General features: G+C 46.3%; 3 protein-coding genes, 3 long non-coding RNA genes, 11 other non-coding genes and 3 pseudogenes across 18 annotated transcripts; 6 read left to right on the top strand and 14 right to left on the bottom strand.

Moving 5' to 3' along the window:
• Nucleotides 1–6,559: 6,559 nt before the first annotated feature.
• Nucleotides 6,560–7,448, bottom strand: LOC115546603 (uncharacterized). Its single transcript, XR_003977247.1, has 3 exons — nt 7,317–7,448; nt 7,112–7,223; nt 6,560–7,037 (listed from the first exon to the last, which is right to left on the bottom strand). It is a non-coding gene; the product is annotated as an uncharacterized LOC115546603 (long non-coding RNA).
• A 4,662-nt stretch (nt 7,449–12,110) lies between these two features.
• LOC115546582 (uncharacterized) lies at nt 12,111–14,081 on the bottom strand. Its single transcript, XM_030360186.1, has 6 exons — nt 13,942–14,081; nt 13,730–13,831; nt 13,438–13,583; nt 13,212–13,295; nt 12,936–13,125; nt 12,111–12,323 (listed from the first exon to the last, which is right to left on the bottom strand). The coding sequence occupies exons 1-6, from the start codon at nt 14,020–14,022 to the stop codon at nt 12,111–12,113; spliced, it is 816 nt and encodes a 271-aa protein (XP_030216046.1). The 5' UTR covers nt 14,023–14,081.
• Nucleotides 14,082–33,317: 19,236 nt separating this feature from the next.
• On the bottom strand, nt 33,318–33,436 carry LOC115548068 (5S ribosomal RNA). Its single transcript, XR_003977505.1, has one exon. It is a non-coding gene; the product is annotated as a 5S ribosomal RNA (ribosomal RNA).
• A 421-nt stretch (nt 33,437–33,857) lies between these two features.
• On the bottom strand, nt 33,858–33,976 carry LOC115548074 (uncharacterized; annotated as a pseudogene).
• A 421-nt stretch (nt 33,977–34,397) lies between these two features.
• On the bottom strand, nt 34,398–34,516 carry LOC115548020 (5S ribosomal RNA). Its single transcript, XR_003977467.1, has one exon. It is a non-coding gene; the product is annotated as a 5S ribosomal RNA (ribosomal RNA).
• Nucleotides 34,517–34,937: 421 nt separating this feature from the next.
• Nucleotides 34,938–35,056, bottom strand: LOC115548081 (5S ribosomal RNA). The gene has a single exon (XR_003977509.1). It is a non-coding gene; the product is annotated as a 5S ribosomal RNA (ribosomal RNA).
• Nucleotides 35,057–35,477: 421 nt separating this feature from the next.
• LOC115548014 (5S ribosomal RNA) lies at nt 35,478–35,596 on the bottom strand. The gene has a single exon (XR_003977461.1). It is a non-coding gene; the product is annotated as a 5S ribosomal RNA (ribosomal RNA).
• Nucleotides 35,597–36,017: 421 nt separating this feature from the next.
• LOC115548069 (5S ribosomal RNA) lies at nt 36,018–36,136 on the bottom strand. The gene has a single exon (XR_003977506.1). It is a non-coding gene; the product is annotated as a 5S ribosomal RNA (ribosomal RNA).
• A 420-nt stretch (nt 36,137–36,556) lies between these two features.
• On the bottom strand, nt 36,557–36,675 carry LOC115548067 (5S ribosomal RNA). The gene has a single exon (XR_003977504.1). It is a non-coding gene; the product is annotated as a 5S ribosomal RNA (ribosomal RNA).
• A 435-nt stretch (nt 36,676–37,110) lies between these two features.
• Nucleotides 37,111–37,229, bottom strand: LOC115548075 (uncharacterized; annotated as a pseudogene).
• Nucleotides 37,230–37,650: 421 nt separating this feature from the next.
• LOC115548079 (uncharacterized) lies at nt 37,651–37,772 on the bottom strand (annotated as a pseudogene).
• Nucleotides 37,773–50,439: 12,667 nt separating this feature from the next.
• LOC115546607 (uncharacterized) lies at nt 50,440–51,658 on the top strand. The gene is made up of 3 exons (XR_003977251.1): nt 50,440–50,681; nt 50,862–51,085; nt 51,514–51,658. It is a non-coding gene; the product is annotated as an uncharacterized LOC115546607 (long non-coding RNA).
• A 4,215-nt stretch (nt 51,659–55,873) lies between these two features.
• Nucleotides 55,874–55,947, top strand: trnat-ugu (transfer RNA threonine (anticodon UGU)). The gene has a single exon. It is a non-coding gene; the product is annotated as a tRNA-Thr (tRNA).
• Nucleotides 55,948–56,428: 481 nt separating this feature from the next.
• On the top strand, nt 56,429–56,510 carry trnas-aga (transfer RNA serine (anticodon AGA)). Its single transcript has one exon. It is a non-coding gene; the product is annotated as a tRNA-Ser (tRNA).
• Nucleotides 56,511–58,421: 1,911 nt separating this feature from the next.
• On the top strand, nt 58,422–58,495 carry trnat-ugu (transfer RNA threonine (anticodon UGU)). The gene has a single exon. It is a non-coding gene; the product is annotated as a tRNA-Thr (tRNA).
• Nucleotides 58,496–58,976: 481 nt separating this feature from the next.
• trnas-aga (transfer RNA serine (anticodon AGA)) lies at nt 58,977–59,058 on the top strand. Its single transcript has one exon. It is a non-coding gene; the product is annotated as a tRNA-Ser (tRNA).
• A 317-nt stretch (nt 59,059–59,375) lies between these two features.
• On the top strand, nt 59,376–59,447 carry trnaa-ugc (transfer RNA alanine (anticodon UGC)). Its single transcript has one exon. It is a non-coding gene; the product is annotated as a tRNA-Ala (tRNA).
• A 33,902-nt stretch (nt 59,448–93,349) lies between these two features.
• LOC115546600 (stonustoxin subunit beta-like) lies at nt 93,350–94,145 on the bottom strand. Its single transcript, XM_030360209.1, has one exon. It carries the CDS (start codon nt 94,025–94,027, stop codon nt 93,431–93,433), a length of 597 nt encoding a protein of 198 aa, XP_030216069.1. The 5' UTR covers nt 94,028–94,145; the 3' UTR covers nt 93,350–93,430.
• A 1,691-nt stretch (nt 94,146–95,836) lies between these two features.
• Nucleotides 95,837–99,223, bottom strand: LOC115546604 (uncharacterized). 2 transcript variants are annotated; one of them, XR_003977248.1, is made up of 2 exons: nt 99,174–99,223; nt 95,837–97,397 (listed from the first exon to the last, which is right to left on the bottom strand). It is a non-coding gene; the product is annotated as an uncharacterized LOC115546604 (long non-coding RNA). The 2 variants fall into 2 exon arrangements; XR_003977249.1 differs by lacking the exon at nt 99,174–99,223 and adding an exon at nt 98,770–98,832.
• Nucleotides 99,224–99,295: 72 nt separating this feature from the next.
• LOC115546599 (NLR family CARD domain-containing protein 3-like) lies at nt 99,296–115,024 on the bottom strand (the record flags this gene model as incomplete). Its single annotated transcript, XM_030360208.1, has 7 exons — nt 114,762–115,024; nt 112,462–112,558; nt 112,204–112,274; nt 109,302–109,577; nt 104,952–106,755; nt 103,073–103,246; nt 99,296–99,347 (listed from the first exon to the last, which is right to left on the bottom strand). Coding segments are annotated over exons 2-7 (2,460 nt in total), but the record flags the coding sequence as incomplete, so codon positions are not given.
• Between the last annotated feature and the right edge of the window lie 6,872 nt (nt 115,025–121,896).

Raw genomic sequence — 121,896 nt, 5'->3', positions numbered from 1 at the left:
TAGAGAATCAATGATGATGATTTACAGAGCAATGATGAGATCAGCAATTGATTATGGATGCATGGTTTATGGATCAGCAGCTCTTTCAGTGTTAAACAAATTAGACATAGTCCAAGCGAAAGCCTTAAGAGTGTGCTGTGGAGCATTCTGTATAACTGCAATAGCAGCATGACTAATAGAAATGGGTGAGATGCCGCTAGAATTAAGAAGATATAAACTTGGCTTGAAATACCTAATGAAGCTCAAAGGACAAAGGGAAGTGTTACCAACAAAAGACCTACTGACAAGTCAAGGGCCTCCAGACCGGGCCCAGGGATCCGGAAGCCGGGGGTAGGTGGCGGTGGTCCAGCAGGCTGGGAGAAGCGCGGCAGCACGGCTCCAGGAACGGGAGGAGGAACCGGGGTGTCCAGTTCCTCCCGGAGGCGAGAGCGCAGCGCGTACACCGTCTCCAGGCGCAGGCGTTCCCCGAAGTGGCGTTGAGCCCAGGCCAGCGCCACGGCGAAGTTCGGACGCCAGATGGGGTCTAGAAGCAGGAGGAGAGCACCCACCTTCTCGTCCACGGCAGCCCTGTAGTGGTCCCGGAGCAGCAGCATCGTGGTGTGTTCCCAGTTGCGTGCGTTGCCGTCGATCAGCTGCGCGGTGGTAGCGTTGCGGACAGCATGGCGTATGGAGACCCTCAGGGACTCCGCGAGTCTGGCGACTACGGGAAGGGGCTCAGGGCCTTCGGAGTTGGCAAGGTGGTGAGAGGCCTTCAGGGCCGCCAGAATCAGTCTGTTCTTCAGACTGAAGTCCGGGTCGTCAGAGAGCTGAGGAGCCGGGGCGCGCGGCGCCTCTCTGGGTGGAAGCGGACGCGCAGACCCAGTGCCCGCCGCGGTGGCCAGCGGAGGTTCCGGGCGTCGTGGAGGTCGGGGCCGGTCTCGGGGTCGCGGGTCAGGACGCGGAGGTGGAGGCCCCACCTGTGGCCGTGTCCCCCGGGGTCTGGCGGGGGGCCCGGAGCCCAAGCAGGGCGGCGAGGAGCCCGACGCGTCTCAGGTGCGCGGCGATAGGGAGGCCTCTGCGTCTCCCGGCGAGGAGGCGAGTAGACCGGTCGGCGAGGAGGCGAGTAGGCCGGTCGGCGAGGAGGCGAGTAGGCCGGTCTGTAGGCCTCAGACCAGCCCTCATGGTGATGGTAACGGGCAGGCCCGTAGGGAGACCAGTCCCTACCGGGTCTCGCGTGTTGCTCCCATCGCCTGGGTGACGGATGGCGTGGAGCCCAGAGGCGTTCATGTCTGTTGTCAAGGTGATGGAAACGGGCCTCCGGGGCAGGTGCAACCCACGCGTAGGAGTCCATCAGCGGTGGGGGGTAGTGGGGGTCCCGAGGAGCCCGTCTTCGGCGTCCCCGTTGGACCAGAGTCCACTCACCGTTAGCTAGGAGGTCGTTGGGATGCATGGTTCTCTCTGAGTGGTGCAGGAACTCGAACGATAGCGGAAAGATGCTAAGCTACACTGTAAGGTATCTAGCGGAGAATGAGACAAGTGCGATCCAGCCAATATCCTTATTTATTTGGAAATTAGGCTGCTGTGAGCAGAGTACGACGTCTCGTCAGAATACTGACTTCATCAGGTTCAATTGATTAGCAATAGAAACAGACCGTATAGTAGAGAATCCAAGCTAGCCGCGGTTACAAAGCACAAACGAGAACACACGAAAACAAATACTTATATACAAACACGTAGGAGGGAGGGGAAAGTTGACGTCTGGGGCAGAGGCATCCAATGGGGGGCTTCATTATTAGCATCCTTATTTACATTATAAATACAACTAAAGTAACATATACAGTGGGGCAAAAAAGTATTTAGTCAGCCACCAATTGTGCAAGTTCTCCCACTTAAAAAGATGAGAGGCCTGTATTTTTTTTTTTTCATAGGTATACCTCAGCTATGAGAGACAAAATGAAAAAAAAAATCCAGAAAATCACTGATTTTTTTAAGAATTTATTTGCAAATTATGGTGGAAAATAAGTATTTGGTCACCTACAAACCAGCAAATTTCTGGCTGTCACAGACCTGTAACTTCTACTTTAAGAGGCTCCTCTGTCCTCCACTCGTTACCTGTATTAATGGCACCTGTTTGAACGCCTTATCAGTATAAAAGACACCTGTCCACAACCTCAAACAGTCACACTCCAAACTCCACTATGGCCAAGACCAAAGAGCTGTCAAAGGACACCAGAAACACAATTGTAGACCTGCACCAGACCTGCTGGGAAGTCTGAATCTGCAATAGGTAAGCAGCTTGGTGTGAAGAAATCAACTGTGGGAGTAATTATTAGGAAATGGAAGACATACAAGACCACTGATAATCTCCCTCGATCTGGGGCTCCACGCAAGATCTCACTCTGTGGGGTCAAAATGATCACAAGAACGGTGAACAAAAATCCAAGAACCACATGGGGGGACCTAGTGAATGACCTCCAGAGAGCTGGGACCAAAGTAACAAAGGCTACCATCACTAACACACTACGCCGCCAGGGACTCAAATCCTGCAGTGCCAGACGTGTCCCACTGCTAAAGCCAGTGCATGTCCGGGCCCGTTTGAAGTTTGCTAGAGAGCTTTTGGATGATCCAGAACAGGATTAGGAGAATGTCATATGGTCAGATGAAACCAAAATAGAACTTTTTGGTAAAAACTCAACTCGTCGTGTTTGGAGGAGAAAGAATGCTGAGTTGCATCCAAAGAACACCATACCTACAGTGAAGCATGGGGGTGGAAACATCATGCTTTGGGGCTGTTTTTCTGCCAAGGGACCGGGACGTCTGATCCGTGTGACGGAAAGAATGAATGGGGCCATGTATCGTGAGATTTTGAGTGAAAACCTCCTTCCATCAGCAAAGGCACTGAAGATGAAACGTGGCTGGGTCTTTCAGCATGACAATGACCCCAAACACACCGCCCGGGCAACGAAGGAGAGGCTTCGTAAGAAGCATTTCAAGGTCCTGGAGTGGCCTAGCCAGTCTCCAGAGGCCTGTTTCAGGTAGCTGGTTTAACATACTCTGAGTTTAATCCTGCGATCTGAGTTGGTTGATTCAGAGTTCAGGGTTGAAAAGCAACTCTGGGTTTTCGGTTTCAGAACAGGTGATCAGCGTTGGGTTAATCAACTCTGAGCGTGTTCACGCTGGGTTGGGGGCGTGCCTGTTGACTATAAAGAGCCATCATCAATGGATCTCTGATAACATGATCAATATGGACCAAAAACGTAGATCCAGTTACTTTTCACACACGGAATTGGAAATATTAATGCACGCATATGCCGAGCAGGAACACATTTTCACCCAAAAAAGCAATACCGCCGCGGCAGCGAGAGCACGAGAGAGAGCTTGGCAGGAAATAGCCGAACAAGTCAATGCGTGAGTAAAATAAAATAGTAAAATAAAATAAGAGGAAAGTTTAATATCTTCCACTTATTCAATATGTAAATTGTGTGTGTGTGTCTGTGTGTCAATTTACACAGGAACAACCCGAGTTGCCCCAAGAGGACTTGGCAGCAAATGAAAATGAAGTATAAAAATATAGTTCAAACAGGTAAACTAATGTTTAATTGAAATCAAATCAATTGTGCTGTTTTGCCTGCTCTACCTAATTTAACAGCTATATTCAACATGTGATGGGTCTATATTTAAGCAGTAGGCAAAATGTAAGTAGTAGGCCTACATTTCTCAGCCACCCCAACACTGCCAATATTTAATAGGATTTAGATATATTAGAAGGCTACTCCTAGGCAAAATGCATTATATGTATGCATGTATGTATGTATGTATGTGTATGTGTATATACATATACAGGTGCTGGTCAAATTATTAGAATATCATGAAAAAGTTGATTTATTTCAGTAATTATATTCAGAACGTGAAACTTACATATTATATCAATTCATTACACACAGAGTGATATATTTGAAATGTTTATTTCTTTTAATTTGGATGATTAGTACTGACAATTACTGAAAATCCCAAATTCAGTATCTCAGAAAATTAGAATATTAGTTACGACTAGTACAAAAAATGATTTTTTAGAAATGTGGGCCAACTGAAAAGTATGAACATGGAAAGTTTCAGCATGTATGGCAATCAATACTTAGTTGCAGCTCCTTTTGCCTGAATTGCTGCAGCAATACGGCGTGGCATGGAGTCGACCAGTCTGTTGCACTCCTCAGGTGTTATGAGAGCCCAGGTTGCTTTAATAGTGGCCTTCAGCTCTTCAGCATTGTTGGGTCTGGCATCTCGCATCTTCCGCTTCACAATACCCCATAGGTTTTCTATGGGGTTAAGGTCAGGTGAGTTTGCAGGCCAATCAAGAAGAGGGATACCATGGTCCTTAAACCAGGTACTGGTAGATTTGGCACTGTGTGCAGGTGCCAAGTCATGTTGGAAAATGAAATCGTCACCTCCATAAAGTTGGTCCGCGGCAGGCAGCATAAAGTGTTCTAAAACTTCCTGGTAGACTGCTGCATTGACCCTGGACCTCAGGAAACACAGTGGACCAACAGCAGTAGATGACATGGCACCCCAGACCATTACTGACTGTGGAAATTCTACACTGGACTTCAGGCAACGTGGATTCTGTGCCTCTCCTGTCTTCCTCCAGACTCTGGGACCTTGATTTCCAAAGGAGATACAAAATTTACTTTCATCTGAAAACATAACTTTGGACCACTCAGCAGCAGTCCAGTCCTTTTTGTCTTGAGCCCAGGCGAGACGCTTTTGACGTTGTCTCTTATTCAAGAGTGGCTTTACACGAGGAATGCGACAGCTGAAGCCCATATCTTGCATACGTCGGTGTGTGGTGCTTCTTGAAGCACTGACTCCAGCTACAGTCCACTCTTTGTGGATCTCCCCCACATTTTTGAATCGGTTTTGTTTGACAATCCTCTCCAGGGCGCGTTTATCCCTCTTGCTTGTACACTCTTTTCTACCACATCTTTTTCTTCCCTTCGCCTCTCTATTAATGTGCTTGGACACAGAGCTCTGGGAACATCCAACCTCTTTGGCAATGACCTTTTGTGTCTTGCCCTCCTTCTTTAAAGTATCAATGGTCATCTTTTGGACAGTTGTCAAGTCAGCAGTCTTCCCCATGATTGTGTGTCATACAGAATCAAAACGAGAGACCATTTAAAGGCTTTTCCAGGTGTTTTGAGTTAGTTAGCTAATTAGAGTGTGGCACCAGGCGTCTTCAATATCTGACCTTTTCACCATATTCTAATTTTCTGAGATGTTGAATTTAGGGTTTTCATTGGTTGTCAGCTATAATCATCTTCTTTTTGGCAAAAAACACTTATAATGTATCAGTCTGTTTGGAATGAATGTATACATTCTACAGGTTTGACTTTCTAAATGGAATTAATGAAATAAATCAACTTTTTCATGATATTCTAATAATATGACCAGCACCTGTATATGTGTCTTCAAAATAGCGCTTACTGAATATTAGGGTAACATTTCCCTCCACGTTAGCAAATCGAAAAAAAGCAGAGGCCCGGAAGACTGGAGGGGGTCCACCACCTGCAGCCCTCACAGTGGCTGAGGAGATGGCCCTCAGCCAACACAGTATGCGTCCTGTGGCTGAGGGCATCCCTGGGGGGAGCTCCTCTGATCCCCCCCCCAGGATAGAAGTGCCTTTATCAGAGGTTGGTTATTCAAAATAATTAAATGTGTACACGCAACCCAGCGCGTTGCAAATTAGATGGGGCAATATTCTGGCTCAAGTAATAATTTCACTGTCATCATCTTCTTCCAGTTACTGATGGTGTCATCAACCTACTGGAACCAGATGCCCTCACCAACCTCCATGCAATTGTAACAATTCTTCACCTTCCACAGATTATTAATAATGTCTTGATAATTGCTGAACCCAACTGTTATGTCATTACAGGAAGATGATGGAGAAACATGGTCTGCGGCATTTGAAAGGGAAGAGGAAAGGCCTATTGAGGTTAACACCTTTTAAAAATAACATCTAAAAGTTGATGACAGCGTTGTACAATTTTAAAACTGACATCTTCTTTCTCTTAAACAGGATGAAATCGAATTCAATGAGAGGCCATCCACTTCTAGCTCTACTTCACAGCTTACCTCTGTAAGATTCTCCCTGGAATTATAATGAAACGCTGTACTTGGCACTGTGAAATCCAATGTCATCTTTTGCATTCCTATAGCTTCCAGTCAAAGAGCTCTATAAAATCTATCTGGGAAAACAAATAAACAAAGCAGACTTAGAAATGGACCACATAAGGCAAAAGATGCAAAAGGATGCTTTGGAGATCCAAATTTTGGAACACAAGTTAAAGGTGGGTGATGTACAAACTGGGATGCTGTTTCCTGCTCCAAAAACATACCCAATATGAATGACTTTTTTTTGTGCTTTCAGGAAATAAAGAAATCCTCATAAAAAGTAGAATGTCTTTATTAGAACATGGGCTGTGGTGGGACAAGTTATTTTGTTGAACAGTGTCACCCCCTACCAGAGGCTGGGACTGTCACACGAGTTTACTATCATACAAACTTGACCTTGGGTGTCTTGAAAGGCGCCTCTAAATTAAATTTATTATTATACAGGAAGGCGAAAGAATGCCAAAGAAAACATTTCGGAAATAATAAAATACATTTAACTAGGCCTACATAGAAAACTCAAACAAAATGATTTTGGCAGAGTCTATCTCTAACCACCCTTCCGTCCTGTGGATCCATGGCATGGTTTGGGTTTATGGGCTGCTCATCTGCAACTGCAGGTGGGCAATTTTCCCCTCTCCAAATCGCGATGTTGTGAAGAACCACACATGCAATTATTATATCACATGCCCTTTCTGGTGTGACTCGCAGCATTTTGAGGCACTGGAATCTTGCCTTCAGGATCCCGAAAGTGTTTTCGACCCTGGCTCTCGTCCTCATATGCGCCAGGTTGTAGCGCTGCTGTGGTCCTGGCACGGGATCGGCATACGGGGTCAGAAGGCAAGGCTGGCAGGGGTACCCTCTGTCACCTAAAACATGACCGTCGAACTCTCCTACGATACAGGTGAAATATTAATCATCTGAACAAATATGGATTATAAATCCTTCAAATATAGGCTTAACTCACCAATGGCAAAGCGAGTGCTCAAATTAGACTCCCGAAATATGCGTGCGTCATGCACAGACCCCGGCCACTTTGCCTCCACTTGGGTGATGATGTTTCTGGCATCACATACAACCTTCAAATTGCAGAGGAGTATAATTAGATACAGAGGCTGTTTTGTTAAGTATCTTTAATTTAAAATGCTGAAGGTCTAGGCCTTCACCTGTACCTGCACATTGATGCTGTGGAAGGACTTCCTATTAACATAGTCTCCTTCATGCACTGAAGGAGCTTTAATAGGAATATGAGTTCCATCGATGCACCCGATGACACCCGGAAAATGTAGAACATTACAAATTAATTAATTTAATTAAATTGTGCATATTATTTATTAAATTAAAACGTTCCAAGAAACAAATAGGCTACATTGTTGCTACTGTTACCTGCAATTCTGTAGAACTCTTCCTTGATTGTTCTTATAGGTCGGTGACTTGGAAACATAACAAACGTGTAAAGAAAACGTTTAAGTGCCAAAGTCACATTTCTGACAGACCGACACACGGTTGCCTTTGAAATGTGCTCGGCGTCACCGACGTTGTAAAGAAAGCTGCCGTTTGCAAAAAAACGGAGTGCGACACAAATAATTTGAATTGAACTTAAAGCATGCCCCCGGTGCGTTTGACACTTAACATGGGGGCTGAGAAGTTGGTCTAAATAAATGATAGATTGCGCTGAAAAACGATAGCGCTCGTGAAGAAAATGATCAGGAAAAGAAAGTATATCCAAACGGGGTCTTAATAATCGTTCCTCACGGAGATTCCTTCTGAGGATCGCAGCCTCTACGTCCACGGGCTCTCTTAGAAAAGGACATGCCATTTCTAACACTTCCTTCTGTCGGAGAGCTGCCTTCAGCCTTATAGACAACAAACTCAGAGTAGGTCTAACTACCTCCCGAGCAGGTTAGGTCCACGGCGTATGTTGCCGCAGCAACTAACTCTCGGTTGCGCTGAACCTGCTACCTGAAACGGAAAACCCAGAGTTTCCATTAACTCAGAGCGAACAAACTCGGGGTTGCCTCAAAACCAGCTACCTGAAACAGGCCTCGGATCTCAACCCCATAGAAAATCTTTGGAGGGAGTTGAAAGTCTGTGTTGCCCAGCGAAGATCCAAAAACATCACTGCTCTAGAGGAGATCTGCATGGAGGAATGGGCCAAAATACCAGCAGCAGTGTGTGAAAACCTTGTAAAAACTTACAGAAAACGTTTGACCTCCCTTATTGCCAACAAAGGGCATGTAACAAAGTATTGAGATTACCTTTTGCTCCCCAACTATTGACTCGGGGAGCTCTGCTGCGCTCGTGCTTTTAGACTTGACTGCTGCCTTTGACACAGTCGACCACCAGATTCTTTTATCCCGCCTGGAACTTTGTGTTGGTATTACTGGAAATGTCCTAAAATGGTTCAAGTCATATCAGTCAAAGAGAACCTTCTCTGTTCATCTAGGTCAGTACTCCTCAGCTGCAGCCCCACTAGTCTGTGGGGTCCCCCAAGGCTCGATTTTATCTCCAATTCTTTTTGCGCTATATCTGCTGCCCCTAGGTTCCATTTTTAAAAAACACAACATTTCGTCATTTCATCTACAAATATACCTGCCGTTAAATTCAAACAAAGAATCAACAAATGCATTGTCAAACTGTCTGAAAGATGTGAAAACCTGGTTGGAACTTAACTTCCTATCACTAAACAATAATATAACCAAAATAATTGTTTTTGGCAAATCCGAACTGCTGGATGACATCGACAGTGTTCTTGGTCCCCTTGCCTCCTACAGCCGCCCTTCTGTCAGAAACCTCAAGAGTTATTTTCGACAATGGTTTTAAATTTAACAAGCAAATAAGCTCAGTCGTGAAGACAAGCTTCTTCCAGCTGCGACTCCTAGCGAAAGTAAAGCCGTATCTCCCACCAAAGGACTTTGAAAGAGTCATTCACCTATTCATAATGTCCCGTCTAGACTACTGTAATTCTTTATACTTTGGTGTGGACCAATGTCTGCTCCGTCGCCTGCAACTGGTCCAAAATGATGCTGCACGTCTCCTCACTGGAAAAAGGCGATATGACCACATTACCCCTGTCCTGGCCTCTCTCCACTGGCTTCCTGTGGTTTTTAGAATTAAATTCCAAATTCTATTGTTTACTTTTAAATCTCTACATGGGCTGGCACCTAAATATATGTCAGAGCTGGTCTGCATCCATGCTCCATCTAGAGAAATTCGATCAGCTCAGCAGATGCTGCTGGATGTACCCAGGTGCAGACAAAAGATCTGCCCAGTCTATAGACCAGTTCAAAACGCAACTAAAGACTCACTTTTTTAGATTGGCTTTTAATACAGATTAAGATTTTATTTTATTTTATTCATTGTTGTTGCTAATATGCTATATTAAGCCTTCTTGTTCTTTGTTTTGTTTTTTATATTGTATTTGTGTACAGCACTTTGGTCAACTACTGTTGTTTTAAAACGTGCTATATAAATAAACTTTGACTTGACTTGACTTGACCTTTTGTTATTGACCAAATACTTATTTTCCACCATAATTTGCAAATAAATTCTTTAAAAATCAGACAATGTGATTTCCTAGATTATTTTTTTCATTTCGTCTCTCATAGCTGAGGTATACCTATGATAAAAATTACAGGCCTCTCATCTTTTTAAGTGGGAGAACTTGCAGAATTGGTGGCTGACTAAATACTTTTTTGCCCCACTGTATACAATGGGGAAGAGGAAGCAGCAGGTAAGTAGGGGATGGGGGATGAAGGAGAAGGTGGCAGGGGAATGGGGGACACGGGATGGTGATAAAAGATAAAAAGCTAATGAAATTAAATGATAATAGGGGCCTGGATAAGAGGAGGAGCCGAGGGAAGGGTCAATGGGGAGCCGGGAGAGTGAATAATAAAGTGGTAAAGGAAGGGGGGCCGATCGTAAGGTCGAATTAAACCATAATAAAAAGATAGAAATATTGTTATTTTTGTACGTTGCAATACCAACAAACATCCAGGAGATGAAGCATGGAGAGCCGTGGTGCTGGCCACAATCTGGGTCACCAACAGGTGGTGCTAAGTGACGCCAAACCATAATAGTATTTGCGATCTAAAATGGCGGCCTCCGTAGGCAGTGCCGTGACAAATCATTAAATAGCAGCGGTTTTAGAGGTCACCAAGATACCAATGTGTGACGATAATTAGTATAAATACAACACGAAGCAGACCAGCGGAGCACAAAACCCAAACAGCTGCAAATTAGGCAGAGAATTAAGAAAGAACTCGGACCAAAATGGCCGCAGAGCGTCCACGCTAGTATAAATACAACACGAAGCAGACCAGCGGAGCACAAAACCCAAACAGCTGCAAATTAGGCCGAGAATTAAGAAAGAACTCGGACCAAAATGGCGGGGGGGCAGAATGAAAAACAACACACACATGGTAAGGAAAATAAAAAAGAGGTGATCCTTTGTGGGGGGGCGGGGGCTGGGATAGGGATCATGTAGGGTGGTCTTTTTGGGGGGGGTAGGGAGGGGTTGGGGTTAGGGTCAGGGGTGGGAGGGGTTAGGGTCAGGGGTGGGAGGGGTTAGGTTAAGGACCAGGGGGGGCGGGGTTAGGGTAAGGGCTAGATGAGGGAGGGGGTTGGGGTTAGGGCCAGGGGTGGGAGGGGTTAGGATTAGGGCCAAGGGGAGGTCAAGGTTAGGGTTAGGGTTACCCGGGGATTCCACCGGACGCGTTACGGCAGCGTTACGGCTGCGGCACGTCTTGGCCGCGGCACGTCTTGGCCGCGACTTTGCCCTGCTTGCATTTCCACCGGGCGCGTTACGGCAGCGCAGCGGCAGCCGTATTCACGCGAGATCACGAGATCACGCGATAATCCTAAACCTATTGTACTCACCTTCCACTCCCAAAACTACTGCAATTAAATGCCACGCTTTGTCCTTCCGGCCATTGCCCTTATAAAAAGGATGATTTGGTACATAATTGACGTTGTGATAGGCTACATGAGCTGAGTATTGTGTTTTATTTTGCTCTAAGGCTTTTACTTTTTCACTTCCTGGCCTGCTCGATCTGCTCTGTTGAAATTGACGCGGTTCAGCAACTTCTTGCGGCAAAAATAGGAATGCTACGGAATGATAGCGCTGAGGCACGGCGAGCCGCTTCTGGGACGCTGCTGAGACGTTCCGCAGCCGCACCCGGTGGAAATGGTCTCATTGATTACGGTGGAACCTATCTGCTGCGGTGACCGCGGCCAAGACGTGCCGCAGCTGTAACGTTGCCGTAACGCGTCCGGTGGAATCTGGCCGTTAGGATAGGGGGTTTTAACCGAAGTGCACCCCGGTGAAGGCCGTTTTCGGTGAATATGTTTTGACAGGAAGGTGCTAGAGAAACGGGAGGCAGACGCACCCCCCCCCCCCAAAGGGAGGAGCGGCTTTCCAACGGCGCCAAGCCCGAGTCCGTGTGACCTCCCCCCCCCGAGATGTGGAGTCGGGCATCACATATGCTGCTGGCCGTAGCGGCTTTGCACAGCAAAATCCTAAGTGTGCTCGGTGCAGCGTTAGGGCAGGGGGCGGGGTTATGGTTAGGGCAGGGGGGGGCGGGGTTATGGTTAGGGCAGGGGGAGGAGGGGTTGTAGTCTATGAATCTGAATGAACAGTAGGTAAAAGTGGCCATCCCAAGAATGCATCAGAATACACCAAATCAAATCTATTAAATTAAAAAAAACAATATGGGGGGTGACGACGACGACGACCTCAGACCCCCTGTGTATTACTGTGCCCCGCCAACATTTCTCTGATCACCAGCCGCCACTGTTATCTATACTCATCTATTGATATTACCGCGGCACCACATATGATGCTGTCCGTATCCGCTTTGCACAGCCAAACACAAACATTTATTCAAAACATGACACTAAACAACAACAAGAACAGCAACAACCGGCAACAACAAATGAGGGAACACAATGAACCAACGCAAATCATTTCAGTCATCCAGCCATGCCAGGTCCATGCCCTCATCTCTGAAGGACATCCGTCTCACACCATAGTCCCAACGCAGCTCTTCGTTGCCGGCTATGTTTCTCTGGGCCAAGAACAGGACAGTGTCTTGGGGTCCGTCTGCGAAGTTCAACTGGAACACCACAGGCTTCACATTGGACGCCTTGCCCGAGTCGTTCATGCGCCTTCCAAAGGTGTCCTATCCAGGGCGGCACTCGCAGGGGAAGTTCTGGGAATCGATGCACAGCTTGTTGCCTAGCCTGCCCCTGACGAAGAAGAGGTAGCACATCACTCCCTCCTGCATTTCATCCATCTTCTTCCCCACCGATTCAGAGATGAGCTTTCCGTGACAGTCGCAGATCACTTCACCTTTGGAGAACGGCATGGTAATATAAAATCGATCCCCTTCCACCTTTGCTCCACCACTGACTTGAGGACACCTTTGTCGTCCTCAATGGCTGCCTTTAAAGGGGAGACCCACGCCTGGAGCACATCCGGGAGGGAGGGGACATTCGTTTTCCACTCCTCCTTGGCCACAATGGCTGCCACTTTGGCCTCGGTCGGTCGCTGCCTGCCAGCGGAAGCTGGTAAGAACAGAGGGAGCGAGTTAGTGAGGCGTGAGGCAGTGACTGAGGCAGTGAATGAGTGAGACTGGGATTGAGCGACAGAGTGAGCGAGTGAGGCATTGTGTATGTGAGTCGGTAAGACACACAGGCGATGGGAAAAGGAGATGCAGTCATAGTGAGACACTAAGCAGCTCTTCACAGACGGCATACAGTATCTGTTTGACAAAGACCAAGCCGGTGCCTACCGGAGACATGTAGCACACGCTTTTCCAGCTGGATTCGCCTCCAATTGAAATAGGGCGTCTGTTCATCACCAAACCCGGCACCGACAAGTTCCTCTTATCTTTGGAGGGCGCGAGGGCACCTATTGTTACGGGGAATTCACTGACGAAAGCGTCCCATTGGTCGTCACGTGACCCTTTCCCCGACACAGAACTGCAGGAAGAGAAAAGCACGCATGGCAACCGGGCGGCTGTGATGTCGGACGTGTTTGTGTCAGCGCCGCAACGCACAATGTTTACCTTTTGTCCCGGGAAGACGTCCCCGTGGCCTCGGCCGTAACGGGCGGCGGATTCGGGCCCGCTCCCTCGCAGATCTTCCGACAGCTGTGTCATGGAGGAGAGGTGTGAAGAACAAAAACCAACTAATCACTACCAGCTCCAAGTTATCCAAGCAACCTGCTAGTTCTGGTCGCTTAGTGAGGGCGATTGCCACACCCCTGTTTAAGTAATAAAAGAGTACACTCACTGCCTCCAGAGACGGCACAAGTCGGACCTGGGATTGGCCACGTGAAGTCCTGTGGTCCCCAGGAAGAAGCAGCCCTGGTCATCCGCTGCTTCCCCTTTCCGCGTCAGGTAGAGCGGCCTGATGGCCGTGAAGTAGGCACCTAACCACTGTCGGTGGGAAACGAAAGGCCAAGCTGTGAAATCCCGTCCGCGGAAACGCTTTCTTCACTTGCTTTTTTTCACATTCAATTCTTCACTTGAATGTGAAAAACAAAACAAAAACATGAAAACAAAAGAAGACACGCTCTGCTCACCCTCTCCTCGTCTACGCTGAAAACAGCTCTGTCCGCACCGTCTCGGAAGTAGATCGTCGCCCCGACACCGGCGCTCACCTGCCTGTCATTCCACTCAGTGACCTGTTACGGGGGACTCTTATTGTAGGCGAGGATACAAACAACTCGAACCGAGCAGAGTCAAAGTTGGAGGGAAACAGAAACCGGCTGGAGGGAACATTGGAATGAGTTACTTTGAAGTCCACCACCGTCTCTTCCGGTACACGGTGCGTGATCGTCAGGGTGGCCATGCAAAAGTACCGGTACAGCGTCATCTCATGTTGCGGCAACCGCTCGCCCGTTAGGAGCCCATGGCAAGCTTCCTCTGTCCGACCCTCTGCCAACTCCAGCAGACGCTTGTGCTCAGGCCTGTGCCCCGTCTCCTGAGAGCTGACATGCATCACAGATTCATAAAAGCAATGTACACTTGAGACATGAAAAAAGAAGAGTCCCCTCAAATGCTAATCAAATCGTGAGCGCAACCAACCTGGGCTCTGCACCATGCGCGTCCTCCAACGGTTCACCGACAACAAAGAATCCTCTGTTTTCGAGGTGGTCGACCAGTGAGCGGCGAGACGCTTCATCCGGAACCATGGCGGAGAGTTCCTGGTATTCCCAGCGTCTACCAACCCTGGGTTAGGGTTAGGGTTAGGATTAGGGCGCTCCCTCATGTGCCATGCAGCAGTACATGGGACTATCATGTAGTCTCCCATGCACTACTACCATGTAACAGGAGGAGAGGAGGGCACGGGCACAAGCAATTTAAATACGTTAAATACTTTTGCTTCCATAAAATAAACGAAATGAAATAAAATCAATAAAAGAAATAAAATATGGGAGAAGGGTTATGTTTAGGAGGGGGGGGAGGGAAGAGGTTATGGTAAGGAACTGATTGAGTGGCTATGTTTTAGGAGAAAGGATGCTGGGGAAGTTATGATGAGGACCGGGACGGATGGAGGGGCGAGACCGATCATCATTTAGGCCAAACGGGGCTATGGAGGAAAGCTTAAAGATCCACCTTCTTACAGCAGCTCTCCTCTGGACCAGGGACCAACCGACATTGGTCTCTAGACCGGACAATGAAAAGTTGTTGATATGATGTGAAATGAAGTGAGTATACAGCCGTTTATCGTTTGTTCCTTTCTGAATATGGTAAATGTGTTGTTATAACCTTGGTTTGATAGTAGCTCCCGTTTCGCCCACATAGATGCTCCTGCATAGTTTGCACTGGATGGCGTAGACGACATTGCAGGAGAGTAGTGTGAAGGTCTGCGAGATGGGGACACCGGCTCGACAGTTGAAGATGTACTTCAGGTTGGTAAAATAGGGGTCGAAGGTTGTGCGTATTGCTTTGTTGTGTGCCGTATGGACTAGCATGTCCTGCAGATTTTTATTACGGCGGTATGACATTACATTTTTAAAATAAGCGAGTGGGGCGGTTTGAGGTTTGGCGGAATTAAAATGTTGTTTTATAGCTTGCTTGAGGGGGCCTAGTTGTCGCTAGAATGTTGTAATGAATGGAATTAACCTATGTTCCGTGTTCTTTTTTCCAGGGAGAACGGGCCGGCCTGGCTGGAAGAGGGCGGTCACTTCCCCTTTAATAGTCCGAAGAAAACGTTTGGAATAGCCGCAAGGTCTAAGGGCCTTGAAAAGGGTCCTGCTGGCCTCCTCTACGTGGTGGGGTAGAGAGCAGATGCGGTGGAAACGGATTAGTTGTGACTTGATGATGGAGCTGAAAGTATGCCGGGGATGGTAGCTGGTGTTAAATAATAAGGAAAGCCTGTCCGTGTCTTTAAAATAAACCTTGGTGGCTAATGTTTTGTGTCCATCCTTCGTCTCTGTGAAAAAAACTATCGTGTCAAGGAAGGGGACCTGCTGAAGATGGAGAGTGTGTTTGAGTTTGATACGGGGGTGGTGTGAGTTGAGGTTATGCATAAAGTGGTTGAATTCCGTTTCGGATTTGTCCCAGAGTCCAAAGATATCATCTAGATAGCGGAAATAAATTAAGGGGCGTGACAGGCATTTAAGAAATGCAGATTCCTCCCAGTCGGCCAGATAAATGTCCGCGTAGGCCGGTGAATATTTCCTCCCCATGGCGCAGCCGCATATTTGTAAAAAAAACGATTTCTCGAATAAAAAGTTGTTACGGATAAGAGTGATTTCTAAAAACTTTAAAATAAATGTATCAGGACGAGATGGATCAGGTGACGAAGCCAATGCTTTCTTCACCGCCTCAAGGCCCAGGACAGTGTCGATGTTCGTGTACAAGGAATCTACATAGATTGAAAAGATAAACGTGTTATCGGGGACGGTGAGATTTTTTAACTTGTCAACAAATGTATATGTGTCCTTGAGGTAGCTCGGGTGAGTATGGGATAGGGGGTTTATATAAAAATCTATAAACTCCGCCAAATGGTACGATTCAGAGCCACAGTCACTTACTATGGGGCGTCCCGGAGGGACCACGAATGGAACAGTCCAATTCTCTGGGGGTTTGTGTATTTTGGGGAGAAGGTAGAATAATTAAGACCCTAACCATCGTCTGAGTCTCCAGGTACATGGGCTGCGTGAGAGGGCGATAGTAGAGGGGGTCATTAAGTTGAAGTGTCGCCTCCAGAATGTAATTAGTTCGATCCTGAATTACAATTTGCCCTCCCTTATCCGCCGGTTTAATAATTATCTCATGGCGAGATTTTAATTTTTTGAGGGCCTGTTGTTGATGGGCAGTAATATTGTCCTCCCCTACAGGACGTCGAGGTCGGAGGTCACGGAAGGAACGGAGGTCCTGATCGATGAGCTGGCGTATAGGCTTCGAGACGGACTTCATGGCTGGTTCCCAGATAGACGGTGTAGTCTCAACGGGTCACGGTCTGGGAGTGACGGTGTGGGGATGAAGGTGAGGCCTCGTTCGAGGATCTCCTGTTCTGACGGGGACAGATGAAGAGCAGAAAGGTTAGTGACGTTAGATACTGAGGACGGAGGGGACGGCGCTGCGCCTGGTGGTCTGGCTATAAACCCAGCTGAGTCAGCCAGTCATCCAGCATAGACTTCGCTGTCTCCGGAGTCCAGTGAATGTTGTCATGGGTGGTCTGGAATTTAAGTGTCGACAGTGTGTTAAGGTAGCCAGCACGTGAGTCAACGTCCTCGATATTATCTCTAATAAAGTCGTTAAAAGCCTTGACACAACGGAGTTGGGTGGCGGATAGTTAAATAGATACCGTTAAGAGGGGAATAGCAATGCCAGCCTGGGGGAATTTTTCTCTGGCTGTCCTAATTAAACGTCGGGTGTCCTTGATTATTGTGATGGCTGTTTGTTCTCTAAGACAGTTGTTTTTGCCGATGGATAACAAAATGAGTTTAGTGTCCGGTCTGGGAGATGTGTGTCTCAGATAGCGGCTGTTAGGTTTCTTAATGTAGCTCCTGGAAAGCTGTCTATTTGGATGTCGTCCATTTTTCTTTTTGGAATCCGGGCCAAGTTTGAATCGCCCGTGATAATTATGGGTTTTCTGATAGGGAGGGACCACATAGTGGCTTTGCGGTTCGTAGGGGGGTGTATGCAGGGCTGGCGGTAAGAAGTACTGAGCATAGAGGAAGAGAAAAGGGAAGGAGAAGTCGGGGCTTGGCGACTCGGATCTTCCCCCACTGGGGCAAGGGCAACATCAGCAGGAGTGGTCAGAGGAGGCGTGAGAGGGCAAGGGTGAATCTCAACGCAAACTGTGAGTGGGTCAGATTTCTTAATTGAACCATTATTAATGATGTTTATCTTTTTCATTGTCAGGGAAGGTTCCTCCGCCTGGCCAGGTAGTGGAGAGGTCAGCGCCAGCGAGGAGGACGGCGGGCAGAGCCGTTTCCGGGTCGCGTCACCTGTAGGGGAGAGACGGCTGGGTCTAGGGGTTGAGGAAGCGAGAATGGTGACTGGGGGCTCGGGGTCCGGCGTGGGAGATCCAAGGCTCGTCTCCAAGACGCAAGGAGGGTCAATGACTGCCGAGGTGGTCCGCACCGGTGGGACGACCGGAGGCGGACGCGGCCTGGTCACTGGTAAACGCTGTGGCAGCGGGGGGCTACCTTCCTAGCCATCCCTAATGGTGGGATACCTGTTCTAATGGATTCTTCTAAAATTTCTGTGTGATGGAATTGATTGTAGTATTTGAAAATAATGTTTAATTAATTTCGGGTCTAGATCAGTTGAAAGACTCGTCCCGACCGGAGTCAATTTCAAAAGAGTGTTTCTGTGGGTCTGTGGGGTGAGTAGGCCTACCCAATAGGCTAAACCTATTTCTAAAATCATTAGCCATTTCGTTGGGAGAAAATGGAATGAAAATAAAAAAGGCCCAGGCCTATTTACAAAAACAGGAGGGGGTTTGGGAGTTGGAGTTTAAAAAGAACCAACGTAGGGGCAGACTTTAATGCGGTTTGGGACCACTCTGTGGACAGGACGGCTGTAGTAGAGGGCAGTGATCAGAGATCAGCGTCGGTTGCATTGAGGAAATGGGCTCAGGAATTTTCAGTAATAGATATATGGCGCGTTACCAATCACAATAAACAAGACTTCTCGTTTTTTTCCGCAAGACATCATTCATTTTCCAGAATAGACTTCATTTTTGTATCGAAGGATCTCCTCGAAAAGGTAAGCACGGACATGATCCCCCTGGCCTTCTCAGATCACAAGGCTGTCATCTGTAGGGCTAACCTTTCCGTATCTCGTGACCGCGCCCCACGCTGGCGCTTCAATACCTCTTTGCTGCGCAATGAGAGCTTTTTGGTGCAACTTGAATCTGGCCTAGCAGAATTCATATCTTTTAACTTGCATTCAGTAGAGGACACTCGTATCCTATGGGATTCTGTAAAAGGCTATATTAGAAGTAACTGCATATCGTTTTCCTCTAATTTAAACAAAACGCGTCAACGCAGGATTCTTGAGCTGGAGGGTGATCTCGGGCAACTAGAAGGTACTATGCACAACAACGTAACTCCTGACTCAATCACCCAACGTAATAAAATAAAAGATGAGCTGAATTCCCTATCCCGACAGCACGCTGAATTTCTTATCCATCATACGCGCCAGCACCATTACTTTGAGGGGGCCCGCCCCAGCCGGTCACTTGCCTTAAGCCTTCGTGCCAGTGAAAACTTTGCGCACATACCCGCCATTAAAACACCAGCTGGCGCTCTAGTAACGGACCCCAAATTAATTAATGAGACATTCCGCTCCTTTTATTCCAACTTGTATAGTTCTGAAGTTCCTCATGACTCTTCTAAATTTGATTTATTTTTCAAGAATTTAAATCTTACTAAATTGCTGCCCCATGAGGCTACGTCTCTGGACAAACCATTTACCCTACTCGAATTGGAGAGAGCTTTACGCAGTCTTAATAAAGGCAAATCGGCGGGTTTTGACGGAATTCCTCCAGAACTATATTTACAGTGTTGGTCTCAACTTGGCCCTCTATTGCTGATCATGATCAATCATGCCATTTCAAGTGGTTCCTTTTCAAGAGATGTTAACACCGCTACAATCACCTTACTCCATAAAAAAGGGAAAGACCCAAATGAATGTGCAAATTATCGTCCTATATCGCTCATGAATGCTGACGTTAAACTTTTTGCTAAAGTGCTTGCACTAAGGCTTGAACCCCTTATGAATAAGCTCATTCACCCTGACCAAACTGGCTTCGTAAAATCTCGCTTATCCTCTGATAATGTTCGCAGACTTCTGCACATTGTCGAAGCTTCAGCTGAGGTCCAAACGCCCTGTGCTGTATTATCTCTGGACGCAGAAAAAGCTTTTGATCGCCTTGAATGGCACTATTTATGGGCTGTCCTTCAGCATATGGGATTTGGTATCCATTTCATCAACATGATTAAAACGCTCTACGCCTCCCCTTCAGCCATGGTAATGACTGGCAATATCTGTTCTTCGTTGTTTCCAGTGGGCCGCAGCTCTAGACAAGGCTGCGTTCTTTCTCCACCTTTATTCATTTTATCTTTGGAACCTCTGGCCCAGACGGTGCGTCAGTCAACCCATACTCCTGTTATTGTCCATGGAACAGATCATTTCATCTCTCTTTATTGTGATGATATTTTGCTTTATCTTGGTGATGCAATTAAATCTACACCACATATTTTGTCTATATTTGATCAATTCGGGAGTATCTCTGGCTACAAAATAAACTGGTCTAAGTCAGCTCCCCTTCCTCTAAACGACACTATGAGGCATGCTTCCTTACCAAACATTATTCCAGTAGTTGACAATTTTAAATACCTAGGTCTATCGATTTTTCCTTCATTACAAACGACAGTCTCGGTTAATTATAACTCGACTCTCAGGCAGGTGGAATCCGATTTGGAGCGTTGGTCGTCCATTCCTAATTCATTTCGAGCAAGAGCTTCTATCGTAAAGATGAACATCCTACCGCGAGTCAACTTCTGTAGTTCAATGCTTCCCTTAGCTCCCCCAGTTGGTCACTGGGATAAACTACATACATTTGTTTCCAGGTATGTCTGGAAAGGGAAACGCCCACGGATTAGAATGTCTATTTTGCAGAGGCACAAACTCTCAGGTGGCCTTGGACTTCCAAATTTCCAGTTTTATTTTTGGTCCTCAACCCTTCGTTCTCTTCATACCTGGTTAGATCCAGAGGCTCAGGTAGCCTGGCGTTCATTAGAGGAACATCTAGTAATACCACATAGGCTTTAGGATGTTATTTACTCAAACATCCCTCTCAAAATGTGTAAATCCAAATTTGGCTCTTTAATCTCACATCTTGTTGCCATATGGAGAACTGTGGAATCACACTCTAGCAATCACTTTAAATTCCATCCTCACCTTCCTTTATTTAATAATTTCGCCCTTTGCTTGGGTGGTCACCCGATGTCCTTCCCTCAGTGGAGGGATAAAGGGATTAATACCCTTTCCGACATTATGTCAGATAATGCGCTCAGATCTTTTCAGGACTTGAAATCGCATTACAATTTACCCGGCACCTCCTTTTTCTTCTACCTACAACTCCGCAGCGCCTTACGGGCATACGGAGTCCCCTGGGGTGAAAACATGGTGCCTCATCCAATTCATAAAATATGTGGCAGTTCATCTACCAAAGGCTTGGTCTCTGCTCTATACACATTTATGTCCAAACATGCAGAAAAACCTTTGCAAGTGGATAGTCGCTGGAGCCATGATCCCTCAATTGCACCTTCTTCAATCAATTGGTCCATAGTCTGGTCAAAGCTTGACCTATCTTCGCGTAATCCCAACCATCAGATGATTCACTACAATTTCATACACAGACTCTACTGCACTCCTCATAAATTATTCTTGATGAAATTAAATCCATCTCCTAACTGCCAGCTATGCTCTCTAGGTACTATAGGTACCTTTGTTCACATGGTCTGGGAGTGCCCTGGGGTGAGCGACTTTTGGAGTATGGTATCCAATAGGATGTCTATAGTACTTGGGCGTACCATCCACTGCTCCCCAACTATCTTATTGCTGAGTGATTTTACGGGTCTAGATCTTTCTCTGATGCACCAACGCTGGTTTTTGGTAGGCCTTACTGCTGCTAAAAAGCTTGTAGCACAGAGATGGAAAGCTCCTCATGACCTGTCCTACCAACATTGGGTGAACACAGTCATAGATCTGGCTAAATTAGAGAGATCTGTGGCCAGCATGCATGGCGCCCAAGCTAGAAATATTAACTTATGGTCCACCTTTATTAACAGTATGTTGGGAGGGTAGTCATGGCTTACTGTATCTACGCCTTACTCACTGCTTTTTCATCCTTTTCCTTTTCTTTTTGTTTCTTTATCTATTTCACATGTTAGTATTAGGCCTATTGAACAAATTTGCTGAGTTTCTCAAATTATTGATTCTGTCTTTGTGGGAGGCAAGACCTGGGGGTGGGTGGGCTTGGGGGGAGGGGGGGAGTATGGTTGAGTATTATATGTGTTATGTTGTCTTACTTGTGTATATGTGTAACTGTTTCTTGTATGAAATATAAAATACAATAAAAAATTGATCACAAAAAAAAAGAACCAACGTAGAAAAAATAAGGAAAAGATAATGGAGAGATGTAAAATCAACTAAACTAAAATAAGGTTAAAACCATAGCTTGCAAAAAATGGAGATTAAAACAATAGATGTAGTTATAACCATACGATAAACAAAGAATGTAAAATAATAATGGCAAAATAGAAGACTGTTGATCCGGTCAGCTGGTGCAATGTCTTTTAGCTAGGAGGCATGGTTAGCTTAGCAAGGAAGCAGGATAACGTCGATTCCCCCAATCGGTTCAGTCGAGTGTTTTTTAGCTGGGAGGTAGGCTGTGCTTGGGTTAGGAGACAGGGTGCCGTTGATCCGCCCGAGGGGGTTGTAGAATATCCCAAAACTGTTACAGTCCGAAGTTAAAAAAAAGCTGAACACGTAGATGTCTCTGTACTCACCAGCCAAAAAAGGGGGGGCCATTTGAAGGAGATTCGATTAAAACCAAAGGGAATAAGGTAATTTCCACAGGTGGTAAAAAAGAATAAAGTTTATTCGCTCCAAAATGCAGGTCAACTAAGTTAAGACAAACTTTGTTTAAAAGTAACTTGAAAAAAACAAAGTAAAAGAAGTAAAATACATCCAAATTAGAAACTCCAAAGTTGCGAAAAAAAAGGGTTAGCGTTAGGTTCAAAAGCAAAGGTCGGCGCCGCCACATGCGGCGACGCCGGGGGCACGGGCCATCATCACACAACTAACCTTTATCTCCAACCCAACCCCACACTATGAGATGATGTCCTGGAGGTATTCTACGGAGAGGCCTCCGTATCTGAGCCCCTCAGTGGTGGAGCAGCCGAACGAGGCTTCCCGGCAAGCCTCCTGGCGGTGCTGGCACGTCTAGAAAACATGCGTGCGTCTGCCATCGGCGTGACGCCGTCCGCGGGCGGGTCAAGGGTCACACGGGACCTTCTGGCGGTATGGGCGTGTCCAGGATGGCGCTGTCAGCCGGAGGGTTGAAGGTCTGCCGGGCGCGGTCGGAGCCAACGGGGCTGACGACAGGGACAGCGTCCCGACGAGCGTTGGTCTGGGCAGACCCACTGGGGGGTGTCATGGCGGGAGACGCAGGAGCTGGCTGAAGGGGCGTGGCGAGGGTCCGGCGCCGTGGCAGGGCGGAAGCGCTGGTCTGGGCAAACACATGGGGAGGTGTCGTGCCGGGAGACGCAGGAGCTGGCGGAGGGGGCGTAGCGAGGGTCCGGAGCCAAGGCAGGACGGAGGTAGGTGTCGTTCTCTGCGGCAGGGGGTCTCAAGACTGCAGGGAGAGGGGGGAGAAGAGGGAGAGGGGGGGAGGAAGTGGGGAGGAACAGAGAGGAGAAGAGGGAATAGCAGCTGGCCTGGGACGGAGAGCGGTCCTCGCGGTCATCGCTGTCCGGGGCCCCGGGGTCCGGGGAGGGAGGCGGCAGGTCGGAGGAGGGCAGGGAGCCGTCACGCAGGGCGTCCGCGGGGCCACCGTAGCCCTGTAGTGGTCTCGCAGGAGGATGGTGGTGGTGTGTCCCCAGTTGCGAGCGTTGCCATAAAGAAAGGCAAGGGTCGCGGCGTTGGGGACAGCAGGGCGGATGGAGGCCGTCAAGGAGGCGGTGAGCCTGGCGATGATGGGGAGAGGGTCCAGGCCGGAGGCGTTGTCCAGGTGGTGGGCCGCCTTGATGGCCGCGAAGATAAGGCGGTTCTTCAGCGCGAAGTCCGGGTCATCAGAACGTGGGGCGTCCGGAGCTAGGGGTCTGGAGCGCGCGGCAGACGTCTCCGGAGGTCTGGGATGTCGTGGAGTGCGGGGTCGGGCACGGGGCCTAGGACCCGGTCTGGAGGGCACCTGGTGGCGTGGTCGTGGAGGGCCGGTAGGTAGGCCTCGGTCACGGGCGGAAGTTCTGGAACGCGTTAGCTTCGTGGTAGCTGCGCTCATCTCGTCGTGGCAAAAACCCGGACCGGTAGGCCTGAGGCAGGAAAGCTGGGGGATACGAGGCCGACTCGAAGGGAGACGGGTCCCGGGCGGGTCGTGAGCGGGCTTCCCAGTCACGTGGAGGGGGGTCGCGGGGAACCCAGTTGCGCCTGTAAGGGTCCGCGAATGACGCGTAAGTGCGTCTCATGGGTAGACTAACCAGAGGGGCGATATCCGATGGGTCCCGGGGTCTATGGTGGCGTCTTCCGTGCTGGACCAGAGTCCAGTCGTCGCGCTGGCTCGGAGCAGGCATCATCAACGGTAGGTTGCGTGAAAGGCGAATGGCGAAAGGTTAAAAACTAATAAAAACACGAGTGGTCCGGTAAAAAGTCTGTTTTTATTTGGGTTTAATTACCGTTTATGCAGGTACGACGTTTCGTCACAATAGTGACTTCATCAGGTACAACAGAGCAATAGCAAACCGTGAAAAATGTCCATACAATTACAAAAAACGAGCCGCGGTGACAGTGACAGTAGTAGACGCGTACACACACACGTTCCACTGAGCACTAGGGATGAGTCGTCGCGACCGATTCGTTACAACGAACGAATCCCGAACGTGAACGACAAGAACTGGTTCCCCAAAACAAGAACTGGTTCTTTGATTCATTTTTTTAACATAAACCAAAAATATGGTCACGTAAATAAAATATACAAACGAACAGAGTCTCCCCGCGACTTATATTGATTGAGTCTACAACGTTCTCAAAGATTCAGCCAATGAGAGGTAGCAATGGTGTTGCAATGGCACCTGGGTAAACAAATGACAAGGCGGTACCGTCGAATATGCGCGCTTTCTGTCTGACGTATCTTGGGTCATACCATTCGACGTGGGGCCACTCATATATCCCCCTAAATTTCGAAAATAGACTTGACCTCCATCTGTTTATTGGATAAACGCATTTCCCAATCCCAGGAGTCTTTGCTCCATTCTACGTCAATTTAAGAACAAATAAAGAAATTAAACTGCAGTTCGTATTTTTTATTTATGACCATGAAAGTTCTGTAATGCCTGAACAATGAAGAATTAAATGTGAAGTAAAATAAAATTATAAATGTAAAACCATGAATGAAATATAGAGAGTAAGCAAGAGGTATAAATATTGGTGGGACGTTTGGTTATACTATTTAGTGTATCTTCTCGATTTCCAAGGGGGTTAGAGCCTAGAAGTGGTTTAAATTATGCTCACGGCCGTCTCGCGGGGGGGGCGTTAACGAACGTATCAAATAAACTAATCGTTATAGTGAACTGAACTGAAAGAACTAGTTCCCGGAAAATAATCATTATGCCCATCCCTAGTGGCCACAGGTGACTAGATGGTCCAATCACAGCTCGAAGACTTCAGCAAACTAAAGTTATAGTCTCTCTCTCTCTCTCTCTCTCTCTCTCTCTCTCTCTCTCTCTCTCTCTCTCTCTCTCTCTCTCTCTCTCTCTCTCTCTCTCTCTCTCTCTCTCTCTCTCTCTCTCTCTCTCTCTCTCTCTCTCTCTCTCTCTCTCTCTCTCTCTCTCTCTCCTCTCTCTCCCTCCCTCTCTCCAATTCAAAAAGCTTTATTAGCATGACTATTGGTAAGCCAAACAGTGTTGCAAAAGCGTTACAGTAATACAAATATTACACATAATAACAATAGAGAACGTCAGAACAATATGTACATATATCAACCTATAACAATATAACATAACATACTGATACTGACATATAGAATTAATAGTAAAAAAAATAATATTAATTCAAGTCATTCAATTAATGAAATGAAAAGCTACATAAAAGGCATTATAGGTTACTAGTAATCAGTTATCAATCAAACAGTGAGGCCTGGTCTAGAATGTCATTCTCTCATGTTGTGGCAAGCTGAAATAAACTGTCCTGGGAGGACAGAGCTGTCTTTTCTCTCTCCCAATAATATTTGTAGTTGGTATACATGTGAGTTTATGAAATGTGGGTGTTTTCGACCAAATTTGCGACTTTGCTCTCCAATATTCATCGTGAACGTGATATGCGGGCCTAGGTTGTATTTTGGTGCCGAGAGAGAGAGAGAGAGAGAGAGAGAGAGAGAGAGAGAGAGAGAGAGAGAGAGAGAGAGAGAGAGAGAGAGAGAGAGAGAGAGAGAGAGAGAGAGAGAGAGAGAGAGAGAGAGAGAGAGAGAGAGAGAGAGAGAGAGAGAGAGAGAGAGAGAGAGAGAGAGAGAGAGAGAGAGAGAGAGAGAGAGAGAGAGAGACTCTTGTTTGACTTATCGGACAAACGGCCCTTCGGAACAATGGGTTCCGTTTTCGTAACATTGAACCGTCGGCATAGTGGCATGTCGATCTGATGGGAAATATTTCGGACCATTGAGACGTCGGAACAATGAGGCGTCGGAATTACGGCATGGCACCGTCGTTTACCTTCATCACAGACTACAACACACACTCAGATATTTCCCATGATCCTTTGTGCAACATGTTGACGGGGCCTATACAAATAATGTTTGCAAATATTCAATTTCCTTCCAATTTCCCTGCAAGGTCCCTGTGAATGGGGGCAGTAGCAATAAAAGTTTTTATAGAGCCAGTGTGAGCCGGAGTAAAGTGATGTATAGAGACAGATGTCTGGATGAGGTATGTAGCGGCATAATCATTCAGCGCACGGTAGGCCATTGCATCCAATGAGCTCGAGTAGAAAAAGTATAATGCTTACAGCACCTGGTATTCCCAGGCGGTCACACATCCAAGTACTAACCAGGCCCGACCCTGCTTAGCTACCGAGATCGGGCGTGCCTTTTCTTTTTTTTTTTTTTTTTTTTATCCATCTCAAACCAAAATAACTACAAACAATACTGGGTTAGCCAGGATGCTTTTGTAAAGACCTTCAATACACTGGCCCCTCACCAAATCAAAAAAGTCATGAACATAAAACACTAATTAACAAGAAATTTAAAAAAAATAGTCAGTCACCCTGCTGACCTCAACTCATCCAAAATCCAATTTCACTTCCCCATCGCCTCCAAGCACAACAAAAGTGCTCCCCTCCACAAACCCTCCCAGAAACTCATCTTCCCCAACATATCTATAAACCATATTCACATCTCTTCTCATTATACTTTTAAAAACACTCCATACCTCAACTCTCTTCTCCTCATAATGGGCCAAATTCCTCCTGAGCTTGACAGCATACCTTGCGTGGCTTAAAACATAATTTAACAGATTAACATTACAACCCTCCACCTTACTTATCACCCCAAACAGCCACAACTCTCTCCATTCCATTCTCTCCACAAACCCTCCTCCCCAACATCTGTTTATTAATCCTTTAATTTTCACAAAGTATCCCTCCAACTCACAACATTCAACAAACTCATGCATACACGTTTCCGACCCCACTCCGCACACATCACATTCCTTCCTCACATTCACATCAAACCTACTGATTATTAAATTGTTAAACACCCTATTGTGCCGCAAAAGGAAATCAAAATCTTCACATTCAATACAGTTCCATTTCACTCTTAAATTCCTCCATATTCCCCCTACATCCATATCATCATCACTCTAACCCATACTTTCTCCGCAGCCGGTCTCCTCACTTCTTTCCCTCTTAAACATCTATACATTACTCTCGTTTTCAAACTCTTCAGACTCGCCCTCCTTTCTCCTTCCCCCACATACATTTCTATCTCTCCTTCTCCATTCACCACAGCCTCTCTCTCAATCATCCCAACCCATTCTCTCGGCATACCCTCCTTGATCCTTTCCAACACTCCCTGTGCCGTACCCAACCATATTTCATCCCCTCTTTCCCTCACCTCGTCGACCATTACCTGTGCCCTCATGAACCCAGGTACATACTCATAAACTAAATCCTTCACCTTCCTAACCCCTGCTCTCCAAATCACCCTGTTATAAATTGTGTTCCCTTCAAATGTGATTTTTGGATTTAAAAACACTGGTTGCTCCCATACCTGCTTAACATCCTTACACTCATACTTCACACATTTCACAAGCTCTCCCCACGCTCCCAACACCTCCTTATAAAACTCAGACACTCCACTCAACATAGCTTTCTTTAGTTCCATATACACTCCACTCTCTCCACACCCACCGCATTTATTAATTGCTTCCCTTAAAAACACCTTCCATATATGATCCCTCTTGTCCTTTAAATATCTCACCACCATTTTCACCCTAAGTGCTTTCTTTCTCCTTTCTAAATTAATCAATTTTAACCCACCATCCTCATACTCGTTTTCCATCACCTCCCTGGCTATCCTAACTCCCTTCCCACCCCACACAAACTCACTCACCATTCTCTCCACCTCCTTCAAAACTCTATCAGGCACATCCAACACATTCATTGCATACACAAGCTTGCTCATTACCAGCGCATTCACAACTGTCACCTTCCCCTTCAACTTCAACCCTCTAAGTTTCCAAAACCTTAACGTCTTCCTAATACCATTCATTATCCCTTCAAACTGCATATCTCTCCCTTCTTTATCCTTTATCCCTAAGTTCACAACTAATATCCTAAAATAATCCTTTTCCTCTTTCAATCCTATCTCCCTCCTACCTGCTCTCTCCACACCTACATACATGATTTCTGACTTTTCCATGTTTATTTTCGCCCCTGATGCCCTGCCATACAACTCTACACTACCTAAAACCTCAACTACACTTTCCCTGTCCCTAACTGTAACTGTCGTGTCATCCGCATACTGAAATAATAAACTAACCCGCCCCTCTGGTAACTCTATCCCCCTGATCCTATCATTCTGCATTAGTAGTGCCGCTAGCGGCTCTGCCGACAAGGAGTACAGCAGTGCCGACAGCGGACAGCCTTGCCTAACCGACCTTTCCAGTCTAAATGCGTCTGTGACTATCCCATTGATTTTAACGCAGCTCACTGCCCTGTCGTACATCCTCTTTATCCATCCTACCAACCTGTGCCCAAAACCAAATTTATCTAACACTCTATATAAATAATCATGATCCACCCTATCAAATGCTTTGTTCAAATCTAAACGTACAACTATCCCCCCTTTATCTCTCTTCATATATTCTATTATGTCCCTAATACTGCTAATTGTGTCTGCTATGTCCCTACCTGGTATACTATATGCCTGTGTGCTTCCCACCACCTTCCCTATTACCTGCTTGACCCTGTTGGCTAACACCCTTGCTAAAACTTTATAATCACCATTCAACATACTAAGTGGCCTGTAATTCTGTAGCTTAACCCTACTCCCTTTCTTGTGTATCACCGTTACTAACCCTGTCGACATGCTCAGCGGCATCTCGCCCTTCTCCTCTATCCATCTAAATAACCTCTCTAGCACTGGCACTAACTCCTCCCTAAACTCAAAATAAAATTCACCAATTAACCCATCTATCCCTGGACTCTTATTTCTCCCTAATGCCCCGTTTACACCATCCCGCTAATGGCCGCTAATGGCCGATGGACCACCGATGTGGAAGTCGGGGTGATTCGGGTGACATCGGGCTAAAAATGTATGATCGGGTCAATTTATCGGGGTAGCATTTACACATACCCGATGTTATAACGATAACATAACGATTTATGCCAGGGAAGACACCCGAAGTGCGTTTGGCGTCATTTGACGTCATTTCGAATGACGCCAAACACGTCAAATGACGCGTTTGGCGTCATTTCTGGAGAAGGCAAAGGGGAGACTGGTTTAGACTGATATTTATTTATATATTTATTTATATTACAATAGCGATTTTATAATAATAGAACGCCGGTTCTAAATGGGCGAAGTACCCTGTAATTATAAAAGTAGGACATCCATCCATCACCCCCTATTTATACCCAAGTGGCAGATTGAGGGTCTTCCTTAACACAATCTGTTTACTCACAATCGTTATTTGTCTAGGGTTCTCGAGGGTCTTTCGTGTGTTGAAGTTGCCGATATAAAGACGATAAAAGACGATAAAGCGCGGAAGATTAACGAATATAGCCGATGTACTGCAGGAAAACTCCCGAACGACTTGCGATGTCTTACGTTATACTCCCGTTCTATTCCCGATTATAGCCGATTAGCCCATAAAAACACCTGGTAGCCGATTCTACCCCGATAGACCCAAAATTAACAAACATGTTCGTTCTTTGCCGATGTTGCCCGTTGTTGCCCGATCATTGAGCATTTCTTCCCGTTTCTTCCCGTTGTCTAACGATGTTCCCGGGAAGAGTAACGGTGTTTCCCGATGCAACCACACTATTTCCCGATGTTATAACGATAGCTGCTGATTTAGCCATCGGGCACCATCGGGGCCCACTATCGGGTAGGTGTAAACAGGGCATAACCCTCCTATCGCTTCATTTATTTCACCCGTCCCTATTCCTGTCTCACACATCTCCCTATCATCATCGCTCAACCTGGCTTTCACACTAACCAACACCTGCCTCATACTCTCCTCAACCACTTCTTCTTTCCTAAATAAATCCCTATAAAAATCTTCTACTCTTTCAGCTATCCCTACAAAATCAGTAATCATCTCCCCTTCCTTTCCTTCCACCTTTTCTAAATAATTCTTCTTCTGCTTCGTCTTTTCTAATCCTAAAAAGAATCCTGTACATTTCTCTCCCTCAATCACATATCTGGCCCTGCTTCTGACTATTGCACCCATACACCTCCTCTGTTCTATCTCCTTCAGTTCATCCTTAATTCTAATATACTTCCCCAAATCATAGCCTACCACCTCATCCGCTCTCTTTGCCTCTCTAGCTAAATCTCCCTTTAACCTCCTCTCTCTCTCTCTCTCTCTGTGTCATATTCCTGCCTCTACTATAACCCATACTCAATTCCTTTATCTCTCCTTTGAAACTCTCCCACCACCTCCCAATGTCCTCCTCATACATTCTCTCATTCTTCCTCCTCAATATACATTCTCTCACTTTCCTTTTGTACTTTTCTTCTCTCAGCAACTCACCATTCATACACCACACGCCTCCCCCTCTCCTCTCAAACCCCTGACCTAAATTAAACCCTAACACCATGTGATCACTGAGCGCAGTAACCTTATACTCAATTCTCCCTATCCTACCTGCAATGCCGTTTGTACTCGAGACTAAATCTATCCTACTCTGTTTTAAAACTCCTCTCACCACTTGCCTCCTTGAAAAAACCCTCCCCTCTGGATTCCTTTCCCTCCACACATCTATTAAACCATTGTCTCTCATAACCTCCTCCAACACACCTCTTGACACGTCATTCCTGAAACACATACTTGCAGACGCATCCAACCTCCCACACCACATGTTAAAGTCACCCACCACCAAACAGTTTTCCACACACATTCCCCCCAATCCCTCAAAAAAAACCCTCCTCTCCTTCACCTCATTCGGCGCATACACATTCAACAATCGACATATTTTACCCAAGTACTCAAAAGTAATTCCTATCACCCTCCCATCACCATCATCCACACACTTCGTCACTTTCTCAACCACTCCCCTTTTCACTAAAATTGCTACCCCTCTTGATTTAACACCACCATTATTCACATACATGTCCCCCATCCATTCTCTCTCAACCACCCTCATAACCTCCTCATCCCAATGTGTCTCTTGTAAACATATTATGTCTGCCTCACACACCATCAAGGTTTGCTGCCTCCTGTTCCTGTCCCTTAGCCCATTAGCGTTAAAAGAAGTTATCCTGATCATTAAAAGTATAAATGAGAAGAGATTCCACACGTTATATTATTAATTTGCACTTTTTTTCCCCTTATCTTCTCTCTCCTTCCTACCCGATGGTCTTTTCCTATTTCCACCCACCACCTCCATGTTTTCCTCCCCACTATCCGAAGCCACCCACTTCCTACTTTCTGTTATATCAGCAGCCCTCCACCCAAACTTAATCCCGCTTGCCACCGACCTTCCTCCTCCCTGTCCCACCACAGTCATTCCACTCTTTCCCACGTTCTTCTCCCCTCCTTTCGCTCCCTCACCCGCGCTGCTCCGCTCCTCTCGCTCGTCCGTCCCCCTCACCGCACTGTTCGCGCTGCAGCCGTTCTCCCTTTCCATCTCTCCTCCCGTCTCCGTTGTCTCTTCCGCTGCGCTCACGTCCTCTACCATTCCTTCCTGCTCCTCGTCCTCCTGCTCTCCTTCCCCGCCGACTCCCACGCCACTTCCTTCCGCTTCAGTCGCCTAAGCTCCGCTACCACCTTCTCCTCCCGGTCGCTCCTCCTCCTCGCCGACGTCCGTCTCCCGCCTCCCGCCTTCTCCTCCTTGTCGCCTCTGTTCCGCGTCTGTGCCACACTCTCTTGCGTAGTGCCCCTGTCCATGGCACCTGTGGCATTTAAACTCCGGACAGTCCCTCAGAATGTGCCCCGGTTGGATACACATCCTACATACCTTCTCCTGCCTGTCGTGGATCACCCGGAAGTACTGGGGACCCGTAGCTGTGCTGAACTGCGTCGAATACGGCAACGACCTAACCAAGTCATTAAACTTCACCTTCAGAAACCTGGTCCCGTCTGCAATGTTAGTGCCAGGCCACATTCTCCTTTTGATCGGTGAGGCAGCAGAGACCCCCCACCCCTGTAGCTTCAGAATGACATCCTTGTCCGTGGTGTACGCCGGAAGCTCCAAGAACGACACCACCGTTTCGTCACTGGTAAGCTCCTTTGCAACTATACTAACCCCTCTTATTTTGAAACCGTCCATTAGTTTATTCTTCCCGCTGAGATGTCCCATTGTCAATTCATACCTTTTCAAACCAGTTTTACGGCACGCCATCAACTCCCCGCACACCTCTCTCGTCACTCTCATAAACTCCATTACCGTTACTGGATCTTCCCCGATCAGTTCCACACTCACGGTCAGTTCTTTGTCGTATCTAATCTCTTTATCACCAGCCTCTCCTCCCCTCTGGTCTATCTTTCCGCAGTCTACTTCATCCGAGCCTTTCCCGTTTCCATGATCCGTTCCCATTATGTCCGTCTGCATAATAATCCTTCCCCAAAACAATGGGAGAACTATGTTCCCCCCAAACAGTACCTCACTATTTGGGGGAGATGTATCAAGAAAAATCAAAAAATAAAGCACTTAAACAAGCATAAAGGTAGCAACAAACACTCGCCTGCTCTCTGCTCACTTCCTGCTTCCTGCTCGCACACCTGACCGAGATCAGACGAGATCGGGCGTGCCTAAGGTGGTATGGCCGTAAGCAATTATAGACTTGAACATATTAGCTTTTATACAGGAGGAGGACGTAAGGAGTGAGAGCGCTGCCGTGGCCAGAGACGGGACTTGTACAGAAACAATGATTAGATCCATGATGAAAAAAAGAATACGTTATTCCAGACTCAGAGTTACATATTTGAACGCAATGCATTACACTGCTTGGGCGTCATCGTTTGCGTGATCTTTTGAAGAAACGTAGCGTTGCAAAACCTGGGATGGACTAAGGTGGACCGCCGTCATTGCAGCTCTCTTCTGCTCCCTGCTAGCAGCGTCACTACACTGTCCACATGTTTCACAAATAGAGTTTGAGGAGACGTCGTCAGAGTCTGTATGTTGCTTAAATTCTCCAAAACAGTGGGCGCTAAAGATCAGCGCACGGTAGGCCATTGCATCCAATGAGCTCGAGTTGAAAAAGTATAGTGCTTACAGCACCTGGTATTCCCAGGCGGTCACCCATCCAAGTACTAAACAGGCCCGACCCTGCTTAGCTTCCGAGATCAGACGAGATCGAGCATGCCTAAGTTGGTATGGCCGTAAGCAATTGTAGACTTGACCATATTAGCTTTTATACAGGAGGAGGACCTAAGGAGTGAGAGCGCTGCCGTGGCCAGAGACGGGACTTGTACAGAAACAATGATTAGATCCATAATGAATGAATGAATACGTTATTCCAGACTCAGAGTTACATATTTGAACGCAATGCATTACACTGCTTGGGCGTCATCGTTTGCGTTATCTTTTGAAGAAACGTAGCGTTGCAAAACCTGGGATGGACTAAGGTGGTCCGCCGTCATTGCAGCTCTCTGCTACGTCACTACACTGTCCACATGTTTCACAAACAGAGTTTGAGGAGACGTCGTCAGAGTCTGTATGTTGCTTAAATTCTCCAAAACAGTGGGCGCTAAAGATCAGCGCATGGTAGGCCATTGCATCCAATGAGCTCGAGTTGAAAAAGTATATTGCTTACAGCACCTGGTATTCCCAGTCGGTCACCCATCCAAGTACTAACCAGGCCCAACCCTGCTTAGCTTCCGAGATCAGACGAGAGCGGCCGTGCCTAAGGTGGTAAGGCCGTAAGCAATTAAAGACTTGACCATATTAGCTTTTATACAGGAGGAGGACGTAAGGAGTGAGAGCGCTGCCGTGGCCAGAGACGGGACTTGTACAGAAACAATGATTAGATCCATGATGAAAGAAAGAATACGTTATTCCAGACTCAGAGTTACATATTTGAACGCAATGCATTACACTGCTTGGGCGTCATCGTTTGCGTGATCTTTTGAAGAAACGTAGCGTTGCAAAACCTGGGATGGACTAAGGTGGACCGCCGTCATTGCAGCTCTCTGCTACGTCACTACACTGTCCACATGTTTCACAGATAGAGTTTGAGGAGACGTCGTCAGAGTCTGTATGTTGCTTAAATTCTCCAAAACAGTGGGCGCTAAAGATCAGCGCACGGTAGGCCATTGCATCCAATGAGCTCGAGTTGAAAAAGTATAATGCTTACAGCACCTGGTATTCCCAGGCGGTCACCCATCCAAGTACTAACCAGGCCCGACCCTGCTTAGCTTCCGAGATCAGACGAGATCAGGCGTGCCTAAGGTGGTAAGACCGTAAGCAATTATAGACTTGACCATATTAGCTTTTATACAGGAGGAGGACGTAAGGAGTGAGAGCGCTGCCGTGGCCAGAGACGGGACTTGTACAGAAACAATGATTAGATCCATGATGAAAGAAAGAATACGTTATTCCAGACTCAGAGTTACATATTTGAACGCAATGCATTACACTGCTTGGGCGTCATCGTTTGCGTGATCTTTTGAAGAAACGTAGCGTTGCAAAACCTGGGATGGACTAAGGTGGTCCGCCGTCATTGCAGCTCTCTGCTACGTCACTACACTGTCCACATGTTTCACAAATAGAGTTTGAGGAGACGTCGTCAGAGTCTGTATGTTGCTTAAATTCTCCAAAACAGTGGGCGCTAAAGATCAGCGCACGGTAGGCCATTGCATCCAATGAGCTCGAGTTGAAAAAGAATAATGCTTACAGCACCTGGCATTCCCAGGCGGTCACCCATCCAAGTACTAACCAGGCCCGACCCTGCTTAGCTTCCGAGATCAGACGAGATCGGGCGTGCCTAAGGTGGTATGGCCGTAAGCAATTATAGACTTGACCATATTAGCTTTTATACAGGAGGAGGACGTAAGGAGTGAGAGCGCTGCCGTGGCCAGAGACGGGACTAGTACAGAAACAATGATTAGATCCATAATGAATGAATGAATACGTTATTCCAGACTCAGAGTTACATATTTGAACGCAATGCATTACACTGCTTGGGCGTCATCGTTTGCGTGATCTTTTGAAGAAACGTAGCGTTGCAAAACCTGGGATGGACTAAGGTGGACCGCCGTCATTGCAGCTCTCTGCTACGTCACTACACTGTCCACATGTTTCACAAATAGAGTTTGAGGAGACGTCGTCAGAGTCTGTATGTTTCTTAAATTCTCCAAAACAGTGGGCGCTAAAGATCAGCGCACGGTAGGCCATTGCATCCAATGAGCTCGAGTTAAAAAAGTATAATGCTTACAGCACCTGGTATTCCCAGGCGGTCACCCATCCAAGTACTAACCAGGCCCGACCCTGCTTAGCTTCCGAGATCAGACGAGATCGGGCGTGCCTAAGGTGGTATGGCCGTAAGCAATTATAGACTTGACCATATTAGCTTTTATACAGGAGGAGGACGTAAGGAGTGAGAGCGCTGCCGTGGCCAGAGACGGGACTAGTACAGAAACAATGATTAGATCCATAATGAATGAATGAATACGTTATTCCAGAGTCAGAGTTACATATTTGAACGCAATGCATTTCACTGCTTGGGCGTCATCGTTTGCGTGATCTTTTGAAGAAACGTAGCGTTGCAAAACCTGGGATGGACTAAGGTGGACCGCCGTCATTGCAGCTCTCTGCTACATCACTACACTGTCCACATATTTCACAAATAGAGTTTGAGGAGACGTCGTCAGAGTCTGTATGTTGCTTAAATTCTCCAAAACAGTGGGCGCTAAAGATCAGCGCACGGTAGGCCATTGCATCCAATGAGCTCGAGTTGAAAAAGTATATTGCTTACAGCACCTGGTATTCCCAGGCGGTCACCCATCCAAGTACTAACCAGGCCCGACCCTGCTTAGCTTCCGAGATCAGACGAGAGCGGGCGTGCCTAAGGTGGTAAGGCCGTAAGTAATTATAGACTTGACCATATTAGCTTTTATACAGGAGGAGGACGTAAGGAGTGAGAGCGCTGCCGTGGCCAGAGACGGGACGTGTACAGAAACAATGATTAGATCCATGATGAAAGAAAGAATACGTTATTCCAGACTCAGAGTTACATATTTGAACGCAATGCATTACACTGCTTGGGCGTCATCGTTTGCGTGATCTTTTGAAGAAACGTAGCGTTGCAAAACCTGGGATGGACTAGGTGGACCGCCGTCATTGCAGCTCTCTGCTACGTCACTGCACTGTCCACATGTTTCACAGATAGAGTTTGAGGAGACGTCGTCAGAGTCTGTATGTTGCTTAAATTCTCCAAAACAGTGGGCGCTAAAGATCAGCGCACGGTAGGCCATTGCATCCAATGAGCTCGAGTTGAAAAAGTATAATGCTTACAGCACCTGGTATTCCCAGGCGGTCACCCATCCAAGTACTAACCAGGCCCGACCCTGCTTAGCTTCCGAGATCAGACGAGATCGGACGTGCCTAAGGTGGTAAGACCGTAGGCAATTATAGACTTGACCATATTAGCTTTTATACAGGAGGAGGACGTAAGGAGTGAGAGCGCTGCCGTGGCCAGAGACGGGACTTGTACAGAAACAATGATTAGATCCATGATGAAAGAAAGAATACGTTATTCCAGACTCAGAGTTACATATTTGAACGCAATGCATTACACTGCTTGGGCGTCATCGTTTGCGTGATCTTTTGAAGAAACGTAGCGTTGCAAAACCTGGGATGGACTAAGGTGGACCGCCGTCATTGCAGCTCTCTTCTGCTCCCTGCTAGCAGCGTCACTACACTGTCCACATGTTTCACAAATAGAGTTTGAGGAGACGTCGTCAGAGTCTGTATGTTGCTTAAATTCTCCAAAACAGTGGGCGCTAAAGATCAGCGCACGGTAGGCCATTGCATCCAATGAGCTCGAGTTGAAAAAGTATATTGCTTACAGCACCTGGTATTCCCAGGCAGTCACCCATCCAAGTACTAAACAAGCCCGACCCTGCTTAGCTTCCGAGATCAGACGAGATCGAGCATGCCTAAGTTGGTATGGCCGTAAGCAATTGTAGACTTGACCATATTAGCTTTTATACAGGAGGAGGACGTAAGGAGTGAGAGCGCTGCCGTGGCCAGAGACGGGACTTGTACAGAAACAATGATTAGATCCATAATGAATGAATGAATACGTTATTCCAGACTCAGAGTTACATATTTGAACGCAATGCATTACACTGCTTGGGCGTCATCGTTTGCGTGATCTTTTGAAGAAACGTAGCGTTGCAAAACCTGGGATGGACTAAGGTGGTCCGCCGTCATTGCAGCTCTCTGCTACGTCACTATACTGTCCACATGTTTCACAAATAGAGTTTGAGGAGACGTCGTCAGAGTCTGTATGTTGCTTAAATTCTCCAAAACAGTGGGCGCTAAAGATCAGCGCACGGTAGGCCATTGCATCCAATGAGCTCGAGTTGAAAAGGTATATTGCTTACAGCACCTGGTATTCCCAGGGGGTCACCCATCCAAGTACTAACCAGGCCCGACCCTGCTTAGCTTCCGAGATCAGACGAGATCGGGCGTGCCTTCTCCTCATAATGGGCTAAATTCCTCCTGAGCTTGACAGCATACCTTGCGTGACTTAAAACATAATTTAACAGATTAACATTACAACCTTCCACCTTACTTATCACCCCAAACAGCCACAACTCTCTCCATTCCATTCTCTCCACAAACCCTCCTCCCCAACATCTGTTTATTAATCCTTTAATTTTCACAAAGTATCCCTCCAACTCACAACATTCAACAAACTCATGCATACACTTTTCCACCCCCACTCCGCACACATCACATTCCTTCCTCACATTCACATCAAACCTACTGATTATTAAATTGTTAAACACCCTGTTGTGCCGCAAAAGGAAATCAAAATCTTCACATTCAATACAGTTCCATTTCATTCCTCCATATTCCCCCTACATCCATATCAATCAACACTCTAACCCATACTTTCTCTGCAGCCGGTCTCCTCACTTCTTTCCCTCTTAAACATCTATACATGACTCTCGTTTTCAAACTCTTCAGAGTCACCCTCCTTTCTCCTTCCCCCACATACATTTCTATCTCTCCTTCTCCATTCACCACAGCCTCTCTCTCAATCATCCCAACCCATTCTCTCGGCATACCCTCCTTGATCCTTTCCAACACTCCCTGTGCCGTACCCAACCATATTTCATCCCCTCTTTCCCTCACCTCGTCGACCATTACCTGTGCCCTCATGAACCCAGGTACATACTCATAAACTAAATCCTTCACCTTCCTAACCCCTGCTCTCCAAATCAACCTGTTATAAATTGTGTTCCCTTCAAATGTTATTTTTGGATTTAAAAACACTGGTTGCTCCCATACCTGCTTAACATCCTTACACTCATACTTCACACATTTCACAAACTCTCCCCACGCTCCCAACACCTCCTTATAAAACTCAGACAATCCACTCAACATACCTTTCTTTAGTTCCATATACACTCCACTCTCTCCACACCCACCGCATTTATTAATTGCTTCCCTTAAAAACACCTTCCATATATGATCCCTCTTGTCCTTTAGATATCTCACCACCATTTTCACCCTAAGTGCTTTCTTTCTCCTTTCTAAATTAATCAATTTTAACCCACCATCCTAATACTCGTTTTCCATCACCTCCCTGGCTATCCTAACTCCCTTCCCACCCCACACAAACTCACTCACCATTCTCTCCACCTCCTTCAAAACTCTATCAGGCACATCCAACACATTCATTGCATACACAAGCTTGCTCATTACCAGCGCATTCACAACTGTCACCTTCCCCTTCAGCTTCAACCCTCTAAGTTTCCAAAACCTTAACGTCTTCCTAATACCATTCATTATCCCTTCAAACTGCATATCTCTCCCTTCTTTATCCTTTATCCCTAAGTTCACACCTAATATCCTAAAATAATCCTTTTCCTCTTTCAATCCTATCTCCCTCCTACCTGCTCTCTCCACACCTACATACATGATTTCTGACTTTTCCATGTTTATTTTCGCCCCTGATGCCCTGCCATACAACTCTACCTAAAACCTCAACTACACTTTCCCTGTCCCTAACTGTAACTGTCGTGTCATCCGCATACTGAAATAATAAACTAACCCGCCTCTCTGGTAACTCTATCCCCCTGATCCTATCATTCTGCATTAGTAGTGCCGCTAGCGGCTCTGCCGACAAGGAGTACAGCAGTGCCGACAGCAGACAGCCTTGCCTAACCGACCTTTCCAGTCTAAATGCGTCTGTGACTATCCCATTGATTTTAACGCAGCTCACTGCCCTGTCGTACATCCTCTTTATCCATCCTACCAACCTGTGCCCAAAACCAAATTTATCTAACACTCTATATAAATAATCATGATCCACCCTATCAAATGCTTTGTTCAAATCTAAACTTACAACTATCCCCCCTTTATCTCTCTTCATATATTCTATTATGTCCCTAATACTGCTAATTGTGTCTGCTATGTCCCTACCTGGTATACTATATGCCTGTGTGCTTCCCACCACCTTCCCTATTACCTGCTTGACCCTGTTGGCTAACACCCTTGCTAAAACTTCATAATCACCATTCAACATACTAAGTGGCCTATAATTCTGTAGCTTAACCCTACTCCCTTTCTTGTGTATCACCGTTACTAACCCTGTCGACATGCTCAGCGGTATCTCGCCCTTCTCCTCTATCCATCTAAATAACCTCTCCAGCACTGGCACTAACTCCTCCCTAAACTCAACATAAAATTCACCAATTAACCCATCTATCCCTGGACTCTTATTTCTCCCTAACCCTCCTATCGCTTCATTTATTTCACCCGTCCCTATTCCTGTCTCACACATCTCCCTATCATCATCGCTCAACCTTGCTTTCACACTATCCAACACCTGCCTCATACTCTCCTCATCCACTTCTTCTTTCCTAAATAAATCCCTATAAAAATCTTCTACTCTTTCAGCTATCCCTACAAAATCAGTAATCATCTCCCCTTCCTTTCCTTCCACCTTTTCTAAATAATTCTTCTTCTGCTTCGTCTTTTCTAATCCTAAAAAGAATCCTGTACATTTCTCTCCCTCAATCACATATCTGGCCCTGCTTCTGACTATTGCACCCATACACCTCCTCTGTTCTATCTCCTTCAGTTCATCCTTAATTCTAATATACTTCCCCAAATCATAGCCTACCACCTCATCCGCTCTCTTTGCCTCTCTAGCTAAATCTCCCTTTAACCTCCTCTCTCTCTCTCTCTGTGTCATATTCCTGCCTCTACTATAACCCATACTCAATTCCTTTATCTCTCCTTTGAAACTCTCCCACCACCTCCCAATGTCCTCCTCATACATTCTCTCATTCTTCCTCCTCAAAATACATTCTCTCACTTTCCTTTTGTACTTTTCTTCTCTCAGCAACTCACCATTCATACACCACACGCCTCCCCCTCTCCTCTCAAACCCCTGACCTAAATTAAACCCTAACACCATGTGATCACTGAGCGCAGTAACCTTATACTCAATTCTCCCTATCCTACCTGCAATGCCGTTTGTACTCAAGACTAAATCTATCCTACTCTGTTTTAACACTCCTCTCACCACTTGCCTCCTTGAAAAAACCCTCCCCTCTGGATTCCTTTCTCTCCACACATCTATTAAACCATTCACACTCATAACCTCTTTCAACAACCCAGCTAGCATGTATATAGCGGACCACTGGTGGCGTTAGGACGGCAAGCCACCGGTGGTATGCCAACTGTGGCTCGACATCGGACCACTGACAGTTACAAAACACACATCGGGCCATCGGCGGACTTTGGTAGGTAATCCGCGATGGTGTGCGAGAACAGCTGCACTGTCAAGGCAGTGGCATGTCACCTTCGGACCGCTGGAGGCCCGCTACTGTTACCACTGAGTTAGTTCGCGCATTCAATACGGCGGCTTGCCACCCTCGGACCGCTGGAGGACCGCTAGACTCTACCCGTTTAATAACGGAAAATATATTTTCCGTTATATAACGGACGCCAGCATCAAGACTCGATCCAGACATAGAATGACTAGGTAAGTAAAACATCTCTTCTCCATATCTCCACTGTTTTAATTAAATATACCATCATTTTCACCTATACAGGTGCTGGTCATATTATTAGAATATCATGAAAAAGTTGATTTATTTCATTAATTCCATTTAGAAAGTCAAACCTGTAGAATGTATACATTCATTCCAAACAGACTGATACATTATAAGTGTTTTTTGCCAAAAAGAAGATGATTATAGCTGACAACCAATGAAAACCCTAAATTCAACATCTCAGAAAATTAGAATATGGTGAAAAGGTCAGATATTGAAGACACCTGGTGCCACACTCTAAATAGCTAACTAACTCAAAACACCTGGAAAAGCCTTTAAATGGTCTCTCGTTTTGATTCTGTATGACACACAATCATGGGGAAGACTGCTGACTTGACAACTGTCCAAAAGATGACCATTGATACTTTAAAGAAGGAGGGCAAGACACAAAAGGTCATTGCCAAAGAGGTTGGATGTTCCCAGAGCTCTGTGTCCAAGCACATTAATAGAGAGGCGAAGGGAAGAAAAAGATGTGGTAGAAAAGAGTGTACAAGCAAGAGGGATAAACGCGCCCTGGAGTGGATTGTCAAACAAAACCGATTCAAAAATGTGGGGGAGATCCACAAAGAGTGGACTGTAGCTGGAGTCAGTGCTTCAAGAAGCACCACACACCGACGTATGCAAGATATGGGCTTCAGCTGTCGCATTCCTCGTGTAAAGCCACTCTTGAATAAGAGACAACGTCAAAAGCGTCTCGCCTGGGCTCAAGACAAAAAGGACTGGACTGCTGCTGAGTGGTCCAAAGTTATGTTTTCAGATGAAAGTAAATTTTGTATCTCCTTTGGAAATCAAGGTCCCAGAGTCTGGAGGAAGACAGGAGAGGCACAGAATCCACGTTGCCTGAAGTCCAGTGTAAAATTTCCACAGTCAGTAATGGTCTGGGTTTCCATGTCATCTGCTGCTGTTGGTCCACTGTGTTTCCTGAGGTCCAGGGTCAATGCAGCAGTCTACCAGGAAGTTTTAGAACACTTTATGCTGCCTGCCGCGGACCAACTTTATGGAGGTGACGATTTCATTTTCCAACATGACTTGGCACCTGCACACAGTGCCAAATCTACCAGTACCTGGTTTAAGGACCATGGTATCCCTCTTCTTGATTGGCCTGCAAACTCACCTGACCTTAACCCCATAGAAAACCTATTGGGTATTGTGAAGCGGAAGATGCGAGATGCCAGACCCAACAATGCTGAAGAGCTGAAGGCCACTATTAAAGCAACCTGGGCTCTCATAACACCTGAGGAGTGCAACAGACTGGTCGACTCCATGCCACGCCGTATTGCTGCAGCAATTCAGGCAAAAGGAGCTGCAACTAAGTATTGATTGCCATACATGCTGAAACTTTCCATGTTCATACTTTTCAGTTGGCCCACATTTCTAAAAAATCATTTTTTGTACTAGTCGTAACTAATATTCTAATTTTCTGAGATACTGAATTTGGGATTTTCAGTAATTGTCAGTACTAATCATCCAAATTAAAAGAAATAAACATTTCAAATATATCACTCTGTGTGTAATGAATTGATATAATATGTAAGTTTCACGTTCTGAATATAATTACTGAAATAAATCAACTTTTTCATGATATTCTAATAATTTGACCAGCACCTGTATATATAAAAAAAAAATGTAGCCTATTTAGACCGTGTCTAAATAGTCTGTTTCCAAAATGGACCGCTGGAGGCCCGCTACTGTTACCACTGAGTTAGTATCAACCCTTGCGCATTCAATGTGCGCGAGGGTGGCGGCTTGCCACCCTCGGACCGCTGGAGGACCGCTAGACTCTACCCGTTTAATAACGGAAAATATATTTTCCGTTATATAACGGACGCCAGCATCAAGACTCGATGCAGACATAGAATGACTAGGTAAGTAAGACATCTCTTCTCCATATCTCCACTGTTTTAATTAAATATACCATCATTTTCATATATATATATATATAAAAAAAATGTAGCCTATTTAGACCGTTAGTCTGTTTCCAAAATGTTGCCTTTTTGTTGTGTGGCATCAACAACATACCGGTAGGGTAGGCCTACTGGCTTGTAGAGTTACCGTTACCTCAATCGTTTGACTAATAAATTAGGCCAGTAGGATAAACAAAGATCGTCTCGTATATAAGTGGCTGCGCTGGAATATTTTACTCACACATGATAAATGTAAACAAACAAACAAAACCAATTTGTTTTTTTTTGTTTGTAACGGTTAGCAACGATGCTATCGCGAAATGGGGTATTGATCGACAAGCAGTTTTAGATGTCGTGGGTTGATGGGCAAAGACAAATCACAGTATGACTTTTTCGAAATTAAGACTACTGGGGCCGGTGTTGTGTCGAGATCTGTTTCCCCGTCGAGATGTGTTGCACCAACTGGGCGTAAGCCTGGTCGTAACTACGCCTGGTCGTAACTTGGCGTTCTAAGTCCAACCTAACCGTTACGCCTGTTGCACCAACTGGGCTTAACGTTCTTTTCACTAAGACCAGGCGTAAATCCTACGCCTGGTCAGGGGCAGGCGTAGAGTTGAAATTCCAGGCTGTTTCTATAGCAATTACATCCAATCCAATGCAACTGCTCAGTACGCTTCACTAAACTGCATTTCAAAGCACAGCCGGCGATATGATCAGTGTTCACAGATCGACTGCCTGTCGGGAAGATATCGCTGGCCGATTAGTCCGTTCTCAACTTATAATCAGTTGCGAATGTTGTTTTAACTATGTTTATATGTTTTATATAGGCCGACAAATTAAACAAATCTCTCCTACAGTCTCAAAACAACTCAAAAAGACAACTGTCAAAAAGAACCATTCCCGTCTAAATGCCTGCTCGTCGTAAACCAGACATTACAAATACATATTTTAATTATATTCATTTGCAGTGTTTTATTGTTAGGCATTAACACAATTGATGAATGACAATGAGTGAACGAATGAATTATTTATTTCGGTGTCCAACAGCATGTCAAGTAAAATAGTAAACAGCTGTTGTCACGAGATATCTTAGCAACGCGGTGATATGCGCATTCCATGGAACATTCACATGGCTAAGACCGGGCTAAGACCGGGCGTAGTTGAGACCAGTCGTAAGTCCCGTTGGTGCAACCGGCGTTAGTTCCATTCTAACGCCAGGTCGTAACTAAGACCTACTTAGCAGTTACGACCAGGCTTAGTTACGCACAGTTGGTGCAACCGGCCCCTGGGGTTTATGGATGGCGTATGAGGTTTAACACAGGTCCTGTCACCAAAAAATGGTTAATTACAGCTCCGTTTTAGTTTCACCAATTCTGGTAGGCCACCCTCTCTCGAACAAGCCTCGGCTGTTATCATACCCATAGTGCTAGCCCAACACGTTTCTGTTTTGTGTGTGTGCGTGTGTGTGTGTGTGTGTGTGTGTGTGTGTGTGTGTGTGTGTGTGAGAGAGTGAGTTGATGCAGCCGTCTCTTGTGAAGAACAGATAGTGATGTGTTTTTTCTCTCTCTCTTTATAGGTGACCAACAACAGTCTGTAGGCATACACTGTAAGGTAATTTAGGAATTTAATTTAATAGGCAACACTCGTGGCACAATGTCCAGTTACTGGAGCAAACGTAGAAGAATAGCTAGAGGGGTGGAAATGGATTTACAGAGCCTCGCTTCCTCTTCAGCAAAGTGTGGGGGGGAAGGGGTATATGAAGTGACTGAGGGTAGTGGGGACTATGTCCTACCAGGACAAAGCAGGACAACAGTGTGTGAGCTGGCCCTTTCAGGACAGAGTAGCACTACAGTGTGTGAGCAGGCCCATGACAATGATGATGATAGTGATGGTGCATTGAGTGATGACGATGATGATGATGATGATGATAATGATGATCATCATCATGACAGCGACGACACACAAAGTCAGTTAGCACAGAGGGCAGATAGGAGAAGGATCAGCCATGCTGCGTTAGGGGATCTACTATCCATTCTGTCTGGCAAATTTCATGGGTTGCCAAAAGACCCAAGAACATTACTGAAAACAAAAAACACTCATGATGTTAAAAGTGTTTCAGGTGGTACTTACTCTCATTTCGGTTTTAATGACGCCATTTCGTCTCATCTTTCCAAAAACAACAATCCTTTGCCTTTAACAATACAAGTGAACATTGATGGCCTGCCCCTCTACAAAAGTTCAAATGCCCAGTTCTGGCCAATTTTAGGACTAATTGAGTGTTTCAAAAATCAGGTACAAACAAATAAGGATCCTTTTGTTATAGGAAATTACTTTGGAAATCACAAACCGACAACCCTTGACTTTCTGACAGACTGTTAAGGGGAGGCGGAGGTGCAGGCAGGCAGGTAGGACCCAAACGCAGACGGTATTGAGGGAAAACTGCACTTTATTCCGGCCTAAAGGCTAAGGCACAGGTATCGGGGAACTCGGGAGACAACTCGGAACTCGGGAGACAACAGGGAACTCGAAAGGGAACAAGGAACACAGAACACGCAGGACTACAACCAACACTAACCACAGCAAACCACACACAAACCACAATGACAGCACACCGAACAAAGGAAAGACGAGGGCTTAAATAACAAACACAACGAGGAACAGCTGAGACACATTAGGGTAGAGGGCGGGTCCCCTTAAGAGGAAGGCCAGGTAGAGGGCGGGTCCCCTCAGGAGGAAGGCCAGGTAGAGGGCGGGTCCCCTCAGGAGGCAGGCCAGGTAGAGGGCGGGTCCCCTCAGGAGGCAGGCCAGGTAGAGGGCGGGTCCCCTCAGGAGGCAGGCCAGGTAGAGGGCGGGTCCCCTCAGGAGGACAGGGTAGAGGGCGGGTCCCCTCTTGTAGAAGGCCAGGCAGAGGGCGGGTCCCCTCAGGAGGCAGGCCAGGTAGAGGGCGGGTCCCCTCAGGAGGCAGGCCAGGTAGAGGGCGGGTCCCCTCTGGTGGACAGGGTAGAGGGCGGGTCCCCTCTTGTAGAAGGCCAGGCAGAGGGCGGGTCCCCTCTGGTAGAAGCGGAGGCCGGTCCCCCTCTGGAAGGAGCAGGGGGCGGGCCCCCTCAGGCAGGAGCGGAGGGCGGACCACCTCAAGCAGGCGAAGAGGCCGGTCCCCCTCTGGAAGGCGAGGAGCGGGCTCAGGAACCGGACAGGGCTCGGGGACCGGAGTCAGTGCGGGAGCTGGAGTGCCAGGAGGAACCGGGTGGTACCCCAAACTCTCCCAGCGATCTATTGCCTTCATAATAAATAAATCCTCCCACTCACGGCTAACTTGATCGTCCGCTGGGTCCATTGTCTTATTTATTTTGGCTATCAAATCCTCCAACTTACGGTCAAATTGCGCGTCCGCTGGGTCCCATCGTGACGGTGCTGTCATTCTGTTAAGGGGAGGCGGAGGTGCAGGCAGGCAGGTAGGACCCAAACGCAGACGGTATTGAGGGAAAACGGCACTTTATTCCGGCCTAAAGGCTAAGGCACAGGTATCGGGGAACTCGGGAGACAACTCGGAACTCGGGAGACAACAGGGAACTCGAAAGGGAACAAGGAACACAGAACACGCAGGACTACAACCAACACTAACCACAGCAAACCACACACAAACCACAATGACAGCACACCGAACAAAGGAAAGACGAGGGCTTAAATAACAAACACAACGAGGAACAGCTGAGACACATTAGGGGAGGGAACAGTAATCAACACAGGAGGGAAAAACACAGGGAGACACCCACACCCTGACACAGACTTTGTTAGTGACGTACGTCTTCTGGAGAGAGATGGTTTCTGTTACCAGGGTGCCTCTGTTTCAGTCGCCCTGTCTGCAGTAGTTTGTGATGCACCTGCACGCGCGTTTGTCAGAAGTTCAAAGGGTCACACAGGATTTTTTTGCTGTCACAAATGCCATCTAAAGGGAGTAACCTATCAGGGTAGGATGACATTTCCACAATTTGATGCACCTGCTCGACTAGACAGTGATAATTTGGAGGAATTAAATGATGATCAGCATTTCACTGGATTTAGTCCATTCAGCCTTCTGTCCGTAGGAATGGTCACACAGTTTCCCCATGACTACATGCATGTGGTTTGCTTAGGGGTAGTGCGGAAACTGTTGTACTTCTGGATGAAAAAACCATTACACACTCGCATAGGTACACCTGCTGTAAAAGAGGTGTCAACTGAACTCTTGCGCTATCGTTCCCATCTTCCAAGCGAGTTCAACCGTAAGCCCCGACCTCTGTCCGAATTTGAGAGATGGAAAGCTACTGAGTTTCGCTCATTCCTACTATATACTGGGCCAGCATGCTTAAAGGGTAGAGTGCCGACACCAATTTATGACAACTTTATGTTGCTGTCTGTGGCCATGACCATCTTACTTAGTGTCACCTTAGTGGGAGATAAGGCAGACTTTGCCCACACCCTACTCTTGGCATTTGTAAAGCACTGCAGCGAAGTCTATGGTAGGGAGTACGTTGGGTACAACATGCATGCATTAGTTCACCTTAGTGCAGAAACAGAGAAGTATGGAGTGTTAGACAACGTATCATGCTTCCCATTTGAGAACTTCCTTGGGCAACTAAAACACATGATCAGAAAGCCAAACAAGCCCCTAGAACAGGTCATCCGCCGCTTGTCTGAGAGGAGCTTTAAGTCCAGCGAGTGTGTTACTAGTGTGACGTCCAGTCTATCCATCAAGCATTTCAGTGGCCCTGTACCACCTCACATTAGTGCAATCAAGCAGTTCAAAAAAAATGACTGTTCAGGGGGCCGTCATCCAGGTTTCAGCCAGTGACCGTTGTGTGGAGCTAGCTGGGGGAAGGATAGTGGTAATTGACAACATCGTAGTTGACAACAAGGCAGACGTCCACATAGTGTTTAGGCCATTCACAAAGCTCTGCAACCTCTTCCACTATCCCCTTGAATCCTCTGAAGTTGGCATCTATCATCTATCTGCCCTGACACCCCAACTGCACCACACTCTAGCTGCCCACATAAAGAGGAAATATGTCCTGCTTCCAGTTAAGGATGATTTGCTGGGCTACCAATGGTACACCAGTAGGACTGCTGTTTTTGTATGTTTGCGTAAGTGTCACAGTTTTGTTCAGTTTTAACAGCTGATATGTTGTATCTGCCCATATCCTAAATCTGATGAATGGATTGAATGTTTTAGAAATTATAGTAGATCATTTTGTATTCACAAGTGTCCCAACTCATGTGGAATTGCTGTAGCAATTGTTATTATATTATTATATAGGTATTGAGCATTAACATGTCACTATTTCTCCCTTCAACAGACATACAAGATACATCATACAAGAAAATATATTTTTATTTTTTTATTTTATTTTATTTATTTTTATTATTAAGAAATGTATTTAGTTGCGTCCTTCCCGAGGAGGGGTTCATTTTTACTGTTCCCAACACATGGATTGCTTCCAATAATAAATGCTACTGGCCACCTTACACATCCAAAGAAAAAGTCAAGAAGGCTGCCTTAGCAAATGAATCCCCTGACCCCAGACATGGACCTTGTATCCAGTGGTCATACTTAAAGTTAAAGGTAGGATTTGTGTATATTTACACATCATAATGTAGTGTTTTGCTTTGGGAGAAAATGTTTCAGGTTAACTATTGTAATGCTGTTTGTTTGATTTTGTTGTTGTTTGATATAGAAACGTATAAAAAGGCCCACAATTTTTATATGAAGGCAAAAAAAGGAGAGTCATTGGATACCACCGATGATGATGTGAAAAGAAAAAGAAAGTAAGATCATCATAATTTTTCACAATGATGTGCAATATTATATTAAAAGGGAAGAAAATCTGGTACCACACGGATGTCTTTTTTAAATAATAATAATACTTCTTATTCGGTTGGTTATTTATAGAAAGGCGGAGTATGTGTTAACATGTGTAACATTATGGCATTTATAACTAATCATCAATTCACCAATGATAATACCCTTAACTTTTTGTAATTTGTTTCATCTCAAGGCCAAATATAAAATTTTCCCTGCCCGACTACTCCAGTGAAGACGATGACAATCGGAATCTCCCCCCGCCTCCAAAAATCCCAAGAGCACCAGCAAAAAAAAAAAATATTCCAAATTCAGGTTAGTGATCTCTCTGAAAAGAAATTCCATTTTCTTTATATTTATGATTTGTCATGGTCTCTATCTCCTCTCTCTATCATGGTCTCTTTGACTTTTTGTGCACACACATTTGCCACCATGCCCTCTGCATAGCATTGCTTTGTTCATTTTATAAGTTGCTTTAAAAGTGCCAGTTAAGTGTAATTTAACACGCTTTTACTTTTCCAATCTGTTCAACAGAGATGACCACCGTTACTGCTCTGCCAGTAGCACCACCGCTCTTCCGCTCCAGCCATGCCGGTAAATACATAATACAGTGCACAACAGTTGACAGTCCACACCCCTCTCCCTCTCCAAATGCCAGCTGCTTTGTTCATTGTGGAATGAGGTGTACTTAAATGTGTTTGTGTTTTGGAAAGGTATTGCATTACCTTACTCTCCACCTTTTGCTTTGGTAGTATAAAACATCTTGTTGGTAGTAAAAAGGGAACAAATGTAGCACAAGCCATGCGGATAAATACATAATTTGCTTTATGAACTCTGGGACTTTGTCCATGCTGAAATCCGTGTCGCGTTGGAAACCATTTTTACCATAATCTTAATCTCTTTCAAACAGCATACAGTGAGCCTGGCAGAAGACATTGTGGAGGTACAATCAATTAAATCTTCACCTCTTTTTTACCTTTGGTTATCATTTGGTCATTTCACTCAACACGCCTTTACTTTTCCAATCTGTTCAACAGAATTGACAGGTCCGACCTTTATTTTGCCACCTCCACCACAGCACCCAGCAACATTTTTCAACTCCATCGATGCCTGTAAATACTCTTCAATTGCCAATTGCTTTGTTCATTGTTTTGGACAAAAGTGCCAGTTAAGTGTAATGTCATACCATTGCAGTTATCATTTCACTAAACATGCCTTTACTTTTCCAATCTGTTCAACAGAGTTGACCACCGTTACTGCTCTGCCAGTAGCACCACCGCTCTTCCGCTCCAGCCATGCCGGTAAATACATAATACAGTGCACAACAGTTGACAGTCCACACCCCTCTCCCTCTCCAAATGCCAGCTGCTTTGTTCATTGTGGAATGAGGTGTAGTTAAATGTGTTTGTGTTTTGGAAAGGTATTGCATTACCTTACTCTCCACCTTTTGCTTTGGTAATCAGTAATCAGTAATTCAGTAATCATCTCACTAAGTATGCCTTTTCATTTCCAATCTGTTCAACAGAGTTAACAAGTCAGACCACCACTCCTCCGTCAACTTCGCCCACATCTCTGCCAGTACCACCCCAGCAAGGTAGAACTGCATTTTCATTAATCTGGCGCCAATATTAAGGGAGAAACAAGCCATGAAGGCCTCATTATGTGGGAAGGACATTCATCCCTGATTAAGTCAGGCAATTTCAGTCTCAACTTCTTTACATTACATACACTTTTTGTGTCAGACCAATTCTAATATATATTTTTTTATTCATAGATTTTTACAGACTTGTTCTGCAGCACCTCCGCACAATTGAGGAGGAGCTGAAGGAGGTGAAGCAGCAGGTGGCGGTCAACACAGCCATGATACAGAGACTAGGTGGTGGTGGTGTGGCAGATCTCGGCCTTGTGGAAGACACCAACATGCCATTGAGCAATGCCGAGGACCTGGACGAGCTGGAGAGGCGGCTTATATCTGATGTGGACCTAAAAAATCAACTGGTATGTCTTTTTAAATGTTTTGCAATATGATTATTGTAGCTATACAATTCCTAGCCTGGCTCTCGTAATGAATGTGGCTCTGCCTTGCTTTAATGTTGACTACTCAATGATTCAAAAATGCCATTCAAATCATGGAATGAATGCCGGGAACTGAGACCATGTGTGCATCTGAAACACCTGTCGCGTTTCACATCTGTTTTCCCTTCCCCACTACATTTAAATGTTGACCACGTCATATTAAAAGCCAGGCTATCCACGTCCTTGTTGTGTTGTTAAACTTGAATCTCATTCCCAAGTGGAGCGTTGTGTGCTGAATACATGACATGTTGTCCATTTTTGTCACCATATAGCAAAACAGCTTAAGCCGAAAACAGCTAAAATGTTTGACTGGGAGTTATGCCACTGTAATTTTGGTCTTTGCATTTCAGGTGAACATACTTGCTATTTTGGGAGGGAAAACCACCAAAGACGCAGTGAAGAGGATGCTGGGCCGGGCTTTCAGGAGGTCCCTGGCGCTCCAAATTAATTGGACTGGCGCAGCTGGAAAGATCGCTTTCAAGTCCCTAAACCTGAAGAGTGTGTTGCACAGTAAGTGATTTTGTGAAACTATTGTGAATGTGTTCAAGTGTATAACCCCTGGCAAAAAAAAAGCATTTTGTGAGGGCACGCATACACATTGATGAAGGCAGACATGAAAGTGCTGAACATTAAAACTGAACTTTATTTAACTACTGCATCCTATTATACATGCAGGCTGTCTGCGTATCTTTGCGGTACAGAAGAGTGTTGAATGGGGAGCTTATGTAGCCCCCGCCTAAACGCATGGCATTATGGGGAAGTGAAGTTTATATACACTACATGGGTTCTACATTTTTGTTTTCTCCCAGCTGCGCGACACTAGCTGCGCACAACTCAACCTCTGATTGTTGGAAACCGCTGTCGGTCAAAAAATTAGCTTACGTGGTTGGCTGCTGGTGTCTTGCCCCTCCTCACAACACTGTGTTTATAAACACGTGAATCCATGTATATTCTTCCATACACAACATCTCACTTACTCTTTGTTTTACTACAGGAGCCGTTCGGAGAGTGGTAACCACAGCCACTGAAGAGGAGCTTCAAAAAGAAGTCTCCCTGTATTTGAAGGGGGCGGCTGACAGGGAGGGAGGGAGAAAAGACAGGCAGAAAAGGGTGGTGAATGGGGATGGGGAGTGTTGAGCCCATGTTGGCCACATGCTTATGAAATAAACAAAATGTATTGAACCTAATAGCCTATGTGTGGTGAGTCTGTGTAATAGTTGCTGAGGATATATGTTTTTGTACTGGATTACTAAATTATAGAACACATTAAAAGGTTTCTCATCAGCAGGCTGTCTTTACCTTGGTAAATTTTGGTAACTTTGGTAAGCCCAGTAAATAATTGTAATTTTTTTGATTGAGGGCAAATGGAAAGTGTTGTAATGTATTAAATTACTATTTTAGTACATCATTTGAATTATTATGGCCATAAATAAGACCATAAAGGCCATAAATAAGGCCAATTCGAAGCTGGTGGCCCACCATCGGTTCTCTGGTGGTTCGCCAGCGGCTCAAAAGCGGCACAAGGGCGGCCCTTTATCTGCAGCCGCTTTTGAGCCGCTGACGGACCACCAGGGAACCGATGAGCAAAACTCCAGCGGGCCACCGGTGGGTACCCCCGTTGGACCGCCAACTCTGCCGCTGGTGGGCCGCCAGTGGGCCGCTAACCTAATGCTATCTGGGAAACCTCTTGACGAGTCATTACTGAAACACACACTCGTAGAAGCATCCAACCTCCCACACCACACGTTAAAGTCACCCACCACCACACAGTTTTCCACACACATTCCCCCCAATCCCTCAAAAAAAACCCTCCTCTCCTTCTCCTCATTCGGCGCATACACATTCAACAATCGACATATTTTACCCAAGTGCTCAAAAGTAATTCCTATCACCCTCCCATCACCATCATCCACACACTTCGTCACATTCTCAACCACTCCCCTTTTCACTAAAATTGCTACCCCTCTTGATTTAACACCACCATTATTCACATACATGTCCCCCATCCATTCTCTCTCAACCACCCTCATAACCTCCTCATCCCAATGTGTCTCTTGTAAACATATTATGTCTGCCTCACACACCATCAAGGTTTGCTGCCTCCTGTTCCTGTCCCTTAGCCCATTAGCATTAAAAGAAGTTATCCTGATCATTAAAAGTATAAATGAGAAGAGATTCCACACGTTATGTTATTAATTTGCACTTTTTTTCCCACTTAATCCCCCTTGCCACCGACCTTCCCTCTCCCTGTCCCACCACAGTCACTCCACTCTTTACCCCGATCTTCTCCCCTCCTTTCGCTCCCTCACCCGCGCTGCTCCGCTCCTCTCGCTCGTCCGTCCTTCTCACCGCACTGTCCGCGCTGCAGCCGTTCTCCTCCCTTTCCTTCTCTCCTCCCGTCTCCGTTAACTCTTCCGCTGCCGTCACGTCCTCTGCCATTCCTTCCTGCTCCTCGTCCATCTTCTCTCCTTCCCCGCCGACTCCAACGCCACTTCCTTCTGCTTCAGTCGCCTCAGCTCCGCTACCGCCTTCTCCTCCCTCTCCTCTCGGTCGCTCCTCCTCCTCGCCGACGTCCGTCTCCCGTCTCCCGCCTTCTCCTCCTTGTCGCCTCTGTTCCTCGTCTGTGCCACACTCTCTTGCGTAGTGCCCCTGTCCATGGCACCTGTGGCATCTGAACTCCGGACAGTCCCTCAGAACGTGCCCCGGTTGGATCCTACATACCTTCTCCTGTCTGTCGTGGATCACCCGGAAGTACTGGGGACCCGTAGCTGTGCTGAACTTCGTAGAATACGGCAACGACCTGACCAAGTCATTAAACTTCACTTTCAGAAACCTGGTCCCGTCTGCAATGTTAGTGCCAGGCCACATTCTTCTTTTGATCGGTGAGGCAGCTGAGACCCCCCACCCCTATAGCTTCAGAATAACGTCATTGTCCGTGGTGTACGCCGGAAGCTCCAAGAACGACACCACCGTTTCGTCACTGGTAAGCTCTTTTGCAATTATACTAACCCCTCTTATTTTGAACCCGTCCATAAGTTTCTTTTTCCCGCTGAGATGTCCCATTGTCCCATTGTCTCTATCTTTTTCAATCCTGTTTTACGGCACGCCATCAACTCCCCACACACCTCTTTCTTCACTCTCATGAATTCCATCACCGTTATTGGATCTTCCCCGATCAGTTCAACACTCACGGTCAGTTCTTTATCATATTTATTCTCTTTCTCTCCAGCCTCTTCTCCCCTCTGGTCTTTCTTTCCATAGTCTACTCCATCCAAGCCTTTTCCGTTTCCATTTTCCGTTTCCATTATGTCCGTCCGCATGATATTCCTTCCCCAAACCAATGGGAGAATTATAGCGCTTGTGCGCTCAAAAGCTAGTGTGCGCTCAAAAGCTAGTGCCGGTCAACACATTGATATGAGTCCGGTACGTTTATGCACTAAGTGTTGACAGCCACAGAAGAGAAAAACATTGTTGCGTCACGACGAAGATTCAGGCCTGCCGACAAGCGTTGGCCAGTTCTGCTATCTGTACGCAGACTACTTCTCTAAGAAATGTATGATACCGTACTGCCAGTCGATAACCGATTTCCCCTCTTGTATCGTTAAGCAAACTTTCATGTATCGGTTGCCACATGTACAATTGAAGTAATCTGTTTTCGGCTCATCTGTAAAGCTTCTCATGTAGGAGTGCTGAGGTCCGATCACTAAGATGTGATCAAAGCAAGCTGTGGTCAAGGGTGTAGGACTATTTCACAATTTGATCACACAGCCTCAAGCGTTGCAGTCTGTTACTGTTCGAACAACTGATAGACTTGAGGTCGATAAGCACCATTGTCCTGGCCAAGCGGTTAAGCTGATGCGCTAGAAATCCATTGGATCCCCCGCTCCATGATTGAAATCTGCCACACCAGTTTACCACCTCTGCTTTTAGCAGGCAGGCCAAATATCTTCATCTCTTAGGATGGCCTAGTGCAAGTCAACCTATATATTGGCTGTATCATTAAGCAAAGCTTCAGGTATTGATAGTAGAGATGTACTGATTAATACAAAAAGGGGATGTAGCTCAGTGGTAGAGCGCATGATTCGCATGTATGAGGTCACGGGTTCAATCTCTGGAATCTTCAAATTGTAGTGAAGGTGACGCGATGATTATGAATGAATCCCTTATATAAGGTAGAAGTCAAAAATGATCCGACCACGAAACATTGCTGAATGTTACTGTGTAATGAATCTTTAAACAAAATGAGGTCACGCAATGCTTTACCTACCAGAAATGTTGCAGAATGCTAATGTTTGAACATGATAGAGAATTGAAATGTCGAAACTGTGTGGTTAAGGTTGATGGACTAGAAATCCATTGGGGTCTCCCCGTGCAGGTTCGAATTCTGACGTCAACTGTACAGGTTAATCAGTGTATGTTTAAGGGACTGTTTAAAGGATCAACAGAAACATGTCATCTCTTTCGTTGTCTTCCCAATCATTTGCTGAAGCATTTCTCCTGAATTGAGAGGGGTGCTGTGGCTGTGACTGTCATAGTGACTGTCTAGTTCACAGAAGAGGCAGTGTTCTAATCACATCAGTAAGTTGTATAATGTAAGTAACCTACTCAATTGGAATTCCTTTAGCCGCCAGTTCTGATAGCTTAACACATGATCGGGTCACGCTACATGAGACCTTTTTCATTGGTGTCTCAAGTAAACAATACAATAGGGGTACTGTGGCTTAGCTGGTGAAAGCACCTGTCTTGTAAACAGGAGACCCTGGGTTCAAATCCCTGCAGTACCTACACTTTTTGCAACAGCATCATCTGGTGTAGATGTGATAAAAGTGTTTCTTGCAGTTAAAAAAAACGGAATTGTCCTAACTGGCAATCTTGCTTGTGGTTGTAAACTTGCAATCCATCAATGCAATAGACTTTCCATCAATGACAACGGCGGCAGGCAAGCAAAATTCTCTATAAAATGTATGATACCCTAGTGCCAACTGATGACCTATTTGTCCCTTCTATCGTTAAGCAAAGCTTCAGGAATCGGTTTTACAGATGTACAATTGAAGTAACACAGGGGACTTCTCCCAACGGCAAAGCGTATGCTTCTCATGTAGAAGGCCTGAGGTTCAACGCCTGCCGTCTCCAAGATGTGATCAAAGCTAGCTTCAGTCAATTTGAAGACTTTTTCAAAATTAGATCAAGCAAGGCTTAACCTACCCTAAGTGTTCCAGACTCTTCCTGTTCAAAAAAGCCAGAGACTTGGAACTCTAAAAGTGTGTTGTCGTGGCCGAGTGGTTAAGGCGATGGACTAGAAATCCATTGGGGTCTCCTCGCGCAGGTTCGAATCCTGCCGACAACGATTTTATCTGAATACGATCTTTCATTCCCTTGTTCAGCCAACACATACACATATTACGGTGAAACTGCATGAAATCAGTGCAAATATGTTAATCTAAGCATGTAGAAGGCGCCATATTTAAAATCTGGCATTATCTGGAAAGGCACTTAGCAATCGATATTTTCTGACAATATGTTCTCAAAACATAAAATGTTAATATTTAAAGGTCTGATAGATCCGAAGACTAGTGTTGTCAGGTCCAGGTGCTGATTGCCATGGACGAGAAAACCCTTGGTGTGTTCCGAATCATGTTTAAAATGTAAATTCTTGAGTAGTACGGGGATGTAGCTCAGTGGTAGAGCGTTTGCTTTGCATGTATGAGGTACAAACCTCGGCATTGCCCTAGACAAGTCATGTGAGTTCTATTTTAATCAAATGAGGTCACGCAATGCTTAACCTACCAAAGATGTTGCCGAATGCTAATGTTCGAAACAAGTGAGAGAATTGAAACTGTGTTGTCGTCAACGATACAGGTTAATCAGTGCGTGCGATTTCAAAAGCGCACGCTTTTGTGCGCTCAAAAGCTAGTGTGCGCTCAAAAGCTAGTGCCGGTCAACACATTGATATGAGTACTGTACGTTTATGCACTAAGTGTTGACAGCCACAGAAGAGAAAAACATTGTTGCGTCACGACGAAGATTCATGCCTGCCAACAAGCGTTGGCCAGTTCTGCTATCTGTACGCAGACTACTTCTCTAAGAAATGTATGATACCGTACTGCCAGTCGATAACCGATTTCCCCTCTTGTATCGTTAAGCAAACTTTCATGTATCGGTTGCCACATGTACAATTGAAGTAATCTGTTTTCGGCTCATCTGTAAAGCTTCTCATGTAGGAGTGCTGAGGTCCGATCACTAAGATGTGATCAAAGCAAGCTGTGGTCAAGGGTGTAGGACTATTTCACAATTTGATCACACAGCCTCAAGCGTTGCAGTCTGTTACAGTTCGAACAACTGATAGACTTGAGGTCGATAAGCACCATTGTCCTGGCCAAGCGGTTAAGCTGATGCGCTAGAAATCCATTGGATCCCCCGCTCCATGATTGAAATCTGCCACACCAGTTTACCACCTCTGCTTTTAGCAGGCAGGCCAAATATCTTCATCTCTTAGGATGGCCTAGTGCAAGTCAACCTATTGATTGGCTGTATCATCAGGCAAAGCTTCAGGTATTGATAGTAGAGATGTACTGAATAACACAAAAAGGGGATGTAGCTCAGTAGTAGAGCTCATGCTTCGCATTTAGGAGGTCCCGGGTTCAATCCCCGGCATCTTCAAATTGTAGTGAAGGTGACGCGATGATTATGAATGAATCCCTTATATATGGTAGAAGTCAAAAATGATCCGATCACGAAACATTGCTGAATGTTACTGTGTAATGAATCTTTAAACAAAATGAGGTCACGCAATGCTTTACCTACCAAAAATGTTGCAGAATGCTAATGTTTGAACATGATAGAGAATTGAAATGTCGAAACTGTGTGGTTAAGGTGATGGACTAGAAATCCATTGGGGTCTCCCCGCGCAGGTTCGAATCCTGCCGTCAACTGTACAGGTTAATCAGTGTATGTTTAAGGGACTGTTTAAAGGATCAACAGAAATATGTCATGGTACTGCAGACCTCTTTCGTTGTCTTCCCAATCATTTGCTGAAGCATTTCTCCTGAACTGAGAGGGGTGCGGTGGCTGGGACTGTCATAGTGACTGTCTCGTTCACAGAAGAGGCAGTGTTCTAATCACATCAGTAAGTTGTATAATGTAAGTAACCTACTCAATTGGAATTCCTATAGCCGCCAGTTCTGATAGCTTAACACATGATCGGGTCAGGCTACATGAGCCCTTTTTCATTGGTGTCTCAAGTAAACAATACAATAGGGGTACTGTGGCATAGCTGGTGAAAGAGCCTGTCTTGTAAACAGGAGACCCTGGGTTCAACTCCCAGCAGTACCTACACTTTTTGCAACAGCATCATCTGGTGTAGATGTGATAAAAGTGTTTCTTGCAGTTAAAAAAAACGGAATTGTCCTAACTGGCAATCTTCCTTGTGGTTGTAAACTTGCAATCCATCAATGCAATAGACTTTCCATCAATGACAACGGCGGCAGGCAAGCAAAATTCTCTATAAAATGTATGATACCCTAATGCCAACTGATGACCTATTTGTCCCTTCTATCGTTAAGCAAAGCTTCAGGAATCGGTTTTACAGATGTACAATTGAAGTAACACAGGGGACTTCTCTCAACGGCAAAGCGTATGCTTCTCATGTAGAAGGCCTGAGGTTCAATGCCTGCCGTCTCCAAGATGTGATCAAAGCTAGCTTCAGTCATTTCTAAGACTATTTCAAAATTAGATCAAGCAAGGCTTAACCTACCCTAAGTGTTCCAGACTCTTCCTGTTCAAAAAAGCCAGAGACTTGGAACTCTAAAAGTGTGTTGTCGTGGCCGTGTGGTTAAGGCGATGGCCTAGAAATCCATTGGGGGCTCCCCGCGCAGGTTTGAATCCTGCCGACAAAGATTTTATCTGAATACGATCTTTCATTCCCTTGTTCAGCCAACACATACACATATTACGGTGAAACTGCATGAAATCAGTGCAAATATGTTAATCTAAGCCTGTAGAAGGCGCCATATTTAAAATCTGGCATTATCTGGAAAGGCACTTAGCAATCGAAATTTTCTGACAACATGTTCTCAAAACATAAAATGTTAATATTTAAAGGTCTGATAGATCCGAAGACTAGTGTTGTCAGGTCCAGGTGCTGATTGCCAAGGACGAGAAAACCCTTGGTGTGTTCCGAAACAGATTTAAAATGTAAATTGTTGAGCAGTAAGGGGATGTAGCTCAGTGGTAGAGCGCATGCTTTGCATGTATGAGTTCCCGGGTTCAAACCCCGGCATCTCCATTTGATTGCCCAAGAAAAGTCTTGTGAGTTCTATTTTAATCAAATGAGGTCACGCAATGCTTAACCTACCAAAGATGAACATGATAGAGAATTGAAATGTCGTAACTTTGTGGTTAAGGTGATGGACTAGAAATCCATTGGGGTCAGTAGTATATCCTATATGCCCTCTGGACCAATTCCTATCTGAACTCACTTCCGGTTGGGGAGGGGGTGGGGGGTGTAGGGGGTATCCCTATTCACAGGGGAACTTCCGGTTTATGGTTTATGACGCGTCATAAACCATAAACCCTTTGTGTAGGTATGACAGGTGTAATGCCCGTGGTGAGCCTGCAGGGGTCGCTGGGGTGCGAGATCTGTATAATCAAAGGTGTGTATGTGGGTGTGATTAGTGCATGTGGGTGTTTGTGTGTGCGTGTGCGTGTGCGTGTGTATGTGTGGGTGTGTGTTTGTTTGTGTGTGTGTGTGTGTGCCTGGTGGGGGTGTGTTAGGGGTATGTGAGGCCACCGAGTCTGGTCTGTAGGTGTGCTAGCAGAATGATCACAGTGCTGTTGGAAGGACAGCCAGCCGTCAATGCGGACTGTGGGGTGAGCCCCTTGATGGACGGATGTATTGTGGCCGTAGAGAGTGTGAGGTGGGACACTGTAGATAGGTGGATCGTCACGTGCTGTTTGAAGTACCCCCGTCACTATATGCAGAGTGATTTGGAGGGAGTGTGTGTGTGTGTGTGTGTGTGTGTGTGTGTGTGTGTGTGTGTGTGTGTGTGTGTGTGTATGTGTGTGTGTGTGTGAGTGTGTCAACAGATGTTTCATGGGCTATGATTCTATTAACAATATGTGGACAGCAGCATCATTATATGGTACAATTCTTATAACAAATGTACTTGTAAGTAGTGCAGGATAAAAGTGTCAGTCAATGCCATTGAAAACTGAGGGGTGTATAATTCGGTGCCTTAATGTCTGGGGAGATGCAACGCCTCGATTGTCACACATATGCTTGACGTCCACCCAGGCCCCATATGTTCATTATGGGGTGAGTCGTTGGCGCTGGACGACACGTGCTGTTTGAAGTCTCCCCGGTACTATATGCAGAGTGATTTGGAGGGAGTGTGTGTGTGTGTGCGTGTGCGTGTGCGTGTGTGTGTGTGTGTGTGTGTGTGTGCATGTGCGTGTGTGTGTGTGTGTGACGTAATAATGTGTTTTTTAATCGACCCTACTATTTTACGAAACCGGCAGATACATTTATATAGTGATGGGGGTACCTAACCCTACCGATAATATGTCCGTAATCATCCGTATAGGGATATGATATAGATATATATATAAATATTTATAGGTATATTTATATTAGGGTTAAAAGTCGGGGGTTCCACCGATGGTAGAACTATCATAGTGAAGATACGGACTGTGGTTCACATTGACAATATATTAGGTGATATCATGATACTATTAACAGATATTCTAGTAATTTTCATCTAATATAGTGTATTTGGATTAACTTTACTTTTCAATAGCATATTGTCTGTCTATGATGCGACGAGTGGGTGTAGGCCGGCGGTACCTGAGTATGTGTGTGTCCAGTACCTATTGGCCGGGAGTCTATGACGCAGGGTCTTAGGTGCGAATATCTACAGAGGGGCGTCTATCAGGCATAAATATACGGGCCCCATTGGTATGGCTGAGTACAGCCTCTGACCCGGACGTTAGACACGCTATTCTAAGATAGTAAACGCGTCGTAGCGGTTGGAAGAAAAAAAAAAACATTGAACCGTCCTGCGCTACTATGCCGACTGACTGTAAGTATTCATATGCGTGTATGATGATTATATTATGACTATGTCTATGTGAATCAGCTGTTTATATCTGACTGAAGCAGTGATTACTCCACAGCGATTCGCGGCGCCGGCGGTGAGAGCGTGAAACAGCAGCAGGGTCCACGTGGAAGTATGTTTGTTTTTATAGTAGCGTATAATATATAGTTCCATAACACTCTCTATATCATTTATTATCATTAGTTGTTATGGTATATTCATGTAGAACAACGATTAAATTTGTGTTTTCCTGATGTGTAACAGGTTCGCATGATATTCGGCTCAACATTCAAAGACCTATTCTAGCCGACCGGACTAATGTGGTGACAAGCGGTAGTTTTGGTAAGTTGTTAATACGCCCGCTATTAGTATATCTATAGGACCGTGTATTACCAAGATAAATTATCTATTTATTTAGCATCTAAAACAGCCAAACCTAACCCATAAATACTTTTGTATTTTGTTTTTGATCCACGTTTAGTACCTATCGCGGCCATTGTGAAACAGCGAACCCCCGGACCAAGTCGACTATCCAAGAAAAATTTGAAAAGGCCGGCGGGAATAGGGTTGGCTATACCCTGCTCACCGCTGGCCATAGATCAGCCACACATTCCTTATAAAAAGGCTCGCAAGGACGCCACACATAGTGTTTTAGCTCCGGAGAATTTTAACCAGGTTATCCATGCAGTCATAAACCCTCAAATCGCGCAACATGGGGCTGTATGGTCTGATTCCAAACAACGAGTGATCGGGTGTTGGCGTAGATCTGATAGTGGGGGTAGCATTATGGATTTAGAACTTGAAGAGATGGCAATGAGGTATGACGCAACCGGCGATACGTCTCATTTGTCGGCCGTAGGACATGTGGGGGGTGGGGGCATGTATGCAGAAGGTTGTTTAGACATGCGGGAAATATGTGTTGGCATAGATAGAACTAGGCGTGTGTTAATTGCAGCGGATGCATGGGGCCATAATATGGTTAATGCTCTATATCAGGCAGCACAGATAAATGTTTCGAACGAGCCAGGCCTAGATGACATGGAGGGGCTAGAGGCGACAGGAGATTTAGACACAAGGGGCGTGTTGTATGCAGTGGCAAACACAAGAGATGTACTTAACGCTGTCGGTTGGTGGTTGGATAGTGCACAAGAGAGTCTATACATATCATCGCAGATCGATGTATTGCATGGGTCGCAATGTGATGAAGGGGTTGGCGAGATCACTCTGGGTTTCTCGGATGTTTCCAAATTTGAGAGACATCTAGATGTTAAAATCCTGATATTTCATCATAATGATGCATTCAAGAAGCTGGAGATGTTCCAGACACATACGGCCCAACATCCTAAAACAGTATGGTTGTACCTCCATGATAACCATTATCATTGCATAGAGAACAGAACGGCATTCTTTGGTACGGGATATGTGTGTGAATATTGTTACAAGGCCCATGAGGGAATTCTATTCCACAAATGCCCGATCCATTCCAATGTGTGTCTGACAGTGTGCGATAGACTAGCAGGTCGTACGATAAAGTGCAAGGACTGCAGTCGTATATGCCGCTCGCAGGTCTGCTACAACACACACAAGAAGCATTCTGCCAAACATGATATGATACCTTGTGAAAAGCTCAAATACTGCGATCGTTGTTGTAGACAGTATATCATACCAAAGAAGAAGAAGAAGGGGGAGGGGGAGGAGGAGGAGGAGGAGGGGGAGGGTGACGATAATGGTCATGTATGCAGCGAGGCAAAGTGTCGTATCTGTGGGGAGCCGATGCCCGATGATGGAATACATGATTGCTATATCCAGCCGTACAAAAAGAAAAAGAAAAAGAAACGCAGGGGTGGTCGCTGGGGTCCATCGGATGACGATGATGACGACGCTCCGCCTAATAAATACATATACTATGATTTCGAAACGCGCATGCATGATGGTCGTCACGAAGCAAACTGTGTGGCTGCTATTACGTCTGAAGGCGCAGAATGGTATGCTACCGGTCTAGATTGTGTAAGAGAGTTTGTGAAACGCTACAGAACAGGGGAGTATACGTTGTATACATTTGTTGCACACAATGCGTCGGGCTTTGATAACTATATCGTCCTGGATTACATGACCAAGCAGGGTATTAAACCCATTTTAGTCATGAAGGGTAGCAGAGTAATTTTGATGCTTGATGACGCCTACCATCAGAGATGGGTCGACTCATTTAGCTTTTTGCCCATGCGATTGGCTAATGCACCGGCGGCGTTGGATTTTGATGATATGGCAAAAGGTAATTTTCCTCATAAATTCAACACACGGGCCAACGAGTCTTATGTCGGTGCCTACCCTGAGATCTCATATTATGGTTATGATTCCATGACTAGCGATCAAAAGACAGATTTCGCTATTTGGTACAGATCTGTACGACGCAAAAAATTTGACTTTGAGAAACAGCTGCGTCGCTACTGTGTCAACGATGTGAGGATCCTGTACACGGCGTGTGGGATCTACAGGGAAAATTTCATAGAGTGTGCCACTATAGACCCCTTGGCCTATGCCACTCTGGCTTCGGCGTGCATGGCCACCTTCAAAAAGTCGTTCTTGAAGAAAAACGTCCTGGCATTGACCTACGAGGGGGTCTATCGGAAAAAGCAAAAGTCGTTCTCATGTGCATCCATCCAGTGGCTTGAATATCTATCCCACTCCAATAACCTGGAGATTCGGCATGCTCTCAACCATGGAGAGGCTAAATATGCCCCATTCTTCCTAGACGGACATGCACCGTCTATAAACACAGCCTATGAATTTGCAGGTTGCTTTTATCATGGGTGTGAACATTGTTACAATGCTGGCCACCAGAACCCTGTCCTCAAGAAGACCTATGGCAAATTGTGTAGCCAGGCATTCTTGGCTACTCTGAAGATACAACCTAGGATTGATCCTCGCGACTCTCTCTATGGGGGTCGCACCAATGCCATCAAAATGTATCACAAGGCCGAGCCCGGTGAGAAAATACGCTACTATGACTTTACCTCTCTCTACCCCACAGTACAGGCTCGCTGTCCTTATCCTGTAGGGCACCCCCAGATCATTTTCAGGGATTTTGGTCCTTTGGATGGGTATTTCGGCATCATCAAATGCACTGTGTTGCCCCCCAGAGGTCTTTACCATCCTGTGCCCCCTTACAGATGCCAGGGGAAGCTGATGTTCCCCCTCTGTGGTACATGTGCCACTGAGCTCAATCAGACAGACGCGTGTCATCACTGCGACGATGAACGGGCTCTGACAGGCACCTGGGTGACTTTTGAGTTACAAAAAGCAGTTGAAATGGGTTACGTGTTAATCCAGATGCATGAGGTGTGGCACTACCCCGAACTGTCAAAGACTCTGTTTAAAGGGTATGTCAAAACGTTTCTCAAGCGTAAACAGGAGGCTTCAGGATACCCCAGCACAGTGGAAACAGCAGGTGTATGTGCAAAACTACCTGGCAAAGGAAGGCATACAGCTGGATCACGACAACATGTGTGTGAATAAGGCCATGCGTAATTGCAACAAGTTGATTCTAAACAGTCTGTGGGGTCGCTTTTCACTACGCCCAGACCTACCCACTTGTGAGCTAATTTCTGAACCTGAAAGGTTCACTCAGTTCATGTTTAGCGATAGCTATCACATTAGTCACTTTTGCTTTATCTCTGATGATGTGGCCCTTGTACAATGGAAACACGTAGATGCACGTCTCGCAAGGGCGCGGGATGTCAACGTGATTGTGGGGGCTGTGACTACCGCCCATGCCAGGCTCATGCTCTACGATCTTCTAGACAAACTACAGGAACGTGTCCTATATTGTGACACAGACAGCATCATTTTTGTTTCTAAGGAGGGTGATTGGGTACCCCCTTTAGGCCCTTATCTGGGCGACTTGACCGACGAGATAAATGATGGTGATCTGTATGGTACAGAACAGGAGGATTACATTAGCGAATATGTCTCAACAGGTCCTAAAAGCTATGCATACCACACCCGTCGCCACAAGTCTGAGGTCAAAAGCAAAGGGGTGACTTTAAATGCAGCAAATGCTAAAGTGGTCACCCAGCAGACACTGAAATGTCTATTGGATGATTTTGTCAACCATCGGCCTCAAACCCTCGACGTCACCACCACAGTAGATACCATCCAGCGAGATAAGACTAGGTTTCTGCTTAAAAACGCTACTGTAGTTAAACGGCTTAGGGTGGTTTACAACAAACGCAGGGTCTTCCCCGACTACACCACGCTTCCTTACGGTTATTAACCATTTTGTTTATTGTTTTTCACTTTTTTCACATGATCCATGTTTTTTCTTCTTCTTCTTTTTACATATCGTTTTCAAATGATCCATGTTTTTATTCATTTTATATTTTTGAGGGGGTATGCATATTGTGTTAAGAAAATCAAATCATACTAATACTATAATCATGTTATTAACTATTTTGTTTTTATTGTTTTCAAATGATCCATGTTCTCTTCTTTCATCTTTTTTATTTTAATCATTTCTGTATTTTGGGGGGTATTCATATTGTATCTGTATATACTTTTTTATGCATCATGTATTAATGATGAATGACTGTGCTAAAAATCGTGTTGGTGTTAATAAAGAATGTTAACTGTCAAATGTTTCACGGTTCTATGGTCACAATACATCCGTCCATCAGAGGGGGTGCACACAGACCGCAGAGATGGCTGCTGTACACGCTACGTTCGACCCTAGACTTCAACACCCGTTCAGCATGGTAGTATCGGGACCTTCAAACAGCGGCAAAACCTACTTTGTCAAAACAGTCATTGAAAATATGGATCGGTTATTCTCAGAAAAGATTGAAAATATAGTATATGTTTATTCATGCTGGCAGCCCATATATGATGATTTGCTTAAAATAAGGAACATTCACTTTGTAGAAGGGATCCCCAAATCTCTATGTGATGATGCAATCTTACCAGTCCATACTAGAAATCTGCTCATTATTGACGACTTGATGAACGATGCATGCAATAATATAGAGGTTCAGTACGTTTTTACCAAATATGTACACCATCGTAATCTCAGTTGTATGTGTCTGGTCCAGAATTTATTTATGCAGGGTAAAACCAGCCGTACAATTAGTCTAAATACCAATTACATGGTTTTGTTTAAGAACCCTCGGGACAAATATCAGATTATGTTGATAGCCAAACAGATGTTTCCATGCAAGACAAAATATTTTCTAGAAGCCTTTAACGATGCTACCGACATGCCTTACGGCTATCTGCTTGTAGACTTTAAAGCCATGACCCCAGACAACATGAGACTTAGAACAGATATATTGTCAGACCGGCATGTTGTATACACTCAGAGAGCCAAAGTGATTAGCCCAAAAGACCATGTCCTCACGTATAAGTAGAAATCGTGAGCGTCTTAAGCAACTATATAACGCCCCTCCGGCCCATCGTAAAGTTATCCTCAGGACAGCCAACGCCGACTTTATCAACTCACTGTGTGAAATAGCCTTGAACATTTTACAAGGCAAAATACCTCTGACTCCACGCCAGCATACGAAATTGCGTAGACGAAAGAAGGACCTCAGAATACTCGCCAATAAAAATGTACTAATATCTAGAAAGAAAAGACTAATCAATCAGACTGGTGGATTTCTTCTACCCCTGCTGTCTGTGGCCATACCATTGTTTACAAGCCTGCTCTCAAGAGGAGGGTGATTATAATGGATCATACGCACAAGATGTATCTAGTTCCTAAACATCAACTCGATGCCTTAAAGCATACCCAACCCAGGGATTCTGTTAGACAGACTGCTGAAAATGAGCTGGATAAGGCCATTGCGATGGTGTTGAACACTCCCGATACAGACCTATATGAAAAAGCTGCCAGGTACGGAGCGGTCCTGCAGCGTTATCTATCCATGGTAAAGCAAGGGCAGCGCGAGCATGGAGAATTAACGCTGTCACTTGCTGAGGGGGGCCCAGTTCATACACCTATGGCGGCACCGCATGGTGTTGATGACGATGATGGCACCGGCGATCATATTTATAAGGATATAATGAAACATATACCCGTCAGAAGCAAGAGCAATACCAGACATATCCTGGACTCTTTAAAGAAATCTAAAAATGTTTCATGGACGGACAAGGGGGAGATCATATTACAAGGCGAAACTATTAAGGGGTCCTATATGTTTGATCTGTTAAAGAATGTTACCGCCCCTTACCATGTTGTCGAATCTGTCAGACCACAGGGATGGAATGTATTTCTGAAATCTTTAGCCAGTAATAATATACCACTATCGTCTATCCCTAATAAACAGCTCAGACAAACTGTAAACATGTATAAGCATAGTCCCGTCACTACGGACGACAATGCGATGGCCTCCGTCCCTGTCTCATCTGATAAAAGGAGGAAACACAAGCAGCCATTGTCATCTATTACTTCCCCTGGAATGCATATGGCCGAGTGGTTACCATTTTAAATTATGTATCTAAATGTATGTGTTATCCGTAAAAAATAAAAGAAAACAGTACGACTAAAATGTAATCAAATTATTGTATTTTTTATTATCAATACAGAAAACAACCATAGCAACAACAACAACACATGCTACATGTTACATCCGCATACACATGACTGCACACACATCATATCATGTTCATTACAGACATTAGGTTGTACACGGTTAACAAAGTCATAAACCTTTTCATCATTACGGGGTAAATTATCCCCATACATTTTCAAAAACTTTTGATAGGATACACCTTTTTGCATATTAAACAAGAAAAAAACACAATGATGCCCACATGCTGTACTTGACGGATCCTGGACCTGTTGTGTAGAATGAACAACATCTATACAGTGCTGATCGAGAAAACGCTGTATGGTCTCAGGAAACTCAGAGTATGAGGGAGGGTTGCCGTAGGAGTCGAAAAAGTAGCCCTGTCTCTCATCCGTAATATAAATAGCTAGCCAATGGGCGCCGGACATATGTGAAGGTTCGGTGTTGACCGCCATTATTGCAGGCCTCTGATGAATTTCCCGGGGTAGGTGATTACACGGTAACGCACCAAGAAAATATGCCTTGTGTGCCATTTTTTGACACACGGCTGTTAGCTCTATAGTATTCATATCGCACCCCCTTTTTCAGTAATAGTCCAACAGCACCTGCCGTCTATTTGATATTTCTATAACAGAATCATAAACTGCATAACATATCAAATTGACCGTTGTAGCCAGTGCTGCTCTGAATCGTGCCTCTAGCCTCACATTCCCTGTTCTGACTAGCGATACATGTTGTCCACAGCCCTCATCTGCCTCAAGGTTGAAACAAAATAATGCATACCCGTCCCCGAATTCCTTATGATTAATAGCTATTTCTCTATCTTTGAGCTGACGACCTGTAGCCTGAATGAGCTGGAAATATTCTCGGGTATAGAGGCCATTTCTAAAGTCAGGCTGAAAGGGTTTAGAGGGATATGCTTGACCGTCGCAATATAGGGATAAGAACTCAATGCCTGTAATGCTGGAATCTGAAAGGATTCCTGGCATAGCTCCCTGTGAATGCTTCGTTATTCACAAAACCTATAATAACCATCTTGGGTATTTGTCCTAGAAATAGATTATCCTGTGTGCATATACGGCTGCCCGCAGCGATGGATACATTCTTTAGACGTACCCTATCAACAGGGTATTTAACGTTGGCTTGGTTTAACGCACGGGCATGTGCCAGCTTGACGCCTGGTGCTACCGATACCTTTTTAATGAAAACATTTGCAGACACTATAGAGACACGGTATTCCACAGCACCATCGGACATGAGACAGAAATCATTTTTTGCTCTAATGAATCTCATGCGGAGATCAACTCCGTTAATCAACAGTTTCTCCTGATAAAACATATCGACGTGTATAGGGGATATCAGCTCCACTATACGACTTCGCCCCGTATATTCACTCCTTGCCGTTAAGCCTAGATTGAGGCCTCCAGGAAGAACCTCGTCCATATGTCCGTGTGTGTCTTTCTGGATTAGACCACAGCCAAATTGGGTGTCTAATGTTCCGTTTCCATAGTTTAGCAGGCATTCTATTATGCCTCTGTACGGATAGGTGTTTGACGACTGGGTGATAAGCCTATCACCCAGAGTAATATCTACTTGGGAGAATAACGTGCATCCTGGATAGTTAATCAGTCCCACGGGTGCCGCCGGAGCCAAGTCTGTTCCATCAGGATTAGTAATCTTGATCCTCAGGTGTAAATATGTATTGTTTAGATCTATATAGTCTTCGCTACTGGCCGATACAAAGAACTCTATGGGTCCAACATCTGTTAGCGCCGATAGCGGGGGTATTTCAATATATGTACTTTTTTCTATCGAAGTCTGCGTCATCGGCAGGGAGAAGAGATCCAGTTCGCTCTTAATGCATTCGTCTGACATGTTATGTAGCAACGCCATTGTTATTCAGCCCCCCTGCTATACTAGATGAATATATCGTTAGCTGCCCCTCTAAAATGACGGCTTGCCACCTTCCTGATCCTTTTAGGTTTGGCTCTCTTTTTGATAGATGCCAATCTTTTATTCTGTTAACGACGTCGTGCCGGTGTACGGGTACGCCCACAACCTATAGGAGGATACTTTGTTGCTCTTCTGGCATATACCCTCATGCCTGACCCCTGCTGTTTGGGCGTAGATGCAGCATGGGCTATGTTGGTCATAACGTCGCCTATAATATGTTTAGCCGCAGTCTTCAGATGAGGCTTTGCTATGCTAACCCCTCGCCTAAATAACGGAATAGCCATTCTAAAGAGGCTACCGAACATCCCTCCGATGCCGGCTCCATATTGTGTGCTGCTACCCTCATAGCCAGGTAGCCCACTCCCTGCTTGGTATAAATAATACTGAACATATTTGTTCTCGTCGTAAGGCGGTCTATACCCCCTCATCCCTATAGATGGGGCTATGAATTCTACTGTTTTACAGGTCTAAAATGCAGCTTGAGTATCACTTTACCATATGTGATTTTTATATTTGTATTCTGGTCAGACTTTAGATCGATTTCAATATCTCCAAGAGGGTCTCGGGCTACGTGTACGTAATGCGGCTTGTCAAACATGTGAATGCAGTGTCTCCTGCTGGTGTCGGTTATATTAATACTCCTTAGCAGGGGGACATAACTATCTCCGACCAGCTGATGGTCGACAATGTCGCTATATATGAACATGTTGTAACACCCCCCGTGAATATCGGTGGGATGGGGGGCGTATGTTGCATACGATTTATGGGCTGGTAGCTTGACCCCTGCATCGAAACCCAGCATAGCAGCCAGTTTTCCTCTAAAGACGATAGATAGGTGATCGTCTCCTTCTACATAAACGCGGTTCTATTTCATGTAGGCTACGCCGTCTAGGCTTCGCCTTATGGGCTTGTCCCGTGCGCGCGTCTGCGCGCGCTGAAAATTCAAACTATGCACCTATCAGCGTGGGCACCGCCCACATTTCCCACGGTATCGTGTCTATATAACGCGGTGTATACCGTCGCTCATCCTCCCTTTTCTTTCAGCACTTGTGCTTATCAGCGAGAAATTGAGAACTACTATTATGAAGATGAGAACTTCAACACGGATCTCCCAAGCCGGTGGCAGCGGCTCGGGCGAGGCCGCGGACAAATGGCCCTTTTCAGGGCCACCTGAGAGCGCTCCTAGAGTTAGGTCCTTTTCAGGACTCCTATGCGCCTCCTGTCCCGCCTCCCTGGCACCGGGTGACGGGCACTTGGCGTGCTTTTGGTGCCTCGGCGCCGACCACGCCGCGGCTGCTATGGTGGCCCCCGTCTCCTGTGTCGCCTGCCGGGAGCTGCCTGAAGAGGGGATCCTCTCCAGGCATCTCTTCTTTTCCCCTGCGGTGGAAATGGCTGACGCCATCGACCTATTCGGACCTGACGTCGACGATGGCATCATCGACGCCTCCCTGGACGACGTCTTCGGCGACTCGGCGTCCGGTTTTTCCCGCTCTCGGGTTACAACCGCCACCGTCATACAACACGAGGGTCCGCGCCGGATGACCGATCTCTTCCGGGAGATCATGGGTGAGGCGGCGGCCATCAAAGGGATTCCCATGCCGGCCCCGCCTCTCGCCCCCGTATCTGACGATATGCAGGGCGAGTGCTTTCGCACCCCATCTTTTTCCCGGCGGGTTACCCAGTGCCCCTTGTTCCCGCCTTTGCAGCACTTGTTTATTGCTGCCGGTGAGGACCCTTCGACCCTGAAGGCTCCGGTAAGATCCTACACGGATTTCACCAACGTGGAGGGGTGGGCCGATGCTCAGGCGAGGGGGATCCCTCGTCTGGAGCCTCCCCTGGCAGCGCTTCTCTGTCCGGGCGCCGGATGGCTCCTTAACGAAAAGCCGCTGCCCCCCGACCGCCTCCAGATGCAGATTGTCGGCCTAACGGACAGGGTGTTCTTTTGTGCCTCTCAATCCGCGGCGGCGGTCAACAACATCGCCCTGCTCTCCTCTGCCATGGTCTCCTTGTCGGCTGACAGGGAGGCCTACGGCCCGGAGGAAGCCGCGAGATGGCTGGCGGTTTCCCGCTTTTCCAGCGCCATCCTCCAGTTATGCCAGCCGATAGCCGTTTCGGCCGGCCAGCATATGGCGTGGGCTACCATGATTCAAAGGGTCATATGGCTCTCCCACACTGCGGTGCCGGAACGAGAGCGGGCCAGCCTCGTCCAGGGTCCACTAGCGCCGGATGGCCTATTTGGTCCCAGGTTCTCCGAGGTGCTCGCGCACCAGCAGTCAGTCCGTGAGGATCGTTCCCGGTTCGGGACGATTCTCACGGGCTCCTCCCGCCAGCAGGCTGAGAGGAAGCGGGGTCTAGGCCGGTCCCAGCGTTCCATGGGGCCGCCTCCGACTCCAGCCCCGGTGCAGCAGCCGCAGCCGCCGCGCACGGGGAGAGCAGCAGCGCCACGGACAGGGAAGTTCCGGACGCTTGCTCCTACTTTTTCTTTCCCTATTAAAGAAAAGAGTAAAGACCGTTCGGCCGAACGGCAGTACATGGTACCTAAAGAGCGATATTCCCCAGGCCACCTGCGCCCTACGCTTGTGGTGCGCTCCTCCATGTTGCCTCTTTCCCCCTCTCAGCCCGGTGGCTGTAGGGTGGCGGTCGGACGGCGTGTTCACATGGCCTCTGGTTCACCTGCTTCTAAGAAGCGGCGTCCCTTGGAGCCTCGTGGACGGATCAGAGACTCGTTGCACGGTCTCCTGGTTCCCCACATTATAGGTGAGGAGATGGGTCCGCGCGCTGTGGCTACAGCCTGCGGACAGCGCATGCACACAGGTGCTGCGGCCGGACGGCTCGCTCCCTGTTCAGCGGGCACGAGCGCGACGTCTAGACAGCTCGTTGTTTTTACAACTGCTAGTTGTGGTACGTCTCCTACGCTCGCTGAGCCTCCTCCCTTTCGTGGGAAGCCCCCCTTGGTCCACACGCAGTGTGAAGGCGGTAGGGGCAGAGGAATATGGGTTATTCCTGGACGGTCTTCCTCAGCTGTCGGCTCGCCCTCTCTCCAACCGCTATGCGTGTTGGCAAGAGCGGTGCGTTCTGCCATCGTGGTTGGACACCACGTTGAGATGGGGCCATCCCATACAGTTCAAGCGTCGTCCCCCACCCTTTATGGGGTTGGTGGAGACCACGCTACGGGACCCGGCTGCGAGCACGGCTCTGGCAGCAGAGGTGGCACGTCTCTTGGTAAAGGGGGCCATCACTGTCGTTCCCCCCCACGAGTCTCACCTAGGTTTTTATTCCCCGCTACTTCCTGGTTTCCAAGAAGTCAGGGGAAATGAGACCTATTCTGGATCTTCGCGTGTTCAACAGATTCGTTGCCACGAGGAAGTTCAGAATGCTCACGGTCGGAGCATTGTTCCGGTGTGTGAGAGAGGACGATTGGTTCACATCCCTGGATCTCAAGGATGCTTACTTCCACGTCCCTGTTCGGCAGGCGCACAGGAAGTTTCTCCGCTTTGCCTTTATGGGGATGGCGTACGAGTACCAGTGTCTGCCGTTCGGCTATTCCCTGGCGCCGCGCACCTTCTCGAAGTGTGTGGAGACGGCGTTGGAACCGCTCAGACGTCAGGGAAAGAGGATTCTCTTCTACCTAGACGATCTGCTTATTCTGAGCAACTCAGAAGAGACCGCGAGAAGGGACACCATGTTGGTGATAAACCATCTCTCCTTCCTGGGTTTTGCCATCAACTGGGAGAAGAGCTCCCCGCTCCCCAGCCGGCAGACAGTCTACTTGGGGCTTTGCCTAGACTCAGCCACCATGACTGCGATGCTTTCGCCTCCTCGGCGAGACGCCATCCTGTCGGCGCTCTCCCGTTTTCACGTTCGCAGAAACGTGACCGCACTGTCCACCATGCGCCTGTTGGGGCTGATGGCAGCTGCCCACCCCGTGGTCCCCCTGGGTCTGCTTTTTATGCGCAGACTCCAGCGGTGGTTTGCTCGCCAACGGTTGGACCCCAGGCGACACAAGCTCAGGGTGCTCCTCGTCCCCCGTTCGGTGTCGCCAGACCTGGAATATTGGAAATGACCCTCCGCCCTTCTCAAGGGTGTTCCACTGGGCAGGGTGGCGTCCTACGTAGTGGTCTTCACGGACGCCTCGTTGACGGGTTGGGGAGGAACGTGCCTCTCTCACTCGGTCGGAGACGAGTGGCGCACGCCCCCTACAGCACACATAGATGTGTTGGAGCTCGACGCTGTGAGGAAAGTGCTGTTGCATTTCTTTCACCTGGTGCGCGGCCGCCACGTTCTGATCAGGACAGACAGCGTGTCGGCGGCGGCGTACATCAACAGACAGGGGGGAGTCCGCTCCCCTGCTCTCCACCGAAAGGCGGTCGAGCTCTGGCTTTGGGCTCATCAGTATCTCCGCAGTCTGAGAGCCCTGCATATCGCGGGCGCCCAGAACTTTGGGGCGGACCTCATGTCTCGAGGCGGTCCCCGCCGAGACGAGTGGCGGTTACATCCCGACATTGTCAGACTGATCTGGCAGAGGTTCGGGACAGCGCAGGTGGACCTCTTCGCGTCCCGGGAGAACACGCACTGCAGGTGGTGGTTCTCCCTCAGCCCTCGGGATCTTCCCCCGTTGGGGGTAGATGCGTTGGCACACACACCTTGGCCGCGGGCTCTCTTGTATGCGTTTCCCCCGCTCCAGCTGATCCTTCCTCTTCTGGAACGGGTCAGACAGGAGAGACTGTCCCTGATATTAGTGGCCCCGGAGAACCGTTCAGCTCTGTGGTTTCCAGAGCTTGCCGCGCTCTCGCGGTCGGCGCCTTGGCCAGTACCATTCAGGCCGGCTGCGCTTTCACAGGCCCACGGGACGGTGCACCACCCGCCCGATGTCTCGGGACGGCTGTTGGTTTGGCTCCTGAGAGGTTGATCCTGCAGGGCAAAGGTTTGCCTGAGACGGTTATCAACACTATTCAGAGTGCTCGTGCGCCTTCTACTTCTTCCCTCTATGCGGCGAAGTGGTGCGCCTTCTCTAATTGGTGTGAGACGAACCACGCTGTCCCATCTCAATGCGAGGTGGGAAGCGTGCTTTCGTTTCTGCAAAACTTATTGGAAAAAGGTTTGGCCTTCTCCACTATCAAGGTCTATGCGGCAGCCGTTTCGGCTGGCCATGCAGGCTGTGATGGTGGACCGATCTTCAGCCATCCACTGGTCAAGAGATTCTTGCGTGGGGCTAGACGGGTTAGGCCTGTTTCACGCGTGCTTACACCACGCTGGGATCTCCCCACCGTGTTGCGCGGATTGTCCAGGGATCCTTTCGAGCCTCTCTCCCAGGCCCCTTTGGATGCCCTGTCATTCAAGACGGCGCTCTTGTTGGCCTTGGTTTCTGCCAAGCGGGCCGGTGAGCTAACCGCTCTGTCTGTCAGCCCGAGTTGCTTGTTGCTAAACGAGGACAGCTCCTTCGCGTTGCTCAGACCTAATCCTGCGTTCCTCCCGAAGAACATTAATAGTTCTTTTCGGTCGAGGGATATTGTGCTTAAGGCTTTTCACCCCCCGCCTCATTCTAGTGAGGCGGAGGCGGAGTTGCATCTCCTGTGCCCGGTTCGGGCGTTGGCTATGTACGTGAATCGCTCGGCAGCGTTCCGCTCCACACAACAGTTGTTTGTGTGTTATAGCGACGCTAGCAGGGGCCGCGCTCTCTCTAAGCAGCGGTTTTCTCGCTGGGTATGTGAGGGTGTTTGCCTAGCCTACTCTCGGCAGGGCTTGGCGCCACCGTTGGGCGTTAAAGCTCACTCCACACGGAGCGTGGCCGCTTCAACGGCTCTACTCAAGGGCGTTTCGGTGGAAGACATCTGCGCGGCTGCGTCTTGGTCTTCCCCCGGCCCCTTTGTCCGTTTTTACATGTTAGACATGTCCAGGGGCTCACTCGGCAACTCTTTTCTAGAGTCCGGGACCCCTTTTACTTCTTAAGAATATAGACATGTTCTTTAAAGCGGCGTGGTTGGATTTCCTCTCGCCGGCTGGCGAGTTGGTCTTGATTACCAGTCTCTTACTCTCCCACCTTTTTTCAAATGAAAAACAAGGCTAGGGGGTTTTCTATTGGCTCGCCAATTGTCTGGTGGTTTTGTTTACCAGTGAGGCACTCCCGCCGTTTTCTTCAAATAAGAAACGGCCGAGAGAGTCCCATTATTGGAGAGCCGAATTCCGTAGCTCCGCCCCCGGTGGTAGCGGACCTAATGGAAACCGTGTTGCTCTGGTTTTCTTTTCCTTTTCATGGGTTCCATGAAGCACGGAATGGAGCCGGAGTCTTTACAGACTCACTTTTTTCTCCCTTGATCATTGCCTTGCTTGATCTAGGAGGAATTAGTTTTTATAAAGCTGTTGTGTTTTACACTTCCTTGGCTTTTTGAGTCTTAATGTGCTCTGGTGACTTAGGTCGTTTTGACTGGGGTCCAGCAGGAGTACATTGATCGGGCTCCGCTCGCAGCTTCACCTTAGCCCATAAGGCGAAGCCTAGACGGCGTAGCCTACATGAAATAGAACGATAGTTATGTTATTATAACTCTAGTTCTATGATTGTAGGCGTAGCCGTCTAGTTTCCCACCTGCTGTACCCTCCAAATGCTGAAAGAAAAGCGTGGAGGATGAGCGACGGTATACACCGCGTTATATAGACACGATACCGTGGGAAATGTGGGCGGTGCCCACGCTGATAGGTGCATAGTTTGAATTTTCAGCGCGCGCAGACGCGCGCACGGACAAGCCCATAAGGCGAAGCCTAGACGGCTACGCCTACAATCATAGAACTAGAGTTATAATAACATAACTATCGTTTCTAATACCTTCATGATGTAGTATAACTTTACCGCCAGGATCATATTTGGCCCAAGTCTTGTTGATTTGTAGTAATAACGATCCGATACTCTCATAAAGCCCACCAACTAATAGACATGATGTCCTATGACCCGTTTCACCATCGTGAACGGTCATCGTAGCGTCCTCGGTAGGAAAACTATGCCAGCTGCATGGGTACTGAGCTTCAATTAGGCCTACTTCATAGGGCTGCTTGGTGTGTATAGATTTTGCTAATTTAGTTCTAAAATTCCATATCTTATTTTGTGGGTAGATCCCTGCCGATGCATTACTCGCTAGAGTCACATAGAAACCCCCAGACACCTCCTTATCCATCGTACACTCTGGTTATAATGGTATGTATGTCTCTTGTATGTCTCTTTACGCATCGACTAGTGTCTTTTCAGCTATCCATGAATTGAATGCCTCCGGCCAACCCAGCCATTTGACATATAGCAGATTCTTAGACCCCTCCCTCTTTCTATCTATAATCTTTTCTATTTTATACACCTTGTTTTTAGACACTATAACTTTTTGTGGCTCTTTCTCGTAAAATGTTCCATGGACAGGGGCACCTGCATAGTCTTGCAGCTTATAGACTGGAGGACACCTTGCAATGCGCTGCGATATTACAAAATATTCATCTGTAAATGTCTGCTCATACCCCTTTCGAAATGTAGCTCTGACTTTTGAAATTCTAACCGTGTCACCAACATCGTATCTAAACACCACCATCGGCTCTTGAGTGGTTTTGTATAGCGTATTAAACACTGTTTTCTCATTATCTTTATCAACGCTGACCGGGGTCATTTTTATCGATCTATGGTATGAATGGTTATAAGCATGGACCATATCCTGTAGTTTATCCACATATCGTTTGGAGTTGGCAGCTGTTAAATATCTCCACATGCGGGTTTTCAGAGTCCTGTTGAAGCGTTCCACTATACTGGCCTTGGTCTCGTTAGATGTAGAGAAATGTTTGACATTGTACCGCTCCATCAAACGCTGAAAGATCTTGTTATAAAATTCTTTGCCAGCGTCAGTCTGCAGTTTATCGGGGGTACGCCCTTCGCCGAGAATATCATCAAAAGCTTTAGCGACGTCAATAGCCCTCTTGGATGGTAACGGACGAACCCATGCATGTTTTGAGAATACATCGATGCACGTCAACAGAAAATGCACACCATCATTTTCGGATGCATACTCTGCCATATCCACTAAATCAGCCTGGAACTGTCTATCTACCCCACTAACCAATACTCTATTTCTGCGGAAATGTATCGGTGCAGGTACATGCAGGGTGTAGGGATCCTGCTTCAGCATCCATTTCTTGATATATTTTAGTGGAGGTACTGCACCCTCACTATGCTCGAGGGCCGTTCTTAGTTTATTGATGCCGCCGTAACCCCCTGGTCCAGCGGGATCATAATAAGTCTTTTGCAGCCGTTTATCCATGTCGTATGCCTGCGACAAAAAACGAATACTGAAACAATGATCAGAGTTATCCATCCTTTTTATTTAAAATGTCTGTCCGCTCAAAACAATGTTCAGATAAAGTTTACAGGCAGATTTATTTTTCTGCACCATTTTACAAGACATCATTCGAGCAGTACTAATACACTCTGCGTATGAGGCATTATTCATCTTCAAGACATCCGACACAAAAGCACATATACACATTACATGACCGACAGTAAAACACTCCCCGTCGGAGAAATGGCTAAATATTTCAGCTAACATTAGATCAGTAGGCTTCCAATCCTTATACATACATTTGATATAAGCATTATGATGGACAAACGTATCATTTTCCATGGCAGCATACATCAAAACGGCTAGTCTATCTGATACAGCCTTGCTATCCGCATCATACGCATAAGAAAACAAAATCCCCATTATAAACGCCACTCGACAACAGGCTTTGGTTTGCCTAATGACAATGTAGGACGCCACATTTGTATGGCCTCATATATCAGAAGCAGATGTTCATCGGACACACCTTCGGTGGTCATTAAATCCAGTTTTTCGGTATCATAGGTATTGCACATTAAATCACATAGATAAGATTCGACCACCCCGTAGATTTTTCCTGGGGACACAGTCAACCCTGTAGTCTTCTTTAAAACAGTTTCTAAAAGTAACAGGAAGGGGTGTCTGTCCAGTATAACACAAATGTCATGGTAGTGGGATTCGTAGTGATGATGTGTCGCTCCCTGCAGGCATGAATGGCGTCGTTGACTTGGGCAATCACATTGGCATCCCCAGCAGGCCGCTTGCTTCTGATGGCTGATGATGGCTACCACACAGAGCCCCGTGGTAAATCGCAGAACAGCCAACGATGCAGGGTTTAAACGGATCTGTATTGATAAAGGCCATCCGTCATCTCTCATAGCAGTGTCCACCTCCAGCGCACTGTCCTCTCCGATGTGTAGGAAGGACAGATTCAATCCGGCCAGATAGATGGCATACTCTTGAAGCCAGTGGGGTCCGGGTTGTACAGCCTTTAAATCAGCAGTCTCCATAGCCACACCCCCACTTAGCACGTGTTCATCATTGACCTGTGCTGCATAGCATATCAAAAATACATTTAACACAACGTCTAACACAACACACACCTATTAATATAAGGCATAGCCTATCAAAAACACATTTAAAAAGGAAAATAAAACACCCTTAATACTACTAGCATGTACCCCCTCATCAAACCCAGGCGACTCAAACAGGCGCATTCGGTATTCATCATCAGTTGTGCTCCATGGTTCTTCATTCGTCTTAGCCATAGAATCAATCTCTTCAAAAATTCCACGTAGTGCTGACAAATCAGCCCACTGCATGAAAAAGACATTATCAAAATAATCTGCAGCTTCTAAAACACTGGTGCGTAGAGGAGAGCTACCGATAAAATGCATATCATAGCACTGTGGTAGCTCGTCTGTATCAACACAGCGTCTGAAAAAAATGATCTCCTGTAGTCTCTTCGTATGATAGTTTGCATCCATGCGATGAATCCTCGATTCATACTGAAAGGTCCATTGGAATACATGGGTTCCCGCATGCCATGTACCCCGGACACCGTCTAGCATGGGGCATAAATTCTCCAAGAAAAAATTCCACTCGTGAACGTTCAACCGCCACTCTGTAGCACAATCTTTAACCTTCAAAATAACACAGCCATCGACCCATGATATTACATACTCCAAGCCGTATTCGCCAACGTGGGTGAATGAATCCCCGGCACTCCGGTCTCTCAAGCCTAAAACAGGCCTCGTTCTTTTGAGTGGAGCATTAAGCAGTACCGCATCTCCATAACTATTGACATAGTTAGACACAGGCGTACTAAAGTCGGACATACCATCAGGCATCTGGTTTTCAATGTCCTCATCGCTCGACGCAGAGTCGTCCATGGAGGGAGAAGACAGTGGTGTCGGGGTACGAGGGCCCCTATACAACCAAATAGCACTATCTGATCTGTGGGTTTCTTCTGATGAGCAGTCCATGTTGCATGAAAAGAACACTGCAGACAACTTGATGAATGTGGGGACCCTACAGCAGTCGTCGCCCCCTTTTTAAACTATTTGGCTACACCCACACACACACACACACCCACATACATACATGCACTCACATGCACTCACATGCACTAATCACACACACACACACACATGTCATACCTACACAAAGGGTTTATGGTTTATGACCCGTCATAACAACACCAACCGGAAGTGCCCCTGTGAATAGGGATCCCCCCTCCACCCCCACCCCTCCCCAACCGGAAGTGAGTTCAAATAGGAATCGCTACAGGGAGTGGATAATATATACTACTCAGGTTGGCGAAAAAGGCGGTGGGCAGTGGGGAGAACAACAACAATGGCTGGTGCAGTTCCCGTGGTTACGATATGAGGGACAAGCCATGGTGTGTGTGTGTACTGCAGGACATGTGGCCTGTCCGTGCAGGAAGGACACATTTTGTAAATGGATCTACACAATTCAAAGTTCAGTCATTAAAATTCCACAACGAAAGCCCAAAGCACAATACGTGCAGGGACCGCTGCATCACACGAAGCTCCCAGCCCCTCCCCACCTCATTTAATAGGATAGATGAGAGCAATCGCTCGGCGGAGAATGTAGAAATGATCATCAAGTTTAACACCGCCTACAACATCACTAAAGAGGAACTCCCGTTCACAAATAAATAAATGGTGCTACCTAATTTGTTTTGGTGCTACTAATTGAAAAGCTAGGTGGCACCAGTGTTACCTGTGACAATTTAAGTCTGGAGCCCTGGCCCCGGAGCTCCCGGGTCCCCTCCTGCGCCATCCGGTCGCGGCTCTGGAACGCCCGCAGCTTGGCCTTCAGGTCGCTCACCTTGGACCGGCCGGGCGCCGCCGCCCGGCCCGCCCCTAGGGAGCAGACAAACATCCACCGCCGCCGTGGTTACCACACGTTGACCTCTCAGTGACAGGGCGCACCACGGGACACGGCTCTGGATCTATTACACCGAGGGCATCTAGCAACGCTTTAAGAGGGACCAATCAGGGTTGTGCTGGATTGTGGGTGGATGACCAGCAATGTTCATCCACCCATCCGTTAAAGTTGGGACGATGAACATTTAAAAAAATAGTTGACATTTTATTTTCTAACTGTCTGCCCTCAAACAACAGCGCCCTCTTAAACGTCGGGTGTCTGTGATTGGTTACCATCCACTAAGACCTGGGCCCCGGGCCAACAGTCCCCTACGGACCGGACCCCCCCCCCGCCGCCCCCCAGAGCTAACTTCCACCCACCTTCTTTGACGCCTCTGGACGGAGTGGCGGCCACCGTGGCAGCACCCGTGGCCCGCGGCGCCCGGGAGACGCTGGCGGCGGGCGGGCGGCGGACGGGCGCCGGGCTGAGGGCCGCCTCTGGCCTCGGCGGCTCAGCCTCCCGCCGCTGCTTCTTCTGCAGAAACAGGACACGCCCCCATCAGACTCTGATACACACACCTGGACAGGTAGCTGTCTGTCTGTCTGTCTCCACCTGGACAGGTAGCAGTTTGTCTATCTGTCTGTCTGTCCATCTAATCAGCTAGCTGTGTTGTCTCAACCTAACCAGCTTGTTTTGTAGTCACAACCTAACCAGCTAGTTGTCTGAAACTAACCAGCTAGTTGTGTTGTCTCAACCTAACCAGCTAGTTGTGTAGTCACAACCTAACCAGCTAGTTGTGTAGTCTCAACCTAACCAGCTAGTTGTGTTATCTCAACCTAACCAGCTTGCTTTGTTGTCTCAACCTAACCAGCTAGCTGTGTTGTCTCAAACTAACCAGCTAGTTGTATTGTCTCAAACTAACCAGTTAGTTGTGTTGTATCAACCTAGCCTGACGGCCAATCAGAGGCTTGGGTCATGCCGCTGCCACAGTAGGATGGTTAGCCGCGATAGCCAATCAGCGTGGAGCTTGACCCGACGTCACTGGCGGAGAGTAGTGAGCTTGCACAGAAGCATACGGCCGACATCTTTCTTTATTCTGGGTGGAAATAGTAACATAGTTACGCCATTAAATGCGTTTATGGAAACATTTCTAGCGAGAAATGTGCATTTTACTTTCATAATGTTCGCTCGGTGAATGTGAAGGATGTTTGGTTTGATAGTTATGACGAAGAGGGAACGCTCCGTTCACTTGCATGGACAGAGTCTCTGGTTGCTAAGCAACCTCAACGTCTTGGCGGACTATATCTCTGCTGATCAACACTACGAATGCTGGAAACACACCAGACACACCATGTGAAGTTATTTAACCCGATTATTGTTATTTATATCCGAGATTATTTAATCTAACGCGATCTAAACTCTATCATGCACCCAAACACGGCGGCGTTTGGGTTTCCTACCTCGGACTCCAGCGCAGCCACGGCCGACATCTTTCTTTAGTCTGGGTGGAAATAGTAACATAGTTACGCCATTAAATGCGTTTATGGAAACATTTTTAGCGAGAAATGTGCATTTTACTTTCATAATGTTCGCTCGGTGAATGTGAAGGATGTTTGGTTTGATAGTTATGACGAAGAGGGAACGCTCCGTTCACTTGCATGGACAGAGTCTCTGGTTGCTAAGCAACCTCAACGTCTTGGCGGACTATATCTCTGCTGATCAACACTACGAATGCTGGAAACACACCAGACACACCATGTGAAGTTATTCAACCCGATTATTGTTATTTATATCCGAGATTATTTAATCTAACCCGATCTCAGATCTATCATGACATCATCACTTTGAAAACGAACGCCGCCGTAAGGACATCTAGTTAATATATATATCATGGGTCCCATGAGCGACTTACGAGATGTATACAAAATGGCGATTTATCAGCACAGGCTTTAATATTTTGTCGCAAATCCTTTGCTTGCAATAACTGCATCAAAAGCAAACCGTCAAAGCAACCATGCTAACTTAATACAATAAACATAATTATCTATTTCATAAGGACTTACCTTGACAACGAACTTTCTATGTCTCGGCATCACAGGAAAATCCAAGCAGCGAGTGACCCTAGCGGCGTTGCTGAAGGCTAATTTATCCCTGTGTGTGTACATCGTGAAGGACTCTGGGCCGTAGACCACGCCCACACCTGAACAGATAAATAATCATTGTAAGAGCCATTTTCCTGTTTTTCAGTTATGTTGTAATGTCTGTGTTGACCACTGAGTGGTGTTGCCGTATTGCGGGTACAGGTGTAAAGGGGACGTCATTTGGGGTACCTCTGTTGTTTGACCTCGGAAGGGCATACGGTTTTTGACTGCAAGAAATAACAAGTTGTTGTTATGTCACTGAGGATCTATGAATGTATTCCGTATTCCCATGCAATTGGTGTCATGGTGAGGAAATAAACGGGTTGTAAACCGGAGACGATCGCACGGATCAATCATTGCTTCACGTAGCTGCATAGTACTGGAAACATCAACACAGCGCGTTAACCAGGTCACCCGGGAGTCAAACCACACGGAGCACACACATTGGATGTGGCTCGTATACTTGTCAAAAACCCGCCGTTTATTCAAAACTGCCGGTTGGAACTGTAGGAAACCTTCGGCACGTAAGGCAACTGGTGGCACAAGGACTTTGAAAGCTATTGGTAAGTTAGTGCAGCTTCGACTATCGTACCTTTTGGAGGACGATTGCGGGCTGCAGAAGGACCGGGAAGTTGTCGGGATTTCGGCTGCGCTGGAGTGCGTCTGGAGGCTGCGGGATTTCGAATAGAATCGCCTGCGGGAGCTGTCAGGACTTGCGCTACACCTGCATCATCGGGTCTAACCATGGGCTACGGTGCTAACGCTGGAGGCTACGGCTGTGGAGTGGACTACATCGTACACAAGCTACTGGATGGCGCACAACACAACATTTAGAGAGCAGGTATTTGTGGAGCCACACACATGCCCGGGCTTTAAATCCAATGCATTGCTGACAAACTGACAGGACGGTAGACTTTGGATTGACTTGACTTTGTGTTTCAAACTATTGAACTGATTTGTGACTGTTCTTCTAATGGAGGGAAACGCAGCATCAGACATTGTCAACGGGACTGGTAAATATGAAGGTATTATTGTAGCAAAAGTCTTTAGCACCTGTAACTGCAGAATTTGAATGCGTACACTAAAGTCACAGTAAATTTGAAGTCGTATGTATTTATTTTGCATGAGTACTCTAAAGTCACAAATGTGTAACAGTACAAGATCTAGTTTACATATATTACAGATAAAGTAATTCTTTTTTTTTTCTTTAATCATTGCACTGCTTGCACTGCTTGTCCCTTGGGGGAAGCGGTCATCAGGACAAATGAGGATGGGGAGTACCACAGGATGGCCCACCAATGGGTATATCTTGGAAATCTTAAGAATCGGGCAAGTGGCACTTTTAAATTCCCCAAATTATTCAAGGTGGCCCAGATTGTGTTGAGCATGCCTCACTCAAATGCGAATGCTGAGCGAACATTTTCATTGATTGGCCTAAACAAGACTGACACCAGAAACCGACTGTCCCTTGAAGTCATTTTGCTACATTTTGCTACAATAATACCTTCATAAGGGCACATTGTCCATCTTTTAATGAAAAGGTAGTGTAAGATTTTTCTTTTTGCTAACAAACTGAACATTAAATCATTATGTGACTAGCTTACTGCTGAAGCTCTGCTTGATTCTTCTCTCCATGTCCATGATTCGTTTTTCTTGTGAATTTTTCAGCAAGCTCATCTAACAAAACGTCATTACACATGAGCCTTTATTTAGCAATTACCTAGCCCTAATAACATACGAGAGAAAACGTTTGCCACTAGTTGAAGTCTTTACTGTCTCAGCACCTGATTGTGAAAATCGACAAGATATACTATATTATATAACCTAACATTCCACCAATATTTATACCACTTGCTTACTCTCTATGTGTCATTCATGGTTCTATATTTATAATTTTTATTTTACTTTACATTTAATTCTTCATAATTCAGGCATCACAGAACTTTCATGGTCATAAATAAAAAATACAAACTGCAGTTTAATTTCTTTGTTTGTTCTTGAATTGACGTAGAATGGAGCAAAGGCTCCTGGGATTGGGAAATGCGTTAATCCAATAAACAGATGGAGGTCAAGTCTATTTTCGGAAATGTAGGGGGATATATGATTGGCCCCACGTCGAATGGTATGACCCAAGATACGTCAGACAGAGAAGGCGCAAATTCGACGGTACCACCTTGTCATTCGTTTACCCAGGTGCCATGGCAACACCATTGCTACCTCTCATTGGCTGAATCTTTGAGAACGTTGTAGACTCAATCGAAATAAGGTCGCGGGGAGACGAAGCTCTGTTCGTTTGTATATTTTATTTACGTGACCACATTTTTGTTTTATGTTAAAAAAAAAAGAATCAAAGAACCCAGCTGCTGCTCCTACAATACAATACAAGACGGTATTAAATTAAACTGATAAACAGGGATTCTGAAAATATAACTTCAGTTCTGATGAACACAAGAATGTATAAGAATGCATAAGAATGTGAGACTCAAGTTGTTTCAGGGTTTTTTGGTGAACTGCAAAATAGCAGGGAGGGAGTTATGTGAACAAAATGTATACAAAGCCACCAGTGGCATCACTGTCATTTGAGAAGGAAAGGATGCAAAGCATATTAGTCAAATCAGGCCTACTATTGATTTGTAAAAGTAAATAAAAAAATCTGGGCCTATTATTGGGCCTATTTTTGCCCTCACTGAAGTTATTTAGCTATGTTTATTTTCAGTTACAATTGCTTGTAATGCTACCAGTAAGTCATGCGTACCTAGCAAACCATGTAGCACTCACAACACTGACGTTGCCATTACTTCTGATGACCTTGATTTTGGGAAGTGGTCTACCTCTTTCTGAATGAATGGAATGGTTTTTGTAATAAGACGTTAACAATGTCCTCCGTTTCCAATGTTTCCATTGTGCATTTAGGATCTCGCTATCGCAGATTTCACTTACTCTGCGTCTCTCTGACTGAGCACCGCGGCAATGCAGACCGGGTTTGTTATCGACAGCGTTGCCAGATTGGGCAGATTTCCCGCCCAATGATAATTTTTCCAGCCTAACATGGTTAAAAGTAGCCCAATTGGGTGGGAAATCGGACCAATCTGGCAACGCTGCTCAACATCCAGGGATCCTGCTTATTGGTTCATAGCGCAGACGGATAGATTTTTGCGCGAATCAGACCCATTAAGGTCCCACCCACTCAGAGGAGGATTTTCCTCCTCTCTCCCATTGAAACCCATGTTATCCACCGGCCGCCAGTACTTTCGGGAAAATTAATGGGAGTGGACGGCGGCGGAGGGAGGACGTTCCTCCCTGAAGTAATTGCGATAGGGGGTGCTAATGTCCCTTTACCCAGGGAAACGAACATTATATATTCAAAGGCAATAAAGTAGTCATATTTAAGGGCATTAATTCATTACAATAGTCGGGGCAATCTACATTTTTTATTCTCAACAATGTTAGGGAAGATCTTCCTCCCTCTCCTCAATGGAGAAGCCTCCACTGGTGGGCACCGCCCACATTTCCCACGGTATCGTGTATATAGCACGGTGCATACCGTCGCTCATCCTCCACGCTTTTCTTTCAGCATTTGGAGGGTACAGCAGGTGGGAAACTAGACGGCTACGCCTACAATCATAGAACTAGAGTTATAATAACATAACTATCGTTCTATTTCATGTAGGCTACGCCGTCTAGGCTTTGCCTTATGGGCTAAGGTGAAGCTGCGAGCGGAGCCTGATCAATGTACTCCTGCTGGACCCCAGTCAAAACGACCTAAGTCACCAGAACACATTAAGACTCAAAAAAGCCAAGGAAGTGTAAAACACAACAGCTTAATAAAAAACTAATTCCTCCTAGATCAAGCATGGCAATGATCAAGGAAGAAAAAAGTGAGTCTGTAAAGACTCCGGCTCTAATCCGTGCTTCATGGAACCCATGTAAAGGTAAAGAAAAACCAGAGCAACACGGTTTCCATTAGGTCCGCTACTACCGGGGGCGGAGCCTCAGAATCCGGCTCTCCAATAAGGGGACTCTCTCGGCCGTTTTTAGAAGAAAAAACGGCGGGAGTGCCACACTGGCAAACAAAGCCACCTGACAATTGGCGAGCAAATAGAAAAACCTCCCTCGCCTGCTTTTCATTTGAAAAAAGGTGGGAGAGTGAGACTGGTAATCAAGTCCAACTCGCCAGCCGGCGAGAGGAAATCCAACCACGCCGCTTTTAAGAACATGTCTATATTCTTAAGCCGTAAAAGGGGTCCCGAGCTCTAGCACAGAGTTGCAGAGTGAGCCCCTGGACATGTCTAACACGTAAAAACGGACAAAGGGGCCGGGGGAAGACCAAGACGCAGCCGCGCAGATGTCTTCCACCGAAACGCCCTTGAGTAGAGCCGTTGAAGCGGCCACGCTCCGTGTGGAGTGAGCTTTAACGCCCAACGGTGGAGCCAAGCCCTGCCGAGAGTAGGCTAAGCAAACACCCTCACATACCCAGCGAGAAAACCGCTGCTTAGAGAGAGCGCGGCCCCTGCTAGCGTCGCTATAACACACAAACAACTGTTGTGTGGAGCAGAACGCGGCGGTGCGATTCACGTACATAGCCAACGCCCGAACCGGGCACAGGAGATGCAACTCCGCCTCCGCCTCATCAGAATGAGGCGGGGGGTGAAAAGCCTTAAGCACAATATCCCTCGACCGAAAATAACTATTAATGTTCTTCGGGAGGAACGCAGGATTAGGTCTGAGCAACGCGAAGGAGCTAGCAACAAGCTAGCTCCTCGTTTAGCAACAAGCAACTCGGGCTGACAGACAGAGCGGTTAGCTCACCGGCCCGCTTGGCAGAAACCAAGGCCAACAAGAGTGCCGTCTTAAATGACAAGGCATCCAAGGGGGCCTGAGAAAGAGGCTCAAAAGGATCCCTGGACAATCCGCGCAACACGGTGGGGAGATCCCAGCGTGGTATAAGCACGCGTGAAACAGGCCTAACCCGTCTAGCCCCACGCAAGAATCTCTTGACCAATCGATGGCTGAAGATCGGTCCACCATCACAGCCTGCATGGCCAGCCGAAACGGCTGCCGCATAGACCTTGATAGTGGAGAAGGCCAAACCTTTTTCCAATAAGTTTTGCAGAAACGAAAGCACGCTTCCCACCTCGCATTGAGATGGGACAGCGTGGTTCTTCTCACACCAATTAGAGAAGGCGCACCACTTCGCCGCATAGAGGGAAGAAGTAGAAGGCGCACGAGCGCTCTGAATAGTATTGATAACCGTCTCAGGCAAACCTTTGCCCTGCAGGATCAACCTCTCAGGAGCCAAACCAACAGCCGTCCCGAGACATCGGGCGGGTGATGCACAGTCCCGTGGGCCTGTGAAAGCGCATCCGGCCTGAACGGTACTGGCCACGGCGCTGACCGTGAGAGCGCGGCCAGCTCTGGAAACCACAGAGCTGAACGGTTCTCCGGGGCCACTAATATCAGGGACAGACCCTCCTGTCTGACCCGTTCCAGATGAGGAAGGATCAGCTGGAGCGAGCCCGCGGCCAAGGTGTGTGTGCCAACACATCTACCCCCACCGGGGGAAGATCCCGAGGGCTGAGGGAGAACCACCACCTGAAGTGCGTGTTCTCCCTGGACGCGAAGAGGTCCACCTGCGCCGTCCCGAACCTCTGCCAGATCAGTCTGACAATGTCGGGATGTAACCGCCACTCGTCTCGGCGGGGACCACCTCGAGACATGAGGTCCCCCCAAAGTTCTGGGCGCCCGCGATATGCAGGGCTTTCAGACTGAGGAGATACTGATGAGCCCAAAGCCAGAGCTCGACCGCCTTTCGGTGGAGAGCAGGGGAGCGGACTCCCCCCTGTCTGTTGATGTATGCCGCCGCCGACATGCTGTCTGTCCTGATCAGAACGTGCCGGCTGCGCAGGTGAAAGAAATGCAACAGCACTTTCCTCACAGCGTCGAGCTCCAACACATTTATGTGTGCTGTAGGCGTGCGCCGCTCGTCTCCGACCGAGTGAGAGAGGCACGTTCCTCCCCAACCCGTCAACGAGGCGTCCGTGAAGACCACTACGTAGGACGCCACCCTGCCCAGTGGAACACCCCTGAGAAGGGCGGGGGGTCCTTTCCAATATTCCAGGTCTGGCGACACCGAACGGGGGACGAAGAGCACCCTGAGTTTGTGTCGCCTGGGGTCCAACCGTTGGCGAGCAAACCACCGCTGGAGTCTGCGCATAAAAAGCAGACCCAGGGGGACCACGGGGTGGGCAGCCGCCATCAGCCCCAACAGGCGCATGGTGGACAGTGCGGTCACGTTTCTGCGAACGTGAAAACGGGAGAGCGCCGACAGGATGGCGTCCCGCCGAGGAGGCAAAAGCATCGCAGTCATGGTGGCTGAGTCTAGGCAAAGCCCCAAGTAGACTGTCTGCCGGCTGGGGAGCGGGGAGCTCTTCTCCCAGTTGATGGCAAAAAACCCAGGAGGGAGAGATGGTTTATCACCAACATGGTGTCCCCCCTCGCGGTCTGTTCTGAGTTGCTCAGAATAAGCAGATCATCTAGGTAGAAGAGAATCCTCTTTCCCTGACGCCTGAGCGGTTCCAACGCCGTCTCCACACACTTCGAGAAGGTGCGCGGAGCCAGGGAATAGCCGAACGGCAGACACTGGTACTCGTACGCCATCCCCATAAAGGCAAAGCGGATAAACTTCCTGTGCGCCTGTCGAACAGGGACGTGGAAGTAAGCATCCTTGAGATCCAGGGATGTGAACCAATCGCCCTCTCTCACACACCGGAACAATGCTCCTACCGTGAGCATTCTGAACTTCCTCGTGGCAACGAATCTGTTGAACACGCGAAGATCCAGAATAGGTCTCATTTCCCCTGACTTCTTGGAAACCAGGAAGTAGCGGGAATAAAAACCTAGGTGAGACTCGTGGGGGGGAACGACAGTGATGGCCCCCTTTACCAAGAGACGTGCCACCTCTGCTGCCGGAGCCGTGCTCGCAGCCGGGTCCCGTAGCGTGGTCTCCACCAACCCCATAAAGGGTGGGGGACGACGCTTGAGCTGTATGGGATGGCCCCATCTCAACGTGGTGTCCAACCACGATGGCAGAACGCACCGCTCTTGCCAACACGCATAGTGGTTGGAGAGAGGGCGAGCCGACAGCTGAGGAAGACCGTCCAGGAATAACCCGTATTCCTCTGCCCCTACCGCCTCCACACTGTGTGTGAACCAAGGGGGGCTTCCCACGAAAGGGAGGAGGCTCAGCGAGCGTAGGAGACGTACCAGAACCAGCCGCTGTAAAAACAACGAGCTGTCTAGACGTTGCGCTCGTGACCGCTGAACAGGGAGCGAGCCGTCCGGCCGCCGCACCTATGCGCTGTCCGCAGGCTGTAGCCACAGCGCGCGGACCCGTCTCCTCACCTATAATGTGGGGAACCAGGGGACCGGTACAAGCTGCCGCATCCACGGGCTCGTGCAACGAGTCTCTGATCCGTCCACGAGGCTCCAAGGATCGCCGCTTCTTAGAAGCAGGTGAACCAGAGGCCATGTGAACATGCCGTCCGACCGCCACCCTACAGCCACCGGGCTGAGGGGGGGAAAGAGGCAACATGGAGGAACGCGCCACAAGCGTAGGACGCAGGTGGCCTAAGGAATATCGCTCTTTGGGTACCATGTACTGCCGTTCAGTCGAACGGTCTTTAATTTTTTCTTTATTAGGAAAGGAAAAAGTCGGAGCCAGCTTCCGGAACTTGGCGGCGGCCGCGGCTGCTGCTGCTGCTGCTGCTGCGGCACCGGGGCTGGAGTCGGAGGCGGTCCCCTGGAACACTGGGCCCGGCCTGGACCCCGCTTCCTCCCGGCCTGCTGGTGGGAGGAGCCCGTGAGAATCGCCCCGAACCGGGAACGATTCTCATGGAGAGACTGCTGGTGCGCGAGAACCTCGGAGAACCGGGGACCAAATAGGCCATCCGGCGCTAGTGGACCCTGGACCAGGCTGGCCCGCTCCCGTTCCGGCACCGCAGTGTGGGAGAGCCATATGATTCGCTGAATCATAGTTGCACACGCCATATGCCGGCCGGCCGATACGGCTGTCGGCTGGCATAGCTGGAGGATTTTCGTTAGGGCGCCATCCGGCGCACGGACAGAGAAGCGCTGCCAGGAGAGGCTCCAGGCGAGGGATCCCCCTTCCCTGAGTATCGGCCCACCCTTCCACGTTGGTGAAATCCGTGTCGGACTTCACCGGGGCCTTCAGTGTAGAAGGGTCCCCACCGGCAGCACTAAAAAAGTGCTGCACAGGCGGGAACAAGGGGCACTGGGTAACCAACCCGTCGGGAAGACGATGGGGTGCGAAAGCACTCGCCCTGCATATCGTCCGATATGGGGGCGAGAGGCGGGGCCAGCATAGGAATTCCTTTGATGGCCGCCGCCTCACCCATGGTCTCCCCGAAGAGATCGGCCATCCGGCGCGATCTCTCTCGTTCCACGGCGGTGGCGGTTGAAACCCGGGAGTGGGAAACACCGGACGCCGAGTCGTCGAAGACGTCGTCTATTGAGACAGCGTCGTCGTCAGCGTTGATGACGCCATCGTGGTAGTCCGGGCTGGCCCTGAACAGGTCAATGGCGTCAGCCAGGTCCACCGCAGGGGAGAAGTAGAGGTGTCTGGAGAGGATCCCTTCTTCAGACAGCTCCCGGCATGAGACACAGGAGACGGAGGGCGCCATAGCAGCCGCGGCGTGGTCGGCGCCGAGGCACCGAAAACACGCCACGTGCCCGTCACCCGGTGCCAGGGAGGCGGGACAGGAGGCGCAAAGGAGTCCTGAGAAGGACCTAGCCCCAGGAGCGCTCTCAGGTGGCCCTGAAAAGGGCCGTTTGTCCGAGGCCTCACCCGGGCCGCTGCCACCGGCTTGGGAGATCCGTTGTTCCGTTGAAGACATCTTCTTTTAGGTAGTTCTCTAATCTGCTGACAAGCACAAGTGCTGAAAGAAAAGGGAGGATGAGCGACGGTATGCACCGTGCTATATACACGATACCGTGGGAAATGTGGGCGGTGCCCACGCTGATAGGTGCATAGTTTGAATTTTCACGGGACAAGCCCATAAGGCGAAGCCTAGACGGCGTAGCCTACATGAAATAGAAAGTTTTTTTCCAAAGGGAGGATAAAAGCTTCCCAAGTGGTGAAAACCATTATAAGTATGGTTAAAGGTGTACGGTGAGAGTTAGTCATGCTGATGGGGAGATTGTCGGTCTTGTCCACGCCAGTCGCAGGGAGCGTGACGGCAAATACGAGACATGTAGTCTATCTCATTGTGTTTTATCTACAGCCTTTAACTGAACTATTGCACAATGAGAGAGAGAGAGAGAGAGAGAGAGAGAGAGAGAGAGAGAGAGAGAGAGAGAGAGAGAGAGAGAGAGAGAGAGAATATCCGGGCGTCTGTCTGTGGTTTCTTTCTACAACCGACACTGAGGCACCCCCCCCCCCAACCAAAACCAAGGGAGGAGGTCCAAGAATAATATCGGAAAAACATTTGTTGTTCTATTAATAATTTTTCTTAAGGCACTTATGGAAGCATTATTAACTAATACAACGAGAAATCATCGGCTAAACACACGAGAACATTCAGTTGGATCCAATGAGTTGTTTATTGCAATTATGCTTCATTAACAAAAAAGACCCTTACATGTACACAAAAAACACGAGGACTAAAACAATAGAAGCAGCAGACTTTACAAATCATCAACAGGTGAGCACGTATCTTTACAAACTGAACAAGTTCTGCAGCCGCTTGATTCCCAACAGAACACAAAAAAATATCAAGATTAATTTTAAAGTCATTTACAACAAGCCACATTGTCCCATAGACATCTTGGTTATTATGAATAAAATCTACTTTAAATCAGGTCGTAAATCAGGATTATGACAGAAATTATGATATAAGAGCCCCTAAGACCAAAACTGGTAAAGTCTGAAAATATACAAAGATATATATAAATACATCAATAGGTATTATTTTATATACATTTCAAATAATAAATGTGCTTATCTAACTATGGGAGATCTTAAAAGCCTTTTCATGGTTTATCATGCTATACCATGAGAGAGAGAGAGAGAGAGAGAGAGAGAGAGAGAGAGAGAGAGAGAGAGAGAGAGAGACTAAGTGTGTGTGTGTTTTTTTTATGTTTGTCTGTGTAAGTGCCTGTGTGTTTGTGTGCGCGCCGGGGCGGAGGGGGCTGCACTTTTTTTTTTACGACACTGAGTCTGTCCCCCCCCCCCACCTCTGAGGCCCCGGGGCCCCACGCCTGTTTTGTTTTTCTACAACCGACACAGAGAGGCTGAGGACCCCCGCCGCCATACCCAGAACCCCAACCCCGGGAGGAGGTCCTCCTGGGTGAAGGAGGACCAGAAGGTGTAGATGTGTGTCAGTGAGTCTGAGGACCCTCCTCCACCTGGGGACACTCTGTAGAAGGACAGAGAGCCAGCAGGCCGGTCCAGATACACTCCTACTCTGGTGGGGCCAGCGGGGGGGAGAGGGAGGTCTGTCTCTCTACCGTTGTACCGGGCATAGTAACGACCATCATAACAATAAAGACTCCAGGACTTGTTGTTCCCTCCAAGCCTGCTGTCGGCATCCCCTCCTCTCCTTGTGATTCCTCTGTATGTCACTCCTATATTAACCCATCTTTCCCGCTCTACCTCCCAGTAACAGCGGCCAGTCAGAGCCTCCCTACCCAACACCTGGGACCAGTAGTCAAATCTGTCTGGGTGATCCGGATACGACTGGTCCTCTCCAACCACCGTCACCTTCCTTTTGTCCTCAGACAGAGAGAGTCGTCTATTGGCCGTGTTGGGGTCCAGTGTGAGTTCACAGGCATCTGAGGGAGAACAAGACCTGATGACCTGCTGAACCATTCTTCATCCTCATCATCATCATCATCACTGGTACTGTTCTCCTGCGCTCTATGTACATATACATAGATATGAACACATACATACATATACATATGTACACATTCATAGATACACACACCTCAACAATAACGTTATGAAAACATCAACAACAATATTATGAATACATCAACAACAATGTTATGAAAACATCAACAACAAACATCTCTCCTTGGATCCAGGCTGCTCTTCTTCTTTTTATTCTCTTTCTTTTTGTGATTGCTCTCTCTTCTTCTTCAGCCCCCCCCCCATCAACAACGTTATGAAAACATCAACAACAGTGTTATGAATACACTCATTCATCACTAGTACTGTTTTCCTGAACATGACATGTGGGGGGGGGGGGGGTCATGTGATGATAGATACACTATTGCTTCAGACCCCGCCTTCACTGCACCTCAGCCCCCTCCCCCTCACCGCCCCCCGTAGCCCCCCTCCCCCTCCTCAGCCCACTCCCCCTCACCGTCCCCCTCACCGCCCCCCTCTCCCTCCTCAGCCTCCTCCCCATCAGCCCCCCCTTACCCAGGACCGGGACCCTCAGCACCCCCCCCTCAGCAATGTGAGGGGGGGGGGGGGGGTAATGTGATGTTATAGTTACTCTATTGTAACATTAGTTTCATTATGTTACGGGATCCTGGACGGGACCCTCAGCCCCCACTCAGCACCCCCACCGCCCCATCACCGCCCCCCTCAGCCCCGTCACCCCCCCTCTCACCCACCGCCCCCCCCCTCCCCCGAGCCCAGACGTTAGCTTCATGATGATTATCATGATTATGTCTGATAATAATCACTACACTATTAACTATCCAATACATAATATATCAATGTAATACCTGCTGGGTTTTAAACAAGCAGGTTTATTGTGATGGTGTACAGTATTAATATACGTAAGATGCATGATGTCAGCCATCATCTTCATTCCCAGTAGGATCTCATCTCACTTCCTGCTGTGTGGATGGACTTTCCATCTCAATAGTGAGTGTGTGATGGGATGAATCAAACAGACACTTACACTTCTTCAGAGCTGGTTTCAGCCTCCACACTCCACCATGCTCCACGCTGGGGGGGAAACAAAGTGAGAGCAGCATGTTGAAACATTCACCTTCATCATCTGCTGTCTCATAACGTTCTACACAACATGAGTGACAGCTGCCTCTTCAAACCACATCATCTAGCAGCGGTATGAATCCTTGGAGGAGACTTTGTCCCTGAGTGGTGAGCTGTCCTCTCCATACCTGAGAGTGTCCAGTCTCCAGCGTGGATCCTCCAGTCCAGCAGAGAGCAGCGCAGCTCCAGAGTCTCCTGGGTGATTGTAGCTCAGGTCCAGCTCTCTCAGATGGGAGGGGTTGGAGCTCAGAGCTGAGGCCAGAGAAGCACAGCCTTCCTGTGTGACCAGGCAGCCAGACAAGCTACACACACACACACACACACACACACACACACACACACACACACACACACACACACACACACACACACACACACAGTGAGAATTATTACTTTTCTGGAAGTAAATCTGCTCTGATTTGGAACTTGTGGTGGAACTGTTTGACCAACTGACCTGAGAGTTTCCACTGTACAGTGTGGACTCCCCAGTCCAGCAGAGAGCAGCTTCACTCCTGGATCCTGCAGATCATTGTTACTCAGGTCCAGCTCTCTCAGAATAGAGGAGTCTGAGCTGAGAACTGAGGCCAGAGCTTCACAGCATCTCTCTGACAGATGACAGCCTTTTAAACTTCACACACAATAAACGGAACACTTTAGAAACTGTGATTAATGTTGAATTTGAAATTTGTTATTAGACGTTTCTTTAGTTCAACTAAATGTCAATACAGTAGATCTTGAAAATATGAAAAACTTTGAATTCAGATAACTAAAGATTCAGCAAAATCCAGAAAATGTCCATAAAAAGAGCCAGTTCTAAGAAGAACTCTACTCTAAAGTCCACCTTACTGTCCGACTACATGATTATGAATAGAATAGGAATATAATAAAACAAACACCTTATACCATCATTAACAAACTGAATCCAAGGTACACCTTTTACTCTCATGGCAACACAAATAGAGTGAGATTGAGGTCTTGTGTTTGATAAGATGAGTGGTAATGGCGCTGTGATGCACGCAGACTGCCAAGGTTTAGTTCAGTGCTGGGTTAAATAGCGGCTGTATTGCAGCGCCGATGTGACTGCTCTATTGGGAAACACGACCCACTTAAGTTCCCCTGTAGACACTCTGCTTTAATCAGAAAACTAAAACACTGGTTTGTACTTTGTGCAAAGTTTCATTTAAATGTCACCGCAGCACAAGCGTTATTCAAGAGCATGTAAAGAAATGCACTATTCAGGATGACCAAGAGAAGAAAATAAATCCTAAATGGAGTATTTTATCCAATCAGCAGCCGGTTATTGTAAGTAGGTATTTGATGGAGGAGGAGGAGGATGAAGAGTTGGTTGGTGAGGTAAGCGATGTCACGGCGCTGCTGGTAAAAACAGAAACAGACCCCCTATCAGTGCTTACGTTAATTTGTAAAGTGGGACGTCCCGGAGCGCAGAGGGGGGGTGGATCCAGTTACTCAAAACGGGGGTTGAGAATGGTATACACTGCCTACGTAGCTTCTCTGACTAAAAAAACCTAAACAACGCTGTGTGTACATCTGGGAAATGTTTATTTTAATTACAGAACATGCATGGGTGGGAAATGTAAAATAAAAGAATGCATGGCAACAATCGATTTCACAAGCAGCATTTATCCATCAGACTATTAAATGAACCAGGATCAACGGATTGCTGCGTGCGCGCCGCGGTGCACCGGCTAAGACATGCACACTGCCGTGCACCGACAGTAATGTGCACGCCGCAGTGTACGGACCCTGACCGCAAGGTGCGCGCCTCAGCTTGTACTTTTGGTTAAACAGTGTTGCTTTGACGCGCCTCAGCTTGTACTTTTGGTTAAACAGTGTTGCTTTGACGTTGTGGATTAGAAAATAATCCATTGTTTTACTGTCTAAATTAATCCACTGCCAAATATGGATCTTGTTGAAACTCAGACGTGAGATTATACTGGGGCACAGCAGATCAATACTGGGGCACAGCAGATCAATACTGGTCCTTTGATGTGGAAATTGTGGTGGAACTGTTTGACCATTGAGTGAAACTGACCTGAGAGTTTCCAGTGTACAGTGTGGACTCCCCAGTCCAGCAGAGAGCAGCTTCACTCCTGAATCCTGCAGATCATTTGTACTCAGGTCGAGCTCTCTCAGACTAGAGGAGTTGGAGCTGAGAACTGAGGCCAGACCTTCAAAGCATCCCTTTGACAGATCACAGCCATTGAGGCTGCACACACAATAAATAAAACACGTTAGGATCTGTGATTCATTTTGCATTTGAAATTTGCTATTAGAAATGTTTTATTAGTTTACCTAAATGTCAATACAGTAGATCTTGAAAATATGATTAATTTAGAATTCAGATAACTAAAGATTCAGAAAACTCCAGAAAATGTCCATTTTTTTTTTTTTACTTTACTCTAAAGTCCACCTTACTGTCTGACTACATAATTATGAATATAATGGGAATATAATAAAACAAACACCTTATACCATCATTAACAAACTGAATCCAAGGTACATCTTTAACTGTCATGGCAACACAAATAGAGTGCGATTGAGGTATTGTGTTTGATAAGATGAGTGGTAATGGCGCTGCGATGCACGCAAACTGCCAAGGTTCAGTTCAGTGCTGGGTTAAATAGCAGCTGTATTGCAGTGCCAGCTGGATCGCTCTATTGGGAAACAAGACCCACTTAAGTTCCCCTGAAGACACTCTGCTTTAATCAGAAAACTAAAACACTGGTTTGTACTTTGTGCAAAGTTTCATTTAAATGTCACCGCAGCACTAGCGCTATTCAAGAGCCTGTGAAGAAATGCACCATTCTGGACGACCAAGCAATGAAAATAAATCCTAATTGGAGTATATTAACCAATCAGCAGCCGGTAATTATTAGTAGGTATTTGATTGAGGAGGAGGATGAAGAATTGGTGGTTGAGGTAAGCGATGTCACGGCGCTGGTGGTAAAAACAGAAACAGACCCCCTATCAGTGCTTACGTTAATTTGTACAGTGGGAGGTCCCGGAGCGCAGAGGGGGGGTGGATCCAGTTACTCAAAACGGGGGTTGTAACGGTATACACTGCCTACGTAGCTTCTCTGACAAAATAAACCTAAACAACGCTGTGTGTACATCAGGGCAATTTTTATTCTAATTACAGAACATTTAACACTATGCTGCACAAGTCGGAAACGTGAAAAAAAAGAATACACAGCAACAATCGTTTTCACAAGCAGTAATTATCCATCAGGCTATTTAATGAACCAGGATCAATGGATTGCTGCGCGCGCGCCGCGGTGCACCGGCTACGACATGCATACTGCCGTGCATGGACAGTAATGTGCACGCCGCAGTCTACGGACCCCGACCGCATGGTGCACACCTCAGTTTGTATTTTGGGTTAAACTGCGTTGCTTTGACGTTGCGGATTAGAAAATAATCCATTATTTTACCGTTATTATCAATCTAAATTAATCCACTGCCAAATATGGACCTTTTTAAAACTCGAACGTGAGATTTTACTGGGGCACAGCAGATCAATACTGGTCCTCTGATGTGGAAATTGTGGCGTAACTGTTTGACCATTGAGTGAAACGGACCTGAGAGTTTCCAGTGTACAGTGTGGACTCCCCAGTCCAGCAGAGAGCAGCTTCACTCCTGAATCCTGCAGATCATTGGTACTCAGGTCCAGCTCTCTCAGACTAGAGGAGCTGGAGCTGAGAACTGAGGCCAGAGCTTCACAGCATCTCTCTGACAGCTGACAGCCTTTCAAACTTTGCACACAATAAACAGAACACGTTAGAAACTGTGATTAATGTTGTATTTGAAATTTGATATCAGACATGTGTTATTAGTTTAACAAAATGTTAATACAGTAGATCTTCAACATATAGAAAAGGTCCTACTGGGGCACAGCAGATCAATACTGGGGCACAGCAGCTCAATACTGGTCCTCTGATGTGGAAATTGTGGTGGAACTGTTTGACCATTGAGTGAAACTGACCTGAGAGTTTCCAGTGTACAGTGTGGACTTCCAAGTCCAGCAGAGAGCAGCTTCACTCCTGAATCCTGCAGATCATTGGTACTCAGGTCCAGCTCTTTCAGACTAGAGGAGTTGGAGCTGAGAATTGAGGCCAGAGCTTCACAGCATTCTCCTGACAGATGACAGCCATTGAGGCTGCACCCACAAAAAATAGAACACGTTAGGAACTTTGATTCATTTTGCATTTGAAATTTGCTATTAGAAATGTTTTATTAGTTTAGCTAAATGTCAATACAGTAGATCTTCAAAATATGACTAATTTGGAATTCAGATAACTAAAGATTCAGAAAACTCCAGAAAATGTCCATAAAATATTATTTAACTTTACTCTAAAGTCCACCTTTATGTCTGACTACATGATTATGAATAGAATAGGAATATAACAAAATAAACACCTTATACCATCATTAATAAACTGAATCTAAGGTACACCTTTTACTGTCATGGCAACACAAATAGAGTGAGATTGAGGTCTTGTGTTTGATAAGATGAGTGGTAATGGCGCTGCGATGCACGCAAACTGCCAAGGTTTAGTTTAGTGCTGGATTAAATAGCGGCTGTATTGCAGCACCAGCTTGATCGCTCTAATGGGAAACACGACCCACTTAACCACTTAACGGTCAAATCCCGCTGGCGGGCAAGTTTTCGTTACACCAGCCCTTCCCCCCAACATACTGGGACAATTTTCGGCATCATACAGTTGAGTGTTATAGTCATATCCAGTGTTGGGAAAGTTCACTTTCTACATGAACTAGTTCAAAGTTCAGTTCACAAATTTTAAAATGAACTAGTTCAGTTCAACGTTCATAATTCAACATTTTGAACTAAGTTCACAGTTCCAAAAAATGAACTAGTTCATAGTTCTTTTTTTCAATAAGTTGCTGTGAGCTATTCGTTTTTTCCGGTATTTTGAACATTGAGCCCACTTTGTGGTTTGTCTAGGATGAAATAGAATGGTTGAATCAAGTGTCGTAGCGAAATACAGTTTATATCGTGTTTTATTGCACATTTAGCGCATTTTGTAAATCCCATTGATTTCTGTTGGAAGGCTCATTGCTTGTTGGCCGGAAACGCAAAGGCGGGGGGGGTTCACGTTTGGTTGTAGTCTTTTTGCTCGGTTCTATCCCTACTGTTGAGACGGAGAACCGAGTGAAAAGACTACAACCAAACGTAAACACAGCCCCCCTTCCCGTTTCCGGCCAACAAACAATGAGGTATTCTAGTCCGCTGAGCTATGAGCCAGAGAATTAACGTTATGGATTGTACATATTCATAAATCGAAATTCGTCTCAGCCTTTACACCACAGATACTATAGGGTCTAAAGCATATAACGGCGTTGTCTGATTACAGTTGTATTCATTTTTCCACAATTTAACAGCTCTCGTTTTGAAAAATAATCACCGCGCCATTCGTTTCAATGGGAATCGCAATACTTTCAACATAAAGTGTACATATTTATAATTTGAAATTCGTCCCAGCCTTTATACGACAGATACTATAGGGTCAATAGCATATAACCGCATTTTCTGATTACAGTTTAATGTAACAGTAAACTGAACTCACCGCAACTTCAAATTAACCACACAGAGATTACCATGGCAGCCGGTCAAACAACGCGGCGTTCTGCGTGCGCATCCGCCGTGTTGATAAACAAATAACCCCCATATTGAACGAAGTTAAACTAAGCTAGCGTCCCGTTCACAGGCACCAGAATGAACGAGTTCACAGTAATGTTCATCAGGCAGTAATACAGTACGTTCAGTTCACGTTCGCCCAAAATATGAACGAGTTCATGAACTACCGTTCAATGAACGCGTTCGGGCACTGGTCATGTCATACACCGTTTGAAAGCTTACAATCTCAGGAATGTCATCCAATGGCAACCATATGGTGGAATAGATATTTTTGGCGAATATAGATCAAAAGTATCCTAGTGTCTTAGGTCAAAATAGCCCCCCTCACCCTCCTCCTCCCTTGGTGCATTCTAACTTTATCGTCGTGGTGGATATCTTTAGCAATGAGTTGATACTTCATGTTGGGTCTTGAAATGTTCATAAGAGTCCGCAGAAATCGAATATCAATATTATTTTAGTATAATTACATTGTGTATATGCACAAGCCATCTTATACAAAGCAGCCGAAAATAAAAAACCGAAACGCTACTCTGTTTTTTTGTAGAAAACTGCGATTCAGGGTTTGAATTCTGCAATTGTCGTCTGATTCATTGAATCCACTGTGTTTGCCAGGGTCTCACGGTGACAGAGAGCCCTCCCACATGTCTGTAAGACCAATACTTCCTTGTTTACAAGCCTTACAAGCCAATGAGGCGATCACTATCAAAACGGGACGTGTATACTTTGATTGACAGCTACACCAGCAGACAGCAAGGGTCGGGGACGGGCCTTAGATATCCTAATAGCCAATGAAAATACCTTTCCGACGATATCCATCATGTCAAACAACGTCTCAGTGTGGTTGAGAAAACAAATGCGCAAGGGGTGTGCGTAAACTAGCAGGCTCTTCCCCAGAGTCGGATAGTTAAAAATTTGATTTTTGTGTGGTTATACCTGTCTCATTACATATCAGAACGTCTGGTATGCTATTTAAATGGTTCACAAGAAAGCCCAGAGGGTAACCTTTCATTTGAGACTAATATTATGCTTCTACATGTTTGGGTTCACTTTTGTTTACAGTATGCATTTTGGGTAGCCAAAGGTATTTTTTGGAGTATCCAAAAAGACCCTGACCAGAACGAATGGACATATCATTACATAAAAGGAGCTGGAGACTTCATCTTTTATGCTTTGTTGATCTGCTTTTACACATAGCTTCACAAGACCTTGGGCTAGGGCTCAGTAGTGTTTCCAAGGGATATGGAGTTACCCAGGGTACTACAATCAGCTTGGTTTTGGAGTTGTGGGTAACCGGCCGGGAGGAAAAACAATATTATAGTCTTCCCAGCACTGTGAGAGTACATGACAGTTATTCTGATAATGTCATAAAATTCTATAGATTCCCAGCTTTCCAAAGAGACCAAGCATGTGATTAGAGGTCATACTATGAAGGAGCAATGCTCTCTAGAGTAGGCACAGTGCAAAAACAAAAAAATGGCCAAAAATGGCCCGAACACGAAGTGGTTAAGTTCCCCTGATGACACTCTGCTTTAATCAGAAAACTAGAAAAACACGTTTGAACTTTGTGCAAAGTTACGTTGAAATTTCACCGCAGCACTAGTGTATTCAAGAGCATGTAAAGAAATGCACTATTCATGATGACCCAGGGAATAAAATAAATCCTAATTGGAGGTGTGTGTGCACGTGCGTGTGTGTTCTTACCTGTGAGTGTGTCGATGGCGGAGCCGTTATGTGTATTGGCTAGTGTCGCTGTGGTGTGTGCGTGTGTGTGCTTCTGTCTATTTGTCGCTGCCTTTGTCTTGACATGGGGTGTGTGCGCATGTGTGTGTGTCTGTTTGTGTGTTTGTGTCTGTGCGTTTCCATGTATGGTGGTGCGCATGTGCGTGTGTGTGCGGTGTGTGTATGCGGTGTGTATGTGCGTGTTTGCAGTGTATGTATATGTTCGCGCGTGCTGTGTGCGTGTGCGTGCGTGCGTGCGTGCGTGCGTGCGTGTGTGTGCTGCAGGCTTCTTGGCACATGTGCACATGAGCAACTTTGAGTAACTGGTGCGACTGGCCTTTTATTATAGTAGTAAGATAGTAGCCAGTAGAAAATGTGTCTTGATTACCGAGACGACATAATTTACATATTTATTTAGACTTGTTAACATTCTGGAGGCAAATCTGTTCAATGTCCTCTGATTTGGTACTTGTGGTGTAAATGTTTGACCATTGAGTGAAACTGACCTTAGAGTTTCAATAGCACAGTGTGGACTTCTCAGTCCAGCAGAGAGCAGGTTCACTCCTGAATCCTGCAGATCATTGGTACTCAGGTCCAGCTCTCTCAGACCAGAGGAGGTGGAGCTGAGAACTGAGGCCAGAGCTTCACAGCATTTCTCTGACAGACTACAGCCATTCAGCCTAAACATACAACAGACAAAACACATAAAGAACTGTGATTAAGGGCGCACTCACCCTAGGCCATAAGTCTGTTTTACACCTGTACCGTGCTCAAGTCTAGATTGTTTGGCTAGTGTGAGCACGCCAACCGTACTCAAGTCCACTTCAATTCTGTGGCATGAGCACACTTGGGAGAGGTGCGATCAGTTGTTTAAACTTGAATTTTCCGCTCACGGGGCCGTGCAGCGTCTTCTCGTCTGCCTCCACCGGGTCAAAGGGCACTATAGAAGCTCGATAAATCTGCGTTAAATTTTTGAATGCGTTATTTTTTCTGTGATTAATTAATCAAAATGGACGCGTTATTTTGACAGCCCGAGTTTAAATAGCATTTAGCTGGGCGATATCTAGAGAGAATAAAGTATTGTCTCTTCCCTCTCTCTCCTTTCCCGCTCACTCGTGACCTCTCACCCTTCCCCCAGAAGACCCTGAAGTCTATTTATCAACGCATCCTGTTGGTTGTGCTATAATTACCGACAAAAACTTCATGGGAATGTAAAGTGAACTTAAATATAATAAAACTATAATAAATAAAAGCACTAATAATGTTGACATATATTATGAAATAGTCTAGGCTACTTTTTGTGGAAATCTGAGTCTGGAATCTGCCCTCACCTACATCAATCAATTACTTGTCATTGTTTTCTCTTGGTGTGTGTATGCAAACGTGATTACTTAATTAATTGAAGACAAACTAATAGGCCTATGCGAGTAATAAGGGTGCATGCCTATAATTTACAACGAGGAGCAAAAATTATATTTGCTGCACTGCATTCGAGATGTTGTGGACACGGTGGAAAATCCAAGGAAAGACACCATCACTACGCTCCGAAGAAAGGCTATTTGGGATAATCTGTCAAACACATTCAACTGTAGATTTCCAAGCAGAAGACCGAGCAACCCGACACATTTAAGAAATCTACAAAGCTCTTGCTGATTAGCGCGACCAAGACCCCGTATTGTACTGAAGGCCTATCTGGCGTAATAAATGTAAATGTATCATAACTATTAATAATAATATCCATAAAACTAATTATCTGTGTGTGTCGGTTATGATGGAGCCTTGTTTCATCCTGCAAACTGGTTTAGTCTCCTCTAAAACCACGTCAGTTTCGAGATTAGACTAACACGCACAAAATACCCCCTCTAGTGTCTGATGTGAATTTCTCTGAAGACACAGCAATGGAGATCAAGATAAAACGCAGCGTCAGGTTAAACCACAAGTACATGTTACACAGCAATGGAGTTTAAGACGTCACGTGACTTCTTGAGTTTAAAACTATTACTAACTATAAAAAGTGGCTAAGCTAGCGACAGAGCAATTGCCCCAACGCGTCCATATAAGCAAACGTACTGAATAGTAGACATTGATTGCTAGATATTTCATTTAAAGCAGTATTTAATTAATAATTTTGTTAATTCTTGGCTTTCCTTATTTATTATTTGAATTTGACTTTTCACCCTGGTTACAAAGAAATGTGTGTATTGCGATGCAAAAAAAAGCATGTTATTTTAATTTGAATATTCTACTAATAGGTATATTGGGTTGTTATAATAAATGATATTAGTGATCCTATAGAGATGTTTTATATATTATTATAACGTTTATATTCTAGCATTATGTTTATTGATTTGTGTGTATTGTAATACATGTTATTAGTGAACCTACAGAGATGTTTTGGAGGCTTTGACCACTGGCAGCAACCTCAGAAGACCCTCCTCTGAAGCAGAGTATTTGTTCAGGTCAAACACGTCCAGCACCTCTTCTGATGACAGTAAGATGAAGACCAGAGCTGACCACTGAGCAGGAGAGAGAGATTCTTTGGAGAGTCTTCCTGATGTCAGGGACTGTTGGATCTCCTCCACTAGAGAACAGTCATTTAGCTCATTCAGACAGTGGAACAGATTGATTCTTTGCTCTGTAGAGAGATCTCCACCTATCTTCTTCTTAATGTAAGAGCCCATTTTCTTACTGGTCTTTGAGCTACTTACTGTCTTTCCCAACAGTCTTCGTAGGACAATCTGATTGGTCTCCAGAGAGAGGCCCAGGAGGAAGCGGAGGAACAAGTCCAGGCGTCCGTCCTCAATCTGTAAGGCCTTGTCCACAGCACTCTGGTAGAGTTGGACATTTCCTTTGTTTCTAGAAAAAATAGACCAGAGGAATTGTCGTTGTCCTGAGAGCAGATTGACCCCAGTGTCAATGAATGACATAAAGACATAAAGGGCAGCCAGAAACTCCTGGATGCTCAGGTGGACAAAGCAGAACACCTTGTCCTGGTACAGCCCACACTCCTCTTTAAAGATCTTGGTGAACACTCCTGAGTACAATGAGGCTGCTCCGATATCGATGTCACACTCTGCCAGGTCTGCCTCGTAGAAGATCAGGTGGCCTTTCTCCAGCTGGTTAAAAGCCAGTTTTCCCAGAGAAACAATGATCTCCCTGCTCTGTGAACTCCACTCTGTTTCAGCTATCGACCGATACTTCCTGTCCCCCAGCATGGACTGAACCCTCAGGAAGTGGCTGTACATCTGAGTCATGGTCTTGGGCATCTCTTCTCCCAGCTGGGATGTTTTGAAGAAGTTGTCCAGAACTGTAGCAGTGATCCAACAGAAGACTGGGATGTGACACATGATGTGGAGGCTTCGTGATTTCTTGATGTGGGCGATGATTGTTTTGGCCAGTGTCTCCTCTGTGAATCTCTTCCTGAAGTACGCCTCTTTCTGTGGATCAGTGAACCCTCTCACCTCTGTCACTAAGTCAATACATTCAGCAGGGATCCTATTGGCTGCCGCAGGGCGTGTGGTTATCCAGATGCAAGCAGAGGTAAGTAGGTTGCCCCTGATGAGGTTTGTCAGCAGCACATCCACCGAGGTGACCTCTGTGACATCAGTACAGATCGGGTTTCTCTGGAAGTCCAGAGGAAGTCGACACTCATCCAGACCATCAAAGATGAAGACAACCTGGAACAGGTCGTATCTACAGATTCCTGCTTCTTTGGTCTCATTAAAGAAGTGACAAAGAAGTCCCACCAAGCTAAACTCTTTCACTTCTAGTAAATTCAGCTCTCTGAAAGTGAAGAAAAACGTGAAGTGTATGTCCTGATTGGCCTTGTCTTCAGCCCAGTCCAGAGAGAACTTGTGTGTTAAGACGGTTTTACCAATGCCGGCCACTCCAGTTGTCATAATTGTCCTTGGTTTTTTCAGTGGTTTATCTTGTCCAGGTAAGGGTTTAAAAATGTCCTCACATCTGATTGGTGTTTCCTCCATGGCTGGTTTCCTGGAAGCTGTTTCAATCAGTCTGACCTCATGCTCCTGGTTGACCTCTCCGCTGCCTCTCTCTGTGATGAAGATCTCTGTGTAAAACTCATTCAGAGGTGTTGAATGTCCTGCTTTAGCGATTCCCTCAAACACAGACCCGAACTTCTTCTGCAAATTGGATTTTATTTTATCTTGGCACTCGACAGCAGCAGATCCTAAATGGGAAAAAAACAGAAGACATCAGTTAGTGTATTGTGATCAGTGGAAACAGAGGAAACAGGTCAATATTTCCTTTAAATTATAAACTTCATGATATTGATTGGCTTCATTACTTGTGGTCGGAGAAGTTGGTCTTGAGAAGGACTTCATGTTACAGATTCAAAATCTTCAAGACTATTTTGTTATTTCCACAGCAATATGATTGGTCTAATGATAGCAATACTGATAGTGTATCAGTGGGAAGTGACTTACTATGCTGATATAACCAGATAGTTCTGCATCTCTTCCACTGAGTTATTCTGCTGTTGGTATGCTGTACAATGTCTAAAGGTGTTATTGCATCGTTTTTTTTATTCATTTTGCGGTGGTCACTAGTAGCAATAAATCCCCTGTGAGTCAGTTTTGGTGAAAAAATGCTCTGGTGCTCCTGTTTCACGCTGTTCTAGTGTGGAGGAGGAGGTTGGTGGGGAGGAACGCCAGGATTTTGGCTCTTACTCATGAATATTCATGACATCCAAATGTCTCGCCTCTGACAGGCTAACAGCACTGTCCGTCATAGAAATACAAACAATTAAACTACCAGAGAGAATCAGAGAGAGGGAGAAGGAGAGAGAGACAGAGAGAGTGACACAGAGAGATATTTTGGCCAAGATAGAAGAGTTGAGGAAGAAATGGTTGGATTGGACATTCATTCACCGTGAGCGCGGCCCGGGCACTCCGGCGACTCCCAGCCGTCACAACTCCCGTCGTGCACCGGTACCGTGGTGCCGGACCAGTAATACATATCTGGATCAAACCATTTAACCTGATACCCCCACTACCCTACATATCTGGATCAAACCATTTAACCTGATACCCCCACTATAACCCCTACATATCTGGATCAAACCATTTAACCTGATACCCCCACTATAACCCTACATATCTGGATCAAACCATTTAACCTGATAACCCCACTATAACCCTACATATCTGGATCAAACCATTTAACCTGATATTAGGGCTGGCCCGAATGCCATTTTTCAGGCTTTGAATACTCGTTGGTTTTTCGAGCGAGTATTCGAAGAAAAACGCACCATCAAAAACAACATTAGTAATCCCTATATATTCCCTGGAACCGATTTTGACAGTGTCTGCATATTTTGTTGAAGATTTAATAGCTTTTGAACGTTAATTATTAGGCCTAAGTAAGTTCCAAATCAGCTGTCCTCTGCCATATCAGCCCTTACGGGAGCTTTTCAATTCATCCAGGAACGTGTATCTTTTCAGGGAATTTGTACAATAAATCCATAACAAATACCGAATACTGATCGTCTTATGTGCCCATATTATATCCATTATATTGACCGGGTATTCGCAAGACGCTCACGCTCTGCAGCGTGAGCGTCTTGCGCGGCGCTGTACAGCGAACGTAAACAAACAGCTAAGCTACGGTTAAAATTTCGCTAAGCATTACTTTTCCTCCCGAGATCCCGCTAATGTTGTGTTATAAAGTTAAGGGAAACAAGATATCTATTCTTCCTCCAACTCTCTCGCTTCTCTGCTTGGTGTCGCTTATAGTTTGGCTCCCTCGCTCTGGTAACGTTACGTAGCAAAAAACGAAGCTCAGAATACTGATTTAAGCTTTGAATACTAATTTTCCGTACGAGTATTCGAATATTAAAATAATTCGGGCCAGCCCTAGTAACTACAGTGCAGGCCCATTGGGGCACAGAGCTCGGAGGAACCCGTTTTCTAGGCTCCACGGTGAGTGGTCTCATGGCCCAGTCAGGGCAGCTGCACGTGTTGACAGGGCCTGGTGCTGGAGCACTGATCGGCTAAAGTACCTTAGCTAAAAAGTACTTTTTCAGCATTTGCATATGAAGTACCTAACCTTTATTCCCATCCTATGCTGGTTCTTTCCAGCTTCCACCAGTTAATTTATTAGTTGAAAAGACGAATTGATCTCAACAGTTTGGGATTCTGGGATATTCTTTATGTTGACTGCCAGTAATCCATTGCTACGACTTCACTGAAGTTGGTCCACAGTTGTCATCCCTTTCCCGAGATTATTTTCTTTTATGCGAGGGAAAGACGTGACTATCGTGGTGAAAATTAGCCCTCCATCATTAATGGCCATCAATCAGTCAGTTAGCCCGTTACTGTTTGGGGGAATCCATGTGCAGAGGGGGAATAAACCATTTTGTGCTTGTCGATCACCATTTTGTGCTTTCTGGAAGGGGTCTGGAAGAGGTAATACTAATTAGAGATTTAGTATTACCACTTTAAAAATGAGTGTCAGGGGTTAAGGTGAGGGTTACCAAACTATAAAAGGTATCCTGTCAAACTAGAATTAACACCATTGAGCCAAGGAATACGGAAGCACTAAGTAAAACCCCTACCTCTCAAAAAAGGTAAAATGTATGCCACACAAATGCAATCCCGAGTGGATGATAATGATCACTGGATCCCAGTGGATTAAAGGACAAAGAAGCTCCCCTCTTGTTAAAACAAAGCTGGCAGAGACCGTTTCTTCAAAAGTAGATTAATGGTAACAACTTACCCACACCAGCAGGAGAAGACATCAGACCCAGGGTGGAGCATAAGTGTTGGTCCCTCTTCTTCATACTATCAATCATCGCTTGACTTGCTCTCTCCCCTTTACCGATCACCATGTCGATCAGACGACGTGCTTGGTCTGCTTTGGTCCTCTCGGCCATCACGTAGTCCTTTTCCTCAGAACTGAACACCTTCTGCTGCCAAAGGTCATCCAGGAGACCTTTGATAGCTGGTTCTGAAACTCCCTTCACAAATTCAGAACGGATCCTTCGAAGTTCCCCTGGAAGAGAAATCAAAAGGCAATATGAAATGACAATGAGCAAACACGATACTGGATTCATTAAACTCATCTTTATTGGGGTAAAGATAAAACCGTTTTTTGCACCAACTTGTTCACTCACAACATAAAAAAAATCCTTAAAACGAACAACTCTGATAGTTCATTGTTTCTAATTCAGATCAATAATTCAACTTGAGGTCACGTGACTACGAGGCATGGCACGGTAACTTCCTCTGCAAGGTAACCTTAACACCTTTATTGTTGCTCTAAATATTTGCAAACAAACTTCAAAGTAACGGAAAAGGTGCCTAAGATAAGGACGCGTTAGTCAGGTGTTGGAAATCGCAAAGAGACTGGGCAAACTGTAAAGCAGCGTGATACCAGTTGGCGAGCTACCAAACAAATCTTGGCAGACAAAGAAACACCCAGCTGTGCCTTAACATTAGTTCACGGACAGGGAATGGACTAAGATTTGTTCTCCTTTTTGTTATGTGTGCATCTGCCTTTTGGCAATCTCTTTGTATGTTAGTTGCTTTCCCCCAGCCATGTGCGTGCAGACCCTTTATAATTCCAGGGCAAATTTTTGTTAATTCTATTCTTAATTATTTTCTGCTCCTGTCAGCAAATTAATGGGTAAAGTTTTTCAATGTAGAAAAAGATATTATGACCACTATTGAACTACTGCGTTGGAATGTAAAAGGTATTTCCAATAAAACAAAGAGATATAAAATAATAACACATTTGAAATCCATGGAAAGTGATGTGGCAATGTTACAGGAGACACATTTAAAGAATACAGAAGCTGTTAAGTTAAGACAGAGATGGGTCGGTCAGGTTTTTTCAGCACCGGGTACAGGGGCCTCTAGAGGTGTCCGTACTTTAATAGCTAAACATTAGGTTAACCCAAGAAATAGTGGACAAAGATGGTAGATATATCATTATATCGGGTGTCTTACACAACATATGTGGTAGAAATTAACCTTACATTTTATGTTAAACTATGATTATTATTAGGCCTACATATCATATAGATACTTTAATAGTGGAAAACAGCTGATCACCTTTAGCCTAGATGTTATTTGCCATGTGGCACCAGTGAGTGAGTCCAGTCCATTCCCATCTGATGTGTCACACCAGTAAGAGAGTCCAGTCTACTCCCATTTTGATGTACTCTCTGAAGACAATGCTTACATTCACACGTGTGCATCATCTCTGTTTGTATAAAGATAATATATGTTCTACGGTCACATTGGGATCCAGAAGACATGAGAATATGCTGACATCCACACAGTATGACCCAGAAAAACATTCAATGCACATCAATATTTGATGAAAGTCCAACTTTGTATTGTGTAAAGGATTGGGGATATAAGGAGCTGTCCGAGATTCATTCAGCAGTGTGTATTCGCGAATACCATTCGGCTTTGTTGTCTCTCGTTTGCGGGTGGCAATAAACTCTCCATCTATACTTGACCTGGACTCTCCGATTCCTCTTCGCTTATAGCTAGTTGAAGTGAATTAGATAAGTTGTTATTAGAAATCCCACCACATTTGGCGTCACGACCAGAACTGAGGAACAGAGACAGCCCGGCTGCTGGACTGCGGGATGGGGCACGAGCGGATCACACAACCCTAGCGCTCATCAAACTCCCTGTAAAGTTGACTTACCATTAATTAATACGGTTGTTTGATCTGTTCATCGATCATTTGCGTAACTTGTAATCCGTTTCTACCCACCACTGGAAAATAGTCAATCCTCTTATTAAATTTTCCTGTGAGGTAATAGTTACACAGAAGTGTCTCCCTTTCAATGGAGCATACTTACCTTCATGCCCTATATGGAGTAACCCCTATTAAAAGCGGGTGGAAAACATTAACAAACAAATCTGATACCCCAACATAACCCTACACATCTGGATCAAACCATTTAACCTGATGCCCCCACAATAACCCAATATTTCTGGATCAAACAATTTAACCTGATACCCCAACATAACCCTACATATCTTGATCAAACCATTTAACCTGATACCCCTACACAATCTAGATCAAACCTTTTAACCTCATACCCCACGATAACCCTTCATATCTGGATCAAACAATTGAATCTGATCCCCCCACAACAACCCTACATATCTGGATCAATACTAACGCAATAACCCTACATACTGTATCGGGATCAAACCATTTAACCCCCAAGAGGAAAGATATCTCCACATTGAAGTAAAAAAGTTAGAATTTAGTCTGAACAGAACAAATAATAGTCTCATACTGTTCTTAAAATTAGAAATTCTCCTGTTGTTGTTAGGGCCAATTTATTCTTAGTTTTATTTCAGTGAAAATTACCTCCCATCCCACTGCTGGCACTTTTATGTTGGTTTGAGATGCCTCCTGGAACTCAATATAGGTAAACAGGATGTAAGGCCCATTTGGGGGCCGCATTAGGAACACGCCATACAGTCTGGAGCGATATCGCTTTTTGACCACGAATGCAAAGAAGAACACTAACACGAATGCAAACACGAATACAAACACGAATACAAACACGAATACAAACACGAATAAGAATAGCCGATACGCCCCTCCTCTCTGGAGGGGCGTCTATCTTTAAGCTCAGGAGGTATACCCATAGAGCGGTCACTCTTCATGGAGACACAGCTGGGTCCAGGGGGGTCTGCTCTCTCCTGCTGCTCTGGGCTTTAACACAACACACACACACACACACACACACACACACACACACACACACACACACACACACACACACACACACACACACACACACACACACACACACACAGCTGTTACTCAGACTAATGATGCAGTCATCACTGCTGAGCTCTGAGATGGACAACAGTCACAGACAGAGAGATGCTCTTCTTACCTCTTAGCTTTGCTCTGGCGGCCATGTTCCCCAGACAGAGTGGTCTTAGAGGTAGAACCCCCATCCTCTCTCTCCTCATCCATAGAAGACTGGAGACCTGGACACAAACACAACTCCTTCTGAATTTTAGCTGTTTATTGAGAGAGAAGATCATTGTGACTGCGTCACACTAAAGCATTATGGACGTCATAGAACATAAATATGAACCCCATGATATAACCACACTGCCCTCACCACAGTACAGATGTGTACAGCAGATAGAAACTGAGAGATGAGAATTAAACACCTTGGAGACTGTCACAGTTCTTAAACTACAACCCAAAAAAGTAGATGCAATAGCCTTGAAAAATTCATCCTGGCATAATTTAGGGCTGAGCGATTAATCAAATTCAAATCGAAATCGCATTGTAATAGAACGTGTTATGCAAATCGCAAAATAAAAGAAAAGTGATTTGTTACCGTTACTGACTGGAAATCAGTACGATTCATTCATTTTTTTATTTTACAATTCAATAGTTAAATAAAGAAGTTTATAATCTAAATTAATCTCAACACATCGGCCTGGCCTAAAGGAAAGAGCAGTTTTTATGTTGACTGCTTCCAATTGGTCATACTAACAAATGATTTCTTTCTTTCGTATTGAATAATACACAACATTGGGACCTAATCAATTATAAAAATCGCACATTAAATCGCAATCGAAATATTGGTCAAAATTATCGCAATTAGATTATTTCCCCAAAACGTTCAGCCCTAAAAAGTAGAGAACTTTTGAACAATTTCTCCACTGGAACAAAGTCTGAGTTCTGTCACTTCACTGAACTACAGATCTGATAGATAGTAAAATCTACTGGTGAAGCGTGTTACGTATTTTAGGAACACAAGCTGTATTTCCCTCACTTAACCAATAGGGGGTAGGACCAAACATATAAGCCGTAAATACTACACATAGCCACAAGGGAAAGCAGGACATTACTGAAGGCTGCAATAGATACTTTAGCCACAGAGGGCAGCACCACAGACCAGGCGAGGAAAACCGAGGATTACGTCACACCGGTTCCTCTCCAAGTCTTCCGGTCCTCGCTGAATCCATAAGAAGCCCCCCTGGCCATGAAAACAATAGAACTCTCCCGGCAGCGACTAGACATACGTGGGTTTATGACTTTGATCAGCTAGGAGAATACTCTCGCACGTGCTTAGAACACATCTTCAATCTCTCTTTACTTCAGAGCATCAGTTTACCATACCGAAAATACTTTATACAAATAAAGTCTCTTTAAAGCTATTCCTTTGGATTCGACCCCTCTTTCCATGAAGAACATTGCAAGCGCAACACGATTTGGTATCCTCGTATGACCAACGAGTCTCTCTCTTGCTCTATGGCTCCAGCTGTGGTTTAAGCCGTAGGAATCGAGTCTAGACCCACATCTATTAAACTGTAGATCCCCAGTCGCTAGCCTGGCTCCGCCCGCCTAAGTAGCCTACTCCCGCTCAATTTGAATTTCCCTTCAGTGCTACAAATGAAATGTGTACAAGAGTCTGGTAGGACATGGCTACAGTCGCTACGCACACATATTTAACTTAAATATCAGCACATTAAAATGACTTCTGTCATGACCTTCTTTTAATTTGGAGTAGCATCAAGACAAATGAAACACTTGAATATTGAACGCAGTGTTCGATTTACCACACAGGTCAGAAAAGCAGTGAAACATGAACTAACGTTGTATTCTCTACAGTAAACTCATTTTTATATACCAGTAACCTAAAGACAATATAAACGGTAGTAAACTGGTTGTTCATTATTATATAGCAGTAACCTAAAGACAATATAAACGGTAGTAAACTGGTTGTTCATTATTATATACCAGTAACCTAAAGACAATATAAACGGTAGTAAACTGGCTGTTCATTATTATATACCAGTAAACTAAAGACAATATAAACGGTAGTAAACTGGTTGATCATTATTATATACCAGTAACCTTAAGACAATATAAACGGTAGTAAACTGGTTGTTCATTATTATATACCACTAACCTAAAGACAATATAAACGGTGGTTAACTGGTTGATCATTATTATATACCAGTAACCTAAAGACAATATAAACGGTAGTAAACTGGTTGATCATTATTATATACCAGGAACCTAAAGACAATATAAACGGTAGTAAACTGGTTGATCATTATTATATACCAGGAACCTAAAGACAATATAAACGGTGGTAAACTGGTTGATCATTATATTCCAGCAACCCACAGACAATATAAACGCTAGTCAACTGTCGACCTACCTTACCTTATCTACTCCGGGATTAAAATGCGTCCATATGGTATAAAGTTGTAAAAGTATGAATGTAAGTGAAGAAATGGAGGTTAAAGTGTTCATAAAACAAGTTAATCAGGTGAAAGGTTTTAAAAGCGGAGGAAGGGCTGACGGACCGTTAGATGAGGAAGTGAAGGAGCCGCCACGCTCAGTGAGTGTCACGTGTTTTCGGGGAACAAGAAGGCGCGCATAGACACAAACACAAACAGACACACACATACTGGCTCAGTATGAGTATACAAGATAATGGCTCAGTATGAGTATAAGTACACACGATACTGGCTCAGTATGAGTATAAGTACACAGGATACTGGCTCAGTATGTGTATAAGTAGACAGGAAACTGGCTCAGTATGAGTATAAGTACACAGGATACTGGCTCAGTATGAGTATAAGTACACAGGATACTGGCTCAGTATGAGTCACTCATTATTATATACCAGTAACCTAAAAACAATATAAACGGTAGTAAACAGGTTGTTCATTATTATATACCAGTAACCTACAGACAATATAAACGGTAGTAAACAGGTTGTTCATTATTATATACCAGTAACCTAAAGACAATATAAACGGTAGTAAACAGGTTGTTCATTATTATATACCAGTAACCTACAGACAATATAAACGGTAGTACACTGGTTGATCATTATTATATACCACTAACCTACAGACAATATAAACTGGTTGTTCATTATTATATACCAGTAACCTACAGACAATATAACCGGTATAAACTGGTTGATCATTATTATATACCAGTAACCTAAAGACAATATAAACGGTAGTAAACTGTCGGCCTACCTTATCTATTCTGGGATTAAAATGCGTCCATACTGTATAAAGTAATACAGATATAAATGTAAGGGAAGAAACTGAGGTTGAAGTGTTCCCAAAACAAGTTAATCAGGTGAAAGGGATAAGAACGGATCTAGAGAAAGATTGCTCTTCATGGCCGCTCACTGAGGAAGAATGTAGTTCAGATGAGGAAGTTGTTTGAACGTCTCAGGGAGGAAGTGATGCAACTCATCTGGCATCACGTGATTTTATGTAAGGTGAAGGTTTGACACCTCAGACACGCACACATGCATGATCGTAAACACACTGATGCACACACACATGCAAACACGCGGGGACATGCACACACACAGACACACACTAACACTCACAAACACACACACACACGAGTTGGGAGTCGAGCAGCGGCGTTCTGCACAAGCCGGGGGCTTTTCGTGGTGAGTCGGTTGAACCAGAGATCAGCGCATCACGCCGTCTAGTGCTGAGGATGCGTGGGAGAGCGTCTCGGCTTCCGCTGCGGTCGACTTTGGTCTGACTCGAGCAACGTCTCTCAGAGGAGAGAAGGCGGTTCTGGGGATCCTTCTTACATGTTGATCATAAGGAAGCATCGGGCCCAACAGAACCCCCAGACTCTGTACCCAGGACCTCTGGGAGACAGTGGAGCCATCACAGTGGGCCCCCCCCCCCCCCTCACAGTGTGACCTCTGGGAGACAGTGGAGCCATCACAGTGTGACCCCCCCCCCCCCCCACAGTGTGACCTCTGGGAGACAGTGGAGCCATCACAGTGTGACCCCCCCTCCCCCCTCAGCTCCCCGCTGTCAGGGCAACCACACTAGAAGTATGTTGAGGTACTCTAATTCAAGCTGCACGTAGTCACGCCCTCCATGGAGGACCTGTTGAATGAGGGGGGGGGGAGGGGGCTCAGAGACCCAGGCCGCGTTCGCCACGCCGTGATACCCAGGAGCCCCAACAGGAGTCAGATCCCGGGGTTCAGATCCCACCGTCGTCACAGAGACAGTCGGTGAACGTCCCGCTCCGCTCCGAGCGCAGGGCTCGCTCTCCTGGTGGCGCAGGAGGGCCCGTTGGTACTCTGATGGACGTCAGGACCCAGGAGGGCCCGTTGGTACTCTGATGGACGTCAGGACCCAGGGCTCGCTCTCCTGGTGGCGCTGGAGGGCCCGTTGGTACTCTGATGGACGTCAGGACCCAGGGCTCGCTCTCCTGGTGGCGCTGGAGGGCCCGTTGGTACTCTGATGGACGTCAGGACCCAGGGCTCGCTCTCCTGGCGGCGCTGGAGGGACCGTTGGTACTCTGATGGACGTCAGGACCCAGGGCTCGCTCTCCTTGTGGCGCTGGAGGGCCCGTTGGTACTCTGATGGACGTCAGGACCCAGGGCTCGCTCTCCTGGTGGCGCTGGAGGGCCCGTTGGTACTCTGATGGACGTCAGGACCCAGGGCTCGCTCTCCTGGTGGCGCAGGAGGGCCCGTTGGTACTCTGATGGACGTCAGGACCCAGGGCTCGCTCTCCTGGTGGCGCTGGAGGGCCCGTTGGTACTCTGATGGACGTCAGGACCCAGGGCTCGCTCTCCTGGTGGCGCTGGAGGGCCCGTTGGTACTCTGATGGACGTCAGGACCCAGGGCTCGCTCTCCTGGTGGCGCTGGAGGGCCCGTTGGTACTCTGATGGACGTCAGGACCCAGGAGGGCCCGTTGGTACTGTGATGGACGTCAGGACCCAGGAGGGCCCGTTGGTACTCTGATGGACGTCAGGACCCAGGAGGGCCCGTTGGTACTCTGATGGACGTCAGGACCCAGGGACACCGGCGGGCGGCGAGGTGTGTGTGGTTGTGTGGAGCTCTGTGTGGGCAGCTTCACTTTCTGGTTGAGGAGTGGATAGCTGGGTGGGGAACTGGACTCTCTCGGCCTGACACAGGACCTGGTCCCGCTCCCCTGGGGGTCCACAAGACTTTCATTGTTTTAGCTTTTTCTTTCTCCTCGTCTCTGTTTGTTTCATACCATTCTTGATGGTATGAAACAAACAGATTGAACATTAGATGAGCTCATATGCGCTCATCTAATGTAAGGATCTTATTATAAAACGAGGCATTGATAGCTTTGTAAGTGTACAGATTGTTTATTAAAAATGACATTTTATACACACATTACCATCAGTAGTTCTCCCGTCGACGCCATCTTATTTTTAAGACTCGATAAGTAGATTGACGAACACAGAGATTGTGACATCCGTCAACAACACGCAAGCTCTGTGTTCGCCAATCTACTTATCGAAACTCCTGAAAATATACACAATATTGTAATATGAACATTTTAAGATTAAACATCAATCAATAATTAAAATACATTTGACATTAGAAATATAGTCTTCGTAAAACCTTCGTAGTTAACCTTATTGAAGATCTTCAAAGTCTCATCCTTTCATGGTTTATCAAGATCAACTTTCAGAAGTGTAGCACTTATTATAGTTGAGTACATTACAGTTCAATTTAAATCAGTAAACACAATGTGTGTGTGTGTGTGTGTGACTGTGTGTGTGTTGATATATACATGTTAGTGTAGTCTGTGTGTGTGTGTGTTTATATATACATGTGTGTTTAGTCCCTGCGCGTGTGTGTTTATATATGCATATCTGTGTGTGTGTCTGTTCATATCTGCGTGCGTGTTTGTGTGTTCATATCTGCGTGTGTGTGTGTTCATATATGTGTGTGGTTTGTGTGCGTACATGTATGTCTGATTATAAATGTGTGTGTGGTGTGGGCATGCAGTTGCACGTGCATTTATATATGCACGTGTGAATGTGTGCTTGCGTTTGCATGTGTGTGTCTGTGTGTATATTTGAGCGTATATATATGTGTGTGTGTGCCCGCATGCGTGTGTGTTCATATGTATGTGTGTGTTCATATATATGTGTGTGTGTGTGTTGTGGTAACCGGCTCCGTGAATGAGCCGGGTTCCAAGGATCAGACACGAGGCAGCGATGGGTTAAGCCGTATTCAGCGTTCATTCAGAAGTCTCTCAGGATGCGGTGGCGCTCTAGGGTCTCCGTGAGCCTCTAGGTCTCGCGTTCGTTGCGTAATCCCGGACTGTCCCTGCTCCCGCTCCGTAGCCCCACTTATGCCGGTTCCGGGTCTTCCTCCTCCCAGCCGCCAGGTGTCCCCCATCCCGCTGATTGGGGGGAAGGTCCAGGTGCTCCCTGTCGCCGGCTGGTGGGTGGCGGCGGTATACCCCGTCCTCCACTGTCCCTCGGACCCGTCCGGGCCGAGGGTTCAGGGGCGGGATGCCCCAGTGTGAGTGTTCATATATATTTGTGTGTGTGTGTTCATATATACAGGTGTGTGTGTGTGTTCATATATACATGTGTGTGTGTGTGTGTGTGTCTTTCTAAAAGTGTTTGTGTGTGCGCGCGTGTTTGTGTTCATATATACGTGTGTGTGTTCATATGTACGTGTTTGTGTGTGTGTGTTAATATATGCGGGCGTGTATTCATGTGTGTCCTTAGACTCGGAGAGAGAGAGGGAGAGAGGGGGGGAGGGAGGCACAGAGGGGCGTGGGGAGAGAGGGGGAGGGAGGGGGCGAGGGGGAGAGGGGGATAGTGAGAGAGGGGGATAGTGAGAGAGGGTGGGAGAGAGAGATGGGGGGAAAGGGAGTGAGGGAGAGAGGGAGAGAGGGAGGGGGGGAGCAAAGGAGAAAGAGATGGGGGGAGGGAGGAGAGGGAGAGTCTCTTATCCTCACTATCTCTGTTGTATTCAGGGAATGGGTTAACTTAGCGATTGTTAGTTCTTCTTGGCACTTGGTTCTAACATCCTTACTGCCGACAGAGATATGGTGTTGTTTCTTTCATCTTTGACATATTATAGGCGTCTGCTAAACGCCCTTAATGTAAAATGTAAATGTCGCAGCAAATATCAGAAGTGCAGGAAAGAGAAGACATTAAAGGTCCCATTGCATGCTACTTTATGGATTTTATGGATTCTTATATATAGGTGATAGTGGGCCCTTAATTCAGTATTTGAAGACGTTCAAGAAATTCAGCCTTGGTGCCAAATTACAGCCACTACGAGCTCTGTTTACAGTGGATATATCGCAATGGAGAGGCGCACACAGCCTATGAGCCGGTCCCACATTGAGAGAGAGCGAGAGAGAGAGAGAGAGAGAGAGAGAGAGAGAGAGAGAGAGAGAGAGAGAGAGAGAGAGAGAGAGAGAGAGAAACCGGCCGTCTGTCTGTGGTTTCTTTCTACAACTGACACAGAGACAATGAGGCACCCCCCCCCCCCCAAACAAAATCAGAAAAACCTTTGTTCTTCTATTTATAATTTCTGATTAATATATTATTATTATTACGGCACTTATGGAAGCATTATTCACTAATTAAACAAGAAATCATCGGCTGAACACACATTCAGTTGGATCCACTGAGTTGTTTATTGCAATTATGCTTCATTAACAAATAAGACCAAAATAGTCCCTTGCATGTACACAATAAACACGAGGACTAAATCAATAAAAGCATCAGACTTTACAAATCATCAACAGGTGTGCACGTGTCTTTAATAACTGAACATGGTCTGCGCGCCGTTTGGTTCCAAATAGAACACAAAAAATCAAGATTCAGTTTAAATTAATTTACAACATGCAACATTATCCCATAGACCTCTTGGTTATTATGATTAAAATATAAAATCTGCTTTAAATCAGGTTGTAAATCAGGATTATGGGACTTTCGGGAAAATGAATGGGAGTCAATGGAGCTGAAGGAGGAACGTCCTACCTGAAGTAATCGTCAATAGGCGATAGGGGATGCTAATGTCCCTTTACAGAAAAATAGTCCCTTACATTTACACAAAAAACACAAGGGCTAAAACAATAGAAGAAGCAGACTTTACAAATCATCAACAGGTGTGGACATATCTTTAATAACCGAACATGTTCTGCGGCCGCTTGCTTCCCATCAGAACACGAAAAATCAATATCCAGCCTAAAGTTATTTAGAACATGCAACATTATCCCAAAGACCTCTCGGTTTTTTGAATAAAATATAAAATCTGCTTTAAGTCAGGAAAAAAAAAAAAATGATGATATAAGAGCCCTTAAGACCAAAACTGGTGACGTCTGAAAATATACAACGATTAATTAACCATCAATAGGTATTTTATATACATTTCAAATATTAATTGTGCTTATCTAACTATGGGAGATCTTAAAAGTCTTTTTATGGTTTATCATGCTATGCTTTCCAGAAAAGAGAGAGAGAGAGAGAGAGAGAGAGAGAGAGAGAGAGAGAGAGAGAGAGAGAGAGAGAGAGAGAGAGAGAGAGAGAGAGAGAGAGAGAGAGAGAGAGAGAGAGAGAGAGAGAGAGAGAGAGAGAGAGAGAGAGAGACACACACACACACAAACACACAGTGAGAGAGAAAGAAAAGAGAGGGAGAGGGAGAGAGAGAGAGACTCTCATCCTCTAACTAGTGTGTGTGTGTGTGTGTGTGTGTGTGTGTGTGTGTGTGTATGTGTCTGTGTGTATGTGTGTGTGTGAATGTGTGTCTGTGTTTGTGTGTGTGTGTGTGTGACTGTGCGTGTATGTGTGTTTGTGTGTGTATGTACGGGCGCGCACACCACGCTGAGGCCCCCACTGAGGACCCCCCCCCCCCTCCCCCCCCCCCCTAATCCCCCCGCTGAGGGAGGATTAGGATCAGAGATGCTGGTCCCCAGCCCCCGTACCGACACAGACACGCCCCCCCCTGAGGACCCCCACCCTACCGCTGAGGCATCACAGAGTCGCTGAGGACCCCAACCATCGCCCCCCCCCCTGAGGACCCCCCTATCACAGAGACGCTGCCCCCCCGGAACCCCGGGAGGCTCCTGCTCCCCCTCGCCCATCTGTTTTTTTTCTACAACCGAAACAGAGACGCTGAGGCCCCCACTAGGGGCCCCCCTGGGGTCGGCCACCACCACCCTACCCTAACCCCCGGGAGGAGGTCCTCCTGGGTGAAGGAGGACCAGAAGGTGTGGAGGTGTGTCAGTGTGTCTTAGGACCCTCCTCCACCTGGGGACACTCTGTAGAAAGACAGAGAGCCAGCAGGCCGGTCCAGATACACTCCTACTCTGGTGGAGCCAGTGGGGGGGAGAGGGAGGTATGTCTCTGTACCATTGTACAGGGCAGAGTAACGATCATCAGAACAATAAAGAACCCAGGACTTGTTGTTCGCTCCAAGCCTGCTGTCATCTGCCCCTCCTCTCCTTGTCATTCCTCTGTATGTCACTCCTATACCAACCCATCCTTCCCACTCTACCTCCCAGTAAC

The sequence above is a fragment of the Gadus morhua genome, chromosome 7 (assembly GCF_902167405.1).
Source record: "Gadus morhua chromosome 7, gadMor3.0, whole genome shotgun sequence".
NCBI lineage: Eukaryota > Metazoa > Chordata > Actinopteri > Gadiformes > Gadidae > Gadus > Gadus morhua.
This window is presented reverse-complemented; position numbering and strand designations above follow the sequence as displayed.

Bases quoted from the DNA above. Each gene is read 5' to 3' on its own strand.
- LOC115546582 (XM_030360186.1), bottom strand. From the start codon at position 14,022: ATGACGCTGTACCGGTACTTTTGCATGGCCACCCTGACGATCACGCAC. The intron at 13,584-13,729 runs GTGAGCAGAGCG...TCCCACCGACAG, and splicing joins TCAGCGTAGACGAGGAGAGG to TGGTTAGGTGCCTACTTCAC. The intron at 13,126-13,211 runs GTAAACATTGTG...CTCTTCCTGCAG, and splicing joins ACGTCTTCCCGGGACAAAAG to TTCTGTGTCGGGGAAAGGGT.
- LOC115546600 (XM_030360209.1), bottom strand. From the start codon at position 94,027: ATGGTTCAGCAGGTCATCAGGTCTTGTTCTCCCTCAGATGCCTGTGAA.